General features: G+C 37.9%; 4 protein-coding genes, 1 non-coding gene and 3 pseudogenes across 5 annotated transcripts; 6 read left to right on the forward strand and 2 right to left on the reverse strand.

Moving 5' to 3' along the window:
* Positions 1 to 26,105: 26,105 nt before the first annotated feature.
* Positions 26,106 to 26,223, reverse strand: LOC128128337 (5S ribosomal RNA; annotated as a pseudogene).
* Positions 26,224 to 27,018: 795 nt separating this feature from the next.
* Positions 27,019 to 27,136, forward strand: LOC128128330 (5S ribosomal RNA; annotated as a pseudogene).
* A 196-nt stretch (positions 27,137 to 27,332) lies between these two features.
* LOC128128332 (5S ribosomal RNA) lies at positions 27,333 to 27,450 on the forward strand (annotated as a pseudogene).
* A 15,922-nt stretch (positions 27,451 to 43,372) lies between these two features.
* LOC111900120 (uncharacterized) lies at positions 43,373 to 44,921 on the forward strand. The gene is made up of 2 exons (XM_023895993.3): positions 43,373 to 44,118; positions 44,339 to 44,921. Exons 1-2 carry the CDS (start codon positions 43,411 to 43,413, stop codon positions 44,402 to 44,404), a joined length of 774 nt encoding a protein of 257 aa, XP_023751761.1. The 5' UTR covers positions 43,373 to 43,410; the 3' UTR covers positions 44,405 to 44,921.
* Positions 44,922 to 80,468: 35,547 nt separating this feature from the next.
* LOC111900121 (poly(A)-specific ribonuclease PARN-like) lies at positions 80,469 to 83,856 on the forward strand. Its single transcript, XM_023895994.3, has 8 exons — positions 80,469 to 81,044; positions 81,220 to 81,350; positions 81,445 to 81,633; positions 81,745 to 81,857; positions 81,960 to 82,076; positions 82,144 to 82,258; positions 82,429 to 82,644; positions 83,140 to 83,856. Exons 1-8 carry the CDS (start codon positions 80,686 to 80,688, stop codon positions 83,742 to 83,744), a joined length of 1,845 nt encoding a protein of 614 aa, XP_023751762.1. The 5' UTR covers positions 80,469 to 80,685; the 3' UTR covers positions 83,745 to 83,856.
* A 7,091-nt stretch (positions 83,857 to 90,947) lies between these two features.
* Positions 90,948 to 94,525, forward strand: LOC111900229 (uncharacterized). The gene is made up of 5 exons (XM_052766574.1): positions 90,948 to 91,005; positions 91,078 to 91,904; positions 91,944 to 92,894; positions 92,990 to 93,135; positions 93,213 to 94,525. The coding sequence occupies exons 1-4, from the start codon at positions 90,948 to 90,950 to the stop codon at positions 93,065 to 93,067; spliced, it is 1,914 nt and encodes a 637-aa protein (XP_052622534.1). The 3' UTR covers positions 93,068 to 93,135; positions 93,213 to 94,525.
* A 131-nt stretch (positions 94,526 to 94,656) lies between these two features.
* On the reverse strand, positions 94,657 to 95,424 carry LOC111900231 (uncharacterized). The gene is made up of 2 exons (XM_023896104.3): positions 94,996 to 95,424; positions 94,657 to 94,917 (listed from the first exon to the last, which is right to left on the reverse strand). The coding sequence occupies exons 1-2, from the start codon at positions 95,218 to 95,220 to the stop codon at positions 94,759 to 94,761; spliced, it is 384 nt and encodes a 127-aa protein (XP_023751872.2). The 5' UTR covers positions 95,221 to 95,424; the 3' UTR covers positions 94,657 to 94,758.
* Positions 95,425 to 96,709: 1,285 nt separating this feature from the next.
* Positions 96,710 to 96,815, forward strand: LOC111900130 (small nucleolar RNA Z279/snoR105/snoR108). Its single transcript, XR_002853129.1, has one exon. It is a non-coding gene; the product is annotated as a small nucleolar RNA Z279/snoR105/snoR108 (small nucleolar RNA).
* Positions 96,816 to 144,179: the final 47,364 nt, after the last annotated feature.

Consider the following 144,179-nt stretch of genomic DNA (forward strand, 5'->3'; position numbering starts at 1 on the left):
TATATATATATATATATATATATATATATATATATATATATATATATATATATATATATATATATGTATATATATATACATACATACATATATATATATATATATATCATAAATGAAGCATTTTTTCTTTCACCACATTCATTTGAAACTCCCATGATTTTTCAGTTTCTTTCTAATAATGATTATAAGTTGGTTAATAAGCTTAAATAAATATAAAACCTAAAGTGTAATCATATATAAACTAAATTTCAATATTAAAATAATATATTTTCTTCTACTTATAAAATTATGTTTTTAACATTTAACATATTTACTTAATTTATAAGGTCTAATATGTTGTTGTATGTAAATCATTATCATTTTAAAGCTACAACTTTTTAAGAATTTGTATAAAACACTTAAATTGATAATTTAAATATAACCTTACACGATCAACTTAAATATAAATTTTAGTTCAACTTAAACAACCTAAAGAGTATTTTGTAAATAGTTAAAAGTGATAAATTGTAATGTCTTTCTAATAATGATTATAAGTTGGTTAATAAGGTTAAATAAGTATCAAACCTAAGATGTAATCATAAATAAACTAAATTTCAATATTAAAATAATATTTTTACTTCTACTTATAAAGTTATGTCTTTAACTTTTAACATGTTATACTTAATTTATTAAATTTAATATGTTGTTGTATGTAAACCATTCTCAATTTAAAGCTACAATTTTTGAAAAGTTTGGACAAAATACTTAAATTGTTAATTTAAATATAACATTACAAAGTCAACTTTAATATAAGTTTCAGTTCCACTTAAAAACTCAAAGAATATTTTGTGAATAGTTAAAAGTGAAAAATTGTAGTGCTTAATTCAAAAACTAAATTGTAATATCAATTTAACTAAAATATTTCCTAAAGATAGTTTTATAATCGTTAAAAGTTTTCGAATAAGTAGCTTAAAATAACTTACAATAACAATGGTTAAAATAAATCTATATAAATGATTATATTGTTACCTTAAAAATAAAAAAAATGTTTGATTTTTAAATAATTACAATGATAGAAATTAAAACGTTAAGCAATCAAATTTAAAAATATATATATATATATATATAATAATTAACAATAACAACAACGATATATAACATTAAACCATATATTATATTTAATTTTATTCATAAGTAACCCGCGAGTAGATGTCATTCTAAAGATTAAGATTATACGGTTTTAATAGATGTATATATTATCATATAATTCAAATTAATCAATATATTATATCAACTTAATATACGAATTATTATATCAAATTTAATAACCATATTATTGTTATATTTTAAAAAACATATATTTGTAAATATTTCAACTATATAGATGGTTATGCGCAACGCGCAGGCATTCCACATTCATTTGAAACTCTCATGTATTTTTTCTTTCACCACATTTATTTGAAACTCTCATGACTTTTCAATTTCTTTCTAATAATGATTATAAGTTGGTTAATAAGATTAAATAAATATCAAACCTAAAGTGTAATCATATATAAACTAAATTTCAATATTAAAAAAATATATTTACTTCTACTTATAAAGTTATGTTTTTTTTTATTTTTTAGATATTATACTTAATTTATTAGTTTTAATATATTGTTTGATGTAAATCATTATTATTTTAAAGCTATAACTTTTGAATAATTTGTATAAAATATTTAAATTCTAAACTTAAATATAACACTACAGGACCAACTTAAATATAAATTTTAGTTTAACTTAAGCAACTCAAATAATATTTTGTAAATAATTAAAAGTGATAAATTATAGTGTGTTTCTAATGATGATTATAATTTGGTTAATAAGGTTAAATAAATATCAAACTTAAAGTGTAATCATAAATAAACTAAATTTTAATATTAAAAAAATATATTTACTTCTACTTATAAAGTTATGTATTTAACTTTTAACATATTATACTTAATTTATTAGATTTAGTATGTTGTTATATGTAAACCATTATCAATTTAAACCTACAACTTTGAAACAGTTTGAACAGAATAACTAAACTGTTAATTTAAATATAACATTATACTGTCAACTTAAATATAAATTTCAGTTTCACTTAAAAAACACAATGAATAATTTATGAATAGTTAAAAGTGATAAATTGTAGTGCTAAATGCAAAAACTAAATTATAATGTAAATTTAACTAAAATATTTCCTAAAGATATTTGTATCATTGTTAAAAGTTTTTCAAATAAGTAGCTTAAAATAGCTTACAATAACAATAGTTAAAAATAACTTTATATAAATGATTATATTATTACCTTTAAGATCAAAAAACAATGTCTAATGTTTTAGATAATTATAATGATAGAAATTAAAATGTTAAGAAAATAATTTTTTAAAAATTAATTAACAATAACAAAAACTATAAATAGCATTAAGTCATATATTATATTTAATTGTATTCATGAGTAACACGCGGGTAGAACTCATTCAAACGGTTGAGATTATACAGTTATAATAGATGTATGTATTATCATATAATTCAAAATAATCAATATATTATATCAATTTAGTATACGAATTATTATATCAAATATAACAACAACGTTATTGTTATATTAGAAAAAAACATATATTTGTAAATATTTCAACTATATAGGTGTTTCTGTTCAACGCGCGGGTATCCGCCTAGTATATATATAGAAGTATGTCCATATGAGAACAATTCTTAATTTGAGAACATTTGAGAACAAAATTAAATCATAAAAAAATTTCTATTTCTTTTATTTACTTTTTAATGAAGAATAAAAAAAACCCATCCCTTACTAACGTACCCCACCCTTACTACGACACCCCCACCCACTTTTCCCAACTTCCTTCTCTCTTTCTTTCTATCCGGCCATGGCTATCGGAAAACATGACCGATGTCGGATATCAAATACACAATAATCGTATATCTGTGCGCTACTCATGTCCTAGCCTTCTTCTCCGCCTCCGACGAAATCTTATTGCAAAATCTCACTAGATCGACCGGATCACCTCTGTAACAAACAAACAACCGCCGGATCGATCTTCATTGTTTCCTCCAAATGCCACTATTGTCATTGACCACTAAATTGTTGCTTTACCACTACCTCTGACTGTCGTATGCTCCTCCACCTCTGCTACTTATCAATGTTGTCCCCGATGAGTTGAAAAAGTCGGTAATAAAGTGATGTGATGTTATAATTTCACCAGGAAAATGGAGGATAGATGTATGTTTATGTGCAAGCAATTGGTGTGATCGAGATGAGCTCCACTCTTGTCGTTTTAGATTTCGATCTGTAAACAGATCTCCGGTGAGCATATCCATCATAAAAAAAGTTAGAGATCTCATGTTGTTGTTTCATTGGTGAACTAGGATCTATAAAAACAAGTCTAATTGAGACTGCAGAGAGGGGGGAGAAGATCCAGACCTAGATTCGTTGATATAGATCTATATTGAATAGTTGAGCTTCAAGGAACAACAAAAGAAGGGTGTTGATGGAAGTGAGATAAAATATTAGATTCATTTGAAGAACACGATATAATGAACACATTTGAGTATAACTTTTGGTGTGTGAGTTTGGGTGTGCATCCGGTCGTGTTCCCAACATATTCTGATGATGGAGTTATGAAGCTTCCGTTGGTGTTGTTTCCGATGAATTACAATTACAAGGTACGCATAGTTGTATCCTATTTCTTGCTGCCATTTAATAAGTCTGAAATGTAATAGTTATTATTAATTATTAATAGTTTATTCTAAATACTGTTATTCGCCCTTTCTTTTGTTGTCCCATTTTTCTTTCCTTGTGTATTTAGTCTTTTAAATATTAAATTGATTTTCCCATATCGATGAATCTTAGGTATTGTTCAAGTATATATATATATATATATATATATATATATATATATATATATATATATATATATATATATATATATATATATATATATATATATATATATATATATCTTTACATAAAAATGACGATGATGATAGAAGATAAGATATTTTAAATTTAATAATAATGTTAATCGGTATAAATATTAAGGTTTATATGCGAAACTTTTTTGAAAATCTATTATGTACGAATATCACGGGTTAAGAAATTATTATTAGTCTATTCAAGGATCATTTGAATTAGGGGATACATTCTTATACTAAAAAATAAAATGTTTTGGAAATATTAATTATTGAGACAAATATTAATCGATTGATAAGAACACTTATTGAATTGAGAACGCATATTGAATTGAAAACGTGAAATTTAATTGTGTCCATATAATTCATATATGATTATATAATCACATGTAATTATATGTATCTAATCACATATGATTTATGCAGACAAGATTCATTTTCACATTCTCGATTCAATAGTTGTTCTCGTGTATATAATCACATGTGATCATATGTATCTAATCATATATGATTTATATAGACAAATAAATCTTGTGAACAGAAATCATATGTGATTAAATAAATATAATCACATATGCGACAAATAAATCTTGTGAACAAATGTCATGTGTGATTAAATAAATATAATCACATATGATTATACACACGAGAACAATAAATTGAATCAAAAACACAGAAAAAAAATATATTTTTCCACATAAATCATATGTGATTAAATACACGTGACTAACTATTGAATCGAAAAACGTAAAAATAAATATTGTCCACATAAATCTAACGTATTAAATACATATAATCACATTTAATTATATGTATCTAATCATATATGATTTATGTGAACAAAATTCATTTTCTCATTTTCAATTCAATAGTCGCTCTTATATATTTAGTCACATGTGATTTATGTGGACAAAATTCGTATCACATATGATTTATATGGACAAAATTAGTTTTCATGTTTTCAATTCAATAATTTTTCACATGTATTTAATCATATGTGTATATACATAAAAAAAAATTAAGTTTGTCCACATAAATCATATTTAACTACATACATATAATCACATACATAAAACATATATGATTAGATATATATATATATATATATATATATATATATATATATATATATATATATACACACACACACACACATATATATATATATATATATATATATATATATATATATAATCACATATGGTTGTATGTATCTAATCACACATGATTTATGTGGCTAAGATTCATTTTTGCGTATCTAATCATTTTTTATTAGATACATATAACCACATGTGATTATATACACGATAACAAACATTGAATCAAGAACACGAAAACAAATCTTTATCCACATTCAACATATTAGATTAAATACATCTAATAACATGTGATTATCTGGATCTAATCACATATGATTTATGTGGACACAATTCATTTTCGCTTTGTGGGTTCAATAGTTGTTCTCGTGTGTTTTATCACATGTGATCAGTGTTGCAGAAATCAGCATTGGCGGCCGATTATTCGGCGATTACTCGTTTGGCGGCCTTGAACCGATTACGATTAGGGTGCTTGGCGGAAATGAGTCAAAATCGGTCAAATTCGGGCTTGACGGTCTTTGGCGGTCTCGGTGGTCATAGGCGGGAAATATTTAAAAAAATTTAACTTTTTAAATAATTTATTGTCCTCGATTAATCCCCAATTAATCTCCGCTTAGTCCGATTAATCGCTTATCACCAGTCGACCGCCGAGCTACCGCCGAACGATTTTTACAACCTTGCATGTGATTATATGTATAATCGCATGTGATTAAGTACAGGGGCACAACTATTGAATCGAGAAGGCAAAAATAAATTTTGTCCACCTCAAATCATATGTGATTATATATAAAGATAATTCCATGTGATTAAATACACAAAACCAATTATTTAATCGAAACCGCAAAAATAAATATTGTCTACATAAATCATATATGATTAAATATATATATATATATATATATATATATATATACATATATATATATATATATATATATATATATATAATCACATGTGATTATATGTATCTAATCACATATGATTTATGTGGATAAGATTCATTATCACATTCTCGACTTAGTAATTGTTCTTTGTCAACTTTAATCATATGTGATTAAATACATCTAATCACATGTGATTATATGTATTTAATCACATCTTATTTATATGGACAAAAAAGAATGATGTCAATATAAATCATATGTGATTAGATACATATAATCACATATGATTATATACATGAGAACAACTATTGAATTGAGAACACAAAGATAAATATTATCCACATATATCATATGTGGTTAAATACATATAATCACATGTGATTATATGTATCTAATCACATATGATTTATATGGACAATATTTATCTTTGTTTTCTCGATTCAATAGTTGTTCTCGCGTATATAATCATATGTGATTATATGTATCTAATCACATATGATTTATATTGACATCATATAAATCATATTTGATTAGATACATATAATCACATATGATTATATACATAAGAACAACTATTAAATCGAGAACACAATGATAAATATTGTCCACATATATCATATGTGATTAAACGCATATAACCACATGTGATTATATGTATCTAATCACATAGAATTTATGTGGAAAATATTCATTTTCGCGTTCTCGATTCAGTTGTTGTTCTTGTGTATTTAATTACACGAGATTATATGTATCTAAGAAGATATGATTTATATGGACAATATTTATTTTCGCATTCTCGTTCAATAGTTGTTATTGTACATTTAGTCACATATGATTTCTGTACACAATATTCATTTTTTTGTTTTTGATTCAATAGTTTTCCTTTTCCACATTAATCATATGTGATTAAATACATACAATCACATATGATTAAATACATAAGAAAAAATATTGAATAAAAAATGCGAAAACGAATATTATCAATATAATCATATGTGATTTGATACATATAATCACATGTGATTAAGTACATGAGTACAAATATTGAATCAAGAAAGAAATAATGAATCTTGTCCACATAAATCATATGTCATTAGTTACATGTATGTAATCACATATGATTTTTATGGACAATATTCATTTTTGCGTTTTTAATTCAATAGTTGGTCTCGTGTACTTAATTACATACGATTTATGTGAAAAAAGATTTGTTTTCACGTTCTTGATTCAATAAATCATATGTGATGAAATATATATGATCACATGTAATTATATACATGAGAACAACTATTGAATCAAGAACATTAAAACAAATTTATGTCCACATTAATCATAAGTGATTAAATACTTATAATCACATGTGACTAAATATATGAGAAAAATTATTGAAACGAAAAATCAAAAATGAATATTGTTAATGTAAATCATATGTGATTGGATACATATAATCACATGTGATTATACGTATCTAATCACATATGATTAAAGTTGACAAAAAAATAATTATTGAATCGAGAACGCAATAATGACATATGTGATTAAATATATCCAATCACATTTAATCAAATATATCTAATCACATGTGATTCTATGTATCTAATCATATGATTTATATTGACAAAAAAGAATATTGTCCATATAAACCATATGTGATTAAATATAAATAATCACATGTGATTATATAAACATAATCACAGGTGGTGGTGGTGTGTAGTGATGTTTGGTGGTGGTAGGTGGTAGGTGGTGGTGGTAGTGACATGTAGGGTGATGATTAAAGTGGGTGGCAGGTGACAGTGGCGAATGGTGATGATGGGTGGTGGAGACAGGTGAAGGTGATAGGTGGTGGTGGGTGGGTGGGTGGCGGGTGGTGGTGAGGGCGGTGATGGTGTATGTTGGTTTTAGTGAGTGATTGGTAGGGTGGTGACAGGTGGTGGAGGTGGGTGGTGGAGATAGGTAGTGGTGGTTGGTAGTGATAGGTGGTGGTGGTGGTGGGTGTGTTGGGTTTTGAGCATTCTAACACTCCTAAGTGTACATGCAACCCTAAATACCTTGGATCTATGTTTTCTCTATTATACATGCAAATAAGAACTTCCAAGGTATTATCCTAATCTAGCATATAAAACAATGGATATAGTAGGAGAGAATACATACCTTTTTGGTGTAGTAAGTCTTCATGAAGCTTGAGTGCTTAGTGCCCCAAGTGTGACACCTCAAATGGAATCACAATCATCAAAACACTTGGAATGACTTGAGAGAATTCTACACTCATCAAAATCGGCTAGCCCTTTCTTCACTATCTCTTGTGGCCGATTTTTCCTCAATAATAAGATGCTTATATAGTTACACAATTAGGGTAAACTCTTAATTGTCATGGCTTTCCATTTCCTTGGATCCATGGGTACAAATACACCATGGAGCATCCATGGACCATCCTAGGGGTTTTAGCCCAACTTGATTATCCATGGAGCATTAGCCCACTATACAAGTATGGATGATTTACACAATCAACCCATATATTTAATTAGTCTTCTTTTGATCACTTAATTAATCCTAGATTAATTCTTGATCAATACTAATTAAATAATCTTATTATTCTTATTATTAATATACTAGAACTTATAATATATTAATAACCATAAGTGTCTTATTTCTCTCATTCAAGTGCATGATGGTATGCAACCCAAATGGACCATGCCGGGTCGGGTCAAGTCTTACCAAATATAGTTATGGACTTAGACATTAATCCAACAGTCTCCCACTTGGATAAGTCTAAAACTATTATTGCGTATGACTTCAGGAACCAACCGGCAATCGTAGCTCTCAAAAGCTTCTGTCGAACTCTGACCTTGTAGATGAACTCTAACCTTTGTCAGTGACTTGTCCATTAGATAAGGGATCATATATTCCTCCATTCTAGATATCATATGGACTGAGACATGGATTATAATCATTCTCTCTGTCCATTTGTTGTTTCCCGATTTCCGATTTATGACAACTGACTAATTGAACAAATCAAATCAGTCCTGGCCCGGCCGAGCACTTCCATTCGTCATCATCAAATCATCGAGGGGCCCACAGATATCGCTTTTATCCCGAAGGTAAAAGGAACGGATAAACTTCGACTCATATGGCTTGTTCTACTACTTGTTGAATCATACACAAAGGCACGTTTTATAGCACAGAGTTACCAAATGCGGTTTCGTGCAATCAATGTACTATCAACTCATAGTAACAACTCATATCTCTAGGTTTGAAGAATATAAGATATTATCGTCTCATGATCACTCGTGATAAAATCCATGAAGTGATTCCAATGAGCGCGGGTTGAATCCAATACTCAGAACTTATGAGCACTCATGATTGTTGTAGCCTTGTCCAACACCTTAGACCTCTACAACCCATCATGACAATCTTAATTCATATCTACTTCCAACATATGACCGACTGTGGATGGTTTGAATAACTTAGTCATTCCGGAAGAATAACCCAGTTTATTCGGGAAGTCAAAACATGTAAAGTGAAACACAATAATAATAGAATCCAATATGGTATCAACCCTTTGAACATAAATAAAACACCTTTTATTTATCACCATATGATTACACATTATTCATTGTATACTGTTTCAGCTATCAACTTTATTCTTGAATTTAAAACAATAGTTGTCCCATGCTCCAAGCATGTACACTATGTTTTCTTAAACACTAGTCATGCCATACACCAAGTATGCATGCTATGTTTGTCTATGATCTTTACTTTGTGAACTAGATCCATTGAACATAACTTCAATGATTCTCTTTTCACACTCCCAAATCCTTACTGCAAATGCAAGAATTCCAAATTCATGCCATTTACAGAAATCTGTTAGATTCTAAACTTATATGCATTGATCCTCTTGTAATGATTATGCACAAAGTCAGAAAGACTTGACAACAATCATTACAGAGTATTCCAAAGGAGATCAGCTCCTTGGAAACATCCTTCTTGCATTAAGTTTCCTAATCTTAAACAGATTGAAAATTCTAACTTTGAAACATTTCCAGATTCCATTTTGACTATCACTTCTGAACAAGAGTTGCCTCCTTACAGACTATGTCAATATGGTCCTTCCAGAATTATCACTATACTTCCAATTGTCCTTGAGCAACCAATCATTGGTAAACCTTAGATTGTCCTCGACAATTGTTTAATCCTTTTAGTCATATCCAGTTCTAAACCTTTTCCCTTCTTAATGCCCCAGGCATTTGGAAAATTTTAGAACGGATGAATATAGCACATGTAATCGATCCTATATCCGAAGCATATGGGACACGATTCATGATGTCTTACATAAAGACTAAACCAGTCTTTTGCTATAATATTTCCATTTCAATTTGCCAAGTTCTCATAATTCAGATTATGAAAAGGGATGCCGTAATCATAATCGAATTTTAGAACGCAAATAATGGACCCATATACAAAATTTCCTTATGTTGAGCCATTCCAACATGAAATTCATATATATCCTTGACTAAATGATAAAAACCTCACGATCTAAGCTTATAGATTTGAGATGAAGCATAATTTCCTCTCCCTTAATTATAGCAAAACAACTTTTTCCCAATTGAAACTTTTGTTTTCTATAATTAACATTGCTAACTTGCTTTACTTATCATAATTATCATGCTCCCACTAACATGATGATTATTAGCATAACACTTATGCTCCCACTAGCTTTGACATGTACTCAGAAATCAGCTGGACTTCTAGAAATCAATACTTCATTGACCAAAGTTCAGATTTCTGATGCTAGATTGTTTTGATAAAGTTGTATCAAAATCATACACCTTCCCTTAGATAGCACACTTGTGAGTCTAAACAATTATGAAGAGGTATGCCGTAATCATAATGGTTAGACCTTTTTGCCACTTCTCACAAGTCCAGGTTAGTGTGCCGGTTAACCACACGCGCTCCACTAACGACTTTGAGAATGCAAATATCACAATTGCTATCTAGCTAAAATCTACTTAGTGAAAGTGTTTCCTCACCATCATTTTCATGAATCGGAGAGAAACCTTATGACACCTAGATTTATATGGTGTATGAGTTCCTACCCATATGAATTTGTCAAACCATAATCACAAGACAAAGATAATGACAAATCCAAAACCATATGGATTGAACTCAATCTTAACTTCTTGCCACCTGGCAGCTCAAGGGCCTGCCATTGCTTCCAAGTTGTTATGCAACAAACTGAGAACTCTAAGAACTCATATGCAAAGCCAACTTTAACTGGAATGGGCACAGATATGTCAACACAATAGATTATAAACCTCAAATTGTGTGCTAGAGAAGAACTTTAGGTTTTATTCTTGATTAGTTCTTGAGACTTTCAAGACCTTTAAGACTCCCACTGTCCTCTTGACATATAAGACTCCCTTGTCAAACATCCAAGAGATAGTGCGGATTCTAATCAAGAAAAACACTTTACCCAATTGGCCTAAGTTGGTCTTTGTTTTATCCAAAACATCACAACTTACCAATTTCAAATGTACAAGAGTAGAAAACTTTTACTCTTACATTTGACAAGTGTTTTAAACCTTCTTTAAGACATGTCACTCAAATGACAATCTTGGAGCATGACTCTAAGACTTGTATTGGAACGAAGTATGACTCATCTTCTTGATTTAACCATTTCAACAATTCAAGTTCCTCTTCTTAGTCATAAGAATGCACTAAGATTTCCTTAGAGAACTAATTTTGATATGGTTTCTTAATCATTAAGATGATCACAAAACTGATACTAAAGTACTCTCCCATCTTTTCAGATTTGAGAAACTTTTATCCTTCTGCCTTATTTGATTCTTCTTATCGATCTTTAGTGGTGGACTTAATCAGTGCACAAGAATGTGTACTCGATCCCTAAGTCCTTTACTTGACTCACACATCCATGTGAACAAGTAATTAGTCTTAATTTTCCAAAACTTGAAAGTTCTCATTCATCATGCTATACAACTTGCATGATTCCAAGTTCCGGTCCAATTGAACCTTGGATGATGAGAATCTTTCCTTATTTGGTAAATTTAGACATTACCACAAATGAAAGAATCAATTTCAAATTTCCACTCTTGCTACTAATGGAATCTTATAAGCAACAAAAATTTCCACAGATGCCATTGTAAGGATATTTTAAAATAAATAAAATCAAAAAATTTTCTTTTATTTTAAAACTTTGCGGAAAAACTATCCTTACAATCCATATGAAAACTTGTTGTTATCTATTCCTAAGCAATATCTCATAACTCCTAAGAAGTAGCTCAAGAATCCGATTTTTCAAACTATGCGATAGAAATCCATCTATGCGATCAGATTCAGCATATTCTTCCTTTAAGTTTCTTCACTTTCCTTTGATTCTTAAACCATCACCATGCGACCCGGTCACATCATGTATCAAGAATCTCAGAATAGAAACTTAACAGAGTTAGATAGTGGATTTTACCTGAAGTAGAGTCAAACTTATTGACTTTAACATCCTTAGGTAAATTTGGCAGCTTCGCAACCAATGCCCTTTCTTTGGCAATACAAACATATGGACCCTTTGATAATGGTACACAGGACTATCACAGACTTAGCTTTTCTCTTTACCATTTGGTCAACCGAGTTGACTATAGCCGATCCCTTTCCATTGGGAAGAGAATGCTTTACTGGATATCCAATGTCATCATTGTCAATGTCCATAAAGTTTTAGGAAGTTGATCTTAACAAATAGATAAGATCATTAAGGGTCTTGTCATAGTCTTTTTCATAGGTGTTCCAAAAGAACTCACTATGTGACTTAGAAAGTAGTTGAACCACCAACTTTCTCAAGACTTTGACACCCAACTCTCCCGGCTTGTCAATATGTGACTACATCTCCAAGATGTGATCACACCTAGACCTTGCCTTGCCAATAGGGCTTGAGTGACCTTAAACTTTTCAAGAACTTGTGGGTTAGGGAGAATAATTGGAGGAGGAGAAAGAAGTATGATATCCATGGGACATCATCCTCATTAGGAAACCTTGTTTCAAGAGATTTGGGAAGATCATAGGTGTCTATTACAGACATCTTTTGGGAGATATTCAAGATAGTTGATTTAAAGTCCTTAATATGACACCCAATATGAAATATTAAGGCTAGGACCCAACAAACTATTTTATAACTTAGAAGAGGTATGCCGTAATCCAAGCTATAGAATATTTGAAGGTAGGTGAATGACGATTCACCAATTTCCACCAAGATAAACGAAATGTATAATTAGGTTTTAATTGGTTTTGAAACTCCTAGATCTTTGAGATTCATTGAACTTTTCAAAGGCATGTTTCAATCTCGAGTGTGCCCTTCAGGTTTTGTGACTGGGATGCCGAGGATCACAAAACAAGGTGTGAAGTAACCATGCAAATCACTTGGTACCCTTAATAAATTACCCCTCAATCGATGTGCCGGTTAACCACACACGCTCCATCAATACTATGATAAATATTAAGTCACCCTTTACCTACCTTGTTAAGTCCAAGTTAGTATGCCGGTTAACCACACACGCTCCACTAACGACTTAGACAAAGTGTAAAGTGTAATTTCATGGATTAGCACCTTATTCACATTTTTCCTAAGTAACTAAGATTGGGTATTATTAAAAGTTTAGTTACTTAGTATTTTCATTAATACTTTTAATGAAGGGAGAATTATAGTCCTGTCAAACCCGTTCGGCTAACGACCCTCCACCGGTCAAGCAAGCGGTGGGTGAGAGTTGACACCCATTAAGTTGCCATTTTATAGGCAACAACCTTATACCCACCTTATAGACCGGCTTCGTGAATGAGGCGTACTAGCGGTAAGACTGACTTTACTCTTATACATATATATATTATTAACTTATAATATTATAAAGTATAAGGGTTGAATTTTAACTTTTAAAATTCTAAGGGCTAACTTGGAATTAAAGTATTCATTAGAGAAAACTTTACAAATTCCAAAACTTGAGGGCAAGTTTTGAAACTATTCAAAACTAATTAATTCCATAACTTATGTGTTTAAAGTAGCTTTAATCCAAAAACTCTTCAAGTTCCATAACTTGAGGACAAGTTATGGAAGACTTTAAACTAATAAAAGAATTAACTTTTCTTTATTTTATAACTTATGGAATTAATTAAGGTTACACCTTTTTTTATTTTATTTTATTTTATTAAATGAAGAGACTCTTGGTCCTCCATAACTTGAGGACAAGTTATGGAGTCATAAAACCATTTAATTAGAACTAGACTCTTCATTTTTGTAACCTTTGCCAATTTTTATGAGTTTTATGATTCTTAAATGTGACTTTTCATATAACTTGAGGACAAGTTACAAAAACACATTTTAGAATCAATTCTTAGATTAATTTGGATTAAAACCAACTATCACATAATTTTCATCATTAATCCAAATTCACTCATAAAACAAGATAACACAAAAAACTTTTGGTGATCCATAACTTATTCTTAAGTTATGTAATCCTTTAAAACATTAACACCAAATTTTGTAACTCCAAAAAAACTTTGAATCAATTTTTTTTTTTTAAAACCTTTTCAAATCCATAACTTATGGAGGTTTCAAAAAAAAAAAAACTTTTTAGATCAAACTTTTAAAACTAATAAAATAATCATATTATTTTATCTTTTATTAAATTTGACCTAATTCAACTCATAAAGCAAATTATTCAAATTTTACAAATAATTAGTTTTTCACAAGAACAAGTAATTATTTTAAAATTTGACAAACTTCATGTTTTTTTTTTCCAACTTTGAAAATAAAATATTTGCATCAATATAACAGAAAACAACCTGGCTCTGATACCACTGTTGGGTTTTGAGCATTCTAACACTCCTAAGTGTACATGCAACCCTAAATACCTTGGATCTATGTTTTCTCTATTATACATGCAAATAAGAACTTCCAAGGTATTATCCTAATCTAGCATATAAAACAATGGATATAGTAGGATAGAATACATACCTTTTTGGTGTAGTAAGTCTTCATGAAGCTTGAGTGCTTAGTGCCCCAAGTGTGACACCTCAAATGGAATCACAATCATCAAAACACTTGGAATGACTTGAGAGAATTCTACACTCATCAAAATCGGCTAGCCCTTTCTTCACTATCTCTTGTGGCCGATTTTTCCTCAATAATAAGATGCTTATATAGTTACACAATTAGGGTAAACTCTTAATTGTCATGGCTTTCCATTTCCTTGGATCCATGGGTACAAATACACCATGGAGCATCCATGGACCATCCTATGGGTTTTAGCCCAACTTGATTATCCATGGAGCATTAGCCCACTATACAAGTATGGATGATTTACACAATCAACCCATATATTTAATTAGTCTTCTTTTGATCACTTAATTAATCCTAGATTAATTCTTGATCAATACTAATTAAATAATCTTATTATTCTTATTATTAATATACTAGAACTTATAATATATTAATAACCATAAGTGTCTTATTTCTCTCATTCAAGTGCATGATGGTATGCAACCCAAATGGACCATGCCGGGTCGGGTCAAGTATTACCAAATATAGTTATGGACTTAGACATTAATCCAACAGGGTGGTGGTAGTGGGTGGTGGTGATAGGTAGTGGTGGTCGGTAGTGATAGGTAGTGGTGGTGGGAGGTGGTGGGGATGGATGGTGAAGGCGGGTGGTGGTGATGGGTGGCGGGTGGTGGTAATGGCAGGTGGTGGTCATAATGGTCGGTAGTGGGTGGGTAGTAGTGATAGGTGGTGGAGGTGGGTAGGTGGTGGATGGGGATGATAAGGGGCATGTGGTGGTGATGGGTGGTGATGGTCGGTGGTGATGGATGGTGGTGGTGGGTGGTGGTGATAGGTGGGGGTGGTGGTAGAAGGTGGGTGATGGTGATGAGTGGTGGTGGTCGATAATGATGAGTGGTGGTACATGGTAATGGGTCTGGTGGTTGTTGGTGGTGATGGTGGTGGAGGTGGTGGTGGGTGGTAGGTGGCGTGGCAGGTGGTGGTGGTTAGGTGGTGGTAGGTAGTGGGTGGTGATGGTCGTGGCGGGTGTTGGTTGTAGCGGGTGGTGGTTTTGGTGGGTAATGGGTGAAGGTGGTGGTGATGGGTGGTGATAGGTGGTGGTGGTGGTGATTGGTGGTGGATGGTGATGGTGATAGGTGATTGAGGTGGTTGGGGGTGGCGGTGATAACTGATGGGTGGTGGAGGTAGGTGGTAATGGTGGGTGATGGGCGGCGGTGGTGTTAGTAGGTGGTGATGGTGGTGGTTTTGGTGGGCGGTGATAGGTGGTGGTAGTGGTGGGTGGTGGTGATAGGTGATTGAGGTGAGTAGGGGTAGTGGTGATAGGTGATGGAGGTAGGCGATGATGGATGTGGCGGGTGGTGGTTTTGGTGGGTGATGGGCGTGTTGGATTAATTTCTAAGTCCATAACTATAATTGGTAAGACTTGACCCGACCCGGCATGGTCCATTTGGGTTGCATGGCATCATGCACTTGGATAGACTATAATGAGAGAAATAAGACACTTATGGTTATTAATATATTATAAGTTCTAGTATATTAATAATAAGAAGACTAATTAAGTGATCAAAAAAAGACTAATTAAATATATGGGTTGATTGTGTAAATCATCCATACTTGTATAGTGGGCTAATGCTCCATGGATAATCAAGTTGGGCTAAAACCCATAGGATGGTCAATGGATGCTCCATGGTGTATTTGAACCCATGGATCCAAGGAAATGGAAAGTCATGACAATTAGGGTTTACCCTAATTGTAACACTATATAAAGATCTTATTCTTGACAAAATCGGAGACTAGGATCACACTAGAGTGTGTAAAAAGAAGGGCTAGCCGATTTTCATGAAGTGTAGAATTCTCTCAAGTTATTCCAAGTGTATTTGGTGTTGTGTGAACCATTTGAGGTGTCACACTTGGGGCATTAGGCACTCAAGCTTCATGAAGACATTCTACATCAAAGAGGTATGTACTCTATCTTGTTATATTGATAGTTTTGTATGCTAGATTAGGATAATACCTTGGATGTTCATATTTGCATGTATAATAGAGAAAACATAGATCCAAGGTATTTAGGGTTGCATGTACACTTAGGAGTGCAATCCCTGCTGATGTGCCCAGACTTGCCGCACTTGTAGCAGCTTGACGATCCCATCCTACATGCCCCCTCGTGCGCCTTGCCGCATTTCCTGCAGCGTCCCCGTCCCTGTTGGCCTTTCGGCCCCGCATCAAACCCCTTGGGCTTCTTCCCCGAAGCCCCTCCTGACTGACCCTCTTCTGCCTTCCGTTTCCGGATGTGCTCCAAATCTATCTCCCTTTCCCTCGCCCTGGCAATCATGGAGTCCAAGGTAGGGCAAGCCGAAAAGCTAACATGCTCCCGGATGTCAGCTCGTAGCATATCATGATAACAAATCCTCCTCATGTCCTCGTCACCAACATACTGGGGCACCAACAAAGCCCTCTCCCAGAACTTGGCGGTGATCTCCGCTACAGGCCAGCTGCTGAAGCTCGACAGCCGGCGCAAACTCTGCCCTGAACCTGGTCACAAAGTCTGACCAGGTCATAGCCTCGATAGCTGAGGCTCCCAACGAGTCACCCACTGACTCCCACCAATCCCGGGCTCGGTCCCGTAAACACCCTGCTGCATACCTCACCTTCGACCCCTCGGGGCAGAAGCTAGTCAACTGTGCAGACTCGATATCTGCAATCCATCGTCTGGCAGCAATGGGGTCCTTCACCCCATGGAAGTCCGGTGCACCACTGCCCCTGAAGTCCTTGAAGGACAGTGTGCGAGATCCCGACTGGCTAGATGCCATATCACTCTGGAATGCCCGAAGGCGATCCTCCATCAACTCCATGATCCCTTCCTTGATCGACCCAAAGAGAATGGGGGTCGACTCAAGGATGCCTCTGGTGATCTCTGACGCGATGAACTCGCGTAGTCTCTCATCAACCAGCTCGGAACCTGATCCCGAACCTGACCCCTCTCCTGAACCGCCATCTACCGGCCTCGATCGAAGTACCACCATTCTGCAATACATAACACAATCATTAGTGACACTGATACTTCCCAAGGGATCACAACTACTTGCAAGTTACCTGGTCTTATCTTGGCCTTCCTTGGTTCGGGTACAGATCCTCTGCTTTCAGTAGTACGGGCCCATACTACCTTCCACATCTATCCGTACCTTCTTCAAGGGATGCCTCGACTCCACCAGATCCCCTTTCACTACTGCTGATCACTGCTATACTCATCCTAGGCTTGCCCTAAGGAAATCTCTAATTCCACTCTAACCAGTCCTCAGCTGCTGCAGGCCTCCTTGTAATGCCAATTAGCCATTACCCGAATACCATCACATGTGACGAGGCTCAGATAATCCTTCGAGTACCCGACTCGTCCCTACAACGGTTGGACTCAAACAAGAGCTGCGCAGTAGGATCAAATCCGGCACTCTAAGATTATTCAACCCTGATCACATGTGATGTGATGCATTCGCCTAATGGCTAACTCCCATTATTCAGAGTCCCACGTAGCACGAAGCAAGAAGCATTCAGATAAGGGTAACAATCTCAATTAACTATATCTTCTTTTAGGAACTGAGCTAGCATTTAGTGCTAAGCCCATACTACCAGGCATAACCTAATCAGGCTATCCTACTTATTGTCTACTCAATATCGAGCATGCAACTCTCATACAACTGAAACACATAAAGCAGACACATAAGGCATCACTCCTAGATCCTTGGTCCTATTCTAGCATGTTGTTCTACAAAAGCTGATAAACATAACATAAACTTGTATGGGTACTTTGGGGAATACTTACTTGAGCTCGGCCGGTCGCGCACATCACACACTTCGTTCTTTCTCAAACTCTTTTCTCAATTTTTAGAAAACATTTTCCTTTAGAAAATCTTTTAATCCCTCGATTTGAGTTCAGACACTCCCGAAGGTGTGTCCGAATCCCTCAAACCAGGGCTCTGATACCAACTTGTAACAACCCAATTTTCACGTTCAAAAATTTCGTTTTAAAACATTACTTTAGAAGACTTTAATAATTAAAACATTGTTTGATCAAACCATGATACAACGTAAACTGTGTCTAAAAGTCAAATCATACAACCAATCAAATATTAGAGTACAAATCCCAGAGAATCTCGTAATTGCGGAAACCAAAGAGTGTGTGTGTGACATGCTGCTACTGCGCCGGCTCCTTTCCCCTAGCTGAGGAGGTACCTGAAACCAAAACTGAAAACTGTAAGCACAAAGCATAGTGAGTTCCCCCACCGTACCACATACCAAATAATCTCATAACATACATATATTGTCAGGCATATCTGGGTGCCCGACCTTCCCCTTCGGCCCTCTCGACCGGACATTGCCTAGCATATCTGGGTGCTGGCCTCCCCTTCGGTCCTTTTGACCGGATACTGCCTAGCATATCTGGGTGTTGGCCTCCCCTTCGGTCCTACCGACCGGATACTGCCTAGCATATCTGCGTGCTGGCCTCCCCTTCGGTCCTATCGACCGGATACTTCGGGGACTATCTCCCCCTACTGTCACTAGCACATAGCATCATATCATACTAGCACATAACATAACGCAGGCAATACCTAGATGAATATCACAGAGACAAACATCTACAAATAACTCCTACTGGTGGGCCGGCATTGCGGCCGTAGACCCACCGCTACTGGAAGGTAACTCACCTCGAAGTAGCTGCTGATCTGATCGGGAACTGACTGTCTACTGCTGCTGCTGTTGCTCCAGAAATCCTCCGGCTGCAATTCCCACAACATACTCAATCAAACACTGCTCACTAACCTTTGGGTAAAATGACCATTTTACCCCTGACCACGCCCTAAGTCAAAGTCAGAGTCAACTTTCAGTTGACCCGACTCGCCGAGTTGGCTTTCCAACTCACCGAGTCCCTACCCAAACGACTGCCCTGAATCCCGATCCTACTCGTCGAGTTAGGTGACGACTCGACGAGTTCACCTCCTAAACCAATATTCAAGTCCTTCATCCTACTCGCCGAGTTGTATGAACAACTCGTCGAGTTCATCTTCATCCGACGGACACTTATGCTAAGACTCGCCGAGTTGTATGAACAACTCGCCGAGTCCATCTTCATCCGAAGAACACTTATGCTGCGACTCGCCGAGTTGTATGAACAACTCGCCGAGTCTGTTCTTGATCTAAGGAGATTGCCTTGAACTCGCCGAGTCAGGGCATTGACTCGCCGAGTACCTCCATAGATGAGTTCAGCTTCCGACTCACTGAGTCACACCCCGTGACTCACTGTTCACTCGACACTACGAAAATGGGACAAACTCGGAGACTCGCGAACAGACTCGCCGAGTCATATGAACGACTCGCCGAGTCGTTGCCATGCACCCACTGAATACACAGATTTGCTCGATTCCAGTCCATGCCATTCACAGATCTGGACTTCTAGGACACGAATCACACGTAAAGTTTCCAACTTTACGTGTGGATATTCACCAATATGGATTTTAGGGCTCAAAATGTCTCAAAAGGGTAGATCTAGGGTGAACAAGCAACATGGGGCCACAAAGCTAACAGATCTGAGCTCCTGGAGCTCAATCTTGCCTAGATCCAGAGGCCAAACCTCTTATTACGACATATAATGCACATACAAGCTTGGGGATTTGTCCAAGAAAGACCTAAATGAAGTACTAAGCAAAGAATCATGGGGAAAACGGGTTATACCTCAAAGGAACTGCTGGAAGAACACAATAATGCCTGGATGGCTTCCCTTCTTCTGGATCTACTTCCTTCCTCCTTCAAAACCTTCAAAAGCACACAACAAAGCTTCAATTCTTCAAAGAACAAGCATAAACGAGGGTTGGGAGCTCTGGGGAGAGAATGGGGGCTGGACTGGGGCGGATAAGTCGCTTAAATAGGGTGCAAACCCCTAAAACTTAGGGTTTCATCCAACAGCTGTGACTCGCCGAGTCCAGGATATGGACTCGCCGAGTCGCCAACTTAAACGTGTTCCGGGTCCCGCATCCACTCGGCGAGTCGGACCTATGACTCGCCGAGTCCAAGGCTAAAAGAAAGGAAATACTCAAATAACATTTACGTACCAGGAACCGGGTGCTACAGTTGCATGTACACTTAGGAGTGTTAGAATGCTCAAAACCCAACAGTGGTATCAAAGACTAGGCTTGTTTTCTTGTTATACTTGCAAAAGAAGCTGGAAAATCGAGTTTTGATGCTGTCTGCCTAGCAGACTCGCTGAGTCCATGAATGGACTCGCCGAGTCCAAGGTAAAAAGCATCCAACTCGCCGAGTTGGTTTGTGCACTCGACGAGTTGGACCCCCAGACAGCATAGATTCGACTTTTTTGACTGGAATTGGACTAGGAACATTACCCTAGGATGTTTTTGAACTTATAAACTTGTTTTTGATGTGATAATGTTCATGATAATCCAATTTCAAAGATAATTGTCAATACATTCATGTTTTGGATTAGTTTAAAGTTTAGACTAATTACATGAAAAAAGTTTTATTTGAATTATCTTGTTCTTATGAGTTGCTTAGATTAATAGAAAAGTTGATTGAAATAGTTGTTTTCAATCCAAATTAATCTAAGAGTTGATTCTAAAATGTGTTTTTGTAACTTGTCCTCAAGTTATATGAAAAGTCACATTTAAGTTTCATAAAATTCATAATAGTTGGTAAAGGTTACAAAAATGAAGAGTCTAGTTCTAATTAAATGGGTTTATGACTTCATAACTTGTCCTCAAGTTATGGAGGACCAAGAGTCTCTTCATTAAATAATAAATAAATAAAAAAGTGTAACCTTAATTAATTCTATAAGTTATAAAATAAAGGAAAAAGTTAATTCTTTTATTAGTTTAAAGTCTTCCATAACTTGTCCTCAAGTTATTGAACTTGAACAGTTTTTGGATTAAAACTACTTTAAACACATAAGTTATGGAATTAATTAGTTTTGAATAGTTTCAAAACTTGCCCTCAAGTTTTGGAATTTGAAAAGTTTTCACTTATGAATACTTTAATTCCAAGTTAGCCCTTAGAATTTTAAAGAGTTAAAATTCAACCCTTATACTTAAAGTCAGTCTTACCGCTAGTACGCCTCATTCACGAAGCCGGTCTATAAGGTGGGTATAAGGTTGTTGCCTATAAAATGGCAACTTAATGGGTGTCCACTCTCACCCACCGCTTGCTTGACTGGTGGAGGGTCGTTAGCCGAACGGGTTTGACAGGACTATAATTCTCCCTTCATTAAAAGTATTAATGATAAATACTAAGTAACTAAACACTTAATAATACCAAATCTTAGTTACTTAGGAAAATGTGAATAAGGTGCTAATCCATGAAATTACAGTTTGCACTTTGTTTAAGTCGGTTAGTGGAGCGTGTGTGGTTAACCGGCACACTAACTCGTATTTAACAAGGTAGGCAAAGGGTAACTTAATGTTTATCATAGTATCGATGGAGCGTGTGTGGTTAACCGGCACATCGATTGAGGGGTAAACACTTAAGGGTACCAAGTAATTTGCATGGTTACTTCACACCTTGTTTTGTGATCCTCGGCATCCCAGTCACAAAACATGAAGGCCACACTCGAGATTGAAACATGCCATTGAACAGTTTAATGAATCTCAAAGATCTAGGAGTTTCAAAAACCAATTAAAACTTAATAATACATTTCGTTTATCTTGGTGGAAATTGGTGAATCGTCATTCACCTACCTTCAAATATTTTATAGCTTGGATTACGGCATACCTCTTCTAAGTTATAAAATAGTTTGTTGGGTCCTAGCCTTAATATTTCATATTGGGTGTCATATTATGGACTTAAGATCAACTATCTTGAATATCTCCCAAAAGATGTCTGGTTTAGACATTTATGATCTTCCCAAATCTCTTGAAACAAGCTTTCCTAAATGAAGATGATGTCCCATGGAAATCATACTTCTTTCACCTCCTCCAATTATTCTCCCTAACCCACAAGTTCAAGGTCACTCAAGCCCTATTGGCAAGGCAAGGTCTAGGTGTGATCACATCTTGGAGATGTAGTCACATATTGACAAGCCGGGAGAGTTGGGTGTCAAAGTCTTAAGAAAGTTGGTGGTTCAATCACTTTCTAAGTCACATAGTGAGATCCTTTGGGACACCTATGAAAAAGACTATGACAAGACCCTTAATGATCTTATCTATTTGTTAAGATCAACTTCCTTAAAACTTGATGGACATTGACAATAGTGACACAGGAAATCCAGAAAAGAATTCTCTTCCCAATGGAAATGGATCGGCCATAGTCAACTCGGTTGACCAAATGGTAAAGAGAAAATCTAAGTCTGTGATAGTGTCGTGTACCATTATCAAAGGGTCCATATGTTTATATTGCCAAAGGAAGGGACATTGGTTACGAATCTGCCAAATTTACCTAAGGGTGTTAAGGTCAATAAGTTTGACTCTACTTCGGGTAAAGTCCACTATCTAACTCTGCTAAGTTTCCATTCTGAGATTCTTGATACATGATGTGACTGGGTCACATGTTGAAGTTTAAGAATCAAAGAAAAAGTGAAGAAACTTAAAGAAAGAATATGCTGAATCTGATCACATAGATGGCTTTCTATCGCGTAGTTTGAAGATCGGATTCTTGAGCTACTTCTTAGGACTTATGAGATATTGTTTAGGAATAGATAACAACAAGTTTTCATATGGATTGTAAGGATACGTTTTTCCGCAAAGTTTTAAAATAAAAGGAAATTTTATTTTATTTATTTTATGTATCCTTACAATGGCATTTGTGAAAATCTGTGTTGCTTACAAGATTCCATTAATAGCAAGAGTGGAAATATGAAATTGATTCTTTCATTTGTGGTAATGTCAAAATTTTACCAAATAAGAAAAGATTCTCATCACCCAAGTTTCAATTGGACCGAAACTTGGAATCATGCAAGTTGTATAGCATGATGAATGAGAACTTTCAAGTATTGGAAAAATTAAGACTAATTACTCGTTCACATGGATGTGTGAGTCAAGTAAAGGACTAAGGGATCGAGTACACATTCTTGTGCACTGATTAAGTCCACCACAAAAGATTGATAAGACTATTCGTCATAGTTTACTAAAGCTCAGTAAATATGGTTATACTTACAAGCTTAAGTGTAATTCTGAGACATTGGAAAAGGTTCCAATGTAAGGCAGAGCGAATAAGAAGAATCAAATTAGGCAGAAGGATAGAAGTTTCTCAAATCTGAAAAGATGGGAGAGTACTTTCGTATCAGTTTTTATGATCATCTTAATGATTTAGAGACCTTATCACAATTCATCCTCTAAGTGCTTTTTATAGCTAAGAAGAGGAACTATGAATTGGTGAAGTGGTTAAATCAAGAAGATGAGTAATACTTCGTTCCGATACAAGTCTTAGAGTCATACTCCAAGGTTGTAACTTGAGTGACATGTCTCAAAGAAGGTTTAAAACACTTGTCAAATGTAAGAGTAAAAAAATTCTACTCTTGTACATTTGAAATTGGTAAGTTGTGATGTTTTGGATAAAACAAAGACCAACTAAGGCCAATTGTGTGAAGTGTTTGTCTTGATTAGAATCCGCACTATCTCTTGGATGTTTGACAAGGGAGTATTATAGGTCAAGAGGACAGTTGGAGTCTTAAAGGTCTTGAAAGTCTCAAGAACTAATCAAGAATAAAACCTGAAGTTCTTCACTAGCACACGACTTGAGGTTTATAACCTATCGTGTTGACATATTTTGTGCCCATTCCAGTTAAAGTTGGCTTTGCATATGAGTTCTTAGAGTTCTCAATTGGTTGCACAACAACTTGGAAGCAATGGCAGGCCCTTGAGCTGCCAGGTGGCAAGAAATTAAGATTGAGTTCAATCCATATGAGTTTGGATTTGCCATTATCCTTGTCTTGTGACTATGGTTTTGAAAAATTCACATGGATAAGAACACATACACCATTAACTCTAAGTGTCATAAGGTTTCTCTCCGATTCATGAAAATGATGGTGAGGAAACACTTTCACTAAGTAAATTTTAGCTAGATAGCAATTGTGATATTTGCATTCTCAAAGTTGTTAGTGGAGCGTGTGTGGTTTACCGGCACACTAACTTGGACTTGTGAGAAGTGGCAAAAAGGTCTAACCATTATGATTACGGCATCCCTCTTCATAATTGTTTAGACACACAAGTGTGCTATCTAAGGGAAGGTGTACGATTTTGATAAAGTTTTATCAAAACAATCTAGTATCAAAAATCTGAACTTTGGTAAGAAAGTCAATGAAGTATTGATTTCTAGAAGTCCAGCTGATTTCTGAGTACATGTCAAAGCTAGTGGGAGCATAAGTGTTATGCTAATAATCATCATGTTAGTGGGAGCATGATAATTATGATAAGTATTGCAAGTTAGCAATGTTAATTATAGAAAACAAAAGGTTTCAATTGGGAAAAAGTTGTTTTGCTATAATTAAGGGAGAGGAAATTATACTTCATCTCAAATCTATAAGCTTAGATTGTGATGTTTTAATCATTTAGTCAAGGATATATATGAATTTCATGTTGGAATGGCTCAACATAAGGAAATTTTGTATATGAGTCCATTATTTGCGTTCTAAAATTCGATTATGATTACGGCATCCCTTTTCATAATCTGAATTATGAGAATTTGGCAAATTGAAATGGAAATGTTATAGCAAAAGACTGGTTTAGTCTTTATGTGAGACATCATGAATCGATTCCCATATGCTTCGGATATAGGATCGATTACATGTGCTATATTTATCCTTTCTAAAATTTTCCAAATGCTTGGGGCATTAAGAAGGGAAAAGGTTTACAACTCGATATGACTAAAATGATTAAACAATTGTCGAGGACAATCTAAGGTTTACCAAAGATCGGGTGCTCAAGGACAGTTGGAAGTATAGTGATAATTTTGGAAGGACCATATTGACATAATCTGTAAGGAGGCAACTCCTGTTCAGAAGTGATAGTCAAAATGGAATCTGGAAATGTTTCAAAGTTAGAATTTTCAATCTGTTTAAGATTAGGAAACTGTAACGCCCCCCTCTGGCACGTATCACAATATTGTCCGCTTTGGGCCACTCGGCACACAATATTGTCCGCTTTGGGCCACTCGGCACGAGGACTTCCCAGGGGGTCACCCATCCTGGTACTACTCCCGCCCGAGCATGCTTAACTGCAGAGTTCTTATGGGATCTGCTGCCCTCACGGCTTTAAAACGCGTTGTGATAGGGAAGGTTTCCACGCCCCTTATAAGGAATGCTTAGTTCTCCTTCCCAGCCGATGTGGGATCAGATCTAACCCACTTTCACCCCCCATTATAGGGTTCGACGTCCCCGTCGAACACATCGACCCGTGCCCTGGCTCTGATACCATTTGTAACACCCCCCTCTGGCACATATCACAATATTGTCCGCTTTGGGCCACTCGGCACGAGGACTTCCCAGGGGGTCACCCATCCTGGTACTACTCCCGCCCGAGCACGCTTAACTGCAGAGTTCTTATGGGATTTGCTACCCTCACGGCTTTAAAACGCGTTGTGATAGGGAAGGTTTCCACGCCCCTTATAAGGAATGCTTAGTTCTCCTTCCCAGCCGATGTGGGATCAGATCTAACCCACTTAAAAGGTGGGTTGCACCTGATCCTACATCGGCTAGGAATGAGAACTAAGCATTCCTTAAAAGGGGTGTGGATACCATCCTTAACACAACGCGTTTTAAAGCCGTGAGGGCAGCAGATCCCATAAGAACTCTACAGTTAAGCGTGCTCGGGCGGGAGTAGTACCAGGATGGGTGACCCCCTAGGAAGTCCTCGTGCCGAGTGGCCCAAAGCGGACAATATTGTGATACGTGCCAGAGGGGGATGTTACAAATGGTATCAGAGCTAGGACACGGGTCGATGTGTTCGACGGGGACGTCGAACCCTATAATGGGGGGTGAAGGTGGGTTGCACCTGATCCTACATCGGCTAGGAAGGAGAACTAAGCATTCCTTATAAGGGGTGTGGAAACCTTCCCTATCACTACGCGTTTTAAAACCGTGAGGGCAGCAGATCCCATAAGAACTCTGCAGTTAAGCGTGCTCGGGCGGGAGTAGTACCAGGATGGGTGACCCCCTGGGAAGTCCTCGTGTCGAGTGGCCCAAAGCGGACAATATTGTGATACGTGTCAGAGGGGGATGTTACAAATGGTATCAGAGCCAGGGCACGGGTCGATGTGTTTGACGGGGACGTCGAACCCTATAATGGGGGGTGAAAGTGGGTTAGATCTGATCCCACATCGGCTGGGAAGGAGAACTAAGCATTCCTTATAAGGGGCGTGGAAACCTTCCCTATCACTACGCGTTTTAAAACCGTGAGGGCAGCAGATCCCATAAGAACTCTGCAGTTAAGCGTGCTCGGGCGGGAGTAGTACCAGGATGGGTGACCCCCTGGGAAGTCCTCGTGCCGAGTGGCCCAAAGCGGACAATATTGTGATACGTGCCAGAGGGGGATGTTACAAAAACTTAATGCAAGAAGGATGTTTCCAAGGAGTTGATCTCCTTTGGAATGCTCTGTAATGATTGTTGTCAAGTCTTTCTGACTTTGTGCATGATCATTACAAGAAGATCAATGCATATAAGTTTAGAATCTAGCAGATTTCAGTAAATGGCATGAATTTGGAATTCTTGCAAATCATATAAGTTTAGAATCTAGCAGATTTCAGTAAATGGCATGAATTTGGAATTCTTGTAATGATTGTTGTCAAGTCTTTCTGACTTTGTGCATGATCATTACAAGAAGATCAATGCATATAAGTTTAGAATCTAGCAGATTTCAGTAAATGGCATGAATTTGGAATTCTTGCAAATCATATAAGTTTAGAATCTAGCAGATTTCAGTAAATGGCATGAATTTGGAATTCTTGCATTTGCAGTAAGGAATTGGGAGTGTGAAAAGAGAATCATTGGAGTTATGTTCAATTGATTTATTTCATAAAGTAAAGATCATAGACAAACATAGTATGCATACTTGGTGTGTGGCATGACTAGTGTTTAGAAAACATAGTGTACATGCTTAGAGCATGAGACTACTATTGTTTTAAATTCAAGAATAAAGTTGATAGTTGAAACAGTATACATGAATAATGTGTAATCATATGGTGATAAATAAAAAGTGTTTTATTTATGTTCATAGGTTTTGATACCATATTGGATTCAATTATTCTTGTGTTTCATTTTGCATGTTTTGACTTCCCGAATAAACTAGGTTATTCTTCCTGAATGACAAAGTTATTCAAACCATCCACGGTCGGTCATATGTTGGAAGTAGATATGAATTAAGACTGTCATGGGTTGGCTTGTAGAGGTCTAAGGTGTTGGACAAAGGGCTACAACACTCATGAGTGCTCATAAGTTGTAACAGTCCAAAATCTCAAGTAGTGTTAAATTGCATTTTGGGGTGTTTTAAAGGGGAGACTCGGCGAGTTGGAGCAAGACTCACCGAGTAGGGTCGCAGATTTGGTCGCGGATTCGCGACTGGACTCGACGAGTCCAGGTATGGACTCGGCGAGTCGACGCTGTTCAGCGGAAACCCTAGCCGTTTCGTATTGGGTCGTATATAAGGGTTGTTATGTCGTCATTTCACGTCTTTTGGCCGATTGTGGAGAACCCTAAATGACTGTGGCATCTAGAGCAAACTTGAAGGCCATTATTGACTTTGAAGGAATTGTGGTGCAAGAAGAGGAAGGATTGTGGCCAAAGGAAGAGCAAGGGGGTCGAGTTCTGAGGGTTGGGGACACAGAGAGTACGTTTTCAGGTTATGTTTCGGATCATTCCTGTTATTTTGATGTGTACACGAATTTAGGGTTTATGAAACCCATTTGGGTTTAGATGGATTGTTGTGTTATTATCCAACGTTTATAACCCTGTATTAGTACCCTTTAGAGGTCCAGAAGGTTCTATGTTTGTATATTCGGGAAAATATGTATCTCAGGAAGCAGTTTGATCGACTGCATGGCGTGGACTCGCCGAGTCGGATGATCAGACTCGGCGAGTAGCTTGAAGATTCACTGGGACTCGCCGAGTTGTTCTTCAGACTCGGCGAGTGGAGTCGGGGTGGCCCCGCGATTCTTCCAGGAGTGACTCGTCGAGTCAAAGAGGATACTCGACGAGTAGAAGGGGAATCTTAGAGGATTGAAGGACGACCAGACTCGCCGAGTCGCCAGGGAACTCGCCGAGTCCAGTCGAGCTGACAATGGACTGTTGACCAGAGTTGACTGGTGTGATTTCTTAGGGTCAGTTAACGTGGAAGATAGAAGTATTAAAAAGGGATATATGATGTTACAGGGAGCTTGTAGCTCGGAGGATCAAGTGCAAGGGATTTTAGGAGTTGCTATCTTCCAGTGTCCGCGAGGTGAGTCTTCTCACTATACCTCACCCGGAAGGGTTTGATTGTGTGACCGGAAGGTCAAGTATGTTATGTGTTATGTTTATATGCTATAAATGGAAAGTTAGCTGCTACGCGTGATATACATGCTTATATATGGGCCGGAAGGCAAAGTATTATGTGACAGAAAGGTCAGGTATGATATATGATATATGTGCTTTATGTGTTAGAGTATTTGTATTATGTGTTATATATGTGTATGGGCCGGAAGGCGATATATATTGTGGACCGAAAGGTCCGGGCCGGAAGGCAATGTTATGTGGATCGAAAGATCCGGGCCGGAAGGCAATGTTATGTGGATCGAAAGATCCGGGCCGGAAGGCAATGTTATGTGGATCGAAAGATCCGGGCCGGAAGGCAATGTTATGTGGACCGAAAGGTCCGGGCCGGAAGGCGTATGTGCGTAAGGTATATTGGGGAACTCACTAAGCTTCGTGCTTACGTTGTTTATGTTATGTTGTTTCAGGTTCTTACAGTAACGCGGGATGGCAACGGTTCGATTGTACACACCGAAGAAAGAGTTGTGCTTTGGGGGATCCTGGTTGTCTATTCAAATGAAAATGAAACTATATTTTGTAATTCGAATGTGAATAAGATTTTAAAGAAGTGTTTTAATATTAAATTGATTATTTAAATGAAAAATTTTGTTTTTTTTGAAAATCGCGGTGTTACAAATTGGTATCAGAGCCTTGGTTTGAGGGATTCGGACGCGCCTACGGGTAAATCTGGACTCAAACTGAGGAAGTAAGAAAAGGTTTTCCAAATAAATGGTTTTCTAAAGTGAATAAGAGTTCAAAGAGAAAGCAAGAAAGAGCAGTGTGTACAATCAGCCAGAGCCAAACGGTGATTTCCCAAAATACCCTTACTTTTGTGTTATGACATATCTATTATGCACTTTATGAGACATTATTGCATGCTAGAGACAGGCTAGGTATTTCATATCTTAGGACTAGAGTGGCCTGATGTGTGATGCCTTAGTCTAGGGTTTGCTGTTATATGTGCGTTATGCTTTTGTGTATATGTGATGAGTGAGAGTATCTAGTTGGAACGCACAAGGGGTAAAGCTACGGGGTACAGAGGTACTTCCGAGGATGAGCCGAGAAGGTGGAGCTACCACAGATGGGGAGTCCTATGTATGCTTCAATGCTCGAATGCTGCTTGCTTTGTGCTTTGTGGAGTTGTCGATGATGGGAGTCAGCTACTAAGTGAGTATGACGATACTCAGGAGGTAGAGGGCTGGCATCATTAGGAACTCTTCAGCAGCTGATAGCAAAGAAGTGGGAGGACGGCGGAAGGGACTGGGGAGTAAACCTAGCCAAATGAGTGCGCTGGTAGAGTAGAGGATTTCGCTGGAAAGCGAGCACGCGCGATGAGATGGGTGAAAGAGCAGGTTTATCAGCTACTTAGGAACTCTGGGATGGTCCGTGTGGAAAGTATGGGTAGATGTGGCAGGTAGTATGGGCCCGTACTACTGAAAGCAGAGGACCCATACTTGATACAGGGGGCATTCTAAAGGTCCTAAGGAACAGATTGAGGGGTGATGTTATGGTTCGGATACCATACATCGGAGCGGATACAGAGTGATGTTATGGTCCGGGCACCATACATTGGAGCAGATTGAGGAGTGGTGCTATGGTTCAGGTACCATAAACCGAGGCATGTTGAGGAGGGATGTCATGGGATGAGTACCATGGTTCGTAGTGGATGATGCTTGTGGCTATCTTGTTATCCGGTTATCGATCGGATGAGCACGAGCGAGCGGAATGCGAGGGTTCGCGAGACCCTGCGTGATGAGGTCGCTGCATTGTTGCGGGCTGAGTCGCCAGAATTGTTGGGTCGATCAGGACCACTATGATTGAAGTAGTTGGATGAGCGATATGCGGCTTTCGCAGAGACGGCTGCCGCGGCGGTTACAGCGGCCGTAGCAACGGCAAAGAAAGGGGCTAGTCGGGGTTTTCAGTATCGGGACTTCTATTATGCGAAGCCTCCCACATTCGATGGAGTTCAGGACTCGATTATTGCTATGAGATGGTTATCAGACATGGAGGGGTGTTTCTCCACGAGTTTATGCCCTGCTGATCAGAGGGTGGGGTGTGCTCTGAACCTGTTGAGGCTCGGGGCGAAGGATTGGTGGAGATTGACCACGAGGTCATTTTCCGATGCACAGAGGGCTGCGGTTTCATGGGATCAATTCAGAGGGATGTTCAGTACTCGCTATGTTCCGCGGGATGAAAAGGAGAAATTGGCTCGGAAGTTCTTTAAGCTAAGGCAGGATTTGGAGTCGGTGACTGAGAGCACCGGGATGTTTATTGAGAGGGCGATGTTTTGCCCTGAGATCGCTTCGGAGCAGGCTCAGATGTCCCGAAATCCGAGTATGCTCAAGAGGGGGAGTATCAGACAGTTCGTGTCTGCGCAGAGACGCGAGACCGTGTTGGTATCGCAGGAGGCCGCCATGTGGCGTGAGTTAGAGGTTGAGTTGCAGTAGCGTGAGATGAGGCAGGCCCCGATGCAGTCGCAGTCGGCGCCGAAACGGTCCATGACCGTAGACGTTAGAATGGGGAATCGGAGCAGTCACACTTGTGGGAAGTGTGAGAGAGATGACACCGGAGCTTGTTGGCCCAGTGGTGCATGCCGCAAGTGCGGAAAGGAGGGGCATGGTGCACGGGATTGTCGGCAGTCAGTGCCAATTCGGGATTTCAGGATTTGTTATCAGTGTCGGTAGGTTGGACATTTGAGGGTCAACCGTCCTCAGTTTCCTGCAGGACCGGTGCAGGCTCTAGCATCGGCCACCTTGAGGAGTTCAGGAGGAGGACAGGATGGAGCAGAGCCCAAGAGCTCAGGGTCGTGCTTATCGGCTTGCGGCAGAGGGAGACGGAGCAGTGCCGGAGGCAGCTGCGGGTATGATGCTCTCTTGATGTCTTGAGTAGCTTGCGTTGATTGCGGCGTATTGTTTGTGCTGGTGTCTGGTGTGGATTTCGATGCGGTATTCGTTGTTTCGCGGGTTTGGCATGGTTATGGATTGGTGCTTCAGGTTTTCGCTTTGGCATTCGTTGTTTCCTGATGGTTTAGTATGATTATAGTTTGGTGTTTTGGTACCGGTAGCCTTGTGCGGTTTTCGATGCGATATTCAACCTTTGGCAGGTTGTGGGTTTGGTTATGGGTTATTGCTTGGGAATTCCGTTGGTCATCGTTCGTGAGGGTTGATAGTGGAGATGCGGCATTGGGTTGAATGATGGGTAGCATCTGCAGTTGTGGAGTGGATAATTGAAAGATCGGATTCTTTTGAGCGGATTGATCAGGGAGGAGATGTGTTTTGCTGAGGGTTGCTTACGCTTGTGGGAAGCAGTCAGTGGGTAAATGTTCTCTTTGTGCAGGATGGTCCTGAAAGGTCGTTAATGACGATCGGGCAGTTAGTCAGTGCTTTAGTGGGGGAGAATTAGAAAATTCTCCGGGAGATCGATGAGTATGTGAAGGTGCTTAGCTGCCGGGATTCAGCAGTGTTTGTCAGCGCAGAGTATAGGCCGATGAGAGCGAGTGTCGGGTATGCGGGGCGGGATACAGACCTAGGGCATTCGATTTTGGAGGCCTGAGAGAAGGCCGGGATCAAGCTTGAGTAAGTAATCGGAATTTTGCGATCAGAGTATTGGTACGTTTGAGGTACGTGATGGGTTGTACTGCATTAATCCCACGGGATTATGTTGTGCATGTTTCTAGAGCTGGAACCGGAAGGTTCCCAGAGTTAGAACCTGAGGGTTCGCAGAGTTTGGGTGTACGGACCCACAGAGATATAGCCTCGAGTGGCTAGTATGTGTTATGAGAGTCGGTCCAGTCATATTGGAGACTCTGTTGGTATTGCTGGATTAGCTCGGGATTTGCGGATCGCGTATGTTGCAGTGTGATTGCAGTGGAAGGTCTGGCCCCGGGTTATTGATCTTGTTTAGCGGAGGCAGTGATTTTGATGAGTGGAGAGAGTGCGTGGGATTGAGAGCCCCTGCAATGAGAACCAGAGTATGTGAATAGCAGTTACGCAAAAAGGGTGGTGTCGCTTGGGGCGAGCACCGTGGCACCGGTTGGAGTGGCAATATGTTCAAGAGAGTTCCGTGGAAAAGGAAAAGAGGAGGGTATGTAACCCCGAAGGGGGGTGCAAGTTCACGAAAGTGAAAGCTGCAGAGCAGAGTTTGGTTAGAGTATTTCGAGTATGGTTTTGAGCATCGTGTTCGCGGCAGTGGAGTAGGAACCCATCCGGTTGGGATGTCTGTTGAGGCTCAGAAGGGATGCATGGAGAGAGAAAATTTTAAATTCTCAGTGTGAATCTGATTAGAGTGTAGGGTGGATGTGGTGGTTCATCTTGGGAGATGTTCGAGGATATCATCAGTGTATCGGGTCTTTCCACCTGCGGGTGTTGGGACTAGTTCAGTATGTGTATGTGATGGCAAGAGGGAACCTGTGAGAGTTGATCTGAGAGGGAGAACGGATCTCTCAGTCGGTCCAGAATGGGCAAAGTGGGCTTTGGATCGGGGACCCGGTGGTTCAGGGTTTCCTGACCCTTATGGGTTGAGTGATCGTTGAGATTTGGAGCAGAGTGCATCGTGGGTAACTTCCGATTACAGAGAGTGATGAGCAGTTCAGAGTTCGTACTTTAGTTGACAAAGCAGACTCAGCAGGTTAAAGAGAGTTAGTGATCGTCTAGAGTTAACAGGAAAGTTATGCAGGCAGACGCCGTTACGAGCATGTGATTCAGGTCAGCGACTGCGTATTTCTGATGGGGTGCTTCGATTTAGGAAGAGGGGTAAATGGGGGGCCCCGGTATGTCGGGTCTTTTCGTGAAGGTGCGAAGGTAGGAAGGGTGGCCTATCGTTTGGAGCTGTCAACGGAATTGGGACGGATCCATGACACTGGTATGTGTCGCAGTTGAAGAGGTGTATAGCGGATGGGTCAGCAGTGGTTCTACTAGAGAACGATTAGGTGGATGCGAGCTTGTGTTACGTCGAGAGGCCAGTGGCCGTCGGAGATCGGAAGATCAAGGTTCTAAGGAACAAGGAGGTACCTCTGGTATTGGTTCAGTAGCGGTCTCGGGAGAGATCGGTAGTGTCTAGGAAGCCGAAACGTGGGATGCGGGAGCAGCAGCCAGAGCTATTTTCAGAGTGAGACTTCGAGGGCGAAGTCTAATTCTAGTGGGGGAGAATTGTAACAGTCCAAAATCTCAAGTAGTGTTAAATTGCATTTTGGGGTGTTTTAAAGGGGAGACTCGGCGAGTTGGAGCAAGACTCGCCGAGTAGGGTCGCAGATTTGGTCGCGGATTCACGACTGGACTCGACGAGTCCAGGTATGGACTCGGCGAGTCGACGCTGTTCAGCGGAAACCCTAGCCGTTTCGTATTGGGTCGTATATAAGGGTTGTTATGTCGTCATTTCACGTCTTTTGGCCGATTGTGGAGAACCCTAAACGACTGTGGCATCTAGAGCAAACTTGAAGGCCATTATTGACTTTGAAGGAATTGTGGTGCAAGAAGAGGAAGGATTGTGGCCAAAGGAAGAGCAAGGGGGTCGAGTTCTGAGGGTTGGGGACACAGAGAGTACGTTTTCAGGTTATGTTTCGGATCATTCCTGTTATTTTGATGTGTACACGAATTTAGGGTTTATGAAACCCATTTGGGTTTAGATGGATTGTTGTGTTATTATCCAACGTTTATAACCCTGTATTAGTACCCTTTAGAGGTCCAGAAGGTTCTATGTTTGTATATTCGGGAAAATATGTATCTCAGGAAGCAGTTTGATCGACTGCATGGCGTGGACTCGCCGAGTCGGATGATCAGACTCGGCGAGTAGCTTGAAGATTCACTGGGACTCGCCGAGTTGTTCTTCAGACTCGGCGAGTGGAGTCGGGGTGGCCCCGCGATTCTTCCAGGAGTGACTCGTCGAGTCAAAGAGGATACTCGACGAGTAGAAGGGGAATCTTAGAGGATTGAAGGACGACCAGACTCGCCGAGTCGCCAGGGAACTCGCCGAGTCCAGTCGAGCTGACAATGGACTGTTGACCAGAGTTGACTGGTGTGATTTCTTAGGGTCAGTTAACGTGGAAGATAGAAGTATTAAAAAGGGATATATGATGTTACAGGGAGCTTGTAGCTCGGAGGATCAAGTGCAAGGGATTTTAGGAGTTGCTATCTTCCAGTGTCCGCGAGGTGAGTCTTCTCACTATACCTCACCCGGAAGGGTTTGATTGTGTGACCGGAAGGTCAAGTATGTTATGTGTTATGTTTATATGCTATAAATGGAAAGTTAGCTGCTACGCGTGATATACATGCTTATATATGGGCCGGAAGGCAAAGTATTATGTGACAGAAAGGTCAGGTATGATATATGATATATGTGCTTTATGTGTTAGAGTATTTGTATTATGTGTTATATATGTGTATGGGCCGGAAGGCGATATATATTGTGGACCGAAAGGTCCGGGCCGGAAGGCAATGTTATGTGGATCGAAAGATCCGGGCCGGAAGGCAATGTTATGTGGATCGAAAGATCCGGGCCGGAAGGGAATGTTATGTGGATCGAAAGATCCGGGCCGGAAGGCAATGTTATGTGGACCGAAAGGTCCGGGCCGGAAGGCGTATGTGCGTAAGGTATATTGGGGAACTCACTAAGCTTCGTGCTTACGTTGTTTATGTTATGTTGTTTCAGGTTCTTACAGTAACGCGGGATGGCAACGGTTCGATTGTACACACCGAAGAAAGAGTTGTGCTTTGGGGGATCCTGGTTGTCTATTCAAATGAAAATGAAACTATATTTTGTAATTCGAATGTGAATAAGATTTTAAAGAAGTGTTTTAATATTAAATTGATTATTTAAATGAAAATTTTTGTTTTTTTTGAAAATCGCGGTGTTACATAAGTTCTGAGTATTGGATTCAACCCGCGCTCATTGGAATCACTTCATGGATTTTATCACGAGTGATCATGAGACAATAATATCTTATATTCTTCAAACCTAGAGATATGAGTTGTTACTATGAGTTGGTTGTACATTGATTGCACGAAAACGCATTTGGTAACTCGGTGCTATAAAACGTGCCTTTGTGTACGATTCAACAAGTAGTAGAACAAGCCATATGAGTCGAAGTTTATCCATTCCTTTTACCTTCGGGATAAAAGCGATATCTGTGGGCCCCTCGATGATTTGATGATGACAAATTGAAGTGCTCGGTCGGGCCAAGACTGATTTGATTTGTTCAATTAGTCAGTCGTCATAAATCGGAAATCGGGAAACAAAAAATGGACAGAGAGAATGATTATAATCCATGTCTCAGTCCATATGATGTCTAGAATGGAGGAATATATGATCCCTTATCTAATGGACAAGTCATTGACAAAGGTCAGAGTTCATCTACAAGGTCAGAGTTCGACAGAAGCTTTTGAGAGCTACGATTGTCAGTTGGTTCCTGAAGTCATACGCAATAATAGTTTTAGACTTATCCAAGTGGGAGACTGTTGGATTAATGTCTAAGTCCATAACTATAATTGGTAAGACTTGACCCGATCCGGCATGGTCCATTTGGGTTGCATGGCATCATGCACTTGGATAGACTATAATGAGAGAAATAAGACACTTATGGTTATTAATATATTATAAGTTCTAGTATATTAATAATAAGAATAATAAGATTATTTAATTAGTATTGATCAAGAATTAATCTAGGATTAATTAAGTGATCAAAAGAAGACTAATTAAATATATGGGTTGATTGTGTAAATCATCCATACTTGTATAGTGGGCTAATGCTCCATGGATAATCAAGTTGGGCTAAAACCTATAGGATGGTCCATGGATGCTCCATGGTGTATTTGAACCCATGGATCCAAGGAAATGGAAAGTCATGACAATTAGGGTTTACCCTAATTGTAACACTATATAAAGATCTTATTCTTGACAAAATCGGAGACTAGGATCACACTAGAGTGTGTAAAAAGAAGGGCTAGCCGATTTTCATGAAGTGTAGAATTCTCTCAAGTTATTCCAAGTGTATTTGGTGTTGTGTGAACCATTTGAGGTGTCACACTTGGGGCACTAGGCACTCAAGCTTCATGAAGACATTCTACATCAAAGAGGTATGTACTCTATCTTGTTATATTGATAGTTTTGTATGCTAGATTGGGATAATACCTTGGATGTTCATATTTGCATGTATAATAGAGAAAACATAGATCCAATGTATTTAGGGTTGCATGTACACTTAGGAGTGTTAGCATGCTCAAAATCCAACAGGGCGGGGGTGGTGGAGGTAGGTGGTGGTGATAAATGGTGGTGGTCGGTAGTGATGAGTGGTGGTGTGTGGTGATGGGTAAGATGGTTGGTGGTGGTGGAGGTGGTGGTAGGTGGTAGGTGGTAGGTAGTGATGATGGGTGGTGTTGGTTGGGTGGTGAGTGGTTTTGGTTAGTGGGTTTTTTAATTGTATGTAACAATTGATTGATTTTTATGAATATTATTTTATAGTTTAAATTAAAAAAATTTATGTGGTCTAATTTTGTTCTCAAAATGTTTTCGCAATAAGAAATGTTCTCGAGTGAACTCTCCTATATATATATATATATATATATATATATATATATATATATATATATATATATATATATATATATATATATATATATATACATACATACATACTAGTTGTAAGACTCATGTATTACATGGGTTCATTTTAAAGAAAAAATATGAAATTCTAAACATTTGAGAGTTTGAATGTATAAGAAAAAATAGAAAAATATTGAATTATTAAAATTAAATTGTTTGTTTTTCTGTTAAATTAAACAAATAATTTAGATAAATAAACAAAGGTAACTAATGAAATTTTAATTTAGAAAATTTGAAATTAGAAGGAAGTCAATTAATGAAATTGATATGCATTTATTATTACATTTATTGTAATTATTACATTTAAATATTATGTGAAATATAATAAAATGAAAAAAAAAAACACAAAATGTCATGTGGAAAAAAAATTAATTGAAATTAACCACAAAATGGCATGTGGACAAATCAATGAGAATGTGACATGTAGCAAAAAAAGTTCTTTATTTATTAGATGATATATATATATATATATATATATATATATATATATATATATATATATATATATATATATATATATATATATACAGAGAGAGAGAGAGAGAGAGAGTTAGGTTCAAATGTTTTCACTATCTATTGTGTGCATTTATCATTGATTCTGGACCAATCATTTTAGTTATTTTAAGAAAGTAATTAAACATATTAAATGCTGAAGATGTAATTAATACCCATTATATCTTCTAACATGTAATATGAATTAATTACTTTCTTAAAATAACTAAAATGATTGGTCTAGAATCAATCATACATGCACACAATAGATAGTGAAAACAAAATAACTTAACTATCTCTTTCTCTCTCTCTCTCTTTCTCTTTTTCTCTCTCTCTCTCTCTCTCTCTCTCTATATATATATATATATATATATATATATATATATATATATATATATATATATATATATATAAACACTTAAATTAGCATAATGATGTCATCAACAGCTTGATGAATAATTTCACCTTTATATTTATCTATAGAGACGATGCCCTGTTTGATACGCATTTTTCCATGTCCAAACAGATATTTCTAGCTGAATGGACCGGAAAGACTGTTTGATTTGCACAAAAAAAGGGTTTTTCCCGATAAGATATGTCATTTCCAGAAAGCCCCAAAATCATATCTTTCTGGCTGAATGGGCTGGAAAGACAATTATACACCAAACCTTACCTCTTTTTTTTCTTTCTTGGATTATTAATTTTTTTAATTTAATTTTTATTGAATTATTACTTTTTTTTAATCATTCAGTACAATCAATTAGATGTACAATCAAACAACATTGTTTCTTTCCCAGTCAGAAAACTTTCCCAAACAGTATTTTACTAAACAACACTTTTCTAGACAGAAATTATCAAACGGAACCGTACTTAAAAAACTGTACTATAGTTCAAGCTCAAAAACTATCTTTTAGATACTCTTATTCGTTTACTGTACTAATCCTAATCTCTTACCCGTACGTATCAATATACAGTATCATGTAAGAGTACAAGTACGACGTGGCAAGAGAGCTGTACATGAGGCTCCACATCACCATAACAAAACTGGCATCATGGAGTGACGTGTGGTCCAGCATGCAAAGACAAAATTATTTAATAATTATCATAATGCCAGCCCTACCCTCTCGGATGCACATGATTTTTCCCCCTGTTTTTGACTTATTCCCACACAATTATTTAATTATATATTTTAAAAAGGCTTAAAACAAGATGATTGGGCCATGTGTCAAGTCAATAGTTGTTTTGACCACTTTCCTAAATCACACGCTCCTTTCCTGGCGCGTGAACAAACATACGATCAAATCCACATGGATTGCCATGAAAACCGGATACATACCCCACAGTTGCTCCAGCTATAAATTTAGAACATTGGATAAATATGAAGTTTTTTGATTAATTATTAATATTAATAATGATTTTTAATTAGAATAAATAAAATATGTTAGATTAAGAAGTAACTAACAAGATACAATGATTATTGATGAAAAACCGAATTTTATTAAACCATGAATGGGAAAATTGAGACGAAGATATTTCTGTAAATTGTATTATTTGGTGCATGTTAGCACACTGACATAGTGTATGTTAGCATAATGCCATGCCTAATCGACGATAATTGTATATCGTGATATTTCAGATATCTAAAACCACACTTTCTTATATTATTTGTATTATTATGTATTAAAACAAAAGTTATAGTTTTTCTAAAGTAAGTTGAATAGTTATTTAATAATGAGAATGGAAAATGCAATCTATTCCATTATGTTAGTTGTCTTTTAGATCAACAAGTAATTTTATATGACATGAGAGAAAGAGAATATTATTAAGCACATAAGCAATCATTGTATTAAATTATGATGATTGAAACAAAATAATAACTATTTTTGACACTATAATTTCCTAGTTTGTAACATGTGACCACTAATGTTTGGTATTTAATGATGTCTAACAATTTCTCTCAACATAGTGTTGAGTGAAAGAGTCCGAAGTGTAAACGAAAAGCTAATTGCATACGTTTTTTGTTTAATGGAGTATTACTTAAGCTAATGAAGTAATGATACGTTGACCTCTTGGTCAACCCTTTGTTTGTTTTTAGAGAAAATAGATAATACTGAATACTTAAAATAAGTATATTTTTCCTATAATTATACAATCGAATAAAAAAATCTATCAAACATTTATATTGTGATCTAATGCGTATTAAAAATATCACCTTTTTAGCTTAAAATCTAATCGTTTATGCTTATTTGCCATAAAATAACTAAAGAATATTTTAATGTCTTAAAATAGTCACAAATTTTACAAATACCACTACAAATTTGGTTCTTCTTTATTTAAGTTTTTTTTAGACTTTTTCTTATTTTTATATAATTCTTTTTTTGGAAAATGTCTCCCTACCTTCTTAATGTTTCAAAATAATACTTTATTGTCCACCATAAGGCCCTGAAGAGTGGTCACTACCAATCACCGAAAAAATTGTTGTCATCTCTACGTCACGTCAGTTTCACTACCAATCCACTAGATTTTGGAAATGGTTAAAATTACACAATATTTTTTTTTGTAACATTATATTAAATAAAAAACATAATTTATAACATACATATTTTTTTTGAAAACACAAAAAAAATAAAACCACATTTCATTAATTAAAAACATAGAAATTTAAAACCTAAATTACTAAAATAAACATAAAACATAACAAATAAAACATTACACTACTTAAAAAACATAAAAAAAACATAAATAAATACTACTCGTCGTCGTCACCGTCCTCATTCACCTTGTCGTCACCGTCCTCATCTTCTTCATCTTCATCGTCATTTTCCCCTTGGAATTGTCTTTCCCATATGTGCTCGGTCAAATCGTGACGTAGATTGTAATGTTTTCACGGTTTTGTATTTCTAAAATCCTAGAAAAGTATGTCGGGCTGCCAACTTGTATTACTGCAGGTAGATTAAGTATGACGTTCCCGATATATGAACAAATAGTCCTACTATCTTCTTATATTGTCATTTTATGTAAAATAACGCAAGCAGTCAACACCGTCGTTAGTTTTACCCTATCTCATGTTCATGTCAGATGTTTGATTATGTGTCACTTTGTTTTATGACTCCAAACACTCGTTCCACATCCTTCCTTGTGGATTCCTATGCTAACTTGAACAATTTTCATTTTTCATCGGCTGGAAATGAAAATAACTTGACAATTGTAGCATGCTCTGGATATATCCCATCACCTAGGTAATACTCATACTTGTATTCATTTCCATTCACAACGTATGACATGTCTGATGCTTTACCCTACAAAATATTGTTAAATAACGGAGACACATGAAGCATATTTAGGTCATTGTTGGACCCCGTTATACTAAATAATGCATGTCCAAACCATAGGCAGTGTGAAACAACCGCCTCTAATATAACAGTCGAGACCCCATGCTCATCTCGCATGAATTGACCACGCCACACATTGGGACAATTTGCCCACTTCCAATGTGTACAATCAATACTACCAAACATCCCTAGAAATCATGTTTAGCTTGATGCGCGACATACAACTGTTCGACATCACTTTTAGTCGGATGTCGCAACTCGTAAATATATGTCACGGTAAAGCTCTATAACATACTCACAGAAAATATGTTTACATTCTTGACCCATCCTCTCAGACATTTCCAAATACTCATTTGATGCGTCTGCGGCTATGCCATATCCCAATTGTCTAAGAGCGGTCATACATTTTTGTATTGTAGTAAAACTACGTTTACCTCTAACATCCCATCTTAAATGGAAAAACTCATAATTACGTTCCAAATCTTTAGCTATACGTACGAATAAATTTCTACTAATACGAAAACATTCTTCAAATTTCAATAGATCATATAAACTATCAGGGACAAAATTATCACGTACCAAAAGTTCATTTGCCGCCTCTTGATCCTGGATGATCAATTTTCTACGCTTCTTCTCGCCATGTGAACTTTCTCCTTTTTCATGAACCATGTATTGTGTCGCAGACAGTAGTGTGTGCAATACCAACTCGTCATCAGATGAACAAGAAGCTGAACCGAAAAAATTATCCTTTTTTTTAATGTATGAATGCTTTGAAAAAATGTGTGTGTTTTGTTGTGAAAAAAGTGTGTAAAATATTTGTCCGTCTCCTTCCTTTCGTCTCCCCACCCACGCCACAGCCAGAGCACTGACCCTTGGGACGGTGTTCACACATCTTGGTTGTGCCATATCAGCCTTTACACATCATTTTTCTTCCCCATTCCGAACAGCCTAAAAAAATTTATTGTTTGTTCTAAAATGATTTTTTGAATATCATTACAATAAGTATCTTTAAAAAAAACATTTTGATAAATAAAATAAAAAATTTAGCAAAAATATAAAAAGTAATTTCATAGTATCCAAGAATAATTTCATAGTTTATAAAAAGTTATTATAATATTAAAATAAATATCTTTATTATTTTTTTAAACATCTAAATCACACAGCCGCTAATCTATACTCATAAATTTATATCTTTTATACATCACGATACTTGAATCTTTACAATTTTAAGAATTGACGCATTTCCAATATACTAATATTGTTGAACTATATTAGCCATTTAAACTTTATTTTCTGTTTTTAATTTGTTTACTTAAAAAAAGTTTAAGATATCTTTTGTCATGATTTTTTCATTCAAAATAAAAATATAAAATTAAAACATCTTTTTCAAATAGATAAATGAAAATCATAAAAGGCAAACAATAGCTATTGCTAAAAATATGTTATTGAGATTTCATAGTTATATATACATATAAATATAAATATATATTAAGTTTGGGTACAAACGTCCACATGGATCTACCCGATTGGTTATGGATGACCCAAAACAAAGCCCTAGAATACAAGCATCAATAATTCATCATTCTCCTAATCCCCTCTGTATTCTTGCTGGCAACAACACTCTCTTCTCCATCTATTTCTATCTCTATATCTCCGATTCCCTTAAACCCTACACAAAAACATCCAAACACCTTGCAATTCCAGGTGTTATATTATATCATCATCATCATCAAACTTCATATGCCCTAAAAATCCAACCACAAAACATGTTTAATCTTCAACCACTTCTATCCCCAATTGTTTTTCTGCTCACAATTGCCACCGTTTTCTGCATTTCAACCTCCGAAGAAACTAAAACCATATACGAAGTTCTTAAATCAAACGGATTGCCCATGGGTTTGTTACCCAAAGGTGTCACCAATTTCACCATTGATGATTCCGGTCGATTCGAAGTGCATTTGGATCAAGCTTGTAATGCTAAGTTTGAGGACGAATTGCACTACGATCAGAATGTTTCCGGTACCTTGACGTATGGTCAGATCGATGGATTGTCGGGTATTTCCGCCCAGGATTTGTTTTTGTGGTTTCCTGTTAAGGAAATCCGGGTCGATATACCCAGTTCCGGATTGATTTACTTCGATGTCGGTGTTGTTTCTAAGCAATTTTCTCTATCTTCGTTTGAAACACCAAGGGAATGTTTGGCTTCTTCAAATCAGCTCATCGTTCAAACTGTATCCAAGGTAATTTAATATTCCAATCCAATCCAATCCAATCATCTTTAACTTTTTATCGTGTCAATTTCTTCTTAATCTCACCTTCTGTTATTGGGTTTCTGCTAGTCAGCTCAATAGACTAACTGTTTCATTCTGATATCAATGTAATTGGTGTTCATAAGAATTTTGGGGATCAGCAATGGTGATGAAAAAATTAATCTTTTTTTGTTCTTGATATGCTATGCAGACTCTATCAAGAAAGCTGGGAATCCAGAAAAGCAAGCATCAAGAACAGTTGATGACACTTTTATGAAATTTGAAGCTTAAAGATGATTGGAAGTGGCACAATTTCTCAATCAAGTTATGGGTATTTCCATTTCTTGCATCTACACTTGTTCTTCAGGAAGTCAAAAAAAACAAAAAAAAAAAATCTCGTGTGCTTCCTTTTTCGGTTTTCTTTGTATAGTGTAGATTCTGCAAACTAGTCTCGAATGTCAGCTTCTGTCTATGCAACATTTTCACAATGGATTGAACTTGAAGAAAACACGATATATACATAAACACACCATATAAGCAAGTGACAAAATGACCTTGCTTCCATGATTCATTGAGATTCAGTCCTATCGGATTTACACAAGGAATGCAAGTTCTTATACAAGTGGAGCAAGGATCAAAGGTTACAAACCAGGTGATGACACGTGTTTATTTCACTTAAATTCATTAGGAATATGAACATAAAACATTTGTTGGCAAATCAGTTCTCTTTTTGTAGTCATAAGTTTCTTTGATAGAAGAAATAAAGGAATAAAATTGCATTCTTGTTGTCACCATGTCAATCTTTCACGCTTTCTTATTGCAATTCCCTTAACCCAAAAGCCAAATGTTATATATAATTTACATTTATTTTACAAGTTTAATACATTATTGAGGATTGTAGGTTGCTTGTAGATAATGTAGGAGTAGAGAAGAGAGGTGGGTAGTTAGTAGATTTAGTCACCTACTTATGTTGGTGAATTAAGTAATAAATTTAAAGAAATACATTGTCAATATAATGGTAGGTTAGTAGGTCCATCTAACTTTTTATAGACCATTTGAATGTTTTTCTAATTATTTATATAAGTTAAAACTATAAATCATACATTTTGGACATCAAGGTTGTTTTTGTTAAAGGAGACCGATCAAATATTTTAGGGTTATTTTGAATGAAGAAATTTAGGAGGGTATTTATGTCTTTTCCTAAACATCTGTCTCATCTTCTTCTTTTTTGGATGAGACGAAAAATTGTAATTTTTTGTCTGGTCAAAGGTCAAAATGTTAAATTATGTATTGTCATGTGTAAATAAATATGTGTAATAAAATATTGATGAAGAATTTAAGATTATTTAAAAAATTAGTATTTGAGTGGTAGGAGGAGATGGTTTAACTTTTGTTGCAATGTTTATATGTATCCAAATCATTAGTGAGATGTAGATGCTTGAAGTGTACTTGTTGTATCAATTATGACTTACTTTTGGTCCAAAAAAATACTCTTGTCTATGGAATATGTGAAAATGGCTACAAGCTTTATTTGGACCACTAAAAATTTGAAAACGGTTGCTCCCCAAACTTCTATATCAAATAAAAAATTATTAAAATTCAATAAATTTGATACTTTGATAAGATTCGGTTTTTGGAAAGAACTTATTGATTTGTTAAGGTTCCATTTAAGCATTTAATAATTATATTCGTTATTGATATTTTGTAGCTCCAAATCTTCAATAATTGACTTTGTAAATTACCGTTGTGCCCTTAACGTATCTCCAATAATTGACTTTGTAAATTACTATCACGCCCTTGACACTGAAAGTGAGATCAAGATTGAAGATTTCGACTATGTTCATATCGAATATGATCAAGTTCTCACTCAAAACACAGAAATTATCATTTTTGTTCTATATCTTGCTTGAAGTTGCTAATAGTCGAGTTATGTCTCTCATGTCATATAAAGTCATTATGCTCATAAAAGAATCATCAAATTTATGTAAAATGTTACATTTATTGTATTTAATGGATGCTCAAAACCTCTTAATATATGCTACAAAATTTAAACACTAGATGCTAGCTTCGAAAAGATGATCACCAAAAACAATCTTGTTCTGATGTTATTAACAATGAGCTAGATGATCACCTTCTCTTTTCCTCCACTAATTCATGATAAACTCATAAAGTTGAAATCATGGGAAACAATGAAAACGAAAAGTTTAATGTACCATAATAATATGGTTGTTTAACAAAAACATGCTAATCTCAAAATCATGTAAAACAAGTGGATGATTACACATGACATTCAAATTTCATAAAATCAACATTTATCATGTGTAGTCGTCAAAACGTGCTTTCACTAATCAATACTTATTTTTAGTTTTTAGTAAAAGTAATAAACAATATTGAAACCTCAGGTTGACATGTAATTTACACACACACACACAAAAATACTACTTGAAGTCGTATTAGACGTAATGTGCAAGCATCCAACTTCAACATGCTAATAGTATATTTAGGGCATGTTTAGCAAAAACAAGTTGGAAGTTGTTATTTTTATTTGTATAAAAATATTTGACAAAAGTAGTGTTAAACTTTTAAAATGTGTAAGATTAGATAAAATGATATTTGAATAATATATAAGTGGTTTATTTGGGTAACATGCTAATTTTGTTATTATAGGTACGAACTTTTCTTATAGGGCATGTTTAGTACTTGGCTTTTGGCTTTTAAACAAGCTCGAATTAAAGAAAAATTTTCGTCTCGAAGGGAGTTTAAACCTTTTATTTTATACCAAAAACCTTATAATCCACAAATTATTTCAAGGAGCATTTATAGAAAACATTATTCACTGAAATGACCATGTAAGGATCCACTTTACCATCACGAATTAGTGATATTAATGTTTTTTGGACAAATATACACACAAGGAATTCATGGTTTGCATAACTATTTTTTACCAACTACCCTAATTGCGTTCTTGCGAAGGATGCTTGTGAAATGAATTTATACTCGTGAGTTATAAGTTGACAAGTTAATGTATATGTTTCACAAACAGTTGGTCACTCTTATATCTCTTTCTATTTAAGAATTTATTTCGAGTGTTGTTGTTTAGAAAATTGTCTCCTATGCCATATTGAATGTCCGAAAAAGGGAAAGTATTTGTAAGTTCCCTTAATACCATCAAAGGTGATTATCATTGTGAAGACAAATAAATTGTGCCATTCTTTATCTGCATAATCATCCAAACTTGTATTGTCGTATCAAATGGCTTTTGTCCTAACAGTAAGGAGTGACACTCTTAAATGAGAGATCATGAGTTTAAGTTTTACTAGAAGAGATATGTGGTAATTAGAAGTATGTTAGTTTGTACTTTCAATATATATATATATATATATATATATATATATATATATATATATATATATATATATATATATATATATATATATATATATATATATATATATATATATATATATATATATATATATAAAACTGTATTGTGGTTGACTATTTCCACCTAAGATGCATGATTGCATTTTTGAAATTATGCATAATTGTGAAGAAATCGAAGAAATATACTAAAAAAGATATAGAAATAATTGCATGTATAGACACGATAATAGAGATTAAAAAAAGATTTTATGATGTTAAAAATAAAAAATAAATAAAACATTGTGGAAAATAGATATTCAATGCCAATATGGAAAAATTCAAACTTCTCCACGAGTTCCATCAATATATTGATAGCTTATTAACATTTAACATTTAACATTCAAATCCATCCAATCTTTAGCCAATAATAATCAATCAACTTTAAGAAGTCAATTAAAATAGCCTTGGAAGGAACTAATTTTTCCAAGAACACGTCACCACAAGCTTCTAAACTCAAGTTGTCATAGGTAGTTAAAGTCCAAAGTCTTCATGTTCATAACGCCACTTATCCAACAACTATAGGAACCAATAAATATACAATGATTTGAACATTAAATTATAAAGTATAAATTAATATTAAACCCAACCTATGTAAGGAGGCTTGGACCAACTTGCAAACGGGACCGGTTTTTCTCGTTAAAATATGTCATATAATAGATGAGCATAAACGTCCATTTTTCCTTGAGAGCTCGCATCTAATAGTAAAAGACTTCACATGGTGATATGTTGTTGCTAAATGGGTGAAGCTTGATTAGACATCGATCTTATTGATATTTTTCAATTTAAAATGCATAAGATTACTTAGTGGTGTTTCTAGAGCCACATTAATACTCGTGATCATTATCACATAAAAGATTTGTCCAAAAGTCGAGGACTCATGTGATCATTTTCTTATCATCTTCCTTATTCGACTCAATATTTTTTACCGCATACTAAGACTAAGAGGAGTGGTGACACTCTTGGCACCTTGCCACATAAGTATTTTTAATGTCACATCATTTTTTTTTTTAACACTTACACTTGACATTTTATAAGGAGTGGTAACACTCTTAGCACTCAATTTTTTGTATTTTCTTTTTTCTAATTTAATTTAATTACTTTATTTTAATAAACAAATAATTTTTATTTAATACACAAAAAAACACACTTCATTTTATATATATATATATATATATATATATATATATATATATATATATATATATATATATATATATAGTTTGTGACATATATGAGTTTTGTTTTTTATTCTCATGCAAATAAAGCTATAACATTTTGCATGCAACCAAACGGACTTTTATATATATATATATATATATATATATATATATATATATATATATATATATATATATATATATATATATATATATATACACACACACACACTAGTGGTGTACCCGCGCAAAGCCGCCGCGGCAAATAGTTTCTTTCGGCGATTAGTTTTCTTTTCACGTTAGATAGTACTTTTCGGCCTTTTGACGGATTGTTTTGTGTCAGGTAGTTGCTTTCGGCAAATGGTTTCTAGCTAGGTGTTTAGTGGTGCAATGTCGCGAGTGTCGAATAGTTTCATTAAATAACTGAATTTACATTTGTAACATGATTTTGATGATCTTAAAAATCAAAACTCGTGTGAATCGGATTCAAAAATACAAAAAGATAAGTGTTTTGATACCGATTATTACATGGATCTGTGCCACCCCTGATAAAAACCAAACCGAAATGGAGAAAAAATAAGAAAGTTGAATCGGCTTCTTCAAATCGATTTGTTAAGAAGAAAAAAACCAAATCTTCTTCTTCAATGTATCCATAAGAAGAATAAATTCGAGGAAGAAAGCTTAAGAAATGCTAGCTTCTTCTGATGAGACTTTCAATGGTTCTCTTTCACTCTTAGAGGTTGGATGCTCTGAAAAAACATACAACGATGAGAGGCATAAATACCTCTTTTCACCCAATAGCGATTCTGATTCGGATCTGTTGTGAAGGAAATTCGAAAATTGGGAAAAAAAACAAACGGCAAGAGGAATTTGTGATTTTAAAACAGATAAGGGAACGTGGGTTTTAAAAATGAATCAAACCCATTGTGAGCTTCCTACCAATGACAATTAAGGGACCTGCAAACAAAAATGACGGATACATGAACATATTATTTCTACATTTTTTTTAATTAATTATACACCATATAAATATAAAAGCAATGCAAATAACAACAGATGAAATTGACTTTTATCACTTCAAAAGGCTTCATAAAACCCAAAGGTAAAACAAAATCTTTGATTACATTTTATTGGCAAGAAGCATATCATATGGTCATGTTGAAAATAATGTCTTTCTTTTTAAGCATATTTTCATAAGATCATACATTTTCGGTTGGAAAGTTCAATATCATTTTATTTGTATGAACATTAATTCCATCCCTGAAAAATCCCCAAGAAATTTAGAAAACCCATCACTATAATGCATGTATATATAAATTCAAAGCTGAGAAGTTTCTACAACTTAAAATTCAGTATCAGGCAAAAAAAAACCCTTCAAAGTCGGTGTCCAAATGGAATTTTGAATCAGGTAACATCAAAAAACTCATTTTGGAATACCCCAATAGTAGATTCCATCGTCTTTTCTATAGGCTTGAAGATATTCATCATCATTAAATAAGCAACTGAAAGTCATGATAACAAACAAAAACAGAGGAAAAGATTATACAAAAAATCGACAACATGTTTGCAAATTCCAAAAAGTTCCAACACCGATGTATATGAAACCCTAAAAAAAAGGCCTAATAAAAAGGGTGGTGATTTACCTCTGCGTGAGACCTTATACACTAGACCTAAAATTTGGAGGTTGAGTCTTTTCCGGTAAATATGACTAAGTTGCTACCAATAAGTGTCGTCGATTGACTTCTATCTGAGCCCTGCAAAACCATCAAGAAATGAACATATGCTTATTTATTAAGACTAATATGTCCAGGATATTATACGATCACCACACGACCATGAAATTGATTAGATTTTCTATCAAAACCCATATGTTTGAACTTCTTTTTCCATCTCTTTGACTACTTGTTTTCTGAATATAGCTACAAAAATAGTTCAAACCAAAATGCAGATCAGACTAATACGTATTTTAGGAAGATAATAGAAAGGTAGAGCTTAAATTTACCAAGTGAAGAGGTAGTTTCAATCAAATGGTAAGCAACATAAGCACAGGCTCCATCCAAATTTATCCTACATGAAAAGAACCATAAATAAACAGATCTGAGGCTAGAGAGATAAAGGAGGGTTAACTTATTATTATAATATCAAAAATTTTGAGTAAACGGAGTGTGCTAGCAGAACATTTAAACGATTGCACTCAGTAGTCTCAACTTGAACATGAAGTTTTGAACAAATTTTAATTTACAAGCAGCCAAAATGAATATAGTCCCAAACAATGAGTTATAGTCTAATTCCATTCCTGTGGTAACATCTGATTACATGGATTGAAGGCGATGAAAGCATTCAAACTTAGGGTTTTGATTTTCTAATTCGTAAAAGTGAGAAAACGAACCTTTAAAAGTGAGCTGATATGGACGGAATGAAGATGACAAAGATGTTGGCAGCGATTGGTGATTGAAGGGGGCAACGATGGGGGATGTGCGTCTATTAACCCAAAAAGGGTAACTGTACCTGGTGGTGGTGATGTGGCGCGCAATGATGTTGGCAGCGACAAAGGATGCAGAACTGCAGATGGTGACGATAGGTCAACCATATGTGATGTGGGATGGGTAGAGGAGATGCTTGGCAGTGACATTATATTAAAAGGGAGGCATAGGAGGGAACGAACGATTGGGAACATGCCGAGATTTAAGAATGTAAACTTCAAAATTTGAAAATTGAACGTGTGATTCAAAGATAATGTCGATTCAAAGGGAGTTGATTATGTTAAAATTTTAATATTATTTTATTGATGGTTAGTTGTACAATAAGCTTAATAGTTTGGACGTCTTAAAAAATAATATTATTATATTCAATCTATTTATAGAAATAGTGAGATTTCTTTTAAAAGATAGTATATATATATATATATATATATATATATATATATATATATATATATATATATATATATATATATATATAGTTTGTGACAGATATGAGTTTTGTTTTTTATTCTCATGCAAATAAAGCTGTAACATTTTGCATGCAACCAATCGGACTTTTTCTTTCAGCTCGCTAACACCATGACGACTCAAAGATGGTGAGCCCCCTAGCGAGAGCTAGGGGCGGTGTTTCAATGTACTTGGCATCCTTGGCACTTGGCTTGGCACCTTCGACTCCGCATAGCCTAATAATATAATATATTAGACTAGCATAGTTTATTGTACTCTTATTGTATTTACTTGTTTTTTTTGAGGTGTTTGTTGTAAATTTAACCTTTATATAATGAGATCTATATAATGAGAGTAACCCCCATGGTCTATTGACATGGAGATTAATCAATAATTTCATGGTATCAAGAGTCAATCTCCTCACTTTCTAACCGATTTCATTCATTTCTTCTCTTCTCTTCGGTTTCCCTTACCCCTCCCCCCTCCCCTCTCATCGGTTTTTGATCATCTCCTCCGCCACCCTCATGGTCGACGCTTCTTCCTCCACCGACTCCACCCTCCCCATGAACACCATCCTCCACCTTATCACCATACGTCTCTCTTTCACAAATTACTTGTTGTGGGTTAATCAAATGGTTCCCCTCCTTACCTATCAACACCTTTTTGATCATGTTGACGACACTTCTCAAGCCCCGTCATCCCACCATGTGGTTGATGATAAGCCGACCATGAATCCGGCACACGCGGAGTGGCTAGCCGTTGATCAATGGACCATTATTTTGCTTTAAGCCTCTCTCATCAAATAGGCCTTTTCTGAAGTCGTAGGTATTTCATCCGTCTGTGCTATTTTGTTGACTTTGGAGGCCGCTTTTGGGAACTCCTCCACGGAGCGGGTTCAGAATCTTCACGACCAACTTTGCCTCCTTACTAAAGGCACCGCCTCTGTTTCCGAATATTGTTGAAAATTCAAAACTATTTGTGACCAACTTGCGGCCATTGGTCATGCGGTTCATGAGTCGGACAAATCTCATTGGTTTTTGTGTGGACTTGGGGTCACTAATTTTCCACTTCCATTCGGGCGTCCCACACCACCTAGAATTTTCGAGATCTTTCTCAAGACGAAGGACATGAGTTGTTTCTCATTTTGATCCATGGGACTTCGTTACTAGCCGTTGCTTTCTCTGCTGCCTCCGACGTTAATGCGTCCTCGGCCTTAGCGAGTGGTGGTCAAGGTTACGGTGGTGGTGGCTGGGGAGGCACTCGTGATGGTCGTAGTCGTGGGCGTCGCCCTCCTCATTGTCAATTATGTCTCTAAAATGGCCATTATGCGAACTTGTGCCAGCAACTTTCTACTTTTTCTTCTCCCTCTCCCGCAAATGAATCAAACCTTGTGAAAGCATTCCTTGCAAAGTGTAATGTCAACAACTCCGGTCCGGATTGGTATGCTGATTCCGGTGCGTCCGACCATATGGTTTCCTCCTCGGTTTCGGTTAATCAACCCGAGCCGTTTGGTAGAGATGGTTCCGTTCACTTTGACAATGGTAACACGCTTCCTATCTCTTCTATTGGATTCTCTTCTTTTACTAATGGTATTCATTTTACGGGATGTTTTGGTGGTTTCCCGTCTCTCGAAAAAATTATTATCGATCCATTAGTAAGTTAACATATGATAATGATGTGGATGTTCTTTTATCCAAATCTTCTTGTTATATTCAGGATCGGGAAACAAAAAGGGTTCTAGCTCAAGGAAGGTGTAATCATGGCCTCTATGTTCTTTCCAATCAACCGCTGGCACATGCGTTTTTTGCTAGATGTCGATCCTGTTAGTGTAATGTCTTCGTTTTTCCTCTTTGAAAGGTTCCTGTAAAGAAAAGATTAGAAGCAAACGAAGTGGTCGAGGCTCGAGTTGGACTCGATTCCCTTAAACAGATTCTCCGTGTTCCCATGGTATAACAACCTTAGCAGTATTGTGTACTGCCGGATATTACCACTTGTCTGAAAGAATCGCCGGAAGCAGGAGTACAGAGAAGGAGGAAAAAGAAGAGTATTTTCATTCGTGTGTTTGAATGAGACGGCAAGGTCTTCTTTTATAGTTGAATCGTGTAATGGAACAAATCACTAATTGATTGAGCGCTTAATACCAATAAATGTCATTAATTACGCAATTAAAGCATCCATTACAGAATTAAAAAATAGGGACCAAAACTGTCAAGTTTAGCAAAAACGATTTCGGAGCTGCATTCGTGTCCGCAGGTCGCGCCCATGCACGAGTTAGGTGTTTTTGGTCTATGAAATCCAAGATTTGCACCCCCTACGTGCGGTTAGGAATTGTATCATAACCATAGACACAAGCTTGTAAGCCTTTCATGCATTCAAGCTTATAAACCTTATTTTGTTTGGTCTTTCTACCAGTGTAGGAATCATTCCCAGATTCCTCTCTTTTTGCTAAATTTATTCTCAAATACCCATCTTTTAGTATCGATATCTCATTCACATATACTTTATTTTGGACATATAATATAGCATTTCGAAGTCCTCGTGGAGGAGAACAGAAATTCACTTAGAGTTAGTTATATATACAACATATGTATATATTTATATATGTCCAAAGTTAGTAAAAAATATAAATATTTATACTAAATTTTCCATCAATCCCCCACATGAATGGAGATCTATCTCTGCACATCCAATTTCCAAACGAAATTTTCAACAGTTGAATCCTACATAGGATAGGTAGGTATTACCCTTTGAACCCTCCCTTAAGAAGTTACACTTAATCTCCTAGCAATTAGTAGATCTTGATGTCTTTGAACTAAGTTGCCATTTATGTAGACGACAATGTAAATCTCACATGATTCTCCCTGACAAAGTCATATCCTCATAGACGTGTTCGTTTTGGTCATGAACACTAGTCTGGTTCTGCAAGAGCTTTTGGAATTGTGTCCCTATAATTCACCTCGAAGTGACACCACTTCTCTCTCACATAGGTGATTCCAAGAATCATTAAAAACCATATGTTTAGCCTAATTTTTTCACTACATATAGGAATGGACTAGGAAGTAATGTTAACTCGCCTATAGTGACATGCCTCACTCATACAGATAGGTTATCCTTTTGAACCCAGATATTGGGATCTCCAGTCTTCTGGGTAAGGTTTCCTTCGTATGAATTTATTCATTCATGGGCTTTAGTCCCATTCCTCTTGACGACTTATAAACTACATCTCTACTCAAGCCTTTTGTAAGCGGAGCCGCAATGCTATCCTTTGACTTCACCCAGTCAACCGTGATAACCCCCGTAGAGATTAGTTATGGTATCGTTTTATGTCTACATCTAATGTGCCTTGATTTCCCATTATACATTGTACTTTGAGCTCTACCAATTGCCGATTGGTTATACAATGTATACATATCGCCGTCACCATCTTGGGCCATTCGGGAATGTCCTCTACAAATTGACTTAGCCACTTCGCCTCTTCAGCACAAATATCTAAGGTGATAAATTCAGATTCTGTAACAGCCCGGAATTCCAGGTATCTTTATAGTTTTGATTTTTTGTGTTTTGAGAGGGGACTCGTCGAGTTGGAGCTCAGACTCGCCGAGTAGGGTCGCGATTCTGGACGCGGGATTCGTCTGGACTCGGCGAGTCCAGGATATGGACTCGGCGAGTCTGCGCTGTTTAATGAAACCCTAATTTCTCGGGTTTGCGACCTATTTAAAGGGCCTTATGGCCGTCATTTGTACCCAACAGTCCATAGAGAGAAACCCTAGAGTGCTTTAGCGATTTGAGAGAGAAAGGAAGCATTTCTTGACCTTTGTGTGTTGTTTAGCAAAGAAGAGGGAGGTTCTAGCCAAGAGGAGGCAAAGGAGGTTGTTATTCTGTGGATTTGAAGCTTAGATCTTCGATCTAAAGGTATGAGTTCGGCTCATCTTCTGTTTTGTGAAGTATATTTGGTTTTAGGGTTTCTTGTGACCTTTGTTGGGTTGATTGGATGGCCAAATAGTCCCTTGCTAGCGATGAGGCTTTGGATCTAGATCCATAGAGGTCCAGAGGGCCTCATTCATCAAGCTTTATGAAGAGCAATGGAGGTTATGACCTTGAGTAGTGATATTTGTTGATAATCCTTCATATATGGTCATATAGAGGTTGTATGTGCACCAAGTTTGGGGCTTTACGTGGTGAATCAGTCTAGGAAGGCCAGATCTATGAACTGTTGGAACAGATCTGACCTTAGAAGCGAGTTTGAGTGATTGAATGGCATGGACTCGCCGAGTTCGATGAGCAGACTCGGCGAGTAGCTTGAAGATTGCCTTGGATCGGCCAGTGAGTGGTCCAGTCGAGTCATGGGTAGACTCAGTGAGTCAGGGCGAGTTAGAGAGGGTTGACAGGTGGACTGAGTCGAGCTGGGACTCGCCGAGTTGTTCTTGAGACTCGGCGAGTTGAGTCGGGGTGGCCCCGCGATTCTCCCAGGTGGAACTCGTCGAGTCAGGGGAAGTACTCGACGTGTAAGAAGGGAATCCTAGAGAGTTGGTGAAAACGTCTAGACTCGCCGAGTTGCCCTTGTGCACTTGCCGAGTCCGGTCAAAGTTGACCGTTGACCGTTGACCAGAGTTGACCTGTGTTTGACTTCTTAGGGATAGTCAAGCTTAGAAGATAAAAGTGTTAATAAGAGATGTATGATGTTATAGGGAGATTGTAGCTCGGAGGATCGAGCACTAGTGATTCTGGGATTTGATAGCTATCGATATTCACGAGGTGAGTCTTCTCACTATACTGTACCCGGAAGGGTTTGATTGTGTGACCGGAAGGTCGGATATGATATGAGACATATGTGCTAAATGTGATATGTTAATTGTTATATGTGCTATGTATGATATGCTTAATGGGGGCCGGAAGGCATTGTAATGTGGACCGAAGGGTTGGCGTGGGTAGGACCGGAAGGTTTACCCAGCAGGGACGGAAGTCCCCTGAGACACATGGACCGGAAGGTCAGGGCCTGGAAAGGCGTATGTGCGTAAGTTGTATTTTGCGGAACTCACTAAGCAATTATGCTTACAGTTGTTGTGTATGTGTTTCAGGTACTAGCGAGGACCGTGGGAAGGCGCCGGCGTGATCTGTACACACTGATAGATGATTTATGATCTTGGGATTCATATGATTTGTATTATGATATGACACGTTGAATGTTTATGCCTTGTTTTGGATGAAAACACTTTATTTTGAAATGAAAATTTTGTTTAAAAAAAAAATTCCGTTGTTACAAATTGGTATCAGAGCCTTGGTTTGAGGGATTCGGGTGCACCTTCGGGCGTAACTGAACTCAAACCGAGGATTTGAGGAAAACTTTTAAAATAAAGGCATAAAAATTTTATAAATGATTTTGTGGTAAACAAGAATGAAGCAGTGTGTACGATCAGCCAGCGCCCGAACGGTGAAGATCCCCAAAATACCTTACAATGTTATGTTAAGAGATATGATATGATATGAATTGTTATGCATGCTAGGAGACTAGGTATTCATGATAGGACTAGAGTGGCCTGATTTGTGCACTACTAGAAAAACAGCCTTTTACGACGCTCATTGCGCGTCGTAAAAGGCTTAGACGACGCGCAAATGCGCGTCAAGGAAGGCCCTGTCATAAAGAGAGACGACGCGCATTTACGACGCGCATTTACGACGCGCAATTACGACGCGCGTTTACGACACGCAATGCGTATCAAGGAAGGCCCTGTCATAAAGGAAGACGACACGCATTCGCGTGTCGTAACCTTACGACGCGCGTGTTAATGACACGCAATGCGTATCAAGAAAGCCCCTGTCAAGAAAGGCCATGTCATAAATGAAGATGACACACATTTTTGCGTATCATAATTTTAAATGTTTAAAAAAAATATTATTTATAGATTTACTTATTTTCAAATTAAATTTGTATTTAATGTTTCATAATAGAAAATAAAATATCATATACAAAAAATAGAATCCATTGCATAAAATTTAATGTCATACAAATAATCATTCCATGGAAAGATAAAATAAATTAATAAAAGTTGTAACAGAAAGTTACAAACTAATAATTCTAATAACCTAATGTGTGCCTCACTATAAACAAGATTTGTGCTGATGAACCCATCCCTACTCACAGTATCTCCATTCTTCCTTAGTAACACCACTCAATTAAGGACTCTAAATCTATGAACTTGCTCACAGTATCTACATCTGCAGATGAACCCATCCCTGCAAGCATGAGGGCAACCTGGTCAAAATAACCAAAGGCAGAGTCAGCAATATCATTATTATATAACTAAAAAGAAAAAAAAATAGAATTAAGATATATCAATAAGTCATAGATACATTTCCAGTTACAAATTTATATGAAATTCAGATTGATAAAAATGAGGATGTAATATAAATCTTTTAAACAGTGTTCCTTACATTAACTCTTTCTACCCTCTGCATTTCATCTTCAAGCAAAGATACTTGTGCAACAGAAGTCCAATGAATCCAAATTTGATGTTAACATGTTGTGTGAGTGTTCATGGCTCCTTCATCACTAATATTGTCTGATGTCAACACTGTTGACATTGTCAAACTTCTATCTGTTGATCATAATTACATGTGTCATATGATATTATCTTTAATGTTTGTGACCTTAAGATTTTCAAATTTGAACAAAACATTCAAAGAGTTAACCTGCATGTTTTGCATTGGAGAAAAACAGCCTAGAAGGATTGTATAAGAAATCAAGAAATAGGAAAGATTACTAACAGGGTAGTCTTCGAGCTTCCTCACAAGACTGGCATGAACAGGAGCTCTTCCTTTTGCAAGCCTAAGCTCTTCTAGACATTCTGATTTCCTTATGCTCTGTTAAAGAAAATTAGAGAACACATCATGTAACGGTAAAAAGGGAATTGGGAAAAAGGAAAAGAAGTTATTAACTTAATATGGTACCTCCAAGAAAGATTCATTTTGGGGATCATCAAGTCTTCTCAAAGGACCATCGTTAACAGTGAAACCATTGGTCCAGAAAGTGATGGTGTGTGTGTGAACATCAGGTTCAGAGACTTGAGGAGTAGCTCATGTCTCTCCAGATAGTAATCTTCCACTTCCAGAAAAGCTTCTAGTAGTGAATTATAATACTTTCAGGTTCTGGCAAATTAAAACCATAGTGTAACCGACTTAGACTAAAATGGGAATAAGAAATATTATAATAACAACAAATAAAGTTATAAGAATAGCCGACTTACATACCTATTGGAATTAAATAGCAAAGAACAAACATACACAAATAAATAAAGATTGTTGAAGATCAAAAAGAGTACTGATTAAGAATGAGAAATCGGCGATTAGGAGCAACGCTATTGACATATATGATGCAGGTTATATACATAGCATTATAACAAATTTTGCCTTTTTGCCCATAATCCAAATGACAATTTTACCCTTTTTGATATCTCATTTTTTTTGGTTTTTGTTCATTGAATCAGAATGCAACTAAATGTCTTGCTGCTCTTGTCTCTGGTGGACAACAACAATTGCTCTCTGACATCATCATCTTCATGTGGGACCAATTGATTTCTCTTGAGGTGTTCAGGGGCAACTCCATGCCAAAACATCCTCTTTGCGTAATAAAATTGATCCAGCATAAATGGACACACTACCTGTGTATGTAGGTATGTATGCCATTGCCATCCATCAATAATTCCTAAACTGCCCTTCCTTTTTCTATTAATGTAACTAATACTAATCAAGGGTAAAGTTTTCCAAACACACCTGTGGAGTTCCCGCATGCAAGGCTGCTAAAGTTGATCCACTAGTCAAACCAGATTATACACAAAATAGAACATTAGTACAGACAAGGGTAAAATTGTCTTAAAAGTATAATTGAATAAAATGTAATGATACGAAGAAATTGACAAGCCTGCAAAAGTTAAAAGCCATAAAGAACTAAAAAAACTAAAAAAAAAAAGGGTATTTTAGACATAAAAAGCCACCAGTTCTTAGGGGCCATAAAGAACTAAAAAAAATCCCGGTATTGTAGACATAAAAAGCCACCAGTTCTCTCTCCTAAAAATTACTTGATTAGTTGCATTTTGGGTTGGTAATGTAGAACTTTCTTGAGTCCAGTCCAATATAGATTTAGGAGGACCTACCAATGCTAGATAAAGGAGCTATAGAAAGGTAGAAAATCAAGCAAAAGACTGATTAATATTATATCAAACAAATAAATGGGAGACAAAATCAATGAATCCTTGATCACCCATTGGTAATCTGTGCCTTAAAGATGTCTTTTTTTGGATTAGATACTCCAATCTGTTTGTGTCCTGAACAATAAAAACTTAAATAATTTATTACATGTACATATTAATACAAGAATTATTATAATCATAGTACCTGATTATGCTCATAAAGCATATGGTTTTTGGTGAAGTATTTGTGTGTATCTTTTCCTTTTACAAGCAGTTCTTGATCAATTTGACTTATAATTCCAATCACACGTGCAAGCAGAGTAGTAGGAGAATCATTCTGGAAAAAAAAACCTACAACAAACAAACAAACAAACAAACTCATACACCTCATTTTATTTATATGCATATTATTTTGTTTAAAGATTAAAATTTTAAAAGAGAAAAAGAAAAGGGATACGCACATTTCCAGTACAAAGTTCAGCTAAAATGCAGCCAAGTGACCAAACATCAATCTTTTTATCATAAGGAAGCCCTAAAAGAACCTCTTGATGTGTGTAAAACCAACTAGTTTTAATCCTACTAACTTAGACACAAAATATACACACGAAAGGCAGTGTACCTATCGATTAGTAATATAGTTCAAGCAAGTAGGGTATCGAACACAGGGAACGGTAAACAATTAAAATAAATGCTAATATTATCTAAATAAAACAAATAACAAAAGGGGGTTTTCTCTAGTTTTACAAGACTAGAAACTTAATTAGAATAACTAGCAACTAAAACAATTAATTACCAACTAAATTCAATAGTAAAGAGGACTTCTGTTTAGGTACGACTCATTTGTTCCCATGGATGATTTTAATGTATCAGATTAATTCTTCATTGGCTACCGATTAAGATAATTAGGTTCACGTTCGCTATTCCTAATTCTTAGAAAACAAATTAACTCAAGCAATGGCCAGTTGTCTAAATTAACGGGTTTCCTAGATTATTGATTCGGGTTAAGTAAGACTTGTAATGGTTAATTAAATTGACCCTTCAATTAACCTATTGCTGATGTTCATCAAACAATCTCACACATTAACTTACCTATCTTCTAGTTAATTCTAGTTTCACATTCGTTATTCCTAGACATACAACTATGTGGTCACAATAAATCATATGAAATTAATAACTAAGAGATGTTCATACAACTTAATTACTAATTTATTAACAGAAGAATAGTTATTGTTAACACATAAGGTTCTTTAACAAGCTTAACAAAACATAATTACCAATTAAAAATAATCCTACTCAAATAATCAATCCATGTTCACAAAATTGTCTACCCTAACAGAAGAATAAGTTTTTAGCTCATGATTGCAGTAAACATAAACTCAAAAACAAAATCAAAGTATGTAAACATGATTCAAATCAAAAAGTTACTAAGAATTAACCAAAATTGTCTTGATTCTCTTCACAATTGAATGTAGGGTTGATTCTTCAGTTCCTCACGACCTAGCAGCACTTCTAATCGTTTCTCAGCCTCCTAGGGTTTCTCCCCATCCTCTGATATCGATCTGAAAGTCCCTTTATATAGATTTTCACAAAACAGAGGCTACTCGGCGAGTCCAGTGACCTACTCGGCGAGTACATCACTTAAAACCCGTGCACGGCAAGTCAGCGCGTCCAGAATCGCGAAACTTCTGACCAACTCGGCGAGTAATCGACCCTACTCGCCGAGTACGTTTCGAATCAGCATTTTCTCAAAACACTAAAGTCGTCCGAAATTGTGTCTACTTTTCAGAACATTTTGAATCTCGTCAATCGGAGTTACGGTTTATGAGATATGGCCAAAACACTGACGAGGGGTCAAGCTGTCCAGCAACATCCTTCTTTCTTCAAAATCCAAGATCCAAGCCTCCAATTGCTAGTTCCACTTCCTTTTCCATCCGAGCATGTAATTGTTACTGAAAATGAAATATTTAAGCTAATTAAGCACCTTTGGTTCATTAAATGAGACAAAAACAACATAAAGTATTAAGATAATGCATGAATTATATGACTAAATATGCTCATATCACCTCTGGTGCATGATAAGAAAAAACAAAGTAATAAGAAAGGGCATGTAATTGAGATAACATGTTATCAACCCACTCAAATCTCAAGGCAACCAGCAACATGAGAGATAAAAAAACAAAGTAAAATTGTACTTAACAAAAAAAGTAAATAGCAAATTGAGTTTGGAATCAATGATTCTGATGTTGGTTTCAAGAAGAAGCAAGTGCTTTGAAGCGAGAGCACAGTAGACAAGTTGAGCTTAAAGATGAGAAAAGGGTATCAAAAAATTATGAGCTTAAAGATGAGAAAAGGGTATCAAAAAATTACTAGCCCTGTAGTAATTGATGATTGTTTATGGCTTTATGTGTCTTGTGTGAGATGATAAATCATAAATCTTGTTTTGCAATATCCTAGCTTGCTTCGAAAAATTGAATCAGTGACATTTTCATGTACAGATGTAGCTGATGAAAAGAAAAAACCCCACATACAATAATAAGAAGTTCCTAAATCTTAATTCAAAGCAATTATTCATTATGATTCAACTGAAGGAGTAGATTCACATCTAAATTACAGATTGGACACTACAAATTTTGGACATTAATACCCCTGATGGCCAGATTTGGTGCCAAAGGGATTTCAAAGAAGAAACAAGAAAATTACTTGTTCAAACAGGAAACAGCTTATGCTTTTTTGGTATAAGAGCAGTAAACAAGAAGAAAATTACATTTTAAACAAAGCATAATCAATTAGATCCGGTAGAAAACAAAACAAAATCAAACAAATAATCAGGAACTTATTCGAGAAATCAACAACATTAAGGTTTTTAATTGACAAAATGGTAGATGGGATTTCACCATTAATGGAGTTTAAAGTAATAATACAAGTTGAGAGGGAGATAAGAAAAGAGAAACGAAAGAGGAGAACGAAGAGTGACGAAACAGATTGTACCTGATGACCCGGCGGCGGCGGCGATGTGGAGTGACGGAGGCAGAGTAAGAAGCGTTGAAGGCGGATCAAGGACCAATGTCTGCAGGAGGTTTGACCGGTGTGGAGAGATCGGAGGATGCAATCATGAAAGGAAACGTCTAGCCGCCCGCAGATATAAGCGCCCAAAAAGTCTTTTTGCCAAAAAAAACGAGGCCTTAGTCTTCTACGAAGAAGGACTAGCGCTTCCTCTGCTATTCCCCGACCCATTGGGCTCATCCGTACACTTTCCTCTCCGAGTCTCCGGTAGACTTCAACTATGAATCCGGTGTGAGAATACAGGGTTCTTGATTCCTAGGGTTATAAGAACTCGTAGAACCAAAATCCCCTATTTCCCAAAAATACATCTTCTCACATACCAAGGCGCTTTCCCTTTATCGTTTCTGAGCGTCAAAAACGGGGCGAGCATGTATTTGGGCTTTCTGCAAAAGATTGAAACAAAGGAATTTGAGGTCAGGTGAGCATGAGATCATCAATGAGGAGAAGTGAGCAAGGGGTTGCAGAAGGTGAGGCCAGGTCGCCGGATCGATGCTATAGAGCACTGAGTGAGCGAGTGTTTTGAGTCTTAAAAAAGCCCTAGAATTAATATCAATATCGGTTCGTGTGATTTTGTTATTCGACCCTTTTATATTCGCCATCTCCCTCTTCCTTCTGCTCTGTTAGATGAAGAAAGGTGAAGTGAGATAGCAGTTGATGGTTTGCAGGGAAGATGGTTTGAGGTGTAATGGCACGATCTGATGCTTCTGGATATATTGATGGTGGTTGTTGCTACGGTAGAGATATCAACAGTATCATTCTCTGAAGCGGCGGCCATGAAGACGAAGGCCCTAGGGCTTTTTCTTGCTAGTTGGAAGAGGCGGGGGGGTTTAATTTTTGGGATTCAATAGGTGGGTGAAATCCCGCCTTAAAAACGTGTGTTTCATTAAAATTATAAAGCAACACATTTAGAGGACGCACATTTTATGAAAGGCGCCCTCCGCATTTCTTTTTTTTCTTTTCTGACACTAATTGTAGGGCACGCACATATGCGTGTCTACTATCCTTCAAATTTTACAACATTGACATTATTTTTTAGGGCACACACAAATGCGCGTCCTCTATCAGCGAGTGTCATTGTTTGCACGTCATTAAAGGGCTATTTTCTAGTAGTGGTGATGCCTTAGTCTAGGGAAGTCTGTTGTTATGAGATGCTTTGATAGCGAGCGGGTAGTTAGCGCATAACAAGAGTAGAGTACTCACGATCCGGGGTTTGGGGAGGAAGACTTAGGATGAATGCTGATGCGGTGTGGTCAGTAGTATTGGGCCCGTACTACCGAAGACACCGGGTCAGTGGGCAACCCAAGTAAGAATCCCTAGATATCGGAGACTGAGTAGGGTTGCGTTATCGAGTACGATTATACTCGATAGAGTCTCTGATAGTACTATGTTGTATTTCAGAGGCATCATGGTTGGACCACGCCACAGACCGAGTACGAGCAGTGTGAGTAACGAGGAGATTCATCAGATGATTCATGAGGAGGTGGCTGCGGCGATCCGGGCCGAGATTCCGGAGATGTTTGGGTCCATTAAGACCACCTTGATGGAGACTTTTGATGAGCGGTACACCGCGTTGACTGAGGATGCAGCCGCTGCAGCTACCGCAGCTGTGGCCGCTGCCAGGCCACAGGGAGGTGACTCGTTGCTGTTTCGGGAGTTCAGCAACAAGAAGCCACCTGAGTTTGACGGGACGCAGGATCCGATTACTGCAATGAGGTGGATCGCTGATATCGAGGGGTGCTTCTACACTTGTTCATGTCCGGAGCATCTGAGAGTACGGTTCGCTTTGAACCAGCTCCGTCTGGGAGCGAAGGATTGGTGGAAGTTCGTGACGGCGAACTTCACTTTGGCAGAGATTTCAGCTGTGACGTGGGAGAGGTTTACCTCTATGTTCAGAGACGAGTACGTTCCCCCGGTGGAGAGGGAACGGTTGGTTCAGGAGTTCTTGACCCTCAAGCAGGGTACTGATTCGGTTACAGTGATCACGCGGAAGTTTCATGAGAGGGCGATGTTCTGCCCCGAGCAGGTGTCCACAGAGCAGGCTCGGATGAGCCGGTATTTGGGTGTGTTGAGGAGGGATATCCGGGAGTTCGTGTCGAACTCCACATATCATACCTTTGCTGAGCTTCAGGCGAATGCCAGGAAGCGTGAGATCGAGTTGGAGACCCAGGCCAGGGAGGAGGCCGAGTCTCAACAGGTGGATCAGCGGCCGACTCAGTCTCAGCCGGCAGCCAAGCGGACTAAGTCCGCCGATTCGAGGACGGGAGGTCCGAAGGGCCGCACTTGCGGAAAGTGCGGCAAGGGTCACGAGGGGACATGTCGATCTGGTGCTTGCTACAAGTGTGGCAAGGAGGGGCACATCGCTAGGGATTGCCCCAAGGGGTCTATGGTTTGCTTTCATTGCAACCAGACCGGCCATCGTAAGGCCGAGTGCCCTCAGCTTCTTCAGGGATCTGCACCTGCTTCCAGGGCTACTGAGACTCGACCAGTGAAGGCCGAGGCCCCGAGGGCTCGTGGGAGAGCCTTTCAGCTGACTGCGGAGGAGGTCCGCGCTGCGCCCGATGTTGTGGCAGGTACTTTCCTTGTGAACTCTGTACCTGCTTTAGTGTTATTTGACTCGGGTGCGAGTCGGTCTTTTGTATCTTTGGCCTTTAGTCAGCAGATCAGTGTTAGTCATGAGTCGTTGAGTCGGCCTCTGAGAGTTTCTATAGCTGATGAGAGAGTGATTTGTGCCACGGAGGTTCTCCGGGGATGTGTGTTAGAGATTTTCGGGGTTGAGTTTCCGATTGATTTGATTCCTATTGCGATGGGTGATGTCTGTGTCATTGTGGGCGTGGACTGGTTGAGCCGTTTCGGCGCGGTTATCGACTGTGAGCATCAGCTGGTGACCATACGAGACCCTAGTGGGGGAGTTCTTTCAGTGTACGGTAAGGGTAACCATTCAGGATCAGCTTTTTGTTCGGCCGCTAGGGCGAGACAGTGTCTACAGCAGGGCTGTAAGGGTTTTGTGGCGTATGTGATGGATACGCAGGTGGCTTCCGTGAGACCGAGTTCAGTTGAGGAGGTTCCGGTGGTGCGTGAGTTTCCAGATGTTTTTCCCGAGGAGCTGTCGGGTGTACCTCCTGTGAGGCAAGTGGAGTTTGGTATTGATTTGGTTCCGGGGGCCGCGCCTATCGCTAAGGTGCCTTATCTTCTTGCACCTCCAGAGATGCAAGAGTTATCCTTGCAGCTTCAGGAGTTGTTGGGGAAGGGATTCATTCGGCCGAGCAGCTCGCCGTGGGGAGCACCTATTCTCTTCGTCAAGAAGAAGGATGGTTCACACCGGATGTGCATTGATTACCGGGAGTTGAACAAGCTGACGGTCAAGAACCGTTACCCGTTACCGAGGATCGACGATTTATTCGATCAGTTGCAGGGAGCATCTTGGTTTTCCAAGATTGATTTGAGGTCGGGATATCATCAGGTGAGAGTGCGGGATGAGGACGTCCAGAAGACAGCGTTCAGGACGCGATATGGGCATTATGAGTTTGTGGTGATGCCTTTTGGGCTCACCAATGCCCCGGCTGTGTTCATGGATCTCATGAACAGGGTATGCAGGCCGATGTTGGATCGGTCGGTGATTGTATTTATCGATGATATTCTGGTGTATTCGAGATCTAGAGAGCAGCATGAGGAGCATTTGAGGGAGGTCCTTGGGGTTTTGAGATCGGAGAAGCTTTATGCAAAGTTCTCCAAGTATGATTTCTGGTTGCAGGAGGTCCAGTTCCTAGGACATCTCGTTAACCAGGAAGGGATTCTGGTCGATCCGGCCAAGGTTGAGGCGGTGATGAGTTGGGAGGTGCCGAAGTCACCATCTGAGATCAGGAGCTTCCTTGGGTTGGCAGGGTATTATCGGAGATTTATCAAGGATTTCTCCAAGATCGCAGTGCCGCTCACCAGATTGACCCGGAAGGGTGTCGCATTCTCATGGGGTCCCGAGCAGCAGACCTCCTTTGAGACACTTCGCCAAAGGTTGTGCGAAGCCCCGGTATTAGCTCTCCCGGAAGGGATGGAGGATTTTGTAGTATATTGTGATGCATCGATTTTGGGGCTGGGTGCGGTGTTGATGCAGATGGGTCATGTGATAGCATATGCATCGAGGCAGCTGAAGCCTCATGAGACGAGATATCCCACGCATGATCTAGAGTTGGGGGCAGTAGTGTTCGCTCTCAAGATTTGGCGTCACTACTTGTATGGGGTTCGATGTACGATATACACGGACCATAAGAGTTTGAAGTACTTGATGGATCAGCCCAACCTAAATATGCGTCAGAGGAGGTGGTTGGATGTGGTCAAGGATTATGATTGTGAGATCCTGTACCACCCAGGCAAGGCTAATGTGGTAGCCGATGCGTTGAGCCGCAGGGCGGAGAGCACTCCACTGCGAGATGTATGTTTGAGATTGACCGTGATAGCTCCGGTATTGGATGCCATTCGTGGGGCACAGGCCGAGGCTGTGCGACCGAAGATGCAGAAGAGGGAACGGGTCGTTGGTTTGGTTTTAGAGTTCGTTACGGATGGTCGAGGGCTTATGACTTTTCAGGGTCGGATTTGGGTACCGTTTGTGGGCGGTACGCGTACTACTTTGATGGAGGAGGCTCATCGGTCGAAATTTTCGATCCATCCGGGGGCCACGAAGATGTATTTGGATTTGAGGAGAGAGTATTGGTGGCCCTGTATGAAGAGGGACGTAGCCTGGTTTGTTGAGAGGTGTTTGACCTGTCGCAGGGTTAAGGCCGAGCACCAGAGACCGCATGGCAAGTTGCAGCCATTGGAGGTTCCCGAATGGAAGTGGGAACAAATCACTATGGATTTCATCACCAAATTGCCGAGGACTGCCAGAGGAGTTGATGCAATTTGGGTGATTATGGACAGGTTGACGAAGAGCGCTCACTTCCTTGCCATCAGTGAGAGTTCTTCAGCGGAGAAGTTGGCGGAGATATATGTGAGGGAAGTGGTATCTCGGCATGGGGTGCCGATCTCGATTGTTTCGGACCGTGATGTGCGTTTCACTTCCAGATTCTGGAAGAAATTTCATGAGGAGTTGGGTACTAGATTGCATTTTAGTACCGCATATCATCCCCAGACAGACGGCCAGAGCGAGCGGACGATTCAGACGCTTGAGGACATGCTTCGAGCATGTGTGTTAGATTTCGGGGGTAGCTGGGATGCGTATTTACCCTTGGCAGAGTTTTCCTACAACAACAGCCATCATTCGAGCATTGGTATGCCACCCTTTGAGCTGTTGTATGGTAGGAGGTGTCGGACCCCCATTTGTTGGGGAGAGGTTGGGCAGAGAGTGATGGGCAGTACAGAGATCGTGCTTCAGATGACAGAGCAGATCCAGCAGGTCAGACAGAGGTTATTGACCGCCCAGAGCCGACAGAAGAGTTATGCAGACAGACGCCGGTCCGAGCTTGAGTTTCAGGTCGGCGACTTCGTTCTCCTGAAGGTCTCTCCTTGGAAAGGAGTGATTCGATTCAAGAAGAGGGGCAAGTTGGGACCCCGGTATATTGGGCCATTTCATGTGATTGCAAGGGTAGGCCGGGTAGCCTATCATTTGGAGTTGCCAGCAGAGTTGGGGCAGATCCACGACACTTTTCATGTGTCGCAATTGAGGAAGTGTATAGCCGATGAGTCGGCAGTGGTTCCATTAGAGGATATTCAGGTGGATGCGAGCCTGAATTATGCCGAGAGGCCAGTGGCCATCAGGGATCGGAAGATCAAAGTTCTGAGGAACAAGGAGGTACCTCTGGTGTTGGTTCAGTGGCAACATCGGAAGGGATCAGAGATGACCTGGGAGCTGGAGCGCAAGATGCGGGAGCAGCATCCAGAGCTATTTTCAGAGCGAGACTTCGAGGGCGAAGTCTAGTTCTAGTGGGGGAGAATTGTAACAGCCCGGAATTCCAGGTATCTTTATTGTTTTGATTTTTGGTGTTTTGAGAGGGGACTCGGCGAGTTGGAGCTCAGACTCGCCGAGTAGGGTCGCGATTCTGGACGCGGGATTCGTCTGGACTCGGCGAGTCCAGGATATGGACTTGGCGAGTATGCGCTGTTTAATGAAACCCGAATTTCTCGGGTTTGCGACCTATTTAAAGGGCCTTATGGCCGTCATTTGTACCCAACAGTCCATAGAGAGAAACCCTAGAGTGCTTTAGCGATTTGAGAGAGAAAGGAAGCATTTCTTGACCTTTGTGTGTTGTTTAGCAAAGAAGAGGGAGGTTCTAGCCAAGAGGAGGCAAAGGAGGTTGCTATTCTGTGGATTTGAATCTTAGATCTTCGATCTAAAGGTATGATTTCGGCTCATCTTCTGTTTTGTGAAGTATATTTGGTTTTAGGGTTTGTTGTGACCTTTGTTGGGTTGATTGGATGGCCAAATAGTCCCTTGCTAGTGATGAGGCTTTGGATCTGGATCCATAGAGGTCCAGAGGGCCTCATTCATCAAGCTTTATGAAGAGCAATGGAGGTTATGACCTTGAGTAGTGATATTTGTTGATAATCCTTCATATATGGTCATATAGAGGTTGTATGTGCACCAAGTTTGGGGCTTTACGTGGTGAATCAGTTTAGGAAGGCCAGATCTATGAACTGTTGGAACAGATCTGACCTTAGAAGCGAGTTTGAGTGATTGAATGGCATGGACTCGCCGAGTCCGATGAGCAGACTCGGCGAGTAGCTTGAAGATTGCCTTGGATCGGCCAGTGAGTGGTCCAGTCGAGTCATGGTTTGACTCAGTGAGTCAGGGCGAGTTAGAGAGGGTTGACAGGTGGACTGAGTCGAGCTGGGACTCGCCGAGTTGTTCTTGAGACTCGGCGAGTTGAGTCGGGGTGGCCCCGCGATTCTCCCAGGTGGAACTCGTCGAGTCAGGGGAAGTACTCGACGTGTAAGAAGGGAATCCTAGAGAGTTGGTGAAAACGTCTAGACTCGCCGAGTTGCCCTTGTGCACTCGCCGAGTCCGGTCAAAGTTGACCGTTGACCGTTGACCAGAGTTGACCTGTGTTTGACTTCTTAGGGATAGTCAAGCTTAGAAGATAAAAGTGTTAATAAGAGATGTATGATGTTATAGGGAGATTGTAGCTCGGAGGATCGAGCACGAGTGATTCCGGGATTTGATAGCTATCGATATTCACGAGGTGAGTCTTCTCACTATACTGTACCCGGAAGGGTTTGATTGTGTGACCGGAAGGTCGGATATGATATGAGACATATGTGCTAAATGTGATATGTTAATTGTTATATGTGCTATGTATGATATGCTTAATGGGGGCCGGAAGGCATTATGTTATGGGCCGGAAGGCGTTGTAATGTGGACCGAAGGGTTGGCGTGGGTAGGACCGGAAGGTTTACCCAGCAGGGACGGAAGTCCCCTGAGACACATGGACCGGAAGGTCAGGGCCTGGAAAGGCGTATGTGCGTAAGTTGTATTTTGGGGAACTCACTAAGCAATTATGCTTACAGTTGTTGTGTATGTGTTTCAGGTACTAGCGAGGACCGTGGGAAGGCGCCGGCGTGATCTGTACACACTAATAGATGATTTATGATCTTGGGATTCATATGATTTGTATTATGATATGAAACGTTGAATGTTTATGCCTTGTTTTGGATGAAAACACTTTATTTTGAAATGAAAAATTTGTTTAAAAAAAAATTTCCGTTGTTACAGATTCCATCGTGGATCTAGATATAATTGTTTGCTTAGATGATTTCCATGCTACAGCAGCACCTCCAAGTGTAAACACATATCCACTTGTAGATATGGAATCTTTTATGTCAGATATCCAATTTGCATATATGTATCCTTCGATAACTGCTGGATGTCTGCCATAATGCAGTCCATATTCTCGCGTGTATCTCACATACCTTAGCAACCTAGTAATACTCTTCCAGTGTTCAGAACTTGGTTTACTAGTGTATCTACTTATTCTGCTCACAGCATATGCTAAGTCAGGTCTGGTACAACTCATTAGATACATCAGACTGCCAATAATTCTTGAGTATTCCACTTGATTAACACTATCACCTCTAATTTTACGTAGAGTTGACTAGTGTCAATTGGAGTTCTAGCTATGCTAGTGTCTCCCTTAGCAAATATTTCAATAATCTTATCCACATTGTGTGTTTGACTTAAAATCAAACCACTTTGGGTTCTTGTGATCTTGACTCCAAGAATCACATCCGCTAAACCCATATCTTTCATGTCGAACCTAGATTTCAACATATCCTTCGTGGATCTTATTATCTTGTCATCACTACCGATGATAAGCATATCATCAACATACAAACACAAGATGACATAACCATGAGTGGTGTTTTTCACATAGATACACTTATCACACTCATTGATTCTAAATCCACTTTCCATCATGACTTGATCAAACTTTGGATTCCATTGTTTAGGAGCTTGTTTTAATCCATATAGAGACTTAACAAGTTTATAGACCTTGTTCTCTTGTCATGAGGCAATGAAGCCCCCAGGTTGCTCCATATAAATTTCTTCTTCCAACTCCTCATTTAGGAAAGCCGTTTTCACATCCATTTGATGAACTTGCAAGTTTCTGATAGCTGCAATGGCAAGAACTAATCTAATGGATGTTATCTGCATTACTGTAGATTACGTATCAAAGTAATCTAGACCTTCTTTTTGTATATAACCTTTGATTACTGGTCTTGCCTTGTATTTATCAATACTGCCATCAGGTTTCATCTTTATCTTAAAAATCCAACTGCAACCCAGTGGCTTGCTACCTGGAGGTAGATCCACTAGTTCCCACGTATGATTTTGTAAGATAGATTCTACCTCATTTTTTATGGCTTCTTTCCATTGAGGTCCCTCAGAAGAAGTAACCACCTCTTGGTAGGTTTTAGTTTCACTTTCCACCACATAGGTGTAAAAATCAACTTTAGCCCTCTTACTTCTTCTGAGTTCTGTCTCTTCTTCCTCGGATTGAGCTTGTTCTTCCTCTTGAACAACTTCGTTATTTGGTAAAGATGGGCTTTCAACTTCCTTGTTCAAACAAGGAAACACATCTTCAAACAATGATGCATTCCTTGATTCCATTACGGTATTCTTGTGTATTTCAGGATTCTTAGAATCATGCACAAGGAACCGATAAGCACTACTACTTTGTGCATATCCAATGAATACACAATCCACTGTTTTAGGCCCTAACTTTTGTACCTTATGCGGTGGTACTACAACTTTAGCTAGGCAGCCCCACACTCGTAAGTACTTATATGATGACTTTCTTCCCATCGAAAGTTCATACGGTGTTTCATTCTTTTCTTTGTGAGGTATCTTATTTAGAAGATAGTTAGCTGACAAAATAGCTTCCCCCCACATTGAGTGGTTTACACCCGAACTAATTATCATGTCACTGACCATTTCGTTCAAGGTACGGTTCTTTCTTTCAACAATTCCATTGGATAGAGGTGAATAGGGTGATGTGAGTTCATGACGAATTCCATTTTTCGCACAAAATTCAGCATAGGGAGAAACATATTCTCCACCCCTATCACTTCTAACCACTTTAATTCTCTTGTTGATTTGATTCTCAACTTCATTTTTGTACAAGACAAACTTGTCTATTGCTTCATCTTTACTCTTAAGTAAATATATGTAGCAATATTTCGTGCTATCATCGATGAATGTAATGAAGTATTTTTTCCCACCTTGAGTATGAATTGACTTTAAATCAAACACATCAGTGTGAATTAAATCAAGTGGTTCGGTGTTTCTTTTGATTGTTTGGAAAGATAATCTAGTTTGTTTGGCTTCAACACATGTGGGGCATTTATGATTTGAGTCAATATTAAGTTTTGGTATGTATTCTAGTTTAATTAATCGCTTAATAGAATTGTAATTTACATGTCCTAAGCGACCATGCCAAACATTTGAGCACTCAAGAAAATAAGCAGAACTAGAACTTGTATTATTCATTTTGTTTGTCACCATTACATTCAATTTGAACATGCCATTCAAGGCATATCCTTTTCCCATAAACATACCATTTTTGGACAAACAAACTTGTCCGGCTCAAACACTAGCTTAAAACTAAATTGGTTCAACAAACCACCCGACACTAGATTCTTACGAAGTTCAGGAACATACAAAACATCCCTAAGCTTCACTTCTTTCCCCGAAGTCATTTTTAGAATGACATCTCCAACACATTTGATATCCGCCGTAGCTGCATTTCCCATGTAGAGCTTTTCACCATCTTCAACTTCTTTGTAGGTGTTGAAAACACTCTTGTCACGACACACATGATGAGTAGCCCCCGTGTCAATCCACCACTCCTTTGAATTTGTATTCATGAGATTCACTTCAGAAACCATAGCCGTGAGATCAGTAATCATGGCCACCAACTCCATGTTATCATTCACCATGTTTGCTTGACGGTTTTCCCTCTTAGGTTCCGGGCACTCCGAAGCCTTGTGACCCGGTTGGCCACAATTGTAGCACTTGAACTTCTTCTTGAAAGTTCCTGCCTTGGGGCCTAGGTTTTTGCCCTTTGCTTTCCCTTTGTGAGGTCCCTTGCTTTTGCTCTTGGAAGTTTGACCAGCTTCCACCATATGAACCTTGGAAGATTCAACTTCACTGCCTTTCTTCAAGGCCATTCGATTGTCTTCTTCAATGCGAAGACGCACCACCAGTTCCTCCGCGTACATCTCCTTTCACTTATGATTAAGGTAGTTTTTGAAGTCTATCCAACCAGGAGGAAACTTTTCAACCATTGATGCAACTTGGAATAACTCATTAAGATCCATCCCTTCTGCATTGTTATCATGTATGATGACCTGAAGGTCTTAGACTTGACTCATAACAGATTTTGAGTCAACCATTTGTATTCCAAGAACTTAGCAACAACATGTTTCTTGGTTCTAGCATCTTCTGTCTTCTACTTCCTCTCCAAAGACTCCCATAGTTCCTTAGCAGTTGCAACTTTATAATAAACATTGTAAAGTGTATCAGTCAGCCCATTCAACACATAGTTGCGGCACAGAATTTCTGAATGCTTCCATGCATCCACTGCATTCACAGATTGAGCATCAGCCTACCCCTCGGCAATTACAGGAGCAGTTTCTGTTAGGAATCGAGCCAGGTTCAAGGTGGTCAAGTAGAATAGCATCTTCTGTTGCCACCTCTTGAAGTTCAGACCAGAAAATTTTTCAGGTCTCTCAGCATGATTAGCCATGATGTTTGGAACCGGTGTATTTGGGTTAACAGCAGGGTTAGCACCAGCAACAGGAGTTGCAGTAGCAGCGGGAGTTCCATACATTCTGAAAGAATGTAACCACAGTTAAATAGATTACAGGAAAAAACCGATACAAAATCGATTTAGAAAAAGAAAAACGAAATGGTTAGAACAAAGAATAAATTTGTTTAAGACTATTAGTGTAATGTCTTCGTTTTTCCTCTTTGAAAGGTTCTTGTAAAGAAAAGATTAGAAGCAAACGAAGTGGCCGAGGCTCGAGTTGGACTCGATTCCCTTAAACAGATTCGCCGTCTGTTCCCAGGGTACAACAACCTTAGCAGTATTGTGTACTTCCGGATATTACCACTTGCCTGAAAGAATCGCCGGAAGCAGGAGTACAGAGAAGGAGGAAGAAGAAAAGTATTTTCATTCGTGTGTTTGAATGAGATGACAAGGTCTTTTTTTAGAGTTGAATCGTGTAATGGAAACAAATCACTAATTGATTGAGTGTTTAATGCCAATAAATGTCATTAATTAAGCAATTAAAGCATCCGTTACAGAATTCAAAAAATAGGGACCAAAACTGTCAAGTTTAGCAAAAACGATTTCGGAGCTGCATTCGTGTCCGTAGGTCGTGCCCATGCACAAGTTCGGTGTTTTTGGACTACAAAATCCAAGATTTGCACCCTTGCGCTCGGGTAGGAATTGTAGCATAACTATAGACACAAGCTTGTAAGCCTTTCATGCATTCAAACTTATAAACCTTGTTTGGTTTGGTCTTTCTACCAATGTGGGAATCATTCCCACATTCCTCTCTTTTTGCTAAATTTATTCTCAAATACCCATCTTTGAGTATCAATATCTAATTCACATATACTCTATTTTGGACATATAATATATCGTTTCGAAGTCCTCGTGGAGGAGAACACAAACTCACTTAGAGTTAGTTATATATACAACATATGTATATATTTATATATGTCAAAAGTTAGTAAAAAATATAAATATTTATACTAAATTTTCCAACAAATCCAAGACTTCATTTGAATTGTGGTACTTTCGTTTGGGGCATGTGTCGTTTGACACTCTTTTTACTTTAAATAAACTTGGTCACATTTTTGTTTCTTGTATTTTTCCTAAGCGGATAATATGTTCACTGTGCCAACTTGTGAAATCGCATCGATTACCTTTTAATAATGGTGGTAAACGCGCCACTTGTGTATTGGATTTGGTGCATTGTGATCTTTGGGGACCCTCTCCGGTTACTTCAGTTGATTCATACCAGTATTATGTTTACGTTTGTTGATGATTTCTCCCCGTTTACATGGTTTTATCCACTTAAAACCAAATACGACTTTTATACTGTTTTTGAGATGTTTTATAACCTTTGTGGAGAATCAACTCTCCTTTAAAATTAAAACTTTTCAAAGTGACGGTATGAAATTTGTAAACAGTCGTGTTAAAACATTATTACAAAAACACGAGATTTTTCATCAAATATCATGCCCCTATACACCCCAACAAAATGGTCAGGTTGAGCAAAAAAATCACCACATTGTGGAAACCGGACTTGCTATGATGTTTCATGGTCACATTCTGGCTCAATATTGGGTTCATGCTTTTAGTTCGGCCATGTACACCATCAATCGCCTTCCCACCAAGGTGCTCTCCATAAAGTCCATGTTTGAGATGTTATTTAATCGGGTCCCCGCTTATGACATTTTTCATCCATTTGGGTGTCAGGGTCTATTCGTATCTTCGTGATTATTCGGCTCACAAGTTGTCTCCTCCAAGCCTCCATGTATATTTATTGGGTATCATTCTCAATACAAAGGCTATCAATGACTTGACTTGGTGTCGTCTCATATTTTTATTACCCGACATGCTCGCTTTGATGAGCTCAGTTTTCCCTTTAATGGTTCCTCTACGACGGATCCTCTTGCCTCACTCTCGTTACAAGAATTTCTTGCGGACATGCCGGTCACCCCGATCCTATCATCGGTTCTTGTTGATAAACCAATTCCGCCCGTGACCTCCACAACAGCCCGATCGCGTCCGCACACGCTACCGATCCCGATACCGGATCCGATCCCGCGCCCGATACACTTGTCCTTGATTTCGATCCGAACTCACCTGATGAGGGTGTTCCTTCAGCTCCCGATCCAGAACTCTATATTTTAATTGTTTCTATATGATTATGCATTATGTTTGACATCAAATGTTTATATATATATATATATATATATATATATATATATATATATATATATATATATATATATATATATATATATATATATATATATATATATATATATATATATAGGTTTCCTTGTGAACAGTTCTTAGTGGTCCATTTTTTTTTATCTATTTTCTATTTTTGCCCCAAATTAAGTTTTTAGGTTTATGACTTTTGCAACTTTAGTTTACCCATTTTTACCGCCCTTATTCTACAACCTTTTCATGCACCCCGTCGGTTCTTCTTCACCGTCTTATATCATCTATTTGATTCTTTTCTCTCCACCGCCTCCATCAAAATGCCTGAACATTACATAATCGTTTGCTTCGCCACATGTCACCACCATAAAAAAATGACCACCTGTCGCCCCCTTTCCGCTTTCCGCTTTCACTGCTACCAACACTTTTGGATTTCCCATGCCAACGATGTTGTTTATATTATTTATAAGAAAAATGAAAGGAAAAATTACTTTACTTATAAAGTCCTTAAATTTCTAGCAAAATATACTAATCCTAAGTTTTTTCTTGTTTTCTTTTTTTTTTTCCTTTTTAAATCTTTAGCAATTTTTAAATTTAATTTTAGTAGCTTGACTAAAAACACAAGGGTTGTTTGGTTGGCCAAAATCCTATGAAATTATGAAGAATTGGAATTTAATTAAATCATTTTTATATGTTTGGTTCAACTTTTAAGAATGAATTGGAAGCGTGTGAATGAGATGAACTTTTCATCAAGAGGGAAAGTTCATTTCGTTAAGAGGATGAACGAATTAAAATCCAATTGATGATTGAAAATATGAGATTACTATATATATATATATATATATATATATATATATATATATATATATATATATATATATATATATATATATATATATATATATATATATATATATATATATATATATATATGAAAACCCTATTTGTTAAAATCAATCGACCTTTGTTACCACCACAACCACTACCACTAACGCAATCACCGTCACCCACCACAAACGTCGATACCACCACCATCACCTATCACAATGTTGGCACCACCATCGTCAGCACTAGCCACAAATTCCGCCACCCCTACCAACTACCACCACTGCCACCCACCACCACCATTTACCATTTTTATATTTTTTTTATCATATAGCTTTATATATAAGTTAAAACAAAGTAAAACAGAAAAACAAGAGGACAATTTTGTCATTTACAATATTGAAATTAAATTAATCTGACATGTTTGTGAATCAAACATAATATGGAGTTTGATTTCCATTTCATTTCAACCAACCAAACAAAATATGAAATTGGATTCCAATTTCATTTCTTACGAACCAAACCAAATACATAATTGGATTCCAATTCTTTCACGTATTTCAATTCCTTAATAAATTTAATTTATTCTAAAAGATTCTGCAAACTAAACCTTACCTTAGTAATTTAAGGGCCCACTTTCTCACTTTTGTCATGAGCCTCAAATTCTATTGGACCCGCGTTTCTCACCATGTAACACTTAGGCACCCGATAGGGGGGTTTTAAGTTGAAAGAGTTGGCGTTTCAATCGATGATTAGACATTAGAATTGTAAGGGATGCAATTCTCAAAAGGATGTTTAGTATCATTGCTAAAACAGAACCATCTCCTACAAACTTTGGAATATCTTGGAGCTATGGTAATTATTATTATTATTATTATTATTATTATTATTATTATTATTATTATTGGGAGGTGTTTAAAAAAAAGAACTTATTATTTATTAGCTTATCCCTATTCTAATCATACATACTTATAAAACTAGCATTTTTTTTCTTGAATCTCATGTATTTGAAACCCCCATTCTTTTTTCCTTCCACCATATTCATTTGAAACTCCCATGACTTTTCAATTTCTTTATAATAATAATTATAAATTGGTAATTAGGTTAAATAAATATCAAATCTAAAGTGTATTCATATATAAACTAAATTTCAATATTAAAATAATATCTTTAATTCTATTTATAAAATTATGTTTTTTAACTTTTAACATATTATACTTAATTTGTTAGTTTTAATATATTGTTGGATGTAAACCATTATCATTTTAAAAGTATAATTTTTGAACAATTTGTATAAAATACTTAAATTATTAATTAAAATATAACATTATAGGATCAACTTAAATATAAATTTTATTTAACTTAAACAACCCAAAGATTATTTTATAAATAGTTAAAAGTGATAAATTGTAGTGTCTTTATAATAATGATTGTAAGTTGGTTAATAAGGTTAAATAAATATCAAACCTAAAGTGTAATAAAAAATAGACTAAATTTCAATTTTAAAATAATATCTTTACTTCTATTTATATAGTCATGTCTTAAAATTTTAACATATTATACTTAATTTATTAGATTTAAAATGTTGTTGCGTGTAAACCATTATCAGTTTAAAACTATAATTTTTGAACAGTTTGGACAAACTACTTAAATTGTTAATTTAAATATAACATTACAGTGTCAACTTAAATAAAAATTTCAGTTCCATTAAAAAAACCAAGTAATATTTTGTAAATAGTTAAAAGTGATAAATGCAAAAACTAAATTGTAATATCAGTTTAACTAAAATATTTCCTAAATATATTTATATAATCGTTAAAAATTTTCAACTAAGTAGCTTAAAATAACTTATAATAACAATAGTTAAAAATAACTCTATATAAATGGTTATATTGTTGCCTTTAAAATAAAAAAATAATGTTTGATGTTTTAGATAATTATAATGATAGAAATTAAAACATTAAGCAAATAAATTTTAAAAAAATTAGTTAAAAATAACAACTATAAATAATATTAAACCATATATAATATTTAATTTTATTGATGTGTAACTCGCGAGTAACAGTCATTCAAACGATTGAGATTATAACATTATAATAGATTTATATATTATCATATAATTCAAAATAATCAATATATTGTATCAAATTAATATACGAATTATTATATCAGATTTAACAACAATGTCAGTGTTATATTTGAAAAAATATATATTTGTAAAGACTTCAACTATATAGGTGTTTCTGCGCATTACAATGTCAACTCAAATATAAATTTCAGTTCCATTTAAAAAAACAAAAGAATATTTTGTAAATAGTTAAAAGTGATAAATTGTAGTGATAAAAGAAAAAACTAAATTTTAATCTCAATTTAACTAAAATATTTCTTAAATATATTTTTATAATCGTTTAAAGTTTCCAAATAAGTAACTTAAAATAACTTACAATAACAATAGTTAAAAACAACTTTATATAAATGATTATATTGTTAGCTTTAAAATAAAAAAAAAACAATGTTTGATGTTTTAAATAATTATAATGATAGAAATTAAAACATTAAGCAAATAAATTTTAAAAAATTAATTAACAATAAAAACAACTATAAATAACATCAAATCATATATTATATTTAATTTTATTCATGTGTAACTCGCGGGTAGAAGTCATTAAAATTATTATATCAAATTTAACAACGACGCTATTGTTATATTTAAAAAATCATATATTTGTAAAGACTTCAACTGTATAGGTGTTTCTGCGTAATGCGCGGGCATTCACCTAGTAAAAGAATATGTTTAATCTCCTATTGACAAGTGTCATACAATTAGAACATCTCATTAATGTTATATATCCTTTATCATGTCACTTGTCAACCTATTAATTATTCATTTCAAATTTTAAATTTTTTCATTCTAATTACATTAAACTAATAATTGATTCTTTTATTTAAATTTCAAATTTCAAATTTTCCCATTCTAATTATATTAAATTAATAACATTAGATTGAAAAATAAAATAAAATTAATACATATTATAAGATGATATAACTTCATGTATTTATTTAAATTAACGATTATAATTTTATATAACTAAAAAAATATCTCTTAAATAATAATTTATTTAAAATAATTAATTAATAATTTTGACTTTTTATATAAAAGTTTAATTAATTTTATAAACTAGTATTCTACCGAAATAAATTATTTTTATCCAAAACGATGTAAAAACACTAATAAACTAACTAATAAGTTGTTTTAATAATCACCATTTTTATGAATCTCGGTAGGTAACTTACAATTTTGAATTAAACGAAACAAAATTTGTTTGCTGTTCTGTTTCTCGTGAGTCGTGGCTACCCTGAAAGGCTGAAACGACGAGAGAAGAAATGGTTTAAGGGTTTTGGCAACCCTGAAAAGAGAGAAGAAATGGTTTAGGTTTTTCTTGGTCTTCTTTAATTCCAAATACCTGCAAATAAGTATATCAGTCTCAAATGTTCCTTTGAACACGAAGACAACAGCTGATCGCTGATGCCATCATTTCCAATGGTGTGGAGGCGCTTCCTTTGCACCCAGACATCTAACTTCTCTTTCTTCAACCAAAAACCCGCCGCCGTCCGCCGTCCTCAATGGCCTATAAAACAGGTCACCAAGTCTAATTTCGTAGATTCACTCGACGAAATTAAGAACCACATATCTGAATCAGATTTTGTGGCGGTTTCGTTGAAGAACACTGGTTCTTACTCGTCCCCATGGCATCGAATTCTGCCCTTCGACACCGCTGAAACCGCATACCTGAAGGCCAAGTATGCCGCCGAGAGGTTTCAGATTCTTCAGTTTGCTGTTTGCCCCTTTTCTATTAGGGCTTCCAATAAGCTTACAGCTCACCCGTAAGTCTTCATTAATTCTATCTCGCTGTTTACATGCATACATCTAATTCGGATACATCGAAATATCCTTGAACTTGAATTGATATTCCAGAATATATTGATCGCCCCAATAACACTTATGAGAGCAATAATAAACAGATTGATGATCAAAACTGTTTTCTCAATTCATCTGTAGGTTCAACTTCCATTTGTTCCCGAGGGATGAACTGAAAACAGGGATGCCCTGTTACAGTTTTTCATGTCAACCATCGTATTTAGCTTCAATGGCTCGAGATGATTTTGACTTCAATCTCTGCATAAATGATGGTAACCCCCATCTCTTCTTCTTCCTCAAAATGGTCCGATTTCTGATCAACATGCTTCTATCTGAGTTCCCTTTTCTTTACCCTCTCCTTTTAAGGTATATCTTACTTGTCCAGAGCACAAGAATCAGCAGCAAAAATTCAAATCGAGAATCCAGTTTCAAATGATTACGTGACCCAGTCTCCTTCATCTCGTTCAGTTGCAGATAATGTATTTGTTGAAAGGATTAAATCTAAAGTTGGACACTGGATAAGTGCTTGTACACGCTCAGATACAAGAACTGATGGTAAATAAAGAAACACTGAATACTGATATATAGCTTTCCAGATTAAGTTCTGTCCACATTAAGTCAAAAACCAAAAGAATCTTATTATTATTAATCACTTGTTGTTTGCAGATGCTTTAGTTAATTCTCTCAGGAAACTTATCTTAGGAGGTGAAGATTATGGATCAAGACCTTCTTTGAATATAGATGTTTGCAGTGAACGTCAAGTGCAACTTGTATTTGAGGTCTATTCTTGTTAATGCAATAATTTCAATACTTTTTTTAAGGTGGAATATGCTTTAGTTTTTACTTATAATATTAATAGCAATGTATTGGGCATGCTACAGATGGTGAAATCCCAGTATGAAAATGTTGTGCCATTAACAATTCCTGCAAAAGGAGGAGGAACCCAATCTGTTCGAGTTGTTTTAACAAGTTCAAAAGAAGATAGAGATCTTTTTAAGGTAGTATACATCGGTGAATTATTAATGTTTGACTTTCAATGATTCAATTTTGACTTCCAAATTGTAGACAGAGCTTCAAGATATAGAAGAGGAACAAAGCAAGCGAATTCGTGGCTTTCGGGAGGTGATCGATTTGATTTCTGCTTCTCGGAAACCCGTCATTGCTCACAACTCCCTTAATGGTATGTGTCCATATCAACAATTTACGATTATGCCCCTTGTATTTTCCCACCTTGTTTCATCTTTTTGAATGGGACAAAAAGTTGCAGCTTTTTGAATATCCTGATCCAATGCATGCCAAACACAGTACAACATGTTCTTTGTTTTTAGCTTTTTGTTTTGTTTTATGCAGATTTTGCATTTATTTATTCCAAATTCTTGTCTCCACTCCCATCCACAATGGATGAATTTAGAAGCTCATTGCACTCGGCTTTCCCTGATGTACTTGACATCAATCATCTAATGAAGGAAGTGGGCCCTCTAAGTAAATACAACAATTTACCTTCAGCTATTTCCTACTTGAAAAGAAACTTTTTTGCACCTATAGAAATCGAAATACCTCAAAAAGGTTAGTCACGTTCTTATTTCCATGGTAATTTGTACATATAATGAATAAGCTTTCTAAGGAAATTTTTTATGATAAGGATGAGAAGGGCATTTGTCTTTTGCACATACGAGATATCGAGAACAAGTCTCCGTCTCACCTTCTTGGGTGGGACAAAAATGTTCAATTTTTGTCCCATTGACATCGGTCACAGAGTCTCTATCCAATGCATACCAAACACTATGGAATATGTTTTGTCCTGCTTAACAAGTGGGGCCGTAGGCCCCATTTATTGCGTAGGACAGGACAAATTATACAGGTTATACTGCATTGGACTGAGACTGTGTGACCGATGTCACTAGGACAAAAACTGAACTTTTTTGTCCTACCCAAAAAGGTGAGACGGAGACTTGTTCTCGATATCTCGTATGTGCAAAAGACATAAATGCCCTTCTCATCCTTATTATAAAAAATTCCTTAGAAAGCTTGTAAGATCTAATTACTTGTATCTTTGAACAGCTAGCATAGAGGAAAACAAGAACCATGGTCATGATGCTGTGAGAATAAGCGAATTATTTGCTAAACTATGCTCTATCCTAAAAATCACCCACGATAACGGGCCTTCATCACTTAAACGCCACTTAAATGTGTTCAACCAGGGCTCTAATGGCTTCCTAGATGAGGGTGATGACATCAGTATATGGACTCATAATCCCAAAAAAATCAGCATCGACAATCTAGTATTTATATGGGGTTTCAGAGGCGGCATATCCGCCGGAAAGTTAAAGAACTTGCTTTGTAATTCCCACGAAAGGTTATCGGAAGATGATCTTTTTGATGTCCGATTAGTGGACAAGAATTGTGCGGTTGTTGTGTTTTGGAAAAGTGGACTGTCAGAGTGGTTTCTTGCCGCCATTGATTCCGGTGAGGAGCTCCGGGAACTGGCGGCGGAAGGGTTCATGGGGGCAGGCTATGAAGCTTATAGAAGGGTCTGTAAATTTGAGGTTTTAGGGGCAGATTTGGCGGATTCGTTAGCGGAGTGTAGGGTATTGGAGGGTGGTGAGGTGGAGTCTGATGAGGTGTATTGGAACAGTGAGCTGATGATTAATTTTGATGATCTTTGATTCTTTTGACTTTTGAAGTCAAACAAAAGCCAATTTTGATGATGTATTTGACACTGGTAACTTTATAATTATTGTAGTTGTAAAGATGATTTATTGATAACCTTTGAGATAATATTCCAAGAAAAAAGGAAAGTGTTGGTAATAAATGATTTTAATGTAGAGAAAAAGACAACTAAATTCTTTAATTAACGAATTCAAAGATTCATACATTAAAAACTAGTAAGGAGCTATATAAACCATTACATCAAAATAGTCAAAATTGGGTTTTGTAACCAGTATATCTAATTGATCAACACTTTGTTGTTTCTAGAGACAAATCAATTAATAAAATATAAGAACTATTTATTTTATATAAGTCAAGTGTCTTTCATCAATCCATGTAAGAAGCTTAAGTACATCTATACCATTTTGGTAAAACAATACCCATACAATGACCTACCATATCCCAAAGAGACCTCACTAATGTACAGTCAAATACTAAATGATTGGAAGTATGCTCTATATGGTCCTCACAAAGAGGGCATAAAATAGATTCCAAATCAATACCTTGATTTATCAAATTGATTCTAGTCTGCAATCTATTATGAAGTATCCTCTAAATGAAAACATTGATCTTCTTTGAAACATACCTATTCTAATGGGTGATCAAGAGTAGCATCATCAATATGAGTTTGCATTGTACAAACTGAAAACTCATCCGTTTCATCCAACACCAATATCCATAAGTTGAATAGGGTCAACTTTCTTTCTCAAGGTGTTATATCTAATAATAAATACATTTTTCATGAAACTTTTTACATGGTTTCACAATGCTAGCCCACACTTTGGAACCTTTCACTTGATGATCAATCAAAATAATATCACATCATCATTCACATCAATCCAAATAAATCCATTAAGCTTGGGTCCTCCTATATCCACGAATTTTTCGTATATTTATTGCATTGAATTACGTGTCTACACTAAATCATTCAGTGAATGCTTTTAATCATTATTTATCAAATTTTCATTTAGAGTCCTTTAATATAGGTCAAATTTATAATTTACCCCTTTCTAAAGTTTTACATATTACTTTAACTTTGTAAAGTTATATATATTACTTAAATATTTTAGTGGTTCCTACTTTTTATTATATATATATATATATATATATATATATATATATATATATATATATATATATATATATAAATATTAACGTTTGGTATTTTATTATGAATTTAAATCCATTTTTAATAAAGTTTATTTTTTACTATGATATATTTTATCATTTTAAATTTATAATTTTGACGACCGATTAATTTAAGAATTTTTAACTCGTTTCTAGAAACATCTATTTAACCACCCTTACGTCAATTGTTATATATAATAAATTAACGTCTTATGTCACGTCTTAAAATATGTCATAGCTCGCTTATAACTTTTCAATTATTTTTACGCCCTACAACTTATAACAATAAAACACCACAACTTATCAATTATTTTTAGTAAATTGTCAATTATTTTTACGCCCTACAACTTATAACAATAAAACACCACAACTTATAATAATTATTTTTAGTAACCCGCCGAGTAAAAACTGATTTATAAACTATTATTATCGTCAAATGTTGATAAGGGTTCAATTATAATGTATTAGTAACTTGTCAATTATTTTTAAGCCCTACAACTGTTATACCCCCGGCCGAGGCGGCGGAATATAAGGTTTGATTTGAAAATCAAATATAAATGTAAGGATATTTAATGAAAATAATATATTTTATTATTTTCAAAATTCATATTGATCGACCAATTTATAACTTTATTAAAATTTCAATTATCGTATTGATATGTGTGCCGATAAAATGTATTAATATGTGTGCCAATCATTTTATCGATAAAATATAATATTACAATTTTATACCTTCGGTTTACGTTGTAGTTGTTGAGTCAAATTTTGAAGCATATTGCTGATGTTGTTGAGTCACAATACACAGGTATAAAAGCGAGTCTTGCGCATAACAAAATTTTGATTGTACATCGGTATTACGAAATACCACATCAAAAACCATTGTGCCATTTCGTTTCAATTTATGCACTTGATATCATTTTCAAAGAATATGAGCGGTCCAAAGAATTTGGATTTGTTTATAAAAATTGTGGATGTCAAGTACGTACAAGTTATGGGCTGCCATGTGCGCATGAACAAGCTATATTTGTTAAAAAAAGGTCATTGTGTACCGCTTCATTCAGTAGATAAGTTTTGGAAGAAACTTGATTTATTAGAATGCAAATCGTTAGAAGATGACAATTTGGGTTGTGCAGTTGAGGTAAATATGTTTAATGCTCATTACGAAAAACATTCAAGACCTGTTAAGTTAAGTTTAGCATGAAAGCTACTGAACTTAATCACGCCGTCAACAACTTCACTTTATGAACCTGCTACTCACAAAACTACTTGTGGGCGCCCCTCCTTAAAGAAGAAACTTTTCAAGATCATCACGGTCTGCTGGATGAGAAACTGTTTATGCTGCTCACCTGAATTCCTACATTTCTCCATTTGCAACACACAATAATTGTAACAATTCTACAGTTATAATATCTGATAATTAATAAAATCAAATTTATGTTTTGTTGTTTATAATTATTAAGATCTCTATAAATTAAAAAAAATTGTTTTTTTTTTAATTTAACAAACTTATATATGTGCGATTCTGATGTTTCTAATATATATATATATATATATATATATATATATATATATATATATATATATATATATATATATATATATATATACACTAGGTTAAAACCCGTGGAACCCACGGGTGTTAATTTTAAATAAAATTAAAAAATTGATTATGTAATAAAATAATACACCATTCATTTATAGTTATAATAGCAATGTATTGGTAACTTTTTACCAAAAAAAAAACAATGCACTTAAAGCTTTTACCAACATTGGATATATAGCATTGGATACATAACATCTTACTTTGAGTTATATTTCTTGCATTTAACCAAATCATGGTCTAAATGTAATATATAACAATGTACTTTTATTATTCTGTCAAATATAACATCTTACTTTGGGTTTTATTTTCTTTCATAATTTAATTAATTTTTTTTAAGCATTGTACTTTGAAAGTACAATATTATAATTATGTATGTATTTGAAATAAGTTTCCCTTTCATGCAAAATATGAAGGTGACAAAAAAAACCAAAAAATATATAAACAAAGATGGTCCTTGTTTGAAATAATTAACAAAATTGGTTCAATTTTAGTTTTTCTTGTACATTAATAGTAGAAATAACTAAACACAATGTATTTTAATAACTTTGATATGTTTTTAGATACTCAACTAAAATAATTAAACATATTATACAATGAGTAAATGATACACGTTGGCTTAGAAGGTAAAAATGCAAAAACAGATTTTCAGAAAATGTTGACTTCTATGGTAAAACTAAAAAAATTCAACTTCAAAGTTAACATCAATATTTTTAGATTTTTAGAAAATGTTGATGGAACATTAAACAAACTACAAATCCATGAATATTAAGAAACAGTTAGTGTCATAAGACTATTAAAACGAACACTTTTATTGGGTTTGATATAGGAAGTAAAATATCGAACTTCTAAATATCTTAGTCCTAGAAATTTCAGAAAAAAATTGATTTATTTTACATCAAATATTTTATTAAGATGAAAAGCCAGTGGGTGACCGGGAAAAGTATAAAAATTGAAAGAAAACACAAAGATACAATTACGTAATGAGTAAAGGAATGCAACAACAAGATTTACAACTCAACAAACACTAAAAAATAACAACGAACTTTAGAATTTAGATATTAGAGAGAATAGATCTTTAACAGCACAGAACAACAATGAACCATAGAGATTCAATAAGATGTAGAATATAGACGAAATGCAGCATAAGCAATTCAAAAGTCAAAACCTGAAGCTCGACAAATTGAGAAAAAAATTTGATTACCATGTTAGATAAAATAAAAATTGATAGAACATCTAAAACATGGTTAGAGTAAATATTGGTTACATGACCTGTGAAGAGCTCAAGTTCAAACTTTCAATTCGAACCTTTATAGTTTTACTTCCGAAATCAAACATCTATTTTCAAAACCAAAATCCATGCCAATCCTTTGAATTTATTAAAAAATGTTCATGAGAACCATAAATAACTGAAAAGCCAGTACATGTACATTTAAGAGGCGGTTAATTTCTAATCATGCAGATACTGTAACAAGTTCAAATGAAACCAAAACCTTCAAATTTTGTTTGCTACTTGCAAGTTGATCAGTAGGAGAAGTTAATAATGAGTTCATTCGTAACTATGAAATTTGTTCTTCAAGAAAACATTTGTTGATCAAAGATCAGAAAACAAAAAACAGAACCTAAGAAACGTCCTAGGAAAAGCCTAAAAAAACATCAATACCTTTACATATTCAAAACCATAATAGGAATTACACAAATAAATGATAGAAATCTAAAAAAAATCAATGTAGAAATCGATAATTAGCTCATACTCATGTGATACATAGGTGTAAGGTTATTCCTTATTATGAGAAAAATTATAACAAAGCAAATCCATAACCAAAGGTAAGTTACTTACAACCTCTATATCAATTATTGTGTTCCATTGAGTGAGTGATGTGTGTGTGTGTGCTCATAAAATAGTAAGAGAGAGACTTCAATGGTGGCATCCGTAAACAGTTGTAATAAGGGAATCGGGTGATTGAAGTCGGTAGGTGGTTGTTGTTTGGAAAAGCAAAGAAATGGATGTTACCTATTTTTGTTGATAGCAAACACAATAAAATTCTCTTTCCATAATCCCTGCTCACATCAAATACAAATGTTATATCAATATCTATATTCTTTAACGAAATAAAGAATTCAAAAAACACCTTCTTAGTTTTTTACAAGAATCAAACATACCTTCAAGCCTCATGCCCTATAATTAGAAGAAACAGAGGAGTCCAACCCTAAAGGATTCATTGAACAGAAGATTAAGAATTTGATTTTTTAAAGAGATTAAAGTCAAAAGGCTAGTATAGGAAGCAAAAGTTGGCAGCTATATTTTACCTGAATCAAATCTGCATGATTTGTAGTGGTGACATTTTTATCTTTTGCTCCGTTAAAATCCATAAAAATAAATGTCTGGTATGGTTAGTAACCCGTGGATTGACCAAAAACTAAATTTGTCACCTTCAATGCATTGTAACAAATAGTCATTTTCACAATGTCCCGACAATCTTAAAAAAATAAATAAAGTTACGTTAATAATCAATGATGATACCTATGATGTCGATCCTATAATCACTTTCCCAATCATAATCCACTTCTCTTTCTTTCCCTTCCCCTATCCTTGTCACGACTTTTGAATAAATTTTGTTGATTGTTGGAGAAGCTGTCATTTGCTTATTTGCTTCATAATATGGAATAACATTTTAAACTATAACTTGAATCATAATATGGTAGTTACTCAGAATTGGTGAAGTACAATATATTAGTTAGTAAAAAAGAATAATGTATAATGTTGTAGTTAAAAGAAACATAGGTTCTCTAAAGATAAACCACCTGATTATATACCCTTATGAAAATTGTTGCTGACAATAGCACCTTTCACAAGTGTTCCCTGCAACAAAACCAAATTCATCTGCAAAATAATTCCAATTAATAGAATGATGAATTCAATCAATCAATGATTAAGTTCCCATCTTTTTATCAGAATTTACCTCAAGATCCAGCATATGGTATTGATTTTTGGTGCATATATATAGAAATTGCACATAAATGAAGGTCTTTGTTTCCAAAGAATCAACAAAAATTAGTTCCCACAACTAAAAACTTGTTTCATGTAGTTTGGAAGGATCAACCAGATGCTATTACGTGTTTTGCTTCAAGCATTTAATCAAACACCTGTTGTGCATAAAAAACAAAAAATTTGCTCATACTCATGTATAAATAGAAAACCAGGAAAAAATTATTCTTACATGAAATCAATAGAAGAAGCAGATGTCTAGGTTAGAGAAGAAGAATAAGAAGAAGCAAATTACCAGCGACCATTGGAGCAGTGATTTACCGAGATTTATGGCACTAAATTGAATGTAATCCTAATTTAAGGTATAAGGCATCAGAGTTTTTAAAGGATCAGAGCATATTAGGGCATACATCGGAGTTTTTGAATAAGATTTAAGTCGTTCTTTTTGGATATTAGATTGGAATTCCTGATTTCATGGGATTGAGTTTAATTGATAGAACAAATAGGACGAATTTCATGAGGGATATTGCAAGATTACCTTTATTAGTTATGCAGATCTTGCTATTAAAAGGAAATCTCGGTAATTTTGGAGCTGAGATCTTGTGTTGAAGTTGGAAAGTATTATCAGTGTATCTCTTCCAATCTGTATCATTTCGAGATTATTCGTGTAAATCGTGTTCAAAGGAGGAAGGGGTATATTATGCATTTCACTTAGAAAAAAATGAGCGGGAAACAAATGCGGGGATGAGGTTAGAAGAAGCCACGTGGCACAAATGTACTGTTTTATTATAATAGAGGATATATATATATATATATATATATATATATATATATATATATATATATATATATATATATATAAACTAAAGTCGTAAAGTATAAGGTTTAATCTAAAAATCAGTATAAATACAAAGGCATTTACTATAAATTTGAAAAGTAACATCTTTATGAATGCTTCTCTCTCTCTTTCTCTCTCTCTCTCTCTCTCTCTCTCTCTATATATATATATATATATATATATATATATATATATATATATTAAAGTCTTAGAAAATAAAAGATTTGATTTAAAAATCAATATAAGTATAAGAACGTTTAAGGTAAAATGAAAAATGACATTAATAATTTTGAATAAATATTTTTTAGGGTAAATTACACCGTTGGTCCCTCGTGCACATGCCAGAAAGCATGTTTAGTCCCTATTTCCAAAATTTAACTCGTGCAGTCCCTCGTTGTTATTTATCTTGCATGGTTAGTCCCTATGCACGTTAACTGTTAACTCCTTCCGTTTAAGCTACCCACGTGCCTTGCACGCAGGGGCATTTTCGTCTTTTCAGGGTTTTTATACATGAACCAGTATGGCGCGACTTCGATAACCGATCATTTCTGATTTCATCCTCCGTCGACCCTTAGCATTGCACGAGAAAACCCTAGTTTTCTACGATGGTGAACTGGAGGATTAGGCAAGAATGGGAGGAATACGACCTCCAAAGCTCATACGGTAAAATTTTCTACATTTTCAGTTGATCTTCCATTATACGTTCCTAAAACGTAATTTTTTTTGGGTTCGCAGCTGACAATCCAAGTATGTTCTCGATACGATTGAACTATGGTGGAGTTTTTACGAAGTTTCCAGGCCGCAAATACATAAAGGGGAAGATGAAATATATTGATGGCATTGATAGTGACTTGTTCTCGGTGCATGATATGGACGAGATAATGGAATTGCTTGATTGTGTGGAACCAGGTAAAAGTATTTATTATCATTTCAAACGACCAACCTGGGATTTAGATTTTGGGTTGTATGCTTTGGGTTGTGACGAAGATATAAACCACTTTAGGTCATACGTGTATGAACACAAGGTGATAGAAGTGTATACAGAGTTTTGGGAAACCAAGCTCCATACGTATCAAATGTCCCCAAACCCTGCAAAGATAAAGATACACGAAATTCCTGAGTCCCTTTGTCGTAAAAGCTTGTTATTGACATGGTCAAATTCAGGGGATTGTCCTAGTGAAGAAGCCCCTGTTTTTGAGAATGTAGAAACTATGGACGAACCCCCTAGTACATTACTTGAAACAACCTTGGAACAACCCCTTGTTACATTGAGTGAAACAGTTGAGTCAACCCCTGCCTATATACCAAGAATTGATAGCCCTTTGACTGAACCAATGATAGGAAGCACATGTCCTAATGTTGATGGTTTGGGTGATACATTTGAATGGTGTGAACCTTTTGGTGGGACTCCTATGGAACAAGATGAACCAAATAGTGAAAAAGCAGGTGAAGACAGTCAAGCTAGTAAAGACAGTCATGATAGTGATGACACTGAAGATAGTGAATACAGTCAAGATAGCGATTACATAGTTGATGAAGATAATTTGTTAGATGATCCAGAGGTTGATATGAAGAACTTTCACCTCAACATTGACAAATAGGTGGAGTGGGTTGGAAGTTTTCCTGATGATCGAGATGAAGCAGTAGAAGGTGATGAAGAATTAGAGGTTATAAACACTGAAGAATTTGTATCTGCATCTTCATCAGATGAGGGTGAAGCTAGTAAAAAAAGGAAGAAGATAAGAGATTTACGAAGAGCACATAAGAATGAAGCAGCTGCTGTCAAAGATCCATTTTACATCCACCAGACTTTTAGCACAGCCAAGGAAGTTAAACAACAAATTTATCTTCATTCCATACAGAGTAGAAGGGAGTTAGACTTCGTCAAGAATGACAAAAATAGGATTAGAGTGGTTTGCAAAGGGACAATACCAAACCTTGGGATATTAGAAACAGGTGGGACCAGCAAAAGTAATGACAAAGTGGGACCAAGTCAAAAGAAAAAGAAAGTGAAAGATGGTTCTATTCATAAATGCCCATGGGTCCTACTAGTGAGTAAGTGGAAAAAAGACATTAACTGGACTGTTAAGACCTATGAAAAGCAACATACGTGCCTTCAAACAAGGAAAATTAGGGCATGTAACTACAAGTTTCTCTCTGAACAGATTGTTGACACAGTGGAGGCAAACCCAGAAATACCACTTAGAGCATTACGTGAGATGCTTGAGAAGAAATACCAACTTGGATTGTCAGACATGAAAGTTCATAGGGCGAAAACGAAAGCCCTGGAATCAATTAGGGGAGATTTTGCTGCTCAGTACTCATGTCTAAGAGACTACTTACAGGAGGTGCAGAGTAGAAATCCAAACACCACAGTCAAACTTCAAGTGCAAAGTGAACCATGTTATGCATCTGAGACCAGGGTATTTGAACGAGTATACATTTGTCTTGGTCCACTGAAAAGTGGATTTGCAGCAGGGAAAAGAGATTTACTAGGGCTTGATGGTGCATTCATGAAGGGTCCATACCATGGTATGATCCTGACAGCAGTGGTATGTGCATAATCATATTTTAGTATTTGATTAATGTTTGACCATAGTTAATTGTTTGCTTATTACTGTGTTTGACATGATAATTCAGGGTTTAGATGGGAACAATTGCACATACCCTTTGGCATATGCAGTTGTTGAAGCAGAGAACTTTAATTCATGGACCTGGTTTTTAACTAACTTAGGAGATGATCTTGGTTTGTATGCAAACTCCAACTTCACTTTCATATCAGATAGACAGAAGGTAAATAAATTTCTCCATTCATTTTCACATGCATGTTTTACAATTCAATAAGCAACTTCACTCTTTTGATGATTTAGGGGTTATTGCCTGCACTTGAGAAACTTTTCCCAGCAGCAGAGCATAGATATTGCCTAAGGCATCTTCATGAGAACATGAAACGTAAATGGAGGGGCAAGGAATTCAAGGATTGTCTTTGGAAATGTGCAACATGTACCACCATACCACAATTCAACAGTGCCATGGAAGAACTAAAGAAACTTAACAGTGAAGCATATGACTGGCTTAATTCTATTCCACCTAAGCACTGGTCCAGATCCCACTTCTCAGGTATATAATATTATGTTTATAAGTGTATAATTTTTAAATATAATCTAATACAGTTGTGTTTTATTAGGGAGGGCACATTGTGATGCTGTGTTGAATAATATGTGTGAGAGTTTGAATAGCAAGATAGTGAAGGGTCGTGATAAGCCAATTATCAGTTGCTTGGAGTTTATTAGGGAGTATATCATGAGGAAAATTGTCATGGTTCAAAAAGAAATTGATAAAGCTAATGGCCCATTAACTCCTACAGCCACTAAGACCCTTGAAAAAATTAAAGAAAGGGCAGCACAGTGTAGGGCAGTGTTCTGTGGCAATGGGAAGTACCAGGTTACAAGTGAAGGTACTAATCAGTATGTGGTTAATATGGACCAACAAACTTGTTCATGTAATAGGTGGGAACTGACAGGCATACCCTGCAAACATAGTATAGCAGCTATATGGGATATGAGGCTCAACAATGAAAATGTTGGAATACCTGAGACATGGGTACACCCAACTTATTGGCTCAAGACATGGAAAGAAATGTATGTCTTCAAAGTTGAACCTATTAATGGGAGGTTATTGTGGGAAAAAAGCACATGTCCTACCAAGTTGATACCACCAAAGTATCGTGTCCCTATTGGCAGACCAAAAAAAAGAGAAGAAGATCTGCAACAGAAGATGATGGAGTGTCCACAAAATGGAAATCTGTAACATGCACAAAATGTGGAAATGTGGGCCATAATGGAAGGACCTGCAAGGGACAATCACAGACTGGGAATGGAACAGGAGAAGGTGCAGTAGGGAATACAACAGGAGAAGGTGCAGCAGGTAGCAGTGGTGGTGTACAAAATGGAGTTGGGAACAAAGGAAAAAGCCCCATGCTTTGAGAATTTGTAGTTTGGTATCATGATCATGAAGGATAACTATGTTTTTGTTAGGCATTTATTGCCATATTACTTTGTTGTTATGTGTTGTATTTTGATACTTTGTTGCTGTGTAGGATAACTATTTGTATGCCATAAGACTATGTTGTTATTTTGGATGTCCCTTTATGTTAATGGTCAATGGTTATCTTGGATATTTTAGAGTTTTTGTCCTTTTTAATTGTTATATTGGATGCTAGTATTGAATGGTATATTGCATATGTTGCAAATACCACATTTTCATTAAATTTGAACACCAACTGATAACACCACATTATGATTACACAATATATTGCAACTAAAATTGAAATTTTTTTGTTAATACAAATAACATTACAAAGAGTCTCCATTACAATATACACATACCAAAATACTAACAACTTCATTACTTAACCTACACTTTATATATAAGGACTGAAACAAAAAAAACCCAGCTAATAACTAGGTAAAGCTTCAATTTGCGATTTTGTTCTTCAAGTTTCATCCTAAACGCCATACAATCACAGTCCTGATCATAATCATTCACCCATCCTATGAACTTGCATAATGGTCCCTGAACCAATTAAAGTAGATGAAGAATTAGGGCAAAATTAGAGAAGACGAAGAACGAAATTGAAATCATTAACCTTACCTTTACTGTACAAGCATAATAGAGTTTCCCAGGGTTTCTTTTGCTATAAGATGTGCGAATCACTGCAGTGGCTCCACAATTGCATTTAATATCGATCATTGTTATGTATTTGGAAGAAATCGATCGAACGAGGGGAAGAGACGAATGAGGGGAAGAGACGAACGAGAGGATACAGAGGAAAAGAGGGTTGCAGTGCTCTTTATAAGATTTAAGGTGTAACGGCATTAAATATGGACACAAACCCTGAAAAGACGAAAATGCCCCTGCGTGCAAGGCACGTGGGTAGCTTAAACGGAAGGAGTTAACAGTTAACGTGCATAGGGACTAACCATGCAAGATAAATAACAACGAGGGACTGCACGAGTTAAATTTTGGAAATAGGGACTAAACATGCTTTCTGGCATGTGCACGAGGGACCAACGGTGTAATTTACCCTATTTTTTATTAAAAAATCAATTTAATATGTTAAAATTGATAACTGACATCTATCATTTCAATCTAATCTTCGTGCATTTGGATTTAGATTCGTGTAGTTAGAATCACCCATTAAGCTTTTACCAATATCTAAATACAAATTAAAGGTTTTCTAAAAATAACCATAAATTTTATAGGTCACACTTGCGATATTGTAGTTTTGTCGATCTGAAATGACAAAAAAAGGCTTAGGTCCCGTTTGATAGTTTCTGTCTGGGAAAGTGTTGTCTGGGAAAGTTTTCTGACTGGGAAAGAAACCATGTTGTTTGATTGTACATCTGATTGACTGTGCTGAATGATAAAAAAAAGTAATAATTCAATAAAAAATAAATTAAAAAAAAGTTATTTAAAAAAATTAATAATCCAATAAAGAAAAGAAAGAGGCGGGGTTTTGTGTATAATTGTCGTTTCAGCCCATTCAGTCAGAAAGATATGATTTTGGGGCTTTCTGGGAAAGACATATCTTACTGGGAAAGACCCTTCTTTTGTGCAAATCAAACAGTCTTTCCGATCCATTCAGCCAGAAAGATCTGTTTGGACCCGAAAAGATACGTATCAAACGGGGCCTTAGCGAAATTTTTGCAAGCATGACCTGCGAAATACGAAAATCATAAGATTTTAGTCAAAAAATTTTTTTTTTTTTTGAAGTTTTTTGTTGTAGGAATTTTCAAAGACCATTTCCATATCAAAATAGAGTTTTAAATGTTGTAAAAATGAAGTTTTTTAGATAATTTTCACAAAAAAAAAAAAAGAAATCTCTTTCTATATTGTTCAGTGACTTTTTTTTTTTTTTTTTTTTTTTGTTTTTTAAATGAAGCCAAATTGGTATGGGACATTGATATTTTTTCTAATTGTTTGACTTTATAACCATATTTATGTTGATTCTGCTTTGTGATATGACTTTTCTTTAGCATTTTGTTGGTTGTAATACAATCCATGGCGTTAAAAAATGAATTTAAATCTAGTTTTACATCCGTATATACTAACTGGAAGTTATAGTTTTATAAAATGCTAAACTATTAACAAATACCTTTGACTCACTTTAAAATGGTAATTCTGTAGCCGCTATTTGTTTCAACGAATTCATTAAAGAAAAAAAAAGTACGAAAGAAATTTGTTTTGGAATGAGTAGAGAGGCATCCCACATCGGTGTTGGGATAGAAGATATGAAGAGGCGGTGGTGCATAAAATGGGTTAAAGGTCCGAAGTGAAAAGCATGATCCTTCAGGCAAGTTTTGATGGGATATGATGAGTGGTCAATGCTCGCATTTAAAAATGCGAGAAGGGGTGTCCGCCTAAAGCCTGTTACGACAATTGGGCATCTCAACTCAGTACCATCTGATCCCTATTTAAAAAAGAATCAATTTTTACTTCTTTTATTTTTAAAATTTTTCTCTATTTTTAAAAAAAATATTATTGTATTACTATTATCTGGAAAGCAAAATTTAGAGAATTCCAATATATTTTTATATTTATATGATTTTTAAACAATTACTAAAATATATTATATTAAAACTCTTATATTTTTTTAATATTTTTAAGGCTAATTTGGATGTTAGAGAAACTCTATCTAATTTCATGAAAACATTGAAAAATGGGATCACTATATTTTATTTTAGTATGATCAAACCTCTCTATTTTATGAAACTAAAAGACTGTAACTATCAAACCCTTTGAGAGCCGGTTACATCGCATTTGTGGTTGTCTAGGACTTATCGGTCACATAACTTCAAATTAGACAATTTTAATATATATAGAGATTTTAACACAAACAGTAAAATAATGTTTTTTTTATTAAGAGTAAGATAAAGATATGTTGAGTTTGTCTAAAATTTGTCCAAAAATAAAATTATGTATCCATAGGTTTTTAAGTTTTGAGAAAACTACAAAAAAGATTTTTTTTTTTTTTTTTTTTTTTTTTTTGATCTTAATGTATTTAAAATACTTTTTCCATTTTAATATATATATATATATATATATATATATATATATATATATATATATATATATATATATATATATATATACACACACACATCAAGATTTTTGAGGTTGCAGGTTCAAATTCAACACATACACAAAATGACACTCTCTAACCCTAACAAGACTTGACCTTTCTCGGGCATGCAAATTTTATTTAAGGCGAAGGGGAGATAAACATATACGAATAAATGTATCGATTTCTTTTTGGCCCAAATACACAACCCTTGTTCTTAATTTCTTTTTGGCCTAATTTTTTTTATCGATTTTCTTTGAACCAACATAGGCCTCGGATGAAGAAGGGGGAAGGTGTGTTGCGATATTTTGTGCCTACATGTAGTGACGCCTTAGATGAATGCATCCTTTATTGAGAAGATTATATATGGTGCAACACTTGAGGCAATAACACAATGAACGAATGCACCAAACCTTCCTTCATATGTGTCGTTGTTTGCTAAGGTTCACTTGGTGGTTTCATGTTTTATGAGTTACCCTTTCTATTAGTATAGTGTATACTTTGTATAGTTATCTATTTTGTAACTAGCCCATAGTTGATGTAGTATGGCAGCTAGTATGATCCAAGGCCTCTCTATCGTGTACAATGCATGTATTGTGTTCATTATCTCTTTTGATTGACAAGGAAATCAATCTGTAAAATGGTATTAAATCCAATAAACAAATCATCCTAAATTCACTCCCTTATTCCATCATTTCTCTTTTCTCTCCCACTGACAACTTTGTGAATGCTGACCCTAATCCTCCATCATAGTCTTTCATCATCTTTCTTATTCAATGAATGCAAATCAACCTCTCCTTACAAATCTTTTGGAAGCACCGATGACTCTAGGAGATATTTATTCTCTACTCTTTGTGAATGATATGACGTGAGCGATCATACTGATGCAACATACAATGATCACATTGAAATCGACAAATCATGAATAGAAGAAGGCGGCCTCAATAGTCAAAATGTGGTTATTCTTTAACTATTTTGTAAGGATTTCTTCACATGGTACTCAAAAGGGACAACTCCGCTAGATAAGTTTGGTCAGATCTCGAAAAATTATTCCAGGACAAAAAGAATACATGAATTATGCAACATGACAATGAATTGTGATCCATCACAATACATGATATGTCTGTTAGTGCCTATTGCTCGAAGATAAAAGATATTTCCAACTCACTAAAGAATCTTGATTTTGACTCCAAAGTGGTGGGCAAACACCTAGTAATCTATATCATCAATAAAAATTTCCTCCCAGTTTGGTTATATAGCTAACATCATTCAAAACTATTGTAACACCCAAATTTTTTCACATATATTATAATGTTATTTTCTGGGAATTTATTAGAGTATTATATAATATCAATTAGAAACCAGAGTTTCAAAAACTATATAACGTTTTCCTAGAAAGTTATCGGGTGTACAAACCATATCAAAACCATAACTAAAGCAACCATATTATAATGTACAAAATCTATATCCAATCTATACTTTTGCTGACACTATCATCACTCATACTAAAGTTTTGTACCTGAACTTAACACACTTAACATAGGGCAAATAACCATTATCTTGTCCGGTGAGTTATAATTCAATACAATATTTAAATTACTATAAACCATGTCAACCGAAATATGGTCTCATCAATAACCACGACTATCCATACTATGATCCCTTAAATAATTTATGGTTATCCATACTATGGTCCCGACAATAAATTATGACTATCCATACTGGAGAACAAATTATCAAATTGGCCCCGTCTTGGTCCATAAGGACCCTTGGGTAAGCTTGCAATCTATTTTCTTTCTCTCTCTTTTTTTACCTAACATTTATGTAACAACACAATAAATTTTACAATCAATTGAACAATACCTTTCAAATTCCAACAAGCTTAATAAGTAATTATTTCATTAGCACAACATACAAGCCATGTATTCCTATTTTACAAGGTTCTTCTCTTTTCGTTGTTCCAAGTCTATCAAAATTTCACATTAAGCTCTCTTTAGAACATATCTTAATCCCTTAAGAGCTTAATAACACTTAAAATTCAACATAATCACCCTTTGAATAATATATCAATTTGACAAACTTATGTTAAGGAACTATTAAACTTCATGAATTAAGTTCCTCCATGAATTATGTAGCACCTGTTTCCTGGTACGTAAATCTTATTTGAGTATTCTCCTTCTTTTGCCTTGGACTCGGCGAGTCATAGGTCCGACTCGCCGAGTAAGGACGGGACCCGGGACATGTTTAAGTTGGCGACTCGACGAGTCACCGTTGTTGGATGAAACCCTAAGTTTCAGGGGTTTGCACCCTATTTAAACAACATATCCGCCCCAGGCCAGCCCCCATTCACCCCCAGAGCTCCCAACCCTCGTTCTAAGCTTGTTCATTGAGAGTTTGAAGTAATTGTTGTGTGTTCTTGAAGGTTTTGAGGCAAAAGAGGGAAGTAGATCAAGAGGAAGGGAAGGAATCCAGGCATCTTTGTACTCCTTCAGCAGTTCCTTTGAGGTATAATCCATTTTCCCCCTGTTTCTATGCTTATTACTTCATTTAAGTCATTCTTGAGCCAATCCCCAAGTTTGTATGTGCAAATTATTTCGTAATAAGCTGATTGGCCCTTAGATCTAGGCATGGTTGAGCTCCAGGAGCTCAGATCTGTTGCCTTTATGGACCCTTATTGCATGAAGACCCTAAATCTACCCTTTTGGGTACATTTTGAACCCTAAAACCCTTAAGGGTGAATATCTACACGTAAAGTTGGAAACTTTACGTGTGATTCGTGTTCAAGGAGTCCAGATCTGTGAATGGCATGGACTGGAATCGAGCAAATCTGTGTATTTAGTGGGTGCATGACAACGACTCGGCGAGTCGTTCATGTGACTCGGCGAGTCTGCTCGCGAGTCTCCGAGTTTGTCCCCTTTTCGTAGTGTCGAGTGTGCAGTGAGTCACGGGGTGTGACTCAGTGAGTTGGAAGCTGAACTCATCTATGGAGGAACTCGGCGAGTCGATGCCATGACTCGGCGAGTTCAAGGCAATCTCCTTAGATCAAGAACATACTCGGCGAGTCTTAGCATAAGTGTTCATCGGATGAAGATGAACTCGACGAGTAGTTCATACAACTCGGCGAGTAGGGTGAAGGACTTGAGTATCAGTTTAGTAGGAGAACTCGTCGAGTCGTCGCCTAACTCGACGAGTAGAAATGGGACTCAGGGCAAACGTTTGGGTAGGGACTCGGCGAGTTGGAAAGCCAACTCGGCGAGTCTGACTTTGACTTAGGACATGATCAGGGGTAAAATGGTCATTTTACCCAAAGGACAGTTAGCAGTGTTTGATTGAGTATGTTGTGAGAATTGCAGCCGGAGGATTTACGGAGCAGCAGCAGCAGCAGTAGACAGTTAGTTCCTGATCAGATCAGCAGCTACTTCGAGGTGAGTTACCTTCCAGTAGCGGTGGGTCTACGGCCACAATGCCGGCCCACCAATAGGAGTTGTATGTAGATGATTGTCTCTGTGATATTCATCTAGGGATTACTACTACCTGTGTTGTGTTTATGTGCTAGTATGATACGATGCTATGTGCTAGTGACAGTAGGGGGGAGATAGTCCCCGAGATATCCGGTCGGTAGGACCGAAGGGGAGGCCAACACCCAGATATGCTAGGCAGTATCCGGTCGGTAGGACCGAAGGAGAGGCCAGCACCCAGATATGGTAGGCAATGTCCGGTCGAGAGGGCCGAAGGGGTAGGTCGGGCACCCAGATATGCCCGACAATATGTGTATGTTATGTGATTATATGGTATGTGGTACAGTGGGGGAACTCACTAAACTTTGTGCTTACAGTTTACAGTTTTGGTTTCAGGTACCTCTTCGTCAAAGGGGAAAGAGCCGGCGTGGTAGCGGCACATCATACACACACACACACTGGGTTCCGCACTTACGAGATTTTCTGGGATTTATACTCTGATATTTTGATGGTTTGTATGATTTGACTTTTAGACATGGTCTACGTTGTGTTATGGTTTGATCAAACAATGTTTTTAACTGTTGATGTTTTCTAAAGTAATGTTTTTAAAACGAAATTTTTGGACGTGAAAATTGGGTCGTTACAAGTTGGTATCAGAGCCCTGGTTTGAGGGATTCGGACTCACCTTCGGGGGGTGTCTGAACTCAAATCGAGGGATTAAAAGATTTCTAAAAGAAAATGTTTTCTAAAATTGAGAAAAGAGTTTAAGAAAGAACGAAGTGTGTGATGTGCGTGACCGGCCGAGCTCAAGTAAGTATTCCCCAAAGTACCCATACAAGTTTATGTTATGTTTATCGGCTTTTGTAGAACAGCATGCTAGAATAGGACTAAGGATCTAGGGGTGATGCCTTATGTGCCTGCTTTATGTGTTCCAGCTGTATGAGAATTGCATGCTAGTATCGAGTAGACAGCAGTAGGGTAGCCTGTTAGGGTTGTGCCCGATAGTATGAGTTAGCAATGTGTGCTAGTTCAGTTTCCCTATATGAGAGCGGAATTGATTGAGATTGTTTCCCTTGTCTGAATGCTGCTTGCTTCGTGCTATGTGGGACTCCGAATAATGGGAATTAGCCATTAGGCGAATACGTCACGTCACATGTGATCAGAGTTGAATAATCTTAGAGTACCGAATTTGATCCTACTGCGCAACTCTTGTTTGAGTCTAATTGTTGTAGGGACGAGTCGGGTACTCGAAGTATTATCTGAGTCTCGTTGCGTGTGATGGTATTCAGGTGATGGCTAATTGGCATTACAAGGAGGTCTGCAGCAGCTGAGGACTGGATCGAGTAAAGTCGGAGATTTCCTAGGGCGAGCCTGGGATGAGTATAGTAGTGATCAGCAATAGTGAAAGGGATCTGGTGGAGTCGATGCAGTCCTTGAAGAAGGTACGGATAGATGTGGAAGGTAGTATGGGCCCGTACTACTGAAAGCAGAGGATCCGTACCCGAACCAAGGAAGGCCAAGACAAGACTAGGGAACTTGTAAGTAGTGGTGAACCCTCAGGAAGTATCAGTATCTCTAATGATTGTTGTGATGTATTGCAGAATGGTGGTACTTCGATCGAGGCCGGTAGATGGCGGTTCAGGAGAGGGGTCAGGTTCGGGATCAGGTTTCGAGCCGGTAGATGAGGGACTACGCGAGTTCATCGCGTCAGAGATCACCAGAGGCATCCTTGAGTCGACCCCCATCCTCTTTGGGTTGATCAAGGAAGGGATCATGGAGTTGATGGAGGATCGCCTGCGGGCATTCAGGAGTGATTTGGCATCTAGCCAGTCGGGATCTCGCACATTGTCCTTCAAGGACTTCAGGGGCAGTGGTGCACCGGATTTCCATGGGGTGAAAGACACCATTGCTGCCAGGCGATGGATTGCAGACATCGAGTATGCACAGTTGACTAGCTTCTGCCCCGAGGGGTCGAAGGTGAGGTATGCAGTAGGGTGTTTACGGGACCGAGCCCGGGATTGGTAGGAGTCAGTGGGTGACTCGTTGGGAGCCTCAGCTATCGAGGCTATGACCTGGTCGGACTTTGTGACCAGGTTCAGGGCAGAGTTTGCGCCGGCTGTCGAGCTTCAGCAGCTGGCCAGGGAGTTTCTAGACATGAGACAGATGACGGAGACTATGGTGGAGATCACCGCCAAGTTCTGGGAGAGGGCTTTGTTGGTGCCCCAGTATGCTGGTGACGAGGATATGAGGAGGACTCGTTATCATGATACGCTACGAGCTGACATCCGGGAGCATGTTAGCTTCTCGGCTTGCCCTACCTTGGACTCTATGATCACCAGGGCGAGGGAGAGGGAGATAGATTTGGAGCACATCCAGAAACGGAAGGCAGAAGAGGGTCAGTCAGGAGGGGCTTCGGGGAAGAAGCCCAATGGACCAGATGCGGGGCCAAAAGGCCAACAGGGACGGGGACGCTGCAGGAAATGCGGCAAGGCGCACGAGGGAGCGTGCCGGTTGGGATCATCTGGCTGCTACAAGTGCGGCAAGTCCGGGCACTTTAGAAGGGATTGCACTGCTCCGACAGCAGTTATTCAGACATCGGAGTTGCTGTGTTTCCACTGCAACCAGAGGGGCCACAAGAAGGCCAATTGCCCCCAGTTGACTGTTTCAGCGCCAGTGAAGGCGTCAGCTCCAGCGACCCTGCGGATCACGGATGGGCGGCAGGGCAAGGCAGAGGCTCCGGTGGTGAGGAGCCGAGCATTCCAGTTGACTACTGAGGAGGCACGCGCCGCACCCGATGTGGTGACGGGTATGATTCTTTCCCTCTATCTTATTTTTTATGATGTTATGATATTGATATGTGCTCCGTATGTATATGTATGCATTAGGATCGTTCCATGTGAACGACATCCCAGTTCAGGTATTGTTCGACTCGGGTGCATCCCGATCGTTTGTTTCTCTTGCGCTTAGCAAGAAGTTTCATGAGACTTCGGGCGAGTTAGATTGCCCTTTAGAGGTAGAGATTGCTGATGATCGATCGGTGCGAGCATCGATGGTGTTTCGAGATTGCGTTCTGCGTTTGTTTGAGGAGCGTTACTTGGTAGACTTGGTTCCCATTCTGTTGCGCGGGAACAAGGTGATTATTGGCATGGATTGGTTGAGCCCTAATGGGGAGGTGATAGATTGCGCGTAGCAGCTAGTGCGGGTCAGGACCCCAAGTGGTGGAGAGTTAGTGATTCATGGCGAGAGGCCGCAGTATGTGATAGGTTTTATACAAACAATCCTATGTGTGCATGCAACCCTAGTTGGATCTATGTTTTCACTATAAGACATACAACTTTATGAACACAAAATAAACCCTGGCATGCTTCTATAATTTTCGAAAATTACATATAAGTGTAGTAAACATACCTTTGTTGTTATATAGCAATAACAACTAGTTTCCTTGATCTCTTGAACTCTCTTGAACTCTTGAAAGCAAGCACCACAATTGTAGTGCCTCTAATGGCTCACAAACACCTTGAAGCAAGAAGGAAACTAAGAGAGAGAAGGAATAATGCCAATTTCGGCCCTAGGGTTTCCTTGGAATCAAGTGGCCTCAAATTGAAGCATAGGGCATGTATTTATACTATATGGTGCTAGGGTTTCAGTCAAAACCCTAATGGACAGCTTAGCCACCAAGCAGCCCAAGAAGCCTTATGGAATGAGGCCTTTGGACGAAAATATGATGATCCTTCATCATAATTTCGTTCCCCCTTAGTCCATTAGGTTTCCTAGCCCAAAACTCAACTATCACACATTTGACAGTTTATACCCTTTTATTTAATTAATCTCTTTTAGTCACCAAATTAATTCCTAATTAATTTATGACTAATACTAATTAAATAAATATGATTTCTCTTTTAATATATTATTCTTATAATATATTAATAAATCATAATATCTCCTCTCTCATATCAAATTACCTTGTCAAGTTGCTTTGGTGAAGGCAACCCAAAAGGACCATGCACACTCGGGTCAAGTATATACCAAATATGGTTACTGACTTAGACACTAATCCAACAGTCTCCCACTTGGATAAGTCTAGTAACTATATCTCACATATAACTTCCGTACCCGATAGCAATCGTAGCTTTCAATAGCCGCTGTCAACTCTGACCAATAATCTGTCCTTTAGATAAGGGATCGTATAATCCTCTGTTCTAGATATCATGCTAACAATACTTATTGTCTAGCATTCTATTTCTTGATTTCTGATTTGTTCGACATAGAACTCAGTTGAACACATCAACTTTATCCTGACCGGGCCCGACACATAAGTCAAACCAAATCATCAAGTGGCCGAGATATCGCTTTTATCCTCATAGAATAAAAGGAACAGAAAACGTTGACTAATATGCCTTTATCATTTACTAGTTAAACCACACACAATAATACGTTTTATAACATCAAGTTACTGATGTGTTTTCGCATTATCAATGTATAATCAACTAGCAAACAATAACCATATCTCTAGGTTTAAAGATTATATGATATTATCATCTTGCGATCACTTGTGATAACATTCATGAAGTAATACCAGCAAGTGTGGGTCTATTTCAATGCTCAATACAAATTTCATAAGCACTCATAAACTTTGCAGCAAACCTTTGCTATGTCTAAAACTTTTCAGAAAATCTACAAACAAATTTATGACAATCTTCCTTCATATCTACTTCCAACATATGAGCGATTGTGAACTGTTCGAATAATCTTATTATTCAGGAAGTCAAAACATGCAAAATCGACACAATAGATAAATAATCAACACAAGATAGAAACTTTCTTATAAATAACACACCTTTATTTAATCATCATTTGTTGAATATGACATTATCTATTACAAGTTTTCTACCTATCTAATCTAAACTAATATCGTCCTTCAGCCCTACGCTCCTAGCGTGCTGCAAATGCTTGACCCTACTCAGTCCCTTTGTAAGGGGATCTGCTGGGTTATCTTCTGACGATACCCTCTTCACAACGAGGAGTCCCTCTTCTACCCGATGTCTAATAAAGTGGTATTTCCTGTCGATATGTCGAGATCTGCCATGATCCCTTGGTTCCTTGGTTAAGGCAACCGCTCCTTCATTATCACAGAAAATTTCCACGGGCTCTTTTATGGATGGCACAACTCCAAGGTCTCCAATGAAGTTCTTCAACCATATAGCCTCCTTTGACGCTTCGCTCGCCGCAATATACTCTGATTCGCACGTTGAATCAGCTACGGTCTCTTGCTTGGAACTTTTCCAAGTCACTGCTCCTCCATTTAGGGTAAAGACCCAGCCTGACTGCGATCGGAAGTTATCCCGATCCGTCTGAAAACTAGCATCACTGTACCCTCGTACCCTTAAGTCATCACTCCCACCGAGGACTAGAAACCATCCCTTGGTCCTCCGAAGGTACTTAAGAATATTCTTAACCGCAATCCAATGTGCCCTACCAGGATTCCCTTGATATCTGCTGACCATGCTTAAAGCGAAAGCCACATCAGGGCGAGTACAAGTCATAGCGTACATGATAGAGCCTACTGCGGAAGCGTAAGGTACTCGGCTCATATCAGCTATCTCTGTCTCTGTACTCGGGCTCTGAGTCTTACTCAGCTTGGTATTGCTTTGGATTGGCAACTCCCCTTTCTTGGAATTTTCCATACTAAAACGCTTTAGTACCTTTTCCAAGTATGTATCCTGACTGAGTCCTATCAGTCTCTTTTCCCTGTTTCTTACTATTCTTATTCCCAGAATATAAGCGGCTTCTCCGAGGTCCTTCATAGCGAAGCATTTCCCAAGCCAGGACTTGACTTCCTGCAAGGTTGGGACATCGTTTCCTATGAGTAGTATGTCGTCGACATACAATACGAGGAAGCTTACTATACTCCCACTGGCTTTGACATACACACAAGATTCATCTTCGCTTCGCAGAAAGCCAAACTCTTTAACCTTCTCGTCAAAACAAAGATTCCATCTGCGAGATGCTTGTTTCAATCCATAAATAGATTTCTCAAGCTTGCATACTCTATTCGGATGCTTCACATCGACAAAACCTTCTGGCTGATTCATATAGACATCCTCAGCCAACTTTCCATTAAGGAAAGCGGTTTTCACGTCCATCTGCCATATTTCATAATCATGAAACGCAGCTATGGCAAGCATCACCCTAATAGACTTTATCTTCGCAACTGGTGAGAAGGTCTCATCAAGTCAACTCCGGGAGTTTGAGTAAAGCCCTTCGCAACCAATCGCGCTTTATAAGTATGCACTTTCCCATCCATGTCCGTCTTCTTCTTGAAGATCCACTTGCACCCGACTGTCTTACGACCCGGTACATTATCAACCAAATTCCAAACTTGGTTGTCGTACATGGACTGAATCTCGCTGTCCATAGCCTCTTTCCATTTTGCAGACTCCGGGCCTGCCATGGCTTCCTTATAGCTGCTAGGTTCATCCAAATTTACTAGTGTACTATCACTAATAAATGTATCCCCTTCAGTAGTAATATGAAAACCATAAAACTGGGGTGGAACGCTAGCCCTAGTGGAACGTCGAAGAGGTAGGGACTCGTCAATAGGTTCAACAGGAGTTTCCTCCTCAAGTTGAGTGCCAGTGTCCGAGGTTCCTTCATCGCTTTGATCTTGAATTTCTTCAAGTTCAATTTGCCTCCCACTGTCTTCTTGGCTTATTAATTCCCTTTCTCGGAAAACCCCTCTTCTAGCAACGAAGACAACATTGTCACTCGGTCTATAGAAAAGGTAGCCAAAAGACTTCTGCGGATAGCCGATGAAATAACACTTCTCACTGCGAGGTTCTAGTTTGTCGTGAGTCTCTCGTCTTACGAAAGCCTCACAACCCCAAACCTTGATATGTGCCAACGAGGGAGCCTTCCCTGTCCACATCTCGTGAGGAGTCTTGGAAACCTTCTTAGTGGGAACTAAGTTAAGTATACGGGCGGCAGTCTCTAAGGCATACCCCCAGAAAGCTATTGGTAACGAAGTCCGACTCATCATAGAACGAACCATGTCCAACAAGGTCCGATTACGTCTCTCAGCCACACCATTCAATTGTGGCGTTCTCGGAGGCGTCAATTGCGAAACGATTCCACATTCTTTTAGATAGTCGTGAAACTCAAGACTTAGGTACTCTCCTCCTCGGTCTGACCGAAGCATCTTGATTTTCCTGCCCAGCTGATTCTCCACTTCATTCTTAAACTCTTTGAACTTTTCAAAGGTTTCCGACTTTTGCTTGATCAAGTAGATATATCCATATCTGCTATAATCATCTGTAAAAGTCACGTAGAAGCGGCAAGCATCCCTTGTGGTGGATCTAAAGGGCCCACACACATCGGTGTGTATGAGATCCAATAAACCCTCACCCCTTTCACAAGTGCCAGTAAAGGGTGACTTGGTCATCTTCCCAAGTAAACAAGACTCACACGTGTCATCGTCCCTAAGGTCGAATGACTCCAACACTCCATCCTTTTGGAGTTGGGCTATGCGTTTCTTGTTGACATGGCCAAGACGACAATGCCACAAGCATGCTTTGTCTAGACTAGTAGACGAATCAATATTCAAAACATTATTTCCAAAATTATCAACAATCATCACTGATTCATAAATCCCATTACAAGGTAATGCATTGAAATAAAAGACACCATTCAAATAAACATTAATAGAACCATTACTATTATCAAAAGAATATCTGAAACCTTGTCTAAACAACCCATGAAAAGAAATAATGTTTCTTGCCATATCTGGCGAATAACAGCAATTCTCTAAATCTATTCCTAACCCATTACTCAACACTAAAGAATAAACACCGACTTTGGTCACAGGCGAAGATCTTCTGTTTCCCATAATCAGGTTCATCTTCCCATGCTCCATCTCCCTACTTCTTTTTAGGCCCTGCAAATCAGAACAAATGTGATAACCACATCCTGTATCAAGAACCCATGAAGTAGCAAATGATGAGTTATTAGATTTAATAGAATACATACCTGCAAATGTGGGCTTGATCTTCCCATCTCTTATGTCTTGCAGATATTGTGGGCAGCTTCGCTTCCAGTGGCCCTTTTGGTGGCAATAGAAGCACTCTGCTTCTTTAGGATCGGAAGAGGGTTTAATGGGGCCTGCTTTGGTCCCACTTGACGACGAACCATCACGGGGTTTCCCCTTATGGTGGCTCTTACATGGAGCCTTCCTCTTTTTACCCTTTCCTTGACCTATCGCCATCACGGGAGCGGCCACAGCAGGTGACGGTGAAACGGATTTGTCTTTGAGGTTGCTCTCAGCAGTCCTCAAGAGTCCTTGGAGCTTGCTCAAGGAGACCTCCTCTTTGTTCATATGGTAGGTCATCCTAAACTGATTGTAGCAGGAGGGCAAGGAGTGGAGGATTATGTCAATAGCCAAATCCTCATCAAACTTAACATTAAGTTTGAGAAGACGATCAACATACCTCTGCATTTTCTGCAAATGAGAGGTTAGGGATTCTCCACTCCCCATCTTAGCGGTGATCATGCTAGTAATGATCTCATAGCGCTCTTGCCTCGCGCTCTGGTGATACCTGTCCAGCAAATCCTGATGCATTTCCTATGGATACATGTCCTCATAGGACTTTTGGAGTTCGAGGTTCATGGTGGCCAACATGATGCAGTGAACTTTCGTGGCATCACGTTCGTGGGCCTCAAAGGCGGCCAGTTCCTCAGGAGTAGCAACATCTGGGATGATCTTCTCAAGATTTTCATCGAGGACATATTCTTTGTCCTCGTAGCGTGTGATCATGCGAATGTATCTCATCCACTCGTTGAAGTTTGAACCATCAAATGTCACTTTCTGACACAAGTTCATCAACGAGAATGACCCAGAAGCGTTGTTGTTGTTGTTAGCAGACATCTGAAAAAGAAAGGGACAAAGCTTGATTAGAAATGAATCCCTAATTAAACACCCAAATGAGAAATTAGGGCTAGGATCCAACAACATTATTTACAACTTAGAAAGGGATGCCGTACTCTAAAAGTAAATAACTTGAAGGTAAGTGAATGACGATTCACTAATTCTCACCATGAAAAACGAAAAAGCAATTTAGGTTTTAAATGTATTGAAAACTCCTAGATCTTTGAGATTCATTGAACTTTTCAATGGCATGTTTAAATCTCGATATGCATTTCACATTTGCGACTGGGATGCCGAGGATCGCAAACAAATTTGTGAATAACCATGCGAATTAACGTGGTGCACTCAAAGTCACTATCACCTAATCAATGTGCCGGTAAACCACACACGCTCCATTGATCTATGACAAACATCGAGTCACCCTTCGCTACCTATGTCATCCCCAAATTGATGTGCCGGTTAACCACACGCGCTCCATCAACGTTTGACCAGGGTACGAAGTGTAATTCCATGGATTAGCATCATTTTCACATTTTACCCTAAAGTAACTAAGAGTGGGAATTTGTAAAACAATGTAGTTACTTTAATATTTCCATTATACTTTTAATGAGGAATTAAGTGCCCTATCCTATCCGTTCGGCTAACGACCCTCCACCAGTCAAGCAAGCGGTAGATGTGAGTGTACATCCATTAAGCGCCATTTTATATGCAACAACCTTATACCGACCTTATATACCGGCTTCGTGAATGAGGCCTACTAGCGATAAGACTAGCTTATTCTTATACATATATAATAATTAATCTTATAATATCATAATTGTATAAGGGTGTATTTTAAAGCATTTCAAAATACTAGTATCTTAATGTGTATTTAAAATTTTCGAATATTAAGGCTATTTAATTTAAAAATTTTAAACACCAAGAAAACTTTGATTTAATAATTATCAAAATTAAACAATTAATTTGAACTATTAAATCTTTAAGGTTTATCATAAAATTAAATTATTAATTTAATTAATCCTTTTATCCCCTAGATTTTTAAATATATGGAAAGGATAATACAAGATCTTCAATTATCTAGTTTAAACAATTAAATGGATAATCATAAAGCTAGCAATATCCAAATCCCTAAAATCTTGGGATCTTATCTTGGGGGGCAAGGGAATTTCGAAATCCCTAGGGTTTCTTAACCCTAATTTCGAAATTTGGAGGCTAGGCAAAAAGAGTTTAAGAACCCTATCAAAAAAATCGCCAACTAGGGTTTTGCAACGCTAATTTGCGAAAATCACCAAGCCTTAGGGTTTACTTGCCATAAACCCTAATTTGTCAAATTCATAATATGCATCAAATCCAATTGAAAACAAAAAACCAATGGCTTTGATACCACTGATAGGTTTTATACAAACAATCCTATGTGTGCATGCAACCCTAGTTGGATCTATGTTTTCACTATAAGACATACAACTTTATGAACACAAAATAAACCCTGGCATGCTTCTATAATTTTCGAAAATTACATAGAAGTGTAGTAAACATACCTTTGTTGTTATATAGCAATAACAACTAGTTTCCTTGATCTCTTGAACTCTCTTGAACTCTTGAAAGCAAGCACCACAATTGTAGTGCCTCTAATGGCTCACAAACACCTTGAAGCAAGAAGGCAACTAAGAGAGAGAAGGAATAATGCCAATTTCGGCCCTAGGGTTTCCTTGGAATCAAGTGGCCTCAAATTGAAGCATAGGGCATGTATTTATACTATATGGTGCTAGGGTTTCAGTCAAAACCCTAATGGACAGCTTAGCCACCAAGCAGCCCAAGAAGCCTTATGGAATGAGGCCTTTGGACGAAAATATGATGATCCTTCATCATAATTTCGTTCCCCCTTAGTCCATTAGGTTTCCTAGCCCAAAACTCAACTATCACACATTTGACAGTTTATACCCTTTTATTTAATTAATCTCTTTTAGTCACCAAATTAATTCCTAATTAATTTATGACTAATACTAATTAAATAAATATGATTTCTCTTTTAATATATTATTCTTATAATATATTAATAAATCATAATATCTCCTCTCTCATATCAAATTACCTTGTCAAGTTGCTTTGGTGAAGGCAACCCAAAAGGACCATGCACACTCGGGTCAAGTATATACCAAATATGGTTACTGACTTAGACACTAATCCAACAGTATGGACCCACTGTATGTTCAGCAACGAGGGCTAGGTGCTATCTTCAGCAGGGATGCACAGGATATGTCGCGTATGTGATGGATACCCGGGAGGCGGGTAAGGCGACAGTGAGCGAGGTTCCGGTGGTTCGAGATTTTGCAGATGTTTTCCCGGAGGAGCTACCTGGGATACCTCCGGAGCGACAGGTGGAGTTCAGGATTGACCTTGTTCCTGGTGCGGCTCCGATAGCCAAAGCACCGTATCGGTTGGCTCCTCCCGAGATGCAGGAGTTGTCTACGCAGCTGCAGGAGCTGCTAGACAAGGGATTTATTCGTCCGAGCAGTTCGCCTTGGGGAGCCCCGATCCTATTTGTGAAAAAGAAGGATGGGTCGCATCGGATGTGTATAGATTACCGGGAGCTGAACAAGGTAACGGTGAAGAACCGGTACCCACTCTCGAGGATTGATGACCTCTTTGACCAGCTTCAGGGAGCATCTTGGTTCTCCAAGATTGACTTGCGTTCGGGTTATCATCAGATGAGGGTCAAGGAGGAGGATACGCAGAAGACCGCGTTTCGGACGCGCTATGGCCACTATGAGTTTGTGGTGATGCCGTTTGGGCTCACCAATGCTCCTGCCGCGTTCATGGACCTCATGAACCGCGTGTGCAGACCGATGCTAGATCGGTCTGTGATAGTCTTTATCGATGACATCTTGGTTTATTCCAAGACTCAGGAGGAGCATGAGGAACATCTGAGGGAGGTGTTGGAGACCCTGAGGAGGGAGAGCTTGTATGCCAAGTTCTCCAAGTGTGAGTTCTGGTTGCGCGAGGTGCAATTTCTTGGACACCTCGTCAACCAGAATGGGATTCTGGTCGATCCGGCCAAGGTTGAGGCCGTGATGAGATGGGAGGTTCCGAAGTCTCCATCTGAGATTCAGAGTTTCCTGGGATTAGCGGGCTACTATCGGAGATTTATTCAGGATTTCTCCAAGATAGCCGTACCCCTGACGTGGCTGACGAAGAAAGTCGTGGTCTTTCGATGGGGACCCAAGCAGCAGGCTGCATTTGAGACGCTGAGACAGAGATTGTGCGAGGCTCCGATCTTAGCCCTGCCAGAGGGCGTAGAGGATTTTGTGGTTTATTGTGATGCGTCCATTTCAGGGTTGGGCACGATATTGATGCAGAGGGGGCATGTCATTGCCTACGCCTCGAGGCAGCTCAAGCCTCACGAGGCGAACTACCCGATGCATGATTTGGAGTTGGGGGCGGTGGTTTTTGCCCTCAAGATTTGGCAACATTACCTCTACGGGGTTCGATGTACTATTTACACGGACCACAAGAGTTTGAGGTACCTCATGGACCAGCCGAATCTAAACATGAGGCAGCGTCGGTGGTTGGACGTGGTGAAGGATTATGATTGCGAGATCCTCTACCACCCGGGGAAGGCCAACGTGGTGGCCGATGCGCTTAGCCGCAAGGCGGCGCCGATCAGGGACGTTTGCATGAGGATGACCGTGGTGACTCCCCTGTTGGAGCAAATCCGAGAGGCTTAACAGGAGGCTATCAAGGAGGAACATCGGAAGAGCGAGCGTGTGGTGGGTCAGGTTTCCTCCTTTGATTATGATAGCCGATGACTATTGACATTACACCGTAGGGTGTGGGTGCCGTATCACGGAGGCGTGCGCCAGATTTTGATGGAGGAGGCGCACAAGTCCCGATTCTCTATTCATCCCGGGGCGACGAAGATGTATAGGGATCTTTGTCTAGATTATTGGTGGCCCTGCATGAAGCGGGATGTGGCATGGTACGTTGAGCGGTGTTTGACCTGCAGGAAGGTCAAGGCCGAACATCAGAGACCGCATGGCAAGATGCAGCCGTTGGATATTCCACTGTGGAAATGGGAAGATATCACGATGGATTTTATCACGAAGCTTCCTAGGACCACGCGTGGAGTGGATTCGATTTGGGTCATCGTGGATAGATTGACCAAGAGTGCTCATTTTATTCCGATTCAGGAGAGCATATCGGCTGAGAAATTGGCCGACATCTATATCAGGGAGATCGTGGCGTGGCACGGGGTGCCGGTATCGGTGATCTCGGACAGGGATGTGCGTTTTACTTCCAGATTTTGGAAGAGATTTCATGACGAGTTGGGCACTCGTTTTCATTTTAGCACTGCCTTTCACCCGCAGACGGATGGTCAGAGCGAGCGGACCATCCAGACTCTGGAGGATATGCTGCGGGCGTGCGTGCTAGACTTCGGTGGTAGCTGGGATACCTATCTTCCCCTGGACGAGTTCTCATACAACAACAGCTACCATGCGAGTATTGATCGTCCGCCATTTGAGATGTTGTACGGACGAAGGTGCAGGACCCCGATATGCTGGGGTGAAGTTGGCCAGAGAGTCATAGGGAGCACCGAAGTGGTGCTCAAGACGACCGAGAGGATCCAGCAGGTCCGGAGCAGGCTTCAGACTGCTTAGAGTCGGCAGAAAAGTTACGTCGACAAGCGTCGATCCGACTTGGAGTTCCAAGTCGGGGATATGGTTCTCCTGAAGGTGTCGCCTTGGAAAGGCGTCATTCGATTCAGGAAGCAGGGCAAGTTAGGCCCGAGATTCATCGGACCATTCAGGGTTGTAGCCCGGGTGGGCAAGGTGGTGTATAGGCTAGATCTGCCAGCCAAGCTCAGCCAGATCCACAACACTTTCCATGTTTCTCAGCTGCAGAAGTGCCTAGTGGACGATTCAGTGGTAGTGCCGTTAGAGGATATTCAAGTTGATGACAACCTGAATTACATTGAGCGCCCAGTCGCAATCCTCGACAGGAAGTCGAAGGATTTGCGGAACCAGAAAGTGGAGCTAGTGAAGGTGCAATGGCAGCACCGCAAGGGTTCGGAATGGACTTGGGAGCCGGTGGATGAGATGATGGAGCATTACCCCGAGCTGTTTCAGGGTCGAGCAGCAGACTTCGAGGACGGAGTCTAAAATAAGTGGGGGAGATTTGTAGCACCTGGTTCCTGGTACGTAAATCTTATTTGAGTATTCTCCTTCTTTTGCCTTGGACTCGGCGAGTCATAGGTCCGACTCGCCGAGTAAGGACGGGACCTGGGACATGTTCAAGTTGGCGACTCGGCGAGTCCATATTCCGGACTCGGCGAGTCACCGTTGTTGGATGAAACCCTAAGTTTCAGGGTTTTGCACCCTATTTAAACAACATATCCACCCCAGGCCAGCCCCCATTCACCCCCAGAGCTCCCAACCCTTGTTCTAAGCTTGTTCATTGAGAGTTTGAAGTAATTGTTGTGTGTTCTTGAAGGTTTTGAGGCAAAAGGGGGAAGTAGATCAAGAGGAAGGGAAGGAATCCAGGCATCTTTGTACTCCTTCAGCAGTTCCTTTGAGGTATAATCCGTTTTCCCCCTGTTTCTATGCTTATTACTTCATTTAAGTCAGTCTTGAGCCAATCCCCAAGTTTGTATGTGCAAATTATTTCGTAATAAGCTGATTGGCCCTTAGATCTAGGCATGGTTGAGCTCCAGGAGCTCAGATCTGTTGCCTTTATGGACCCTTATTGCATGAAGACCCTAGATCTACCCTTTTGGGTACATTTTGAACCCTAAAACCCTTAAGGGTGAATATCTACACGTAAAGTTGGAAACTTTACGTGTGATTCGTGTTCTAGGAGTCCAGATCTGTGAATGGAATGGACTGGAATCAAGCAACTCTGTGTATTTAGTGGGTGAATGGCAACGACTCGGCGAGTCGTTCATGTGACTCGGCGAGTCTGCTCGCGAGTCTCCGAGTTTGTCCCCTTTTCGTAGTGTCGAGTGTGCAGTGAGTCACGAGGTGTGACTTAGTGAGTTGGAAGCTGAACTCATCTATAGAGGAACTCGGCGAGTTGATGCCCTGACTCGGCGAGTTCAAGGCAATCTCCTTAGATCAAGAACAGACTCGACGAGTTGTTCATACAACTCGGCGAGTCTTAGCATAAGTGTTCATCGGATGAAGATGAACTCGACGAGTTGTTCATACAACTCGGCGAGTAGGGTGAAGGACTTGAGTATCAGTTTAGAAGGAGAACTCGTCGAGTCGTCGCCAAACTCAACGAGTAGAAACGGGACTCAGGGCAAATGTTTGGGTAGGGACTCGGCGAGTTGGAAAGCTAACTCGGCGAGTCGGGTCAACTGAAAGTTGACTCTAACTTTGACTTAGGACATGATCAGGGGTAAAATGGTCATTTTACCCAAAGGACAGTTAGCAGTGTTTGATTGAGTATGTTGTGAGAATTGCAGCCGGAGGATTTACGGAGCAGCAGCAGCAGCAGCATTAGACAGTTAGTTCCCGTTCAGATCAGCAGCTACTTCGAGGTGAGTTACCTTCCAGTAGCGGTGGGTCTACGGCCACAATGCCGGCCCACCAATAGGAGTTGTATGTAGATGATTGTCTCTGTGATATTCATATAGGGATTACTACTACCTGTGTTGTGTTTGTGTGCTAGTATGATACGATGCTATGTGCTAGTGACAGTAGGGGGGGGGGAGATAGTCCCCGAGATATCCGGTCGGTAGGACCGAAGGGGAGGCCAACACCCAGATATGATAGGCAGTATCCGGTCGGTAGGACCGAAGGGGAGGCCAGTACCTAGATATGGTAGGCAGTATCTGGTCGGTAGGACCGAAGGGGAGGCCAGCACCCAGATGTGCTAGGCAATATCCGGTCGAGAGGGACGAAGGGGTAGGTCGGGCACCCAGATATGCCCGATAATATGTGTATGTTATGTGATTATATGGTATGTGGTACAATGGGGGAACTCACTAAGCTTTGTGCTTACAGTTTACAATTTTGGTTTCAGGTACCTCTTCGTCAAAGGGGAAAGAGCCGGCGCGGTAGCGACACATCATACACACACTGGGTTCTGCACTTACGAGATTTTCTGGGATTTATACTCTGATATTTTGATGGTTTGTATGATTTGACTTTTAGACTTAGTCTACGTTGTGTTATGGTTTGATCAAACAATATTTTTAACTGTTGATGTTTTCTAAAGTAATGTTTTTAAAACAAAATTTTTGGACGTGAAAATTGGGTCGTTACAAATTAATTCATCAAGTTCTTAGTTTAATTTCTTGAACCTATCATCTTCCCCAATTAGGGTTTGAAACCCTAATAATCAAATCTATGAATTAGACCGTGAAATCACCAAATTAAGTTTGTTTCTAGCTTCCATATACTCACTATAACATCAAACTTAAGTTATCTATCAACTATTTCAAGCTTTTAAGTCAGATCACACAACTACCATGGAAGCTCATAAGGTTGGAAGACGAAGATACTACCTTTTGATGCAATTAGAGGTTGATTTTTGATATCCTTTGTTCAAATCGCATTTAGACTTTCCTCTGCCTCCAAAATCGCCTTAAGATCATTCTGAAATTTTTGGGGGGAAGAATAATGGTTGAATGAATCTATTTAACAACTTAAATATGGACCCGAGTTCGACGTAGGCGCACCACTCCCTTTGTATTTTCAACTCAGTTTTTCATCAACTTTGGACAACCATAATTTCCTTTTACAGGCTTCAATTTTTGCAAAATTTATATCCACATGATCGTCTCGCAGTGAACTATGATTTATATTAATTACCTTTATGCTAAAATGTTATACATTTTTATGTTATTATACAATAAGTACAATGATGTACATGTCAAGTTATCAAAGACGTTACCATTTTACTGATCAAGTTCACATTTACATATATTTAGACAAAATACATGTTGTAACACATAATTTGAGTTTTTATGGTCATTAAAATTGCTCCTTGTTTCGATCATTTGGGGAAACTCACTCCATGCTCTATTTGGAAGAAAAACATATGACATCTTGTTTGTCTTTTTTTTTTCATCTCATGCTGAAAGGTCATCCTCACCAATAGTTCTTCATGTTGATTCTAATAAAATTTATTGTGATAACAACTGTTGCAATCAACGCCACAATAAGTCATAATGTCACCGCCCATAACAGCCTTCTGACGAACAACAACCCTTTCCTTATGTTGAAAATCAGCAACTTTCGCATGGTGGTTCTCCAACATTCTAGCATCCATACAAAACTTTCCTATCATCGAACTAACAACAACGTTGGAATTATTGGACCAACAAGAGACTCCAAACAAGCCCTCATGACAGACCTTCCATGCCCATAAATGGATTTCTCAGTTTTCTTTGAGCCATGATAGGGCTCAATTGAATAAAAGGAGGGGGATTGAAGCGGGGAAAGTGTGTGTTGCGTTCTTTGTGCTTGTAGGGAAGGACACCATAGATGAATGTACCCTTTAAAGAGAAGATTAGATATGGAGCAACAATTGTAAGAAAGGATGCCATGGATGAATGCACCACACTTACCTTCATCTTGGGTGTTTTCTGCTGAAGTTCATCTTATTGGTTTCATGTTTTCTGAGTTACACTTTGGAGTCAGAGTCTGTTCTTTCTTTGAATCAAAACCAGTGGTGCAGTTCATGTAATTTTGAGATTGCTTCTCTTGGTCTGACATGCTTCAAGATATCATATTGAGGTCATGTAATTTTAGGGATAATGGGATTTAGAGGAGATGTTTTTTTTATTGTTAGCATAGATTCAGTCGTCACCTTTTGATGTTGGGGGCGGGGATCTCAAAGGTCTTCTGACAGATTGGGGAGAGGGGAAAAGAAGGGGACATGGTATGACGGGTTGGCCCTTATTTTATTTTTTAATTAATTAAAAACATTAAAATAAATAAATGAAAAACAAACATAAGGGGTATAATCGTCATTTCAGGTTGGGTGTGGACCAAATTAACAAAAAGAATAAAGTTTGGTAGGGACCAAAACCACAAAAGTTAACCAATTTTGGACCATTGATGCAAGTCTGAATTTTTTTAAACTAAAACCACATTGTTGCAATTTTCTCTTAAGTTTTTAAAATAAGTAAACAAGGAATCTAGGTTTAGTTTGTTGAAAATTATATATAAAGTTTTTTTTTTTTGTTTTTTTTTTCTTTTTATATATATATAACTTGTACCAGTGATTCAAAACCATCATAAAACCCGAAACCGTATATGAATATGGTTACTAATAAAATTGAAAATACTATTTAACATTTTTTTAAGTAAACTATAGTTTTAGTCCTATTATATATTTATACACCTTTCTACATGTTTGATCATACTTTTGACAATTTGAAAGTGCTAATCCTCATGGTTGACAAATCTATCAGCTTTGGTCTTTATCCTAGTTACTGTTATTGTCATTCCGTTTAAGTACATATGGAATAAAACAAATGCCTTTTGTTTTTGTCTTTTTTAGAATTACTATTATTATTAAATTAACTAGCATGCCTAATCTAAGCTCTTCAACACCTCTAAACACTAAATCCCTAACACCTATTCTAGATTTGATGGCTTTGGTTGTGTAGTTTCCACTCCAATTCAAATTATTTGCAAGCATACATGGATGTATAAAGAAATATAAAGAGAGATAAGAGTCAGTCTGTTGGGTTTTAGTTCAAAAATAGTTTCATAAACTAGAAAAATATGGCAACGGAAGACTTTAATTTTTGAAATAACATAAACATTTTATACCCACCAAGGATCTTCTTGCAAGTTAAAGGAAAAATTAAAACACCAACCAAAGACGAGGTGAAGAAATAAAAACCTTTGTAGCTCTTTGGGTCCTTTTGGGAGGCTTGGAAGTTGATGAAGAATGTGGAACCTTTAAGACACCAACAATGACTCAACTTGATGTAGATGCTAGTCCAAATCTCTTAAACCCTCAAGCTTGAAGTTCATAACCAAAGTTTGAACTTCACGAGATTATAAATGCAAGTAATGTTCAAGTGTTCTTAACAAGACAAGAGAGAATGAGGAAGAAGAAAGGACTTTCGTCCACAAGCTTCAATGGAAGAGAATGAACAACTAGCAAAGTGAAACCCTCTTATTTATATGCATAAAGTGAAGTTATTAACCTATACTCCTTCTCTAGCCTTCAACTTTCGGCCATGGTGAGGAAAAAGAGAAGATTATGTTTAAATTTTATAATCTCAAAGTTTATAAAATATAAACTTTGTATTTAGGGAAAAAGACAAAAGGATTCAAGTAGTCCAAAAGTTTGTACATGATTTATAAATCACACCATATGATATATTATGTTACTTGCTAATGAAAATGATTATTTCCTAGAAATAAATAAATTCCATTTTAACTATAAGAGTTTTATTGAATATTTATTAAAATCAATTTCTAATAAATAATCAATTGTATCAAGTTGTTGTTAGTGTGACCCATTAGTATCATATGTTATTTAGCATTATCACTTTAATATGACTCTTGAGCATATTAGACGTTTCAATCTCCCACTTGTGCAAGACTCATATTAGATTGATATAGACAGTGGTGAACGTTTAGCAACATTTCACCGCCCCTAAGACCATACGACTGTTTGTGCTATTCTATCAATGCCCAATTCCCAAAAAGCTCAAAGCTACAGTTGGTGTATAAGGTAAGTTTATCAGTTATTCCTTTGCTACAGACATCTTGTTGAACATGAGATTTGGATCGCGATCAATCTCATTAGTTGTTTAACTTTTGGTAAGGCGCCTTAGATATCTAACTCTCAACACATAAGAGGAACAAACCCCATCTTGACTACATAAGCCTCTTGTGTAGTTCACACCATACCTGAAAATGGCTTTTATAACTGCCCGGTTAAGGAACAACATTTGACCATTATCAAAGCATAGTACTCCCTACACGTAAGTCCCACTATGTATATCAGGTGTTAAGGATACAAAGATAATACCTTTTAATCAAGCATCAGTCACGAGATGATTTCGATGCAGGTCAGTTCAATACTAGTTCTCTGATAAGTACCTATGAAACTTGGTTACAACCACTTACCTAATTTCATCTAGTGAGAGTCAACCAATCTAATTCATATTAGTCTTACTTTAAAATTGCTCCCACAATTATAACCGACTATGAACTTTGTAACACCGTAAATTTTCAAACAAATTTTTCATTTTCAAAATCACATAATTCTCAATACCACATTTCAAAACCACACTTGTCAAATTGTAAAAAACACAAATTCATAAATTGTTTGAGAAAATCTAGGATCCTCAAAACATAATCTTCATCTCGTGTGTACAATCAATCCGGCTCCTTCCCATGATCCTGAGAAGTATCTAAAACACATAACACGGTAAACATAAAGCTTAGTGAGTTCCCCAAAATACCACACACATCTCATTAGCCTCTCATGGCTATATCTCATAAAGACCCTCTGGTCCATGTGTCTCAGTGAGGAACCTCCGGTCTCATAACTCGGGTTGGACCCTCCGGTCCTAACTCAATACAGCTCGGAACAATACACAACATAAATCACAAAGACATAATACATGATATCACAATTCTCAATATAATCATACAAGACCATTCAGTCACACAATGCCACTGCTCATGGGAAGTATAGTGAGAAGACTCACCTCGTAAGTAAAGCAAATATGTCTCGTACTCACATCACAGGTCTAGCCTCCGCCTAACATATACCATAATTATCTATAATTAATAAACGACCCTCAAAGATGCTAGGCTAAACCCACTACTGATTATCAGAAGGATAAAAGTCCATTTTACCTTTCCATGGCCTCTATAGTCCATAGTTTGACCAAACCCAAACAGTCAACAAAAGTTAACACCAGTGCGTACGCTGGGCGTACGGACCCTTTACGTTGGGCGTACTACTTCGCCATGCATGCATTGGGGATCTTCGACGCTATGCTGCGCGTACCTGGGAGTATGCTCGGCGTACGTCCTAGACTTGTTTTTCCCACTCTCTTGGTCTTAATCCGTTAAGACCATAACTATACTCTCAGATTTGGACTTACTAAAGGCTCATACTCCATAAAGTTTGTGACTTTAAGCCTTTTCATGGCTGAGAAAGTCTAAAACCCAAATACTCTCACTCTTTACTCACAAAAGTGCTCATATCTCATGCATGGGGTGATTTTGACGTCCAAGATCCCATTTTTATGAATCCAATCCACTAGAGACACTTAAAGGGACAAGCATTAGGCTCTGGAGTTCAACAAATTCATAAAGCTTCAAGATTTGTGAAAAAAACCCTAAAATGAACTATAATATGCACAAATCAAAAGAATGAGAAAGCTTTGAGCTTGATACCTTCAAATGACGCACCAACCACAGGGAAGCTCAAATCCAAAACTTGGACTCCAACTCTATTCTCTTCAAGGCTCCTTCTTCACTCAAAGAATCCTACAAGAACACTTAGAAGCTTACAAATAGCCACTCAAGCTAAGAGAACGCAAATTTGGGTTTTAAAAGGGGTTGAAGACTGTAAATGGTGGCTAGAAATGAGGCTATCATGTTCCTTAAATAGGGACTCACCCGACAATTAGGGTTTTCATTCTAAGCCTAGTACGCCAAGCGTACCCTCTGGTACGCCCAACGTACTAGATGGATTCCGTGTCCAAATCACGCACATGAGTACGCTGAGCATACACATGCGTACGCCCTGCGTACTCAACTACCACCTTTTCTCAAATAAAGGGCCAAACTTTACAACTACAATAATAAAAGGGTTAATAAGATATACCTGGTCTTAGGATGTTAGAATTCTCCCCCACTAGAATCAGACTTCGCCCTCGAAGTCATCTTCTGGAAATAACTCTGGGTATTGCTCGCACATCTCGGACTCGGACTCCCAAGTCCACTCGGATCCCTTCTGATGTTGCCACTGAACCTGAACCAGAGGCACCTCTTTATTCCTTAAGACCTTCACCTTCCCATACAAGATTGCTATCGGCCTCTCTTTATAGTTCAGGCTTTCATCTACCTGAATGTCCTCTAAAGGAACCATTGCCGTCTCATCGGCTACACACTTCCTCAGCTGGGCCACGTGGAAGGTGTTATGAATCTTGCTCAACTCTGCAGACAGCTCCAATCTATAAGATACCTTACGCACTTGTGCTATCACCTTGAAAGGACCAATGTATCTAGGGCCCATCTTGCCCCATTTCCTGAATTGGATCACCCCCTTCCATGGGGATACCTTCAGGAGGACAAAATCTCCGACTAGAAACTCTTTGAATGATGCCGGTCGGCGTAACTCTTCTGACGACTCTGGGCCGTTAGTAACCTCTGTCTGACCTGCTGGATCTGCTCTGTCATCTTGAGAACTATCTCGGTGCCCCCATCACTCTCTGCCCTACCTCTCCCCAACAGATGGGAGTCCGACACCTTCTCCCATATAAGAGCTCAAAGGGAGGCATACCAATAGTAGAATGATGGTTGTTGTTGTATGAAAACTCAACCAAGGGAAATAAGTGTCCTAACTCCCACCGAAGTCCATAACACATGCATGCAGCATGTCCTCGAGCGTCTGAATCATCCGCTCGCTCTACCCGTCTGTCTGTGGATGATATGCGATACTGAAGTGCAACCGGGTACCCAAATTCTCATGAAATTCTTCTAGAACCTGGAAGTAAAACACACATCTCGATTCGACACTATCGATGTCGGCACCCCATGTCATGTTACCACCTCTCAAACGTAGATCTCGGCTAATTTCTCCGTAGAAGAGCTCTCACTGATAGCCAGGAAGTGAGCACTCTTTGTCAACCGGTATGCAATCACCCATATCGCATCGATACCACGCGCAGTCCTCGGTAATTTGGTGATAAAATCCATGGAAATCTGTTCCCATTTTCCACTGGGGAATCTCTAGGGGATGCAACGGGCCATGTGGTCACTGGTGCTCCGCCTTGACCTGACAACAGGTCAAGCATCTCTCAACTACTCATGCCACATCTCTCTTCATGTAGGGCCACTAATAATCCCTCTTCATATCCAAATACATCTTGGTGGCCCCCGGATGGATCGAGAATCTCAACCGATGAGCTTCCTCCATCAAAATACGTTGAGCTTTGCCAGTATAAGGCACCCAAATCTGCCCATGGAAAGTCATAAGCCCCCGACTGTCCGTCCCAAACTCGAAAATCTGCCCAATCACCCGTACTCTCTTACGGTTCTCTGGTCTCGCTGCCACCACTTGGGCCTCTCGAATGGTATCTAAGACCGGAGTCGTCACTGTCATCCTCATGCATACGTCTTGGATCGGAGCACTCACCGCTCTATGACTCAGGACATCGGCTACCACATTTGCCTTGATAGGGTGATACAAGATCTCACAATCGTCGTCTTTCACTACATCTAACCACCTCCTCTATCTTATATTCAGGTTAGGCTGAACCATAAGGTACTTCAGGCTCTTATGGTATGTATATATGGTACACCGGACACCATAAAGATAGTGGTGCCAGATCTTGAGGGCGAACACCACCGCCCCCAACTCCAAATCATGCGTGGGATACCTCGTCTCGTGAGGCTTCAACTGCCTTGATGCATATGCTATTACATTCCCCCTCTGCATCAACACTGCACCCATCCCTGATATAGATGCATCACAGTAAACTACTAAGTCCTCCACTCCCTCGGGAAGGGATAACACTGGAGCTTCACACAATCTTTGGTGAAGAGTCTCAAATGAGGCCTGCTACTCGGGGCCCCAGGCAAAAGTAACACCCTTCCTGGTCAATCTGGTAAGAGGAACAAAAATCTTGGAGAAATCTCTAATAAATCTTCGGTAGTAGCCTGCCAGGCCAAGAAAACTCCTGATCTCGGATGGGGACCTCGGCACCTCCCATCGCATAACTGCCTCAATCTTAGTCGGGTCGACCAAAATCCCATTCTGATTAATGAGGTGCCCTAAGAACTGGACCTATCGTAACCAAAAATCACACTCGGAGAATTTGCCGTAAAGCCTCTCCGTCCTCAATACTCCAAGAATCTCCTGAAGATGTTCCTCGTGCTGCTCTCTGGACCTCGAGTATACCGGAATATCGTCGGTGAACACGATCACCGACCAATCCAATATGGGCCTGCACACCTGGTTCATGAGATCCAGGAACGCTGCCGGTACGTTGGTAAGTCCGAAAGGCATCACCACAAACTCGTAGTGCCCATAACGAGTCCTAAAGGCCGTCTTCTGGATATCCTCCTCGAAAAATCTCATCTGATGATACCCAGATCTCAAATTAATCATGGAAAACCAAGACGCCCTCTGCAACTGATCGAACAAATCGTCGATCCTCGGTAATGGATAACGGTTCTTGACCGTCAACTTGTTCAACTCCCGGTAGTCGATACACATTCAATATAAACTATCCTTCTTCTTGACAAAAAGAACAGGCGCTCCCCACGGTGAGCTACTCAGTTTAATAAAACCCTACCACTGCAGCTCCTGGAGCTGTGAGGATAACTCCTGCATCTCGGGCGGCGCAAGGCAATAAGGTGCCTTAGCAATAGGCGCCGCACCCAGAACCAAATCGATCCAGAACTCCACCTGCCTCTCATGAGGCACACCCGATAACTCATTGGGGAAAACATTCGGGAACTCACACACAATCGAAACATCCGAGATAGAACTCGGCCTCTCAGTGGCAACTATCGTATCCGTCATATATGTTAAATAACCCATACATACCTGCTGTAAACTTTGCCTTGACCTGGCGGCAGAACAGAAATCTGATCTAGTTCTGGTCCCCTCGCCATACACAGTAAGCACTCCCCCAATAGGGTCTCGTATGGTCATCATCTGATGCTCACAGTCAATCACAACTCCAAACTGACTCAACCAATCCATGCCCACTATGACACAGACATCACACATTGCTATCGACACCAGATCTATCGGGAACTGAACACCGAAAATATCTAATACACATCCTCGAAATACATCAGTGGAAGAAACCTCATGTTCGTCCGCTATAGAAACCCTCAATGATCGACTCAACGCCTCGCGTCTGACAGTAATGTGACGACTAAAGGATAAGGACACAAACGATCGACTCACACCCGAGTCAAATAACACCAAAGCAGGCACATAACTCACAAGAAAATTACCTATATACAACATAGTATAAGCACAAACAAATCTCAAAATAACATGAATAAGGAAATGCGTACCAGCCACGACATCAAATGCTACGCGGACCTCCTCCGCTGTCAACTGGAAAGCTCTTCCACAAGCCCTCGAAGCCTCGGCCTTCGCCGGAAGACTATCAGTAGTGCGCAAGGCAGCAGGAGTAGAAGTCTGGGCTGATCCCTGAGTGAGCTGGGGGCACTCGGACTTCCGATGGCGGTCTGGTTCTAGTGAAAGCAAACTGCAAATCCCTTAGGACAGTCCTTCGCCATATGTCCCTCTTTTCCACACTTGTAGCAAATCCCTACTCGGCATGATTCCTTATGACTCTTGCCGCACTTGCCATAAGTGTGGCCCTTCTGGCCCCCAACTCTCATATCAGCAGGCTTTTCCCACTCCATCACCGACTGCGACTGTATCGGTCCCTTGTCTCTACCTCGAGACTCCTCCTCTTCTATGGTCTGCAACTCTAGCTCAATCTCCTTCTTCCTGGCATTGATATGAAGCTCAGCCAATGTCCGATATGAAGAGTTCGCCACGAACTCCCATATATCCCTCCTCAGTATGCTTAGATATTGGCTCATGAGTGCCTGCTCCGAAGACACGTGCTTAGGTCAAAATAGCACCCTCTCATGGAACATCTTCGTGATCTCGGTCATAGTTTCTGTCTTCTACTTGGGAGATAGAAACTCCTGGGCTAACCGTTCCCTCTCCACCTGGGGAACATACTCATCTCAGAATAATTGTGTAAATCTCTCCCATATCACTGCAGCATGATATGCAGGAGTAAAGCTAGTAGTCATGAACTTCCACCAGTCCTTCACTCCCAAGCGAATCTGGTTCAACGCAAAACGAACCCTTAAGTGATCTGGGCACGAACATGTATAGAAACATCCCTTAATGTCAGAGATCCATCTCATGGAAATAATTGGATCTTGTGTCCCATCAAACTCTAGTGGCTTCGTGTTGCTGAACTCCAGGAACAACAATGAGTCACCTCCCTGTGGCCTAGCAGCAACTACGGCTGCGGTGGCTGTAGCAGCCGCAACCTCCATAACAACAATGTATCGATCGTTGAATGTCTCAATCATCATGGTCTTAATAGACCCAAACATATCTGGTATGGCCTCTCTGATAGTTGTGGCCACCTCCTCATGAATGATCTTGTGGATCTCCTCGTCATTGGCACTGCTGCTCTCGGGGTTGTGGCGTGTACCCACCATAATGTCTCTGAAACACAACATGAAAAATCATTAGAGACTCGTTTGAGCATACTCACACTCGATTCCCATCCCTACATGCTCCTAAGCATCCTAAGGGTTCTTACTTGGGTCTGATACAGATCCGGTGCTTTCAGTAGTACAGGCCCAATACTACCTTCATCACCAACCCGTAGTCACCCCAAGTCCTCTTCCCAGGATCCTAATTCACAAGTACTCTATCTCTCACTAGTATCAGGCTACTCTCTCTCAGTAGGCTCCTCCTATGCCCATCGAGGTATCTCTCCTAGATTACTCAAACTCTCTATAAAGATTCCTGTTATGTTTCTTCTACTCAGTACACATACATAACAAATAACAGATAACAACATCTCCTAGGCTAAGACATCACAAATCAGGCAACTCTAGCCCTAAAATATGAAATACCTATCCTATCCTCTAACATGCATCCCTAATATCTCATAAATATCTCATAATATAAACACATAAGAGTATTTTAGGAAATCACCGTTCGGGCTCTGGCTGATTGTACACACTACTCCATCCCCTTTTTCTCTTAAAAACTCTTACTCATTTTAGAAAAATCATTTTTCCTTGAAATTTTTTTCTTAAATCCTCAGTTTGAGTTCAGACATACCCCGAAGGTACATCCGAATCCCTCAAACCAAGGCTTTGATACCAACTTGTAACATCGTAAATTTCCAAACAAATTTTTCATTTTCAAAATCAGATTATTCTTAATACCACATTTCAAAACCACACTTGTCAAATTGTCAAAAATATAAATTCATAAATTGTTTGAAAAAAATCCAGGATCCACAAAACATAATCTCCATCTCGTGTGTACAATCAAGCCGGCGCCTTCCCGTGATCCTGAGAAGTACCTGAAACACATAACACATAACACGGTAAGCACAAAGCTTAGTGAGTTCCCCAAAATACCACACACATTTCATTAACCTCTCATTGCTATATCTCATAAGGACCCTCCGATCCATGTGTCTCAGTGAGGACCCTCTGGTCTCACAACTTGGGTTGGACCCTCCTATCCTAACTCAATAAAGCTCCGAACAATAGACTACATAAATCACAAAGATAGAATACTGGATATCACAATTCTCAATATAAGCATACAAGAAAATTCAGTCACACAATGTCACCACTCATGGGAAGTATAGTGAGAAGATTCACCTCGTAAGTAAAGCAAATAGGTCTCGTACTCAAATCACCGGTCTAGCCTCCGCCTAACATATACCATAATTATCTCTAATTAATAAACGACCCTCAAAGATGCTCGGCTAAACCCACTACTAATTCTCAGAAGGATAAAAGATAATTTTACCCTTCCATGGCCTCTATAGTCCATAGTTTGACCAAACCCAAAAAATCAATAGTAGTGCGCATGCTGGGCGTACTACTTCGCCATGCATGCATCGGGGATCTTCGACGCTACGCTGCGTGTACCTGGGAGTACGCTCGGCGTACGTCCCAGACTTGTTTTTCCCACTCTCTTGGTCTCAATCCGTGAAGACCATAGTTATACTCTCAGATCTGGACTTACTAAAGGCTCATACTCCAAAAGTTCGTGACTTTAAGACTTTGCATGGTTGAGAAAGTCTAAAACCCAAAAAATCTCACTCTTTACTCACAAAAGTGCTCATATCTCATGCATGGGGTGATTTTGACGCCCAAGATCCCATTTTTTATGAGTCCACTCCACTAGAGACACTTAAAGGGATATGTATCAGGCTCTGGAGTTCAACAAACTCATAAAGCTTCAAGCTTTTGGACAAAAATCTTAAATTGAACCATAATATGCATAAATCAAAAGAATGAGAAAGCTTTGAGCCTGATACCTTCAAATGACGCACCAACCACATGGAAGCTCAAATCCAAAACTTGGACTCGAACTCTATTCTCTTCAAGGCTCCTTCTTCACTTAAAGAGTCCCACAAGAACACTTAGAAGCTTACAAATAGCCACTCAAGCTAAGAGAACGCAAATTTGGGTTTTAAAGGGGGTTGAAGACTAGAAATGGTGGCCAGTAGGGATGAAAGTGAGTCCAAACCCGGACCGGATGGACCCGGACCCGGAAAACCCAGAACCGGTTAACGGGATTTTGTAGAACTGGAAACCGGACTGGTATATAGGAACCGGTTTCGGTTCGGTTCCGGGTACGGTACCGGGTAAAGTGGGTCTAGAACCGGAAAACCCGGAAACATCAAAGTGGGTAGGTTGGAACCGGATAATGTGGGTTTAGAACCGGAAAACCCAGATAAAGCGGAATTTTTTGGTAATTACTTACTACTTAGTGGGTTGAGTTTTGAAAATTTCATATTGATATCCTGACTTTGGGGGACTGTAACTCATTGAATAAGAAACCCAAATTAACATAATTATAGTTTAAAATCATGTACAAACTCTAAAATACACTCTAGAAAAAACCGCATGTTAATCCAACTTTAAACAAATGAGATATGCATGTGCTAACATTTTCACAGAATACAAATTACAAAAACAAATAGCTGAAAATTGAAAATTTCAGTTTTGATATCTCGACTTTGGAGGACCGTAAATCATTGAATATTAAACCAAAAATGACAAAATTATAGTCTAAACTCATGTACAAACTGTAAACTACAAGTTGGAAAAAACCACATGTCAATCTGTCTTCAAACGAATTAAATATGCATGTTTTAAAACTTTCACCGAATACAAAAAAACTAAAAAACTAAAAACTTCCAGCTTTGATATCTTGACTTTGGGAGAGTGTAAGTCAATTAATATAAAAATAAAAATGGCAAATTTATAGTGTAAAATCATGTACAAACTCTAAACTACATGTTGGAAAAAACCACATGTTAATCCGACTTCAGACGAATTAGATATGCATGTTTTAAAACTTTCACCAAATACAAAAAAACTAAAAACTTCCAGCCTTGATATCTCGACTTTGGGGGAGTGTAAGTCAATGAATATAAAGCTAAAAATGACAATTTTATAGTCTAAAATCATGTACAAACTCTAAAGTACATATTAGAAAAAACTGCATGTCAATTGGAGTTGAAACGAATGAGATATTCATATTTTAAACTTTTCACAAAAACCGGTTCCGACCCTAAAAGTGGTTCCGGTTCCAAACACCGGTTCCGATTTTTAGACCCAGTTTACCTGGACCTGATGGACCCAAACCCGGATTACCCTGAATCCGGATAAAGCCAATTTTTAAACCCGAAACCGGAACCGGTTCTATATATTCCGGTTTTAACGGTTCCGGTTCCAAACTGATTCCGGTTCTGATCTGGTTTTCCGGTTCTAAATCTCATCCTTAGTGGCAAGAAACGAGGCCATCATGTTCCTTAAATAGGGAATCACCCCGAAATTAGGGTTTTCATTCTGAGCCTAGTACACCCAATGTACCCTCTGGTACGCCTAGCGTACTAGGTGGCTTCCGCGTCCAAATCACACACATGAGTACGCTGAGCGTACACATGCGTACGCCCTGCGTACTCAGCTACCACCTTTTCTCAAATAAATTCCAGACTTGACAACTACAATAATACAAGGTTTAATGAGATATACATGGTCTCGGGATGTTACAAACTTTAAGAATAATAACATTATTCATGGATTAAACTTGTTAATATAAAACACAACAAGTATTAATGTGATGACTATATCCCAACATATCATAACATTTTTCTAATAGTTATTGTTATAATTTTCCAATATCCAAATACTAAATTCAAATAAAAAATCCATTTCTAGAATAATAAAGTCTTACAGTTGATGTATGACCAATCATACTTAGCTCAAAAGAATGACTTTATCAATGGATTTGTCAAAATTTAATTTGTATGAATTATATGAATACTATCATCTCCATACTTAACTTTACTCTAAGTATAGTTAAATATCTTGGAGAATATGATTGGTGTTCTTTCGTGACATAGAGTCTCTTAGCTTGATTAATTATACTCTCGACGTCACAAGATTTCTATGTGATCCTTGAATGCCAGAAATCAACATAGTTTTTCAATGATCTCATTCATCCAATCATATTTGAATTCAAGTTCTAAAGTAATGTATTCTTATTTTGTACTAGATTATGTCATTATGTTTTGCTTAGAGCTCATTCCAACAAGACATACCCTTCATTCCATAATGAAGTCAAAATCCAATTAACATCTTGTGTAGCTCTTTCCATAAAGATCCTTTCCAAACTGATTGTCTCATATACATTCTCTTAGTTCTTCTAAAGTACTCTTAGAATGCTCTCTTTGTCATCTAGTGACCTAACCATGTATTCAATTAGTATCTTATAACATGCGTACATCATGATCAAATACGATGTCCTATGCATAATATGGCATAAACGATGAATTCATTTTCCAAGAAAATAGAATATAAATTATTTCATCTAGTTCAAACCTATGAGCTCTGTACTTTTGAGGCTAGCTCAAAATGGTGACATATGACTATGCCAAGAATTCTCCAAAAGAATCTTGTGTATTGATCCCTTTCAAGATATTGCTAATATATGTATAAGGACATGAAACTTATAACATTCATTTTATCTATCCCTTATAGATTTTACATTCCAAGAATGTATCCTTTCCTTCCTAAGTCTTTCATTTTTAGAAACACTTTCCGAGTCAAGGTGAAAACGACCTTGCTTAGTCCGAATGTGATTTCAAATGATTAAGTATGTCTCATTCATACAAGATTAGGAATTTCACTATGCTCCCACTAGTTCTTAGTAAACACACATGTTTTATTCATTTTGATATAAAAACATACCTTGTGGTTTTACATAAAATGATGATTGCAACATTGAGATGTTTGCTTAATATCCAAAAGTGGATCTCAAGCTCTACACATTTTGTTAGGATAATTTGGATTAAGAAAACCTGGAGGCTAATCTATATAGATATCTTCTAGTAGATGTCTATTAAGAAAAAGCGGTCTTTCTTGAAATCTATTTACTATATCTCATATTATGAATATGAATTTATAGTAAATAATATCCTTGTTGATCTAATCATAGCTACTTGCGAAAAAGATTTGATCACAGTAAATGTTATGAGTATGATGAGGACCATAGTCAATGACATGAGTATGAGAAAATCCTTTTATAACAAGTCTTTCTTTAAATGTGTATGATTATCCATGTAATTTATTCTTTTTAGAAGAATTATTCACTCCTTCTAGCCTTGCTATAGGGATAAATTATAATCAAGCCCATACTTGATTCTCATACATGGATTACATCTCATGTTCATGACTCTAAGTCATTTATTAGATTCGAGATCTGACATAGCATCTTGGTATTTGATGGATTTTCCCGAAACCATCAATAAAAGCTCATCAATGAGAGATTCCATATTTCTCAATTCATAGATGATTTTTACCATTAATGCGAACAATTTGTGTTAAAACTAGTGCCAACTATTACTACATAAGGTTATGGTTCTTGATATGCTTCAAGTTCCATGTACCTCCCACTTGCTTTGTCATTAGAATCTTGCTTTCTAATCACTTAAATTTCACAAGAATAATAGGACTTATTCTTGGCGGATTTGCATATAATAATCTAAGCCACATTTAGAGTATTATACAAATATGTGTTTAGTAGATTTTGGGTTTAGAAACTTTAGTCCAACATCGACTTCAAATCCACAAAACACTAAGTAAGATGAGGACAGAGCCCTTCCATACTAAATCTTATAAAGTGTTTAATCTACTTATAATTGGTATTTGTATTCAAGATACAATTAATAGTTATTGAAGTATTATCCCAACAATATTAAAGGAGGATATTTCTACCGATTAGAAAGTAAATCATACCAAGTAAGATTTAATTCATCATTTATTATCATTAAGGCCTTATATGGTTCTTACAGTTTGTATCTCAACTTTTGAAATCTTCAACAAAGATTTCACAATTATGCTTTACCACGTAAAATATAATTAAAACTGCTATAGTTGTTAATAAAGTTGATTTGGTATCTTGCGCTTAATCTCAGACATTCATTAGAAAGGAAGTCATACAACAAAGTGTATAGTTCCTTAATTATTTTCTCTACACCTTAGTAAAAATATCATTAGGAATCCTTTACATATAAATAAGGTTCACATATGTCAAATAAACTACATTATTTGCCTTCAAAGATCCCTTTCTAGAAGTTGGAATATGTGAATGTCATTCATATAATAAAGATAACAATGTCAATGAGTTTGACTTAAAACAAGTTTAAGTCAAAAGTGTTTTCATATAGAACTTGATTTTATTTATAAAATATTGATATTTACTCTACAATTCTATTAAGAGATCTAGTCTCATAAATAGAAGTTAATCATTTCAGAATATGAATATTATCGTTATGAAAAACTATTGAGTAAATTATCAAACATTTGAATAAAATAACGGAGACATAAATTTAGACATTCTAAATTAAAACATACATTGTTCCAAAACAAATATTATTTTGCATTACAAGTAATTTATGTTCCAAGCATAAATAATAAACTAAACTCTGAGAGTGTAGTTCCAACTTGATTGTGCTCAACTTGGTTACTCTTCAACAAATATTTGCAAGCCATTCACAAATATTAGATTAACATTTAAGTACCAAGTACCTAAGTGTTATATGAATAACATGTGTTCTATCTAGTAGATACTAGAAGTACTAGTCTCTTCCAGACTTTATTTCCAAATAAGAGGAGTAAATCCTCTTCCAATATCCACTTTCTTCTTAAAAGAAACAAGATCCATCCATGTGGGCTTTAGTAGATTTCTTGGGCTTAAAGGTGTCCAGTCCATAAAACATGTGCCTCTTAGATCACACAAGGTGATTCTTTTATCCTTGCATTATTCTAATGTTTAAACTAGCTTTAAATAAATTATCACTGTATTTATTGGAATATTGCTTGACCTGTTATATCATTAGATATATGTTTAAATTATCCAAGACTTCATCGAAGTCATGAATAACTATTCCTCGCTTGATGTTAGAAACATCTTTAGCATCACGGTGATGCCTTTACTAGGTATCATGTTTAGACTCATTGCTCAAAGCAAATAGTTTAGGATTAGGACCTTTAAGTGTATACAATTTCATATCTCTTACGAGATTGTATCTTAAGACATGAACCCATTCATTGAAGTTGTATCTATTGAATGTTATTGTTTCATTAAGTCATTAAAGAAAATGACAATTCATGATAATGAGAATGGATTATTTAACTACAAACTTTTAACAAAATTCATTTAGTATTTTCAATATTTAATCTTCAATAAGTAATACCCTTTTAGTTTCCAAAAACATTAATTATCAAAGTCTAGGATCCAAGTCGCAAAACAAATAAATGGTTAGGTATCCTTTATCCCATCCATTTGAATTCAACTCGGCAGATATCGATTATCAGTTATTTATTAGTATATAATTCCTAGATTTATGGGATCGTTAATAACAAATTTAATTAGACATGTTTGATCCAATCTATGCCTCAGAACTCTCTTGCTTAGGTATCCTTTATCACAAAAGATTTCCGATCAAATCGTCCAATTTGAAAAACTTGTGTAATCGGCCTATAACTTGGTTATAGAAATCGCGAAGACACCCTGTCCATCAAAAGACAACACTAAGCGGTTAGGTATCCTTTATCCCACCAGTGCATACAAGAGACGTGCAAATGTTTTTCAAAAGGATTGCATAGATTTGAGGTTTGTAAAAAGGGTCTTTATATGTTTTATAATTCTAGTTTAAAAACATATGATATCATGGTTATTACATGCATACAATAAACCATGGTATCAATTTTCAAAAGAAAGTCACTTTTAAAGGTTCTATATAAAAACCTAGTTTTATATAATTTGACGCAATTCAATTTTAATAACCGGTATTAAGTTTGAATGCATTTGAACTTTTTATATCTTTAATAAAACTTCATTTTATTACTTATATATTTGGAGTTTGTATAAGTTACAAAAATCACCATTTTAAAACTTATAATGCAGTATTTCAAAATTAGCCGTTGTTAATGAGTTTTATAAAACTGGGTTTTATTTTTAAAATAATAACTTTTTACATCTTATGTCCAATTTTGAAAACCCAAACTCCATGAGTTGTTTATTTTGTCCAAAATTATTTTAGCATGTGGAAAACTAATTTATCAACCACACATAATAATTGCATAAAATAAACAGCACAAACATGCAAAAAAAAAGTATGCATAAACATAACCAACTAATGACATTTTGTGAGCCCAAACAAAAATGTCAAGTCCATTCCTAAAGAGAAATTTAAAGGGACTAAAAAAATTCTTGTAATGTTGTTGTAGAAGCTTCCACTTGAGTAAACACCCATTGCTTGCAAAAGATAGGAAACACTTATTGAATGCCAAAATTCAGCAACTGTCGCTAAAAGTCCAACATCCATTTGTTAACAGCATTAGCGACATATTTCAGAAAAATGTCACTGAAAATCCTGCACACCTTTTAGACTTGAAAATTGCTCTTTTGTCTTCAAAAAATGGTTCCAACTTGATTTCTTGTTACATTTTTGTTCAAATTAATTAATTATAAAAACTAATCTATTACTTTACAAAAATAACCAAGAAAGGCTAATATATTTAATTATTAGATACCATATGAATAAATAAATTATTACAACCATTTTATAACAAAAATAACCAACATAACAACATAACAACACATTGGTCCTTGGCTAGTTTATGCACATCATATACATCAATATACACATCAAACAACCTTTGTTTTTCTAAGACAACTTTAAATGACAAAAGATGCATGAAACTTTTGTCACATAACATAACAAAAGAAGTTGTCATAGAAAATATGTATGAACTTATTTTTATACAAAAACAAGTTATCCATATTCTCCAAAAAGTAATATTTCAAAAAATATAAAAAATCTAACCAAACTTGCAAGGTGACTGTGATACCAATTGTTGGGTTTAAGTTCAAAAATAGTTTCATAAACTAGAAAAATATGGCAACAGGAGACTTTAATTTTTGAAATAACATAAACATTTTATACCCACTAAGGATCTTCTTGCAAGTTGTAGAAAACTTAAAACACCAACCAAAGAAGAAGTGAAGAAATAACAACCTTTGTAGTTCTTTGAGTCCTGTTGGGAGGCTTGGAAGTTGATGAAGAATGTGGAACCTTTGAGACACCAACAATGACTCAACTTGATGTAGATGCTAGTCCAAAACTCTTAAACCCTCAAGCTTGAAGATCATAACCAAAGTATGAACTTCAAGAGAGTATAAATGCAAGTAATGTTCAAGTTTTCTTAACAAAACAAGAGAGAATGAGGGAGAAGAAAGGACTTTTAGCCACAAGCTTCAAAGGAAGAGAATGAGCAACTAGCCAAGTGAAATCCCTCTTATTTATATGCATAAAGTGAAGTTATTAACCATTAGTTCCTTCAACTTTAGACAAACTTGTCTCCATGTTATAATAGTGTCCATGCATGCTTCTAAAGCATGATTAAACAAGTCAAAAACCCATACTCCTCCTTTAGCCTTCAACATTCGACCATGGTGAGGAAAAAGAGAAGATTATGTTTAAATTTTATAAACTCAAAGTTTATAAAATATAAACTTTGTATTTAGGGAAAAAGACAAAAGTATTCAAGTAGTCCAAAAGTTTGTACACGACTTATAAATCATACGATATGATATATTATGTTATTTTCTAATGAAAATTATTATTTCTTAGAAATAAATAATTTCCATTTTAATTATAGAGTTTTATTGAATATTTAATTAAATCAATTTTTAATAAATAATCAATTGTATCAAGTTGTTATTAGTGTGACCCATTAGTATCATATGTTATTTAGCAATATCACTTTAATATGGCTCTTGAGCATATTAGACCTTTCACCGTCTATTACGAGAGAGATAAAGAGAGAGAGAGAGAGAGAGAGAGAGAAAGAGACTAACCTGAATGTTGTGATTATAATGGATGATATGAAATTAGATGTTGGATATACTCTGCTATTCAGAAATATAAATTCCAACAGATGAAAACTTTGAGAGCACTCAAGTCTCACATAAAACAACTGTAACGACCCAAAAATACGACCCAAAAATTTCTTTTAATAAAGCCTTACTTTAAAACAAAGCCATCATTCCAAAACATAAATTGAGTATAAGTTTTCAAAACACATGTTCATTATCAGAGTAAACATTCCCAGGCTGACTAATCTATGGTGTGTACCATGCGATCACCCCGAGCTCCTCCCTCCGCTACCGGAAGTACCTGAAAACAAAACTGAAAACCGTAAGCACGAAGCTTAGTGAGTTCCCCACCTTACCACATAGCATGCATAACCACATACTGCATATACTGGGCCACGCCCGCTATCCGGGACCTCGTCCCCTACTTCGGGCCTCGCCCGCTACAACGACCCCGCCGCTCCAGGCCCCGCCTGGCTTCGAGCCCCTCTCGGATACATATCTGCTTCACTTAGGCCTTGCCCCCCTACTACGGGCCTCGCCCGCTACAACGGCCCCGCCGCTCCAGGCCCCGCCTGGCTTCGAGCCCCGCTCGGATACAGATCTGCTTCACTTAGGCCTCGCCTGTCACAGGGCCCTGCCCACTAACATATACTAGCACATACATATTTCACATAACAACACATAAGCTAAATATATACTAACAGCTCTTGCTCTAAGGCCTCGCCTATCTCCGGGCCCCGCCCGTGTCCTGCTACTGATGAGTCATGGGACCTCGTCCATACTCCTGCTGATAGTGAGATACGAGCCCCGCCTGTCCTCAATTCTTTCCTAACTTGGGCCTCGCCCCTGGACTGCTGCTACTGAGATGTGGAACACCATCCACACTCTGCTATTGGTGAGATACGGGACCTCGCCCCCACTCACCTCCCTACCAGGCACATACAAGTATCACACAGACAACAAGTATAAACTATCACATAAACCACTCCTTGGGCACCCGCCCTCTATCATCGGACCTCGTCCGAATATCATACTAGCATACTGTGCCTAGGGCTAACCCCCGGGTCTTCTACTCATAACTACATGGGCCGACATTGTGGCCGTAGATCCATTCATACAAAGGGAAACTCACCTGATACTGCTGAACTGTTGCTGCTAATCCCTTTGACCGCTACCCGACCACTGACTCCGAACTGCTGCTCCACTAGCTCCCCGAGCTATCAATGCCAACACATTACTTAGTCTAATTGACCTTCAAAGGTCAACCAAGTCAACCCTTGCCAAAGTCAAAGTCCTGGTTAAAGTCAACCTTCCAGGTCAACCCTACTCGCCGAGTCCACTCACTGACTCGCCGAGTTCTTATGCTCAAGTCCTTCCAATCGCGACTTGACTCGCCGAGTCAGCCCCTGACTCGCAAAGTCTATAGATTCCTGAATCCTGTCCTGACCAACTCACTGAGCCCTTGCGCGACTCGCTGACTCGAGTCTTAACTCGAAGGGTTTGGGACTACGCGACCTGACTCGCCGAGTCTAAGAACAGTCTCGCCGAGCACAAAGCAATCTTCATCCAACTCGTCGAGTTGTTCATCCAACTCGCCGAGTTCATGCCCATCTTCATCCGACTCGACGAGTTGTTCATCACACTCGTCGAGTTCCTCCTCACCTTCAAGCCACTCGTCGAGTCCACTCGAAGGACTCGCCGAGTCCATTCGGTTCCACAACATGCAGGGGACTTTCGAGTCATGCAGGGACTCCAAACAGTAGATCTACTCTTCCCAAGCCTATCCCCCACGTAAAGTTGCAAACTTTACGTGTGAAGATGGAGATCTAAGCAAAATACCCCATGAACTAGGGTTTGAGACCAAAGGCTCCAAAAATCCACTCAATGGCTGATACTTTTCGGGATTCTAAACCAAAACAAACATGGATCTGAGGTAGCAACCTCAGATCTGGACCTCAAGCTCGAGATTAAACTTAGACATGGCTTAAAAGCCCCAAAACTCATAACCAAAGTAGATCTGGATGAAGGAAGCGACTTATTACCTTCAAATGCTCTGAAAGGTCCTTCAACTTTGGATTTGCTGCAGTTCCTTGAAGCCTCAATGATTCCTTCCCTCCTTCTTCCTTCAAATCACCCACAAAATGGCAATGAGCTTGAATAAGCAACAATGGCGGTTTAAGGTTCGTATTCTGGGTTGGAGAGGCAGTAAAGGAGCCCTAGGAAAAAGAATGAGACGTTTAAATAGGCTCCAAGCCCCGGATTTAGGGTTTTCCTCGCACAGACCCTACTCGCCGAGTCGCCTTGGCCGATTTGCCGAGTTGGTCATTTAATCCTCGACTCGGATCCCGCTCGGACTCGCCGAGTTCCTCCTTGGACTCGCCGAGTCCCTCCTAAATTTAGGGTTTCTTTTACTTTCTTGGCTTTCAAAATCTTGGGTGTTACAACTCTCCCCCACTTAAACTAAACTTCGTCCTCGAAGTTTACCATGGCTCACCGCCTGCTATCTGCCTCCAATACCCCACCAATTGTTCCAACACCAACTGCCTACCTTCGCTGGTCTTCCTCCTGATTATTCTGACTAGCATTAACCCTTGCGGATAACCATCTCGGGTCAACCCTGACCTTGAACATTCTGGAAACACAACTTACTTAGCCGATAATCCGACGGGTACTCACCGAGTACTGCACTGAACCTATAGGGGTTCACCGCTTCTTTCCTCACGCAATTCCCTTGCCTTCCCAAGGAGATGTTCCAAAAACAACTATCTCCTCAGTCACTGTGAAGATCCTATCTTCACCAATCCCTTATTCCCGCTAAATTCAATACGGGTCATTACCGCCAGTAACCACTGACACTCCTCTCTTGTCATAACTTGGTGTCGAGCACCCCTCGACTCAACTAACTGAATTCCAACATAACCCGCCTTCCCGCACTACTACTGACTGGATATTTCTGCCATTCCTCATCTGCCTTCCGGTTGAACTGAGACCACTCTGGTCCCTACCAACCTATCAATATCTGGATTACCGGCTCCCACCGGTAGCTGATCCCAACACCATCACTAGTCGCTCTCAGCGACTTCCAAAGAAACCTCGACCACCTAACGGCTCAATCAAATCTGCCATTCAGGCACTACAAACCTGGGATCCCCAATCCCCTATCTTGACACTAAGGTCCCTACCAGGTCCCACCTGCGCTGCTAAAACTCACGGGCCTCGCCCACGGGTCTCACCTGTAACGCCTGCAAATCCGGGCTAGTCAATTTAGAGGCAATAGGGGTCGAAAATGACTTTTCGACAAAAGATTATTTAGAATAAATAATCTTAACCAAGTTGTATAGTATGTTACAAGGTTTTCGTACATATAAAGAACGCCGAAAACCGAGTTATAACGAAGAAGTTATGACCCGTTGAAGTTTCGCGACGGGACCGGCACGATACCGAGAAGCGTAAATAGTGAATTTACGATAGAGCGAGATTTAGCCTTAGCGATCTAAACGAAAGTCGTAGAATATGTTAAACTAAGAACATCGGTAAAAAGAACGCCCAAATCTGACTTCGTATGAGGAAGTTATGATTTTTCTAAGATTTAGCATAGCAGTGCACAGCCCGAAATCTGAATTTTAGATCGGTCGATTTTTAGCCGACGGGATCTAAATGAAAGTTGTAGTACTCGTAAATACCAACGCGTGGATATAAAGAACGTCGATAATAGAGCTCGTATGCAAAAGTTATGGACGAAGCTTAGTCCCTACTTTTCGAGCGCGACGAATTTGATACAGTTTTGTAAATACGAGATAGAATGAGAATTAGCCAACGAGGTCTAAATGAGAGTTGAAGATCTCATTAATAGGAACTCAACGGTAAAAAGACAGACAAAAATGGAGCTCGTATGCGAAAGTTATGGACGAAGCTTAGTCCCTACTTTTCGAGCGCGGCGAATTTGATACACTTTTGTAAATCCGAGATAGAATGAGAATTAGCCAACGAGGTCTAAATGAAAGTTGAAGATCTCATTAATAGGAACTCAACAGTAAAAAGACAGACAAAAACGGAGCTCGTATGCAAAAGTTACGGACGAAGCTTGGAGACTACTTTACTATACACTTCCTATAAATACAAGGGTGAACTCCTCATATTTTCTTCACACCATAAGCCTTTCTTTCTCTCTCTAACTTCTCTCTAGCCTCCCTAAACCCCTCCCAAGTCTAGGGAACCTCCCTATCACGAGAAGAAAGCCCCGGAGCGCCCGACGGCTCCGAGAAGAAAAGCTTTCGGCTCGGAAACGCTGCTCCAGCGAAGCCCGATTTTTAATAAAAACCTGCTGTAAGTGAGCTACGCCTATAGTATATTTAATATAGATTTTATTTAATTATAGTAACATTGTTAGGACCTTAAAATAATTATTTAGGCTATTATTATGAGTTATATTGAGTGTTATTTAACGCTTATATAATAGTAATAATAGCTAGACTATTAAATTAGTCTCGTCAAGCGTTAGACTAAACTCTAGTGGTAATGATACTAGGTTTCGTCAAGGGATAATTGTTTTAAGAGTAACGAAGTGCTGTCCGAGTGCCGACTCACCACCTTTCAGGTGAGTGCATAGTCCCTTTCATCTTACACATAGATATGAAGTATTTTATATAAACTACGTGCTATGTGTGCACATTATCTGAATACTTGTTGTCTATGTTGGTTGAACGTTTTATACATGTTTTAAAGGACTTAAACTGTATACGTATTTTATATATACAAAAATGTTGGGTATGAGATGGGTAGATGAATGATGAGAGATAGAAGATGACGTGAGTATACATTGGCAGCTATAGACTTAGTGCCTATGGGACAAACACCGGTAGCTATGGACTTAGTACCTTTTAGACGTTGGTAGCTATGGATTTAGTACCTGTTGGGAATTGGTAGCTATAGACTTAGTACCTATTAGTTAGACGCTGGTAGCTAAGGATTTAGTACCTATAGGAATTGGTAGCTATGGACTTAGTACCTGTTGAACATTGGTAGCTATGGACTTAGTACCTATTAGATAAAGACTGGTAGCTATGGATTTAGTACCCGATGAATAGACTATAGCAGCTATGGAATTAGTGCTTTATGAACGAACATTGGCAGCTATGGATTTAGTGCCAGTCCCATAACCCTGGAAGTAAGGGACTTCGGAATAAACGAATGCAGGATAGATGACTCTTAGGTTAAATCCTTAAAGAGTAAAGAAGATAATGGGGATGGGTAATTGGGTTGATTGTTCGATTGAACATAATAATTATATTATTGTGGGTTGAAAACCCTATGTACTCACCAGGTTTCCCAACCTGACCCACTCAGTTTATGTATATCACAGGTGACGAAGTGAAGTGACATTACACTGAGAGATTTAAAAGAGATGTAGATCACTAGTGTAAATCATTGTAAGTTCTGTTTATGCTTATGTTTTGGTATTAACGATGACATCCCAAACGTTTTAAAATGAAATAAATACGTTTCTTCGAAAATGTTTTAATAACGTATTTATCGTGTTTTTCTGGGAACAAATTCCGCAACATTTTTATAAAATGAAGTACTCTGATTTTTATAAAGCATAAACAAAATCGGTCTTTTCTGGCCGTGATTTTGGGGATGTCACAGTTGGTATCAGAGCATTAGTTTAAGCGAACTAGGAATATGGATTTATTTCTAGACTTAAACTTAGAATGCTAAGCGATGATTGTGAGGTGTGAGCACTAGCTTATTTTAGGAATTGTGCCTAAAATGCTTTTATGTGCTAAATGCTTTGTGCATGATATGTTGTTAATTGTTCGGATCTATGGTCTGTTGCCGACCGGATCTGGAAACCTTATGTGTTTAGGATTCTAAACGTACGACTACGGTATTAGAACTAGCATGTAAACGTTTCGGAGTGATAAGGATGATTTAAACGTCAATCCTAAGTAAAGGTCTAGATTCACCTCATTAGGTGTATAGATCAAGATGGTAAGAACCCGTAGTGGAAACGTAAATGCAAATGGGAACAGAAACCAACCCCCAGTGATTGAGCAAATACCGGTGATGGAAGCCACTGCTGAGCCAGTCACAATGGCCGGAGTGCAAGCGATGATCCAAGCGATGTTGGATCGTCAAATGGAGGAAACCAGGCGTTTGCTCCAGCAAAATCGAGAGGAAGCGACCATTCAGATCGAACGGCCCGAGTTGAACGAGGGGCAGACTGAGGAGGGAAACTACAGTGGGACTGTTGGTCAAGCCAACCCACCAATGGTTAAGCAAAACCACCAGGATGGAGGAAATGATGGACGTGGATGCAAATACAAGGATTTCATGGCGTCCAAACCACCGAGTCTATCTGGAAGCCCGACGCCGGTGGAAGTCATAAACTGGATCTCCGAGATGGAGACGATGTTTGAGAGTTGTGAGTGTAGCAACAGGCGAAAGACCGCTCTCGCGGTTCCTCTGTTGAAATCTGGAGTACTAAGCTGGTGGAAGCTACTAGCTGATTCGATGCCCAAAGGAGAAGCGAACAAGATGTCATGGGAGGATTTTCTGGTGCAGCTAAAAATGCAGTACTGCTCTGAACAAGATCTTCTGGAAATCAACAACGAGTTTCAGAATCTAAAGAAGGGAAAGATGAGTGTCATCGAGTATGCTGCAAGTTTTACGGAGAAAATGAAGCTTGTTCCTTATCTAGTTCCAACTGAACTCTCCAAGGTCAATAAGTTTGCCCATGGATTACCAGCAGACTTTGGTCCAATGGTCAAACAAGCAACCACTTTGAAAGCCGCCATCTAGGCAGCCAAGAATGTTGAGACCCAAATAAGGGAAAAGGGTCTGGAGAAAGTTGAAGTTGGTGAGAAGAGGAAGTCGGAAGGATCCTCAAGACCTGATAATAAGGGAAAGTTCTCGAAGTCTAACC

This window comes from Lactuca sativa, chromosome 8, assembly GCF_002870075.4.
Source record: "Lactuca sativa cultivar Salinas chromosome 8, Lsat_Salinas_v11, whole genome shotgun sequence".
In the NCBI taxonomy this organism is placed as follows: domain Eukaryota; kingdom Viridiplantae; phylum Streptophyta; class Magnoliopsida; order Asterales; family Asteraceae; genus Lactuca; species Lactuca sativa.

Bases quoted from the DNA above. Each gene is read 5' to 3' on its own strand.
- LOC111900229 (XM_052766574.1), top strand. From the start codon at position 90,948: ATGGTGAACTGGAGGATTAGGCAAGAATGGGAGGAATACGACCTCCAA. The intron at 91,905-91,943 runs GTTGATATGAAG...ATTGACAAATAG, and splicing joins ATTTGTTAGATGATCCAGAG to GTGGAGTGGGTTGGAAGTTT. The intron at 92,895-92,989 runs GTATGTGCATAA...TTCAGGGTTTAG, and splicing joins GTATGATCCTGACAGCAGTG to ATGGGAACAATTGCACATAC.
- LOC111900231 (XM_023896104.3), bottom strand. From the start codon at position 95,220: ATGCCGTTACACCTTAAATCTTATAAAGAGCACTGCAACCCTCTTTTC. The intron at 94,918-94,995 runs GTAAGGTTAATG...TAATTGGTTCAG, and splicing joins ATTATGCTTGTACAGTAAAG to GGACCATTATGCAAGTTCAT.
- LOC111900120 (XM_023895993.3), top strand. From the start codon at position 43,411: ATGGATGACCCAAAACAAAGCCCTAGAATACAAGCATCAATAATTCAT. The intron at 44,119-44,338 runs GTAATTTAATAT...TATGCTATGCAG, and splicing joins TCGTTCAAACTGTATCCAAG to ACTCTATCAAGAAAGCTGGG.
- LOC111900121 (XM_023895994.3), top strand. From the start codon at position 80,686: ATGCCATCATTTCCAATGGTGTGGAGGCGCTTCCTTTGCACCCAGACA. The intron at 82,077-82,143 runs GTAGTATACATC...TCCAAATTGTAG, and splicing joins AAGATAGAGATCTTTTTAAG to ACAGAGCTTCAAGATATAGA. The intron at 82,645-83,139 runs GTTAGTCACGTT...ATCTTTGAACAG, and splicing joins AATCGAAATACCTCAAAAAG to CTAGCATAGAGGAAAACAAG.